Source organism: Macrobrachium rosenbergii, chromosome 57 (assembly GCF_040412425.1).
Source record: "Macrobrachium rosenbergii isolate ZJJX-2024 chromosome 57, ASM4041242v1, whole genome shotgun sequence".
Taxonomy (NCBI): Eukaryota; Metazoa; Arthropoda; class Malacostraca; order Decapoda; family Palaemonidae; genus Macrobrachium; species Macrobrachium rosenbergii.
The window spans coordinates 11,916,742-12,045,394 of NC_089797.1; the positions used below are offsets into that span (position 1 = coordinate 11,916,742).

General features: G+C 37.5%; 1 protein-coding gene and 1 long non-coding RNA gene across 19 annotated transcripts in view; one reads left to right on the forward strand and one right to left on the reverse strand.

Annotated features, from left to right (window-relative positions):
* LOC136836925 (uncharacterized) overlaps positions 1-5,618 on the forward strand; it is a 274,975-nt gene extending 269,357 nt beyond the window's left edge. The window contains exons 4-5 of the long non-coding RNA XR_010852504.1: positions 3,627-3,762; positions 5,263-5,618. This is a non-coding gene — a long non-coding RNA (uncharacterized lncRNA). The remainder of the gene's footprint in view (positions 1-3,626; positions 3,763-5,262) is intronic.
* Positions 5,619-21,421: 15,803 nt separating this feature from the next.
* alpha-Cat (catenin alpha) lies at positions 21,422-120,976 on the reverse strand. 18 transcript variants are annotated; one of them, XM_067101380.1, is made up of 20 exons: positions 120,824-120,893; positions 87,961-88,161; positions 83,137-83,398; positions 75,728-75,917; positions 74,680-74,843; positions 70,680-70,889; positions 62,043-62,219; positions 58,714-58,917; positions 57,511-57,626; positions 50,409-50,493; positions 50,093-50,263; positions 49,727-49,838; positions 46,036-46,236; positions 45,515-45,736; positions 44,919-45,037; positions 44,601-44,731; positions 44,173-44,413; positions 43,492-43,608; positions 34,000-34,017; positions 21,422-23,638 (listed from the first exon to the last, which is right to left on the reverse strand). In XM_067101380.1, exons 3-20 carry the CDS (start codon positions 83,266-83,268, stop codon positions 23,474-23,476), a joined length of 2,775 nt encoding a protein of 924 aa, XP_066957481.1. In that variant the 5' UTR covers positions 83,269-83,398; positions 87,961-88,161; positions 120,824-120,893; the 3' UTR covers positions 21,422-23,473. The 18 variants fall into 18 exon arrangements, with proteins under 18 accessions (XP_066957481.1, XP_066957479.1, XP_066957491.1 ...); XM_067101378.1 differs by having other exon boundaries at positions 74,680-74,846; XM_067101390.1 differs by lacking the exon at positions 83,137-83,398 and having other exon boundaries at positions 120,824-120,963.
* Positions 120,977-128,653: the final 7,677 nt, after the last annotated feature.

Here is a 128,653-nt window from a genome sequence, read left to right on the forward strand (position 1 = left end):
AAAGGGAAACTTTTCACATAGTGAACTTTTTTCCAGGTATTCAGAGCAGTTCCTGTGACTTTATGTTCGGTGGATATAGGAGTTGTGTATCGAAAGGCCTCGACAAAGCCCACAAGTGCCTGTATGTCTCAGAAATTTAAACGAATAGTGTACCTGAGTCAAGAGATTGTCAGAACTGTATGGAGCGAATTCTTGAATACATCTTTTTCAAAGAAAATTACGTGTCGATGCTGGATAGTTTACGTAAGAAATCTGGTTGAAAGTACCCACAACAAAAACAATTTATATATTTCCTACTGATTCGCGTTTTTTATTTGATTACAGTCTCCTGAACGCAGTACATATTGGAACTTTCACTGGAAATCAAATTACTCTACGATTAGACGGTTGTACCATTAAAGGAGATTTTCAAGATTATATATGGCAGGATTTGAGAAATAAGGAGCCAACCTCCCCATGGAGTTTTTGTTTGGTGGGATAACTTGGAGATTAAATTACTAAATTCAGTACCCGTGTACGTCTGACGAAACAGAGCTTAAGATATAATCTACTGAATAGGCTTCGCCATTTTAACCAACTCTCTTATCAAGGTCGCACCAAGTGCAAGATATAAAAGAATATTCTAAAGAAGATGGAGGACATCAGGGATGAAACGGCCAAAGGTATAAAAGTTCGACCAAGTGAAAGGTTTGCGAGGTGAAGGAGGAAAAAGTATCCGAGTGTATCATTCGTTTGCAGAAAAGAAAAGTGCAAAATGAAGATTCTTTCATATTCGATCAGGATAAGAGAGAACTGAAAACTAAAGATGCGATTCACATAAACGTAAAGGATTTCTATACAGATCTGTATAAAACTAGACCGGGAAATCGGTTATCACAAGACTACTTTTTGAATTTTCTAAGTTGTCTTGTACATGATGCTGCCAGACACTATTTGATAAAGAGTTTCTGAAGAGTGAGATTTTCCAAGCCATACAACATTCTAAGAGATATCGAACTCCATGCACAGACAGTCTTCCAATAGAGTTTTATGCTGTTGCTTGAGATGTTATTGGTGGCGCTATTTGAATCTTAGTTCAGTATGTTGTGCAGAATAAAGTCAGGACTAATTCTGAACATCAACGAATAATCATCCTCGAAAAAAGAAGGGGCCAATTTCTTGTTGTGAGTCGATGACAAACTTGTTGCCAAACTAACAGCTAAAAGAATTCAACAAGTTCTTCATAAAATAATTTATCCTTTTCAATATTGTCGCGTGCTTGGAAAAAGTAGAATTCATTACAATATACTTGTAGGAGATGTTGTTTGTTAAGATAAGTAATGATATAAATTTTGGGCAGGCTAGGGTTTGGGAGTAATTTTAATGCATTGATGGGAATACTTTATACTAATTCATTTAGTGATAAGATGGTTAACAATTCACAAGCAGCTGGTTCCCCATAGCTCGATTTAGTGAGACGGGGTTGTCGCTTTACCATGATTTTGTAATATGAAGGACCTTTGTATAATGCTGTCAGAGAGATTGGTGCTATCAAACCTTAGTATTCAGTAGATATAACCACTAAATATGCGGATGATAATAACCTGTTTATTTCATCAGATCAATTTTACTGGAGATAGAGTAGTTAAAATATTTGAGAGTGCCAGAAGTAGTAAGGCTAACATAGATGATAAATCAGGTATTTTTCCTATGGGTAAATATGGAAATATGGAATTTATGGCAATTAGATAAAGAAAGAAGCCAAAGTCCTTATAACATTAGAAAATCCTCACCGTAATAAGTATGAAAATACCCCCAACATCCAATGTGGATAATGTTGTAAGTAAAACTAAATCATTCACAGTCCAGTATGGAAGAAGTTAACCACACTCAAAGAACGTCGTGTGTTAATGCTCGCTGTTCCTTGGAGTACGTAGCACACTTCTATCCTAGATCAAAGTTATGGTATCCTGATAAAGAAAATTATTTTTAATTAGTTACATTGTGGTAGATGCGAACCATTCAAAAGGTATACTGTCCGTAGGAAAAAAGGGAAAGGTAGAATGGGTGTGTTTAATTGTATAATTAAGGCTAATGCCATCTTACTTAATTTTCCATAAGTATTACGTAAATAACGTAATCGGAGTTTGTTAGTATATTTTTCAATATATATTTTCCCAGAGATTTTAATGCCTATGGCCTATTCACACTCGGTACCCTATTGTAGCTTTATGTTAGATCTGCTCTGCAAGAGTTCACTGTTAATAAAAAGTATCCTTTAATTAACTTGAATATTTTGAGGAGTAATTTTAGTTCCGTTATTATTCCGTATGAAAATGATGTTGTGTATAAACATTTGCATGATGTACTCGATTTAAAGAACAGACGTTCTGATGCTAAACCTCGCTGATAATGAATTGTGTGGCATATGTGGTTTGGAAGAGGAACTGCTTCACTCTATGTATTTTTGTCTTGAAATTAGACCTATTTTTAATTTCCTATTATAATGAGTTCGGTGAATTTGTAATTTTAAGCCATTAGTCAGCATAAAATATACCTATTGTAATTTTGTAATCCAAGAAGTATATGTATTTGCCAGTTATATTCGTATTTATAAGCAATTTGAAGAAACTTGGTTCTTTTCTGTGCAAGATACTGTAGAATAAGAAAGATGATTGCTAAATTGAGGTGAAAATGTAGGAGTTATTTTAAAAATTACGTCTAAAATATCTATTTTTAAAGCCAACCGGATGTTTAGGAATATATTTAGAAATATGTAGTAGGCTCAATGATAATGATAGAGAAAATGATAGTCTGTCGTATGTAACTAGATATTTAGGCAATTTTACAGAATGAGATTTTATCATCACAGGTACTACCTTTCACCTTTCTCCTTTCTCTCTCTCTCTCTCTCTCTCTCTCTCTCTCTCTCTCTCTCTCTCTCTCTCTCTCTCTCTCTCTCTCTCAAAATGGCTTGACAGCCCAAATCTCTTGCATTCTGCTCGTTTTTTTTTTTCGTGTCCGTATCTGTCTGCATCCTTTCTTAAAGCCGTCTTTAAAGTAACATTTGTTGATATTTCCTCTTCTGTCAACATTCCTGTCCATTGTTGCAGTGTTTTATCTCTTGCTGTATGAAAAAGCCAGGTAGGCTATATGATTTGCAAAATAGATTGGTTAAATTTATCAGCTACCTTCATGAGTAAACTAAAATTACAATCTTATTTCTGTCTGGCTCTAAAGAAAAGCACTCATAAATCAGCAGGTTCAATCTCCGTGCCCCTGCTTGTTGCATCTGTCGTGTTGCTATCCAGATCGCTGCCCGGTTGTGTCGATCACAGCGGCGGTCAGAAGCCACATGACTGCCAGTGTAGAGAAGCTCTAGTTGTGATTTATCTATGTTTACTTGCCTACCAAATTATTAATAAGGATTTTGCTTTACCATCTATCACTGAGCAAGAAGCAGATGAACTTTGTTTTTCATAGGGATGAGAAAATACAATTTTATACCAAATTCCTAGTGGTTTGTAGAATGCATCTACCATTCATTGTCAACTTTTTTCATTGTCTTCATTGCAGCACCAGCCCAGCAACCCAACCCTCTGTAAGAAAAGATTATCATCTAACCGTAGAAATAATTTCCACTACAGGTACCGTGAGGAGTGTGATGCGCTTAGGAGTATCATCAGGAGAGAATTCATCCCTGCTAACCAGACCACCAGCCTTGAACTATGAATCTAATGTAAGCCCAGCTTCACAAGAACTTCGGTTAAGCGGAATAGTACGGTACGGCACCCTGGGGTCTCAGGTCTCTGTTTTAGCCTATGATATTAGATGATCCTTTTAAATGTAGTCTTTGCATCTTGTAATTTAAATTCTTTGTTTTACTTGCTGGGAATGTCACAGATTGCACAATCTTCTAACTCTGAATTTGTGTAATGGTTTCTTTCATCTTTCGTTTGGCAATGTAGCCGTACCCTGCACATTATTCATTGTGTCTTTAGTTACTTTGACATTAGTGTTGTCTAGGGTTTTCATGACCAGATAGCTTCCTGATTGATTTTGGTGTTGGTCTCAACCAACCATGTTCCTTTGCCTAAATGAAATTTCTCTTTTTGGGTATTTGGTGAATAATCACTATCTAATGCCAGAATCCTTAACCAGTTTTTTAGTTTAAAAAAAAAAGAAAAAAAAGAATCAGAGAGTCGGGACTATTATTAGTCTGAACTTTGCTTTTCCTTAATGGTTTGTAGGCTCGTTCGGCTTGACTGTATCATACAAAATACGTCTGTCTGAATTTGATTCTTGGAAAGGGGCTGATGCAGTGTCTATTCCCGCACTTTGATCCCAGTGTCTGGCGAGTTTGGCTTATTCGACGTTTCTTATTAAAATTCGTCCATGTATTTTTCCAACCCAACTACGAAGCTACACCTAAAGGACAGACGAGCGAACCCTTTCCTTATGGCTTATACCCAAATCAGGACCCACCAAGACAGGTCGGCCAGACAATGACGTCACATGTGCTCATCGCTGGCAGGACCCACTACCGGCTCGTCGATACAGCAGAAAATTTGACCAAATGGACAAAATGATCCCAGTGCCACGAGAGTTATCAGTCCGTCGAGATTGGATCCAGCACTAGGGAAAAAATTGCACCGTATTTAACTACATGCACGCATTTTCTCTAATACTGTAGTATGTCACAGTACTGCTTTTAACACAATGTTGCATTTTATCCACAGTGTACCCGCTTTTAGTCTAAAATTGTAGTGCTAGTGTATCATTGCACCTGCCTCTAATACACCACTCATTTAAACGTAAAATGTTGACAAGGTCTAGGTCTGCATGCAATTATGATTTCTGACTGCTTTTATCTATCCTGTGTAAGCCTACCTTGTAGTAATGCACTTTGATAAATGTAACTTTAATTTTCTAATTATCTTTAAAACTCTAGCTTCTTTCCCTTGTATTCCTCTCAGTTGCATAATTGCTGTATCAGACAAAATTTCCTCTCAGGATTCGTTGTTGAGGCTTGACATTCTCTGTTGGTTGAAAAACAAATAATCACAACATACGCCCATCTGTTAAGTATTGTTCTGAATTATCTACATTTTGGGATTGTATCATGTGGGCTATTCTTCAAGTACTCATGGGTCAACAGTGTCTCCCCTGCAGTGGATTTTATATGTTTCTGCTTATCAGATTCATTGATGAGTTAAGCTTCCCATTAAACAAGTTAGTAATTTTAGTGGTACAGTCAAGTCGGTGACAGATGACTTTTTGTAGATGCATAGAGTGGCGAAGTGGAATGTCTAAGAGAAGAAGAGATTACATTCAAGAAGACATGAGAGACTGAGCAATAGATGGAAGGAGGACAGCTTGAGAAGACATATTAAAAACACAACTTTAACTAAGGAATTTAGCTGAGGAGAAGAGGTAAGGTGCTGGCCCTCACTTTGTCGCCCTTTTCTTGTGTAACGGTGTATTTGACATTCTATAGTATGTTTTGCTTCGCCTTTCCATATCCGGTATAATTAATCTCATAGTCTTTTATCATCTAATAAAATTTTATTTCTACTGTAAATAGCTGATCTTTGATATAAACACCAGAGCTACATGCCCCTCTCAAATCACTTCACTGACACCAGACCTATCACTGAGGGCCATGTCAAATTCTTTCATGTTCTACGATCAGTCGAAATTACATTTCAGTTCAAGCCACGACAAGCCCCGTAGGGGGTAGTGCCATCAGTGCACCTCACGCGGTGTACTGTAGGCATTACTTAAGGTTCTTTGCAGCGTGCCTTCAACCCCTAGCTGCAACCCCTGTCATTCCTTTTACGATACCTCTATTCACATTCTCTTTCTTCCATATTACTTTCCACCCTTTCTTGACAAATTTTTCATAGTGTAACTGCGAGGTTTTCCTTCTGTTACACCTTTAAAACTTCCTTTATTCTCACTTCCCTTTTCAGAGCCGAATGACCTTATAGGTCTCAGTGCTTGTCCTTTTGCCCAAGTTTTATTTTCCATTTCCAAGCCACGACAAATTAATAATCGTGATATTAAAAGACACAAAACAGAATAGGAAAAAGTTCGTCCGTACCTCATTTAGGTAGAACATCAAATACTCAGCTTATGTAAATGACATTTATGCAATTGCTTTCAGATGGATACCTACATGAAAGAAAAAGATGGATAGAGTCTATGGGTGCTTTGTAGTGTTGTTAACATGTTCATTATTCCATGATATTTGTCGTTGTTGTAAACAAAGAAAACCTACCAAATTTTTCAAAGTAATATATATTTTTGCTTGGTATAGCAACCAAAACCTTTCAAGTGGAGAATACCTTTCCTGTGGAGCTGGGTGATTGAATAATTTTGTCTTTCCATGGGCAGACGGACACACTTCAGTATTGATTTTACATACATACATATATATGTATATATATATATACTGTGTATATATATATATATATATATATATATATATATATATATATATATATATATATATATATATATATATATATATATATATATATATATATATATATATATATATATATATATATATATATATATAATATATATATATATATATATATTATATATATATATATATTATATATATATATATATTTGTTTGTTATTGTTTTTAAGTTTGCAAATGTTCCTTATGTTTGTTTTATGTGTTATTGCGTCTTCATGGCGATAGTGAACTTATCCTGTCATCCTAGTCCCCAGAATCGATAACGCTGTATGTTATTCCAATGTCCGTGGATTATATAGGAATAAAAGGACTAGGATGTTGCTCCTGTAAGTTTTGTTCTGAAACTCTTGTCTGAATTGCGACATATTTCAGAACTGTTGACTCCAGGGTTTAAGAAGCCCATTTTATTCAAACCAAGGAATGACTCTGTATTTTTGAGAGGGTTTCTCTTCATCTTATAGGCCACTGTACAAGTGGACGTCGAAAATTAATATTTATGTTTTTGCTAGCTGTAGGAAATCACATGTGGATGACTATTTATGGCTGCTTGCTTACCAAAATGGCAGCAGTTCTGTAAGTTTCCTCTAAGGCTTATTACATTTTCACTGGTTATTACAATGCTCGTCACGCTGAATGACTGAGCTCAGTTACTGCCACAGACAATCATGGTGTTGCTGCTTTTGATTTTTCCACTATTTCGGGGTGTGAGCAGTGATAAATGAACCCATATGCCACTGTGGCAACTTTCTTGGACCGCTAATGTTTCTTGTGGAGTAAATTTGTTGGTGGGTTGATAGTTTGATTAAGATTAATGTAGAAATAGATCAAGTTGTTCCTGACGTTAGCATTACAAGAAATGTCTACTTTAAATCCCAGGCCCATTCGGATGGTATGATCTCATTGAGATCGGAGCAATATATACAAAGTCCAAATATTATTGTGTTGAAATGATCGTCTGTTATTGAGAGGAGAATTTCTTCCAAAATCCTCAAGTTTCGTCTTAAGATAAGCCATGGTTTAATGCTGCATGTAAGCTTGCTTATCGTGAAAAATGAAGCTTATCATTTATGGAGGAACAATTGATCGGACCTTTTGTGCCGTAATTTCGTTGAGCCTAGAAGTCAAGCTCAGGCAGTGTCTGAGAGGGCTTATAATGAGGGCGGGATAGGACTGTTGTTTATTACCGTAATCAGAAAGCAGAACTTTTGGTTGCAGTCGTGTAAGCAAACTGTGGTGAGTTGTGGGTGTTGCCTCAGTCATGCCATCCAAAGCCCTAAATTGTGTTCAGTAGTCCTCAGATGCTGATTTCATTGCTCTTAAGATTACTACTATTTGTTTAAAATTAATTGGAGTTTGGAGGAAGGGAACATTGCTCTATTACTTAAGGGACTAAACGCTTACATCCTCCTTCCCCTGAAAAAATAGGTCGCTTTCAGTCACCCCAGCTTTATCTAAGGTTTTTGAGAAGCTGCACTCTGTCTTTGCAGGTGTGTTGAAGGTAACAACTTGCTACCAGCGTTACAGTTTGGGTTTCATAAGGGCCCAAGTGCTTGTGGTGCAGTCTTGTCAGTATCTACCGTCTTGCAGAGTGCTCTTGACGAGGGTGCAGTCTTTGACTGTGTGAATCATAAAGTACTTATCAAAAGCTAACATTATGGAAATTTGTTAATTTTTCATTAATATTTAAATGAATTTTCAATAGCTTTAGTAATGAAATTTCAGGTGTTCTTTAAGGTAGTGTTCTTGGACATTTGCTGTTTACTATCTATATCAGTTACATGTGACAAGGTGTGAAGAACAAATTGATTGTACAGGCCAATGATGCTACTCTTCTAGCTGCACCTACGTTTGTAGTTGCAGAATCCTTGAATAGAGATCTGGCAAGTATTCTTGAATGAATTAGGCTTCAAGCTTAACCTTCTAACACTCAGAACATGATAGTCAATCCAGAACGTTTTTGCCTTGGCATCCAGATGTACATTTAAATAATACTGTTTTAAATGCCCAAGACACTTTTTAAGATTCTTAATGAAACTTTCAGAAAGAAATTGACTTCTAAGAAGCATTTATGTAATATTTCTTCTTGTTTCTCAAAAGGTTAGTACTTTGCAGCAATTTTTAAATATTTTGTGATGAGGCCATTATATCCAGGTGTTATAATTTTTTTTCTGCTTGTTTGGAGTATTCTTCTCAAGTGTGGTCTTTGGGTGCCAACTCTCAATTCATGTTTATTGCATAAAATATATTTTGACAATACAGGTCCTCTTTGCTCTTCTCTCCCTAACCTAGCTATTTTTGCTCGCTAAACTAGACTAAGCTGCTGTTGCAAACAGTCTGTTGTTTGCTAGGACTTTTAATTTGGCTTCAACTAAAATGTGCAATAGTTTGCTTAGTGCAGTTGCAGAATCTTCTGACCTCCAAATGTTTAGGTGAGCAGCAAATTCATTCCCGCTTTCTGTTGATGTCTCCTATATTGAGGTGTATTGGTCTTACTGTCCATTCCCTCATGTTTACTCATATATCACCTTTCCCTATAGCTTGTCACTCTTTCCTGGCTGATTTTCCTTTCGAACCCTCTTGGGTTTATAGGCTGTTGACTGTGTCCATAAAGGTTTCTAGCTGAAAATTTAAAGGATGAAAAATCATGGTTACACAGTTAACCGCTTGATGGCACTAGTGAGATGGCAAGGATTTCAGCAAAATGCCCAGCAAGTAAATTCCCTCTTGCATGAAGGATTTAAATGGAATGGTAGAGATGGGATATATAGAAAAGGCTTTGGTTTGCATGTCTACAAAAAATACAGATCACTTTGAAAAAATTTGGTTTTCGTTCCTACGAGGATACAAACCAATGCCTTTTAGGTAGAGACTTACTTCTTATTTTGTGGGTGGTGCCCTAAAGTAACTGAAGAATACATTATTCCTATAAGGAATGTAATGGTACACACCAAATCCCTACCTCCAAAAAAACAAAACTTGGTGTATACTCAAAGATATGTTTTTGTCCAAAAGGAGCTCAGGTGATTACGCATCAAGCAGTGACCTAAAGAAAAGGTGTCAAGGACTTGTGAGTGATGTTTTTCACATAGAATAAAGTGAAGGTAGTGTGTCTACACCAAACTGCCACCTTCATTACCTGGGAAACTGAGTCTTACAGAAAACAAGTGACAGACCCATACCTGTGACTTTGCAAACTCTCAAATGAAATGAGATATAAATGACATCCTGAGAAGTCCTATATGCCCTCTGAATGATCTCATAAACCTAGGAGATAGTGTACTTAAGACACCTTTGTAAGTTTTCTGGGACTAATTAAAAGTCCCCTGCATTCTCGTCTGAAGGCACATGCCCTCATCAAGTAATATTTGACAGTTCTGACAAGCATCTTTTCTGGGTCACCACAAATGAAATCAAGAAGGGAAGGGATAGAGAATGTTTCAAAGTTAAATCTCTATAAGAAGTCAGACATTGGCTCAAAGGGAGATACATGCACATATACTGGAACTCCACAGAATCAGAGTGACACCCAACTCCAATGGGCAAAGTTCCGAAGGAGCGCAAGACGGTTCAAAATCCCTGATAAGCATGGACAATTCCACCAACGTGAAGAGACCTTGTTCCTATAATTTAGATACTTGTGATAAGGCTGAACGATAACCTTTCACTGCTGAAACTGAAAGGGACTTATCTCGGGAAAGATAAATAAGGATGTTTGCTGTCAACTGAACAGAGGCTCCGACTAGAGATAAACCCCTTTTGAGGCACCGGTCAGAAAATGAACCACTTTTCTTGATAGAAGCTGGTAGATGATCCCAAAATCTCCTGCCCAGCCCTGTTAGAAGAACTTTTTTCACAGGACACCCTGAATAACTTCCATCCATAACAAAGGAGGAAGTGAACTGATTAATGGAACAGTTGAATGTGAGGTTGATGAAGAAGAGTGGGCCATGGGGGCAGCTCCCCCGGAATCTGTAAGAGAAGTGATAGCAGGTATGCAAACCATTCTGCTTGTGATCACAGAGGAAACACCTCGGTCATTTGTAGATTTGGAGTAATAAAAATCGTGTTGATTGATCATCAAAGAAGATTGAAGGGACAAAATGCATAAATATCCAGGTTGACCCAGGGATGTTGGAATGCATCTTCCATCACAGCCCAAAAATCTAGAAGAGGAGAACAAAAGAATAGAATGTTTTTGTTTGGCTTAGCAGACAGATCTAAGAGGGGAAGACCCTGTATCTCAAACAGCTCTTCTGCTGCTAAAAGATGAAGAGACCACTCCTTATCCACCACCTGACCATGGCAACTGAGCTGGTCCACAAACTTATTGCAGTTGCCTTGGATGTACCTGGCTGACAGTGTTAGTGAATTAAAAGCTGCCCACTCATGGATCATTACAGCAAGATGACAGAGATGATGTGATACTGTTCCCCTTGCTTCTTGATATACACTACTACAGTGGTGTTATCGTTCATCAACATCACATTGACTTTATATCCTGTTCCGAAAAGAAAGCAGAGCTAGCCATCCAGCCAACATTTCCAAAACACTGATGTGCAAGGGGGCTAGATTTTCCATCCACCACCTCAAAATAAATACCCCTTTCAGGTGAGCCCCATCCACTCTTCAAGGCATCTTAGAATAGGAGCATGTCTGGAGGAGAGAATAGAGGAATACCCTCCAGGGAATGTTTGTGGGTCAGTGGAACAAAATAAGATGGAAAATGAAGTTGAGCTGACCAAAATTCAGTTGCGATTGGAGTGATCAAAGATTTCATTGACCTTGAGGTACAAGCTTCTCTAGACAAAACATGACTGAGAACAGACTGCCAGAACTGAACCAGCTGATCCTGTCATGAGAGGAAGTTTCTTGCTGCTTCCATGAACATGATTATGCAGAAGTTAGCTGGAAATTCCTACATCCTGACCAAGTCTAGGAGGGCCACTCATAGCTATCTGTAGACATTGTAGACATGACTATAGGCCAGCAAACAACTAAGGTCGCCCTTACCAGATTATTGTGCTCATGAATAAACCCAAAAACCTGTTGAAAATTTTGTACTAATTCCATCAGCAGAGCTAACACAGGGGAAGGATCTTCTAATGGTGTAGGTTCCACAGAAAGTCAAGATTTTTCTCCAGTCGAAGAGACAGATTCTCGAGGATTCAAACCACTAAGTTGCTGATCTCTGGAAGAGCCTGACAAACTTCCTGCGTGGGGAGAGGACAAGATGAAGAATCATAGATATTCCTCAAGCCATTACCTCTGTTACAGCTAGTATTCAGAATACAGAGCTGACTGGGATTGAGTGTTGATTATTCCACTTCCCACTTGAGGGCGAGGAGAAACTTGAAAACAAGACGTAGAAGAAATAAAGTCTCTTGCAAGAGAATGCTCTAGGAAAGTATACAACAAGGAAGCCTGATCACCTACTCCCATCCATGGAAGCAGGTGAGAGGAAGAGTCCTCTCGACTGAAAATTCTCATATCCTGAACAGTTATTGCACCTACCCCAACTCCTGCATGACTCCCTCAAGGAGCAAGGTGGAGAGGGTTGATGATACTCATGCTACACCTTGTTACAAGACAGACCACAAAGAGAACACTCACGAGAAGAAGAATGAGCAAGGTTGCCATTTCTGATTTTGAAAATGCGCTGCAGGAGCTTCCAAAACGTGCCAGAAACGCGCTATATCCTTTCTTAGGAGCACTATAAAAGGCGCTAGGATATTTTGAAATGCCAAAAACATTATAAACTTAAATTTATAGTTTTACATTAAGATTGATAAAAATTTTCTTCAACAGAATAATGAATAAAATAACAGTCTGGTTTTTATTTAATCATATATGTATATTGAGTGGATAAGAAATTGTTCATCGATAAAGAGCAGTTGATTAAATGAAATGATGAAATTAATAACAAACAGAAGCGCATAAAGTGTTGGATGCCTGCATGCAGATAATACATAACTTTAATTCTTATTTAAAGAGAAAATTCTAAGTAAAAAGTAAAAGTATCTCTATGATGTCTGCTTCTGCTGTCTTAGGGTCGCATCTCGTGCGATAGATTAAATTTTGGGTCAGACCGAAAACTTTGTTAATCCCACACCTACTAAGTAATCCCTTGCCTTCTTCTCACAATGAGTTAAGCTATTGACTTTCTCCTCCCACCGCCATCTATTCAGGATGAGTACTCTCATTAACAGAACCAATCTTTTGACTTTATCTTATAGTAGCCTACGACTCTACAGCATAGTTTGGGAAAAGAGAGAAAGAGCGGTCTCCTATAATATAACAATGATAACGCAGAAATTGTTTCAACACTGTAGGGCAAAAGACTCTGAAAGATAATCAGTTTAACATATTTTATGTTATCAGCTGGAAAAGCACTAATATTTGTCTAAAAGGCGTCAAATAGCACGGCCACACCAGATAGGAAAAAAACGCGCTAGATCTAGCACAAAATGCGCTGAAATGGCAACTTGGAGAATGGGTCTCCTTCGTCCACTCGAGCAAGTACGAGACCAGTCTCTACATGATAATCAATTTCTCGAAGATCTACCATGAATACACTCACCCGATCAAGAAGACCATCTAGACCCCCTAAGAGAACTTTTAGATTTACTCTTCCCACTCTTTCATCTGCCAAAGAATTGTGAAGAGGAAGACAGTTGACAACAAACGCGATAATGGTGATGAAGACAAGGAAGACCATCCTTTCATATCACAAAGCATGCCTGCCATCTGATGACCAGAACTCATTGAGGAAATACTACAAAAGTAGGCTTGTTCAGAGGAGGATCAGTAGGAGGGACAACTTTAAACAATTGCTTACACTTTCTAGTAACTGTAGGCATTAGACAAGCCATGGACTTAGTAAGAGCATTACCAAGAAAAGGAATTATCACTGCAGATGATTTAGGGGATGATTGTTGTTTGTTCTTCCTCTCTACCAAACTATCAAGAAAAGCAGAGAAGGATGGGCTACCTGGGGCATTAAGTTTAGGCCAAATTTTCTAAAGAAAATACATCACTATTATCATAATGACAACTACCCCAGACGAAGGTACACTATCTAAGAATGGCATAATTTCATGGGTGGGGGAGAGTTAACCCTCAGCTCGTGTGAAGCATTCCCAATGGTGGTAAGGGAACAGATGGCAAAAGAAAGGATCCCAAAGAATCCACCAACTTCATCTGTGGAGTAAAACTCCCCATTAATGAAGGCAAATGGCTCTTGTCCTTCCTTTTTACCACTGAGAAGCCCAATCTGCACACTCCTCACTTGGGGAAGAATGGACACAGACTCTACCTCAACAATGAGATTAAAACTTCTGTTGGTGTACAGATGTAAGAGACATGAAATGGCCACAAGATTGCCCCAGACCCTTACATCAGTGTTGCTCTTTTTTATTCTCCGAGAGAGAGAGAAAAACAGAGCAACAGACAAAATAAAAACAAAAAAAGCAGAAAAATTATAAATTTTGAATCGATTTGTATTTTTCCGTAACTAATTAACCTTCAGCCTTAATGTAAGGGATAAATTCTCTAGCACCTGCTAGAGTCCGGTTAAAAATAATGCAAGGAATTGGTGGCAGTGGGAGTCAGCCAATAAGGGAGTAGGAGGATGCACTGCGACCTGCCTTACCCCTGCTACGCATCATCATACCAGTTTCCTTCCAGCCCAGGAAAATAATGAGGGGGGGGCTTGAGGTGGGCTGTATACGCAAGACCAAAGGTTTGTTAGTTATGAAAAATACAAATTGATTTAAAATTTGTCATTTGTTCATATAGGATAAGAAAGCCTTAGAACCGACAGGAGGTTCGGGGGCCCCTGGGCTCACTTCCTGGCCAAAGGAAGGAGTCGTAAGCCTCTGATCTGTTGAGCACAAGTCCACTGAACAGCCAGACATCTGGGCTAATAGACTTCATAAATACATATCTACATTGTGTCTTGGAGGATGGCAAAGAACTGTCAGAGACGACAAAACTTACGTTAGCCACCAATCTTGTCTGTTGCCAGTTCCTCTGTTCCCACTTCTATAAGGAGTTTGTATTGTGTAGGAACAAACCTACACAAACATCTAATACTGTACTATATAGAATGGAAGCTCACTCACCTATATCTAACCTGTTCCAGCATATGATGGAATTAGTCCCTCTGCTGCCTGCCAGTAGAGAAGAAAAAGAAAGAGAAAGGAAGAAGACAAGTCAACTCATTCACTCTAACTTTCATATCCAAAGAAAAAGAAAGAGAAAGGATGGAGACAAGTCACCTCATTCACTCTAACTTTCATATCCAACATCTTAGGTAAGATACAGACTGCCCTGGAATCAGACACAGGGAGAGCTGCTGGATGTTGAGAGGACATCACCAAAACTGAAGATCTGGAAACTGTCATGGCAGACATCACTGGGATGCGAGACGACATGCAGTGAGACAAAAGGCCAGAAAGGGTTAGTACCCGATAAGCCTAACGACACCCAACAATCAGACATCTTCTGCACATTTCAGTAAATGCAAAAAACACACAGAAAGCACAATATCACACAAAAATCACACAACAAAAAAAGAAAGAAAAAACCAGAATGCCAAGGTGTAATGCAGGCAGGAGGTGCAAAATAACCGGCTTCTTGTGAGAGAGGGCACAGTACCGTCTTGCTACGAAGGCCGTTAGAGAGAAATTGGTATGATGATGCATAGTGAGATAAGGCACCTTGCACTGCTTTCTCTTACTCCTCTATTGGCTGACTCTCATTGCCACCAATTCCTAGTGTGATTTTTAACTGGACTCCTGACTCCAGCAGGCATTAGGGAATTTATCCCTTACATTAAGACCAAGGTTTTTTACACATATGAACACTGAAGAAACAGGGGAATGTGAACTTGGCTATATCATCCAGAGGAGAGGTGATGGTGGAGGCACCCCACACAAGTGGGGCTCACATGCTGGGTACTTTGCTCAAACCCATGCAATGTCACTACCATCAACCTTGTAACTACATTTGTTCAACCATTCATCTACACATTAGATGCATCAGTTTGTATTCCCGTACGTACAAATTTGAAGACGGTTGTTTGATCTGGTCACCATTTGGCCCCTCTTTAAGGGTTTTCTCATAGTGCCCACATCAGCAACACTCAGACATTTTCAAAGAATTATATCAATAACCTAAAAATTACACTTATTCCCATACGTACAAATTTGAAGACAGTTGTTTGATCTGGTCACCATTTCACTCAGACATTTTCAGATCATTATATCAATAACCTAAAAATGACACTAACATAAAAATTTTGATACATTATTAATTGTAATTAATACTGCTGGACTCTCACGTCAGAAACAACCTTGACAAGCAATGAGAACTTGTAATACAAGACATTGCAGCAAACCCTACACCAGGATGATATAAAGTGACTGGTATAAGTATCATAGAAAAACTTTTTGTCTTGTATGCTTTTTATGTTGCTTGGGTGAGCAGTATGTGAAATATTTTCATAAGTAAAATTGTGTGACCACTAGGGTTTTATGTGTAATTCAAGGAAGAGAGCCAATCTAGTCATTGGAAATTAATATTCAAATTTATTGAATACAAAAAGGTAATATTAATTACTTTGACAAAAATGCACCTTCATACTACAAGGTTTGTAAGGTCCCCGCTAAGCAGGTTTTCTGTGGTGACGACCCGTTTTCTTTGCCTCTCCTAGGATTGCCACTCCTGGGATAACAGGTCACGCAAATTCAGACATACCCAATCAGTTAAATTGTTTTATGTAAATATTTACCTGCTACCAAATTGTATGTTATGTGTTTCTTTTTCTCAGGTATCAGAATGTAATCAACTCTGCTGTTGCTCATTTGTGTAACTCAAAGTGTGTTTATTTATTGTATTTATTATCAATGTTATTGACCTCAGGTCACCCTAATTCTCATTGTATTCCTCGGCGTAACGTCAGTCCACCACTATATAAACCGCCTGTATCCACAATAAAGTAGCAGTAACCTACTTTTCGCACCTCTTAAAGTGGTGACCCCGGAGTGGTTCCCGGAGCCATTAGCGGATTCACACGGCGACTTAGTCTTGGCTCTAAGAACTACCCACGCCCCTAGCGGACTAATTATGGCGCTGTAACCAGCGTTCGGGCGTGCTGACTCTCGTCAGCAAATCACCAGTGTCATTAACGGACTCACACGGCGCACTCCCAAGTGCATATTGACGTGAGTATTCCACTCCAATGAAGAGGGCAAGAGCGAGCATGGATGCGGACATTCCCTCCTTCATTCAATTAACGGCAAACCTCGCAGATTCAGATGTTTACCTCCCGCCCATATCACCAGCGCCGAGGCTCTCGCGTTCCTCCACACCGCTGCCCGTGCCCCGCACGCTGCCCTGTCCGGCAGGTCAAACAAAAGCCGCCCTCGCCATAAAGCTGCCGCCTTTCACTCAGGGGAACCCATCAGCGTGGCTGTGCAGGGTCGAGGGTCAGTTCAGGCTGTAGGAACTCACGGACAAGGTGCTACAAGCTGACGCAGTGATAAACGCCCTACCAGAGGTGGTCTACAGGAAACTCGTCCCGTGGGTGTCCGCTGCACACCCCCTCACCTACCGCCACCTGAAAGCATCCCTCATCGAGACTTGCTCCCTGCCGGTCGCCGAGAGGGCCGCCCGCGCCCTCAACCTCACCATCAAGCCACGGCAGAAACAGTGTGTCATGGAGTCGTGGGGCATGATACAGGACCTCCTCATCCTCCCCGCCACCAACAGCAGCAGTAAGCAGTCCGAAATAAGCCTGTCACGGGAGATTCTCCTCCGCCAGCTCCTCCCGGAGGTCAGTACTCAGATCCTCGAGCCCTACACCATGCCCCTCGAGGTCTTAATCCGCACGGCGCTGCAGCTGACCGACTCCGCAAAGGCAGCGAAGCGGGCATCAGCGCCCGCACACCCCATCAGTTCCATTCAACAGGAGGAGGGCGCAGAGGAGGAGAGAGGTGCCGTCACCAGGAGGCGGCCACCGTATCATCACGAAGGGAATCCACCGGGCCCTTGCTACTACCACCAGCGGTACGGCAAGGATGCCCAGAACTGCCAACCCCCGTGTTCATTCACCCGTCCAAAAGACAGGGGAGGCGGCGGCCAACAGAACAGGCCGCCATGGCAACAGAGGAACCCAGGAGCCCAGAGCCATTAGGCTTCTACGTCCGTGACACCATATCCGGCAGGATGATGTTGGTCGACACAGGGGCCGTTAGATCAAAATTTCCGCTGTCCAGGGAGGACTGCAAGCACTCACCGGACCCGGCTGCCTTCCTGACGGCCGCCAACGGGTCCCCCATCCTCTCCTATGGCACCAGGCTCCTGTCAATCTCCATCCTTGGCCGGAGGTATTCCTGGCACTTTGTCGTCGCAGACGTAAGGACCCCACTCCTGGGCACGGAGTTCCTCGCCCACTTCAGGCTGGCAGTCGATGTCGGTCACAAGAATCTCCTCGACACCGACTCCTGCCAGTCCCTCCCGTTGGCAATGGGAACCAGCGTACCTGCCATCTGCTCCGTTGCCCCCCACCAGTACGCCCAGCTGCTGAAGGAGTTCCCGACATATTCAGACCTGAGCTCCGTCAGGTCCCCGCGGCCCCAGCAAAACATGGCATCTACCACCACATCAAAACGAAGGGGCCCCCTACACACGCAAGGTTCCGGAGGCTTCCCCCGCGGCGTCTTCAGGAGGCCAAGAATGCCTTCGCCGAAATGGAGCGGATGGGAATATGCAAGAAGGCCTCCAGCCCGTGGGCCTCTCCTCTCCACATGGTGCAGAAACCGGACGGCTCCTGGAGACCCTGCGGCGACTACAGGTGGCTCAGCCTCACAACTGAACCTGACCATTACCCCCTGCCGAACATGCAGGACCTCACAGCCTCCTTCCACGGGGCCAAAATATTTTCTAAGTTGGATCTTCTAAAATCTTACTTTCAGGTACCAGTTGCTCCAGAGGATATGCAGAAAACCGCCATCATCACGCCTTTTGGGTCCTACGTCTTCGCCTTCTCCATCTTCGGCCTGAGGAACACGGGGGTGACCTTCCAGCGGCTCATGGACAGCATCCTGGGGGACCTGAAGTTCTGCGTCTGCTAAGTGGATGATATCCTTATATTTTCCAGGTCCATAAAGAGCACCAGAGGCACATCAGGGCAGTCCTGCAGCGCCTGCAGGAGAACGGCCTCGTCATCAGGTTCGACAAGTGCACCTTCGGCGTCGAGAAAGCTGACTTCTAGGCCACGAGATATCCCAGGGTGGTGTCCGCCCGCTCACATCAAAGGTCGTAGCCGTCACCAGGTTCCCCATCCCCACCTCCATCAAGGCCGTCCAGGAGTTCCCTGGGATGGTGAATTACTACAGGAGGTTCATCCTCAGGATTGCACACACAATGGTCCCCCTGACAGAGGTCCTGAAAGGCCAACCAAAATCCTTAGTGTGGGGACCCAGCCAGCAGCAGGCCTTCTCCCTGACGAAGGCCGCCCTCGCCGAGGCAACCGCCTTGGCCCACCAGGACCCAAGCACTCCCCTCCAACTGACGATGGACGCCAGTAGCACTGCATGCAGAGCCGTCCTGGAGCAGATCGTCGACGGCGCCCCCCAGCCCATTGCCTTCTTCAGCAAAAAGTTCAACCCCGCGGAGGCCCGCTACAGCACCTTCGACAGGAAACTCTGCACGGTATACCGGGCGGTCCGGCACTTCAAGTTCCTCCTGGAGGGTATTCCCTTCGCAATCTACACGGACCACCAGCCGCTGGTCCACGCCTTCACCAAGCAAGGGGACGCATGGTCTTCCAGGCAGCAACGTCACCTCGCGGCCATCGCAGAGTTCACCTGCTCAGTCATAACTCCCCGGCAGGAAGAACCCTGTAGCAGACGCCCTCTCCAGAATCGAGCTCAACGCGGTGTAGCTTGGGATCAACCATGAGGACCTCGCCCGAGAGCAGACCGCCGACCCAGAGACTCCAGCCTACCGCACTGCCATCACGTCCCTGAAGTGGTGGGACCTGGCCCTCACCCCTGGGGGTCCAAACCTCCTCTGCGACATCAGCACCGGCCAGCCTCGCCCCCTGGTGCCCGCCTCCTGTCGCCGCCAGGTATTTGACATTATCCACGGGCTGTCCCACCACTCCGGCAGGGCGACAGCCAAGCTGCTGACAGAGAAGTTCGTCTGGCACGGAATGCGGAAGGATGCAAGGACCTGACCGAGGCAGTGCCTTCAGTGCCAAACCAGCAAAATTAGTCATCACACCGAGTCCGGGGTAGGCGAGTTTCCACAGCCGGGGCAGCGGTTCGGCCATATACACATCGACGTCGTTGGCTCTCTGCCCCCGTCAGGCGGGGCCAGGTATCTCCTGACGATTGTTGACCGCTCAACCAGGTGGCCCGAAGCTACGCCCATGCAGGAAGCCACCACCAGCACGTGCGCCAAGGCCCTCCTTTCCAGCTGGATCAGCCACTTCGGCGTCCCGGACCACATAACCACCGACAGGGGCCCTGCCTTCCTGTCCGAATTGTGGTCTGCCCTGGCACGCCTACTACGGACATCTCACCACACCACCGCCTACAACCCCGCAGCCAACGGCTTGGTCGAGCGTTTCCACAGGTCCCTGAAGGCGTCCCTTATGGCCCGCGGCACCGCTGAGGATTGGAAATACCAGCTGCTGTGGGTCCTCCTCGGGCTGAGAACCGCCCCCAGAGCCAACGGCGACCCATCCGCAGCTGAGAAAATCTACGGAGAGCCTCTTGTAGTCCCGGGCGAGCTAGTCACGGAGGACCGCCACAACCCGTCACTCCAGAGGCTTCGTGATATAGTCAGCAAGTTCACCCACTGTAAGTGGACATATACCGACAGGTCAGTCACCTTCACGCCACCTGGCTTGTCCTCCACCACTCACGTCTTCGTCAGGGATGACGTTGTCCGCCCACCACTGACCAGGCCCTACGGGGGGCTCTCCAGTGTGCTGGCAGGGAATAACATGGCTTTCCGGCTCGCCCTCCACGGAAAGGACGATTGGGTGTCGGTCGACCGCATAAAGCCCGCCCTCCTGGAGGAGGACACAAACGTCACTGCACCGCGCCCTCCACCTGAACAGTCGTCTCCGCAGCCGGACCGCCACAGAAAACAGGCACGCGGCCACCCCCAGAAACATCCGCCCACACCCACCACCAGCCTCTCCCATGCACAGGGCAAAACCCCGCTCACTTCATGCAGCCACGGCAATCTTCAACACCCCAGCAGATACATCGATTAATTAGATGTTACTCACGTCTTGGGGGAGGGGGGGGGGAGTATTTGTAAAGTCCACGCTAAGCGGGTTTTCTATGGTGACAACCTGTTTGCTTCTCCTAGGATCACTGCTCCTGGGATAACGGGTCACGCAAATTCAGACATACCCAATCAATTAAATTGTTTTATGTAAATATTTACCTGCTACCAAATTGTATGTTATGTGTTTATTTTTCTCAGGTATCAGAATGTATTCAACTCTGCTGTTGCTCATTTGTGTAACTCAAAGTGTGTTTGTTTATTGTATTTATTGTCAAATGTTATTGACCTCAGGTCACCCTAGTTCTCATTGTATTCCTCGGCGTGACGTCAGTCCGCCGCTATATAAATTGCCTGTGTCCACAACAAAGTGGCAGTAACCTTATCCTGCTCGTTTCTTTCGCACCTCTTAAAGGTTCACATACTGCTCTTTCAAAAGAAATCACATTTGCAAATTTACACAGAATAAATAGAACACAATAATTTGAAAGTGATACAAATGTATTTTTTACCTTTTACACAAAGGTGAACCATTATTCTGAAAATGCTTATTATCCACATTTACATATTCTTTCAGCTGGTTAACACATTCTGTGAGCCTACCTCAGTTACCAGCAAAAGTTTTTTATGTTAGGAAAATGAAAGCTCTTTGTATACAGTAATGTATTTTGGCACCTACAGCACATTACACTGACATAAATAGTATGAGGAATAATTAGCACTTGACAAATGCTATTAAATGAATAAATTATATTCATTCTTTACTGCAAACTGTGATTAAGGAATATAAGCAAAATACATTTTCTAATAAAGTGTACCTTTAGTATAAATGAACTCTAGATAAATACATTCCTGTATTAAATAAAGCTGCTATCTTGTGGATTAAAAATTCTGCAAACATAACTAGTCAATACAATTAAAATAAAACTGAAGAGTTTAGTATGTTCCCAAGATTCATTTACATGGAAATCAATAAACTATAAAAACGAAGGAGAAGGGTGTTCCTTTTCTACATGAAATAACTTTCTTCAGCTATTGTAACCTTATGTGAAGCAACAACTGTGTGCTCAAAAGATCAAACATTTCCCACATAGCTCCATCATGCTGCTGCTGTGTTGATCTGCTGAATTGGTTCCATACAATTAATCCTGGCTCATATATGCAGAAATGTGACATCATGTAGGTTAGCAAGCAAACTGAAGACTGTGCCTAATGTAAAGCGTAAAAAATTGTATTCACCAGGAATCTTAAGAGGATGGAATGTTGGCAACAGGACAAGTTCATTACTCCACTACGTAGACTAACAACCATGTCCCATATTGTACTATACAAAAGCTTAGTATCAAATACCATGGTGGTGAAACACAAGGTGCAAAAATGCATTTTTCTCATGCAATTAAAATTATTCCCTAAATGTACATATTGCCATACAAAAGGATTCTAAAAATGCAGAAGAGCTAAGGAGGCAGGAGTTAAGCATATGTTCCACCCAAAACGGAGTTAGGTTTACTGACATACTGATATACCATGGAAGACAAAATGTTGAGCATAACTCTTTTGTGGTCATATCCATTAGACATGAGAGGGACATTACAAGGAACAACAGAAATGATGCATGAAATATTCAGATATGCATAAACACTATCTATAATAGATGATAAATCCAGCAAAACTATCAGTGCTAACCCTACAGAAGTGTCGCAGACCCTTCCTGGAATATATTTCACCATATCTTCTGTATAACTGAGCTCATACTCCAACAATAACTCCAAATTACTCCATATAATTTATACGAAAATAAATGCAACTCTATTTTACTTGTAAAGCAAAATAATCCTAAGGAACTATATGTTGCATACTATGTGTATACTGTAATGCATTAGTTCCCTTCTCCTTCTTATAAATTAAAGGAGTTTCATTTCTTCGGGAAAAATAAAAAGCCTTCAGTTTTCCTCTGTTCTCCTTCCTTGAAAAGGAAGGCACAATAAGCATCATTCAAAAATGTTCCTTAATCAAACCAACTTCAACCCGGTATGCAAATAGAATTTGATATATAATTCTATACTAATAAGTATATGGAACTTGCTTTATAACAAAATAAACCAGTAATTGCCAAGTATAATTCTAATGTACTATTGTTTTTGGTGCCATTTGCTACACTGTGATCCCATTTTGAATCTTAAAACTACAATTACAAAAAGCTGCCGAGAGACACTTTAGAAATTGGTTACTTGTCTCAAATCAACAAAACATGATATGCAAGTTACTTACTTTATGTCATTACATTTATTATCTCCAGATACCTAGTACTTTGTCTCTAGTCCCTTATGCTTTGGTTATACAGTACTAGGATTCCCATCTTATATTATCAGGAATGTTGCTTTGCCTATGTAAATAAAGTACAGCTAAAACTCATTCTTGCATACATGAGGTACGTGTCATTAAAACTAAAAACCCAGTACATCACAATAATTATTAAGTAAATTTGTGGTACTGGCAAGTTTCAGTGTCTTGGATAAATGAACTTTGGATGAGATGGATGACTAAATTACCAAAAAATAAAATATTCTTGATAAAACCCATTAAACTTTTTTCAGATTGTTGGAATGCACTGATATTGGTCAAGTGAACTTTGTTTTGTACCATACTGGATATAAATTTTAATATATAGAAATACTTAAAAACTGAAGTATATCCCATTTAAATGGCATCTGCTGGACTTTGGAATTCTGCTAGAGCCTTCAGTGCTGATACCTGCTTCTTCTGGCTACCTTTGCGAACTTTAGCTCTCACTTCTTCTGCCTTTTCTCGCCTTACGAGTGGTTTCTTTTCTGGGGCTTTCATCTTCCAGACGACAATAGGCGACTAAAAGGAAATTAAAAAGAGAATCTCAGTTCACTGCATGATTGTTTTTAAAAGATATTCAAATGGCCATCCGTATATCTAAAATATACCACAAAAAATAAATTATTAGCTAAAAAAATATCATTCACTATTACTAAGGTTCATTGTATTCTAAAATACAGTATTGTCTCCCAATTCCACTAAAAGGCTCACAGCCCTTGGTAAAACAAACCATCTCCCTACATAGTAAGGGATAAAGCTTTAGGGCTTTAGGAACTAAGGTTTATTCTAAAATTAATGTTGACACACAAAATCAAATGAAACTTTTCAAACACTCAAGATCCCGTAAACAATGTAAACTGTAATTAATACTCCTTTGATAAACAGTCCACAAGTTATGTAAGATATGTCCTTAAACCAGATCATATTCACTACCCAACAACCCACAGCACATGTTAAATATTATGCACCAACACCACATGGCATGAATAAGTTATTTCCAAAGTCCTCTCTTACATATACAGTACTTACATATTCAGCTTTATTTTCATTCTCTCAAATGCTCATTTCTTACTGCTATGGTTTCCACCAGTTTTAAACAAAAGCATTGGCACTTTTAATAATCTTTTGAAAATTCTTATTACAAACTTAGTAGCTGTGAAGATAAAACATTTAATTTTGTACTTACTCACTTCATTATTTTACCTATCTTAGGTGACCTAACCCATTGTAAAAAAAAAATGTACAGAAAAGTATGTCCAATAGTTGGTGCTCCTTGAGTTCCTTTCAAACACAAGCAGAAATATACAAATGAATTTTAATAAATCTCAAAATATGTTTCTAAAATACCAGTTTTAATTTTTGAAGAGTCATCTTCAGCAATCAAATGAATCAAAGGCAATCCATTGTGTAAATAACAGGTTTGCCATTTAAGAAATAACTTCTTACACTTGATATTAGGATTCAACTACTAAGAAAATGGCACTGAGGGGGGAGGGGGGGAATCCAGATGTTCCTTTGCCTAGACAAAGAAAAAAAAATTACAGAATATCTGCCCCATATGCTTAACATGACATGGTAAGAATTGTAGCTAAAGAATAAATGAAAGTTCAAAGATGATTTATATTATGGAGCAATTAAAGGAGGTCATTGCTGAAGCTCAAAGGTGATAGCTATGGAAAGAAAAGCAAGGGTGATGGTACTGACCACAAGAAACCCTTGACTTATCAATGAAAGACACTTTACAATAGTGAGTGGCTTATGGCCAATCTCATTTGGCATACATGATAACCGTAAATAAGCACCCAAATTGCCAAACCAGACACTCAAATACAGTCCTTGCCTAACTATTGTGGCCAGCATCTGATGCATGAACCTGACAAGGTATACTGACTGGCTGTAATGAGATTCCATCATTAGTTTAAAGGACTCTGTAGAAATATGGAGTGAGAGATACTAAAGTGCTGAATCAAATAGTTCCCATGTAATCAACTGTGATCCCTTCTCCATCTGCCATGTAAAATGTATCACATAATTGTGGGGCAAATGGTCATTGAAAAGACAAAATCCAGGGAAAGTCAACCACACAATACACAACAAAGCCTACAACTTTCTTGCTGAAGATTTAAGATTACTCTTATGCCTGTCTGGAGTCCACACAAAGTATCAAAACTGATGATACTGTTTCTTGGAAAAATTCTTGGTGACCCCAATACTGGTTCCTGATTTTTTTTTTTTTTTTTCTTTACCACTTCAGTCAAAATAGAAAGGGATAAATAACCATTACTCCACAAGAATTTTTAAAAGACAATTAAATGATCGACTGTAACACAAGTAGTAGGATTAACAAAAAAAAAAAAAAATTTACCATTCACACCTAAATAAGAGAAAAGAACGTCGATAATGACAACTAGTGCACAGTAAAACCCCAGTCCTTGACCACATCAGAGCTCGACATAATCGGATTTCGATGCAAAATTTTAAGCAAATTTTGCATTGGAGCTCTACCAACAAACCAGAATCCGACCCGATGAATCATATGATGTTTGTAAACAAAAGTGTTTTGGTCAGCCACCGCTAGTTGGCACTGTTCCCACGCGTCGTTTAAAGCCCGCTAACTCTGCTGCTGTTGTTTTGAGCAAGTAGTACATGCTTGTACACGTATTTCCTCAGATTTTGTGGCTTTCTGCACTGTATTTTTTATTCAATCATGGGTCCCAAGACAGCTGTTGCTGACAAGCAGAAGAGGAAAATAGTAAGAACCACAAATAAACTCAAGAAGATTACTGAAAAGTACGAAAGAGGCATTCGTGTGACTGAATGTAAACAACGTTTATGTATTACTGCGATAGGCCACCAGAGTGGCTCTTTGGTTTGTTTATATCTGCTCATGCCACAAGCTGCCGACATTACTTAGGCAATTTTTCTTAAGTTTGTGATAACAGATATAATGCGGCTTATTTTTAATATTTTATTAATTTTCTGTAATAATTTGGCTTGTTTTAAAATGTTTTATTATTTCCAACAGTTTTTGTGCCTACCCGTAGCAGTACATATGGTACCTAGCCTAGCCTATGGTACTGTACTTGGTCAACCATCAGTAATACGGCCGCATTGGACGTAGGCCAGTTTTTTTATACAGTATACATTTAAAAATTTAAAAAGTGTGTCTAATACAGTTAGTTATTTAACCCTGAACTTATTTAATTGTAATTTATGTGTAATTTTTTGTATAAAAAGGCAAGGTTAGGGTAATGACTCGTGGTCAAGAATGGATTAATCCATTTTCAGTTTTTTGTTATGGGAATAATTGACTCGCATCTCGACTGAATCGCATCTTGATGCTGGTTTTGGAACGGACTAGCATCGAGGACTGGGGTTCTACTGCACCTATAACCAACCCTAACTAATCTATGTATATGGACTAAGGAACCTTACCAACCCAAATTCCCATATTTAACATCCCAAAACAAACATACCTGCCTACTGCGACAACTGAAAAAATAACAGAAAAAAAATTAACACCAGGACTTTATCCTGTCTCCAAAACACCTCATCATCACTCTTACCACTACTGGTAGTCCAACAGTAATTAAAAGTTAATCTTAAAATGTGTGTGTTTTTCCCACTTAGCAGATATACTAAGTAAAATCTAAGGATCTATATTTCTAGAGGAACATCAAGTTTTTAGTCATATAAGCATTATACCTTAGGAAGAAAAGCCAAGTCAGTTTTAAAGTGTTCACAACTATGTCAACCTAAAGTATTATTTAATAATTCCTCCCTCTAACCCATAATAACACTCTCAATTTCTTTAAGTATGAAAACTACACTATCTAATAGAGCCCAATTTCTAAACTTCTCGTTCAGTCCTTAAACTAAATTATCTAACCATAATTGTCAGCAATGTACAACCTAAAATTGACCTAAAATAAATCATTTGTTATAATTTTGCTATGGTTAAGATTTTAACTAAATGGCTACTAATACCTATTCATATTGCTCTCCCATAAGTGCTTAAACAATTATCAAATTATACAGATGATCATTATAACATTAAAATAATGCCTGAGCAAGTTCAGTGCACAGTATAAACTCATCAACCTTCAACAAATCAAATAGTGTAGATGAAATGAGTAACAAGCTGTCATCTTCTGTGGAAGACAACCAGAGTGGCTGCACTTCCTTGGAAGCAGTAGTAGTTGACTCTAAAGTCTATGTGCAGATTGGATTTCATTCTTCTCTTCCTGAGTGTCCTAACACGACATGTAAGAGCCACTGCTCCAGCAAGTTGGACTTAAATAACAAGTACTTTCAAGGCAACTGTTGTCAGGTTCCAGAGGCTTACAGTACCAATTCATCCAATTGAACATATCCTCTATAAAGTATGAACAAGAGTCACATTACAAAGGCAAGTAAAGACAGGAAGTGGGATATGAGGAATACAATGGAAAGAGAGAAGTAGATAAGCTTTTAATAAAAAAAAAAATTATTGTGAAGTGAGAGATCCAGGTATAGAGAGGGGCAAGCAGATTTTGAGACGTCTGCATGGAGGGGAGGAGTGAATGAATTTACAAGTTGCCTACAGGGAAGAAATGAGTGAGTTTCAAGGGCACCTACAGGGTAGAGAGAGGACAAGATGGCTGATACCCCTTGAGGAAGAAAAGGAGAATCTCCTGGCTTAATCTCCCTCTCTTGTTCATACTACTTTGATTCTGACACATGGTGCTACCGTACAAAGAAAATGTCTCTTCGTAGATAAAACATTTATACGCTTCTTCCCTACAAGCTGACTGATCAGTTCCCAAAAGTACTCTACACTCATTGTATGCCTGTAACCTCATACAGCATTTAATAACTGCCCCACCATGTTTCACATTTCCTGGTTTCAGTATACATTTAGTGGTGATGATCATACTTCAGTCTCCTTGCAGTATATAATTGGATTTTATCGGTGGCCAATTCATCAATATACATGAATTATTTTGTTTTCTCTAGTAATAAAAATTCCCTCTCTTAACAAATATCAGTCTGAAAATATCAAGCCTAACACTGATATCTCAAACATAAAGCCACCACTTTAGATAATCACCCTCAACACATGAAAAGACAAGACAACCTCTGCTCTTCTGTCAACTGTAAGAGCACTTCACAAACTATATCTATTGCTGTCATTATAATGGAAATTTCTTTTGTGGAAAAAGAAAGGTAAAAAACTGGACTGCAAAAAAAAAAAAAAAAAAAAAAAAAAAAAAAAAAAAGATTTCCATGGTCTCAGAGGAATCTCCAAATTGCACCACGCAATGTTTCAGGATCTGAAAGCTCCTCAGTTAATGTGGTTGCTACTAAAAATAGTTGCTCTGAATCATTTACCTATTCAGTATATTCACATACACACTACATTGGGAAACAAATTAATTTCTCACTTATTCTTTCATAACTATAAATATGTGTTTGCAAAATTAATAAAGGGACAACAGTAAATCCCAAACCAAACAAGTAATTAGGTGGTTTCAAAAACTATGTTCAAAATAATCATGAATTAATCTAGTGTACACATCAACTGAACAAACCAAACAGAACATCAAGACAAACAAAATAAAATATCACATGTTAGTAATGTTGTAGGCTATTCAAAATCACACAAAAACACATCTAAAACCATACTAGACTGACTATACAGGAGAAATATATTAGTGTTGACAGGGCAATTGATAATAAGGTCACTGTGGGCTCTAGTACTGGGAGCAGATACACAGTGAGAGTTGTCTTTTACTGAGGAAATGCATGTTGGCAGTGGGCTCCCATGCCACCTGTAAGGTTTATTGGGCCATGAGGACCCAGTGCAATTAAAGCCTTTTTTAATGTTCACACCAGGACTCTCTTCATGTTTCGGAGTTCCATAAATTCAAGAAACATCCAGCTACTGCTCATTGGAACTATAAGGCATCACACAAACACACTCAAAGTTTGAATTGCTTATAAACAATTGGTGCAACACCCAGAATTTAATATGAAGGTGCAGTTTATCTACTTTACTATCAATTAACATCCTCCAAGAAAGTAGATGATAAAATATGACTATACAATGTAATATCAGAGAAATATTTATACAAAATATAATAAAAGTGCTATACTGAAATCATATGCTGAGCGTGATCTATTCAGACACAACGGAAGCAGAAATGACAGACAATGGGCTTTACTAAAAGACAGCACAATAACTTCAACTTCATAGTGGGCTACACCAATACATTATGAAAAAATGACAAAAATGGCTGAAAAGTTAGAATATAAACACAAAAGCCCGTATAAGACACCCTCAAAATACCAAACTGTTTGGGATGAGTGGGTGTATATTGAAATAAGGATTAATGTGGGTATTTTTACACCTTGCAGGAAAAGGTGAACACCATGGGTAAACAAGCTAATCAAACATATAACATTTAGAGGGGCAATCTTTTAGTTACTTTGAACTTTGGCTGGCTACCCTGCAAATGTAGAAGGAAAATGCTGCATGAATGAAAAAACACAGATTCATATGAAATAAAGAAATCCTTTACAAACAACTAATAAAACTTAATTCAAGTGTTGCATTGCACTGACTAATAAACTAAATACATACAAAAAAATGTGACTAGACTGAAATGTGGATTAAAAAGCAGTGTTTTATTACCAGTCAAAAGTCTTCAATTTCCTTTTTAAGAGCAGAATACTTCTTCATACCCAACAACTTTAAAATATTCTTTTGCTCACACCATGTATATTTAAAAATATCACAGCAATTTTTGTTTCTAAACTAAACAAACCATTTTTTAAACAGGCTTAAACTGCTGCTCTTGGAAACAGAAGACCATTTCAAAAGGACAAACCTACTTCTGGATTGCCAATGGATGTTACTGGACAATCATAAGCAACAACCAAAGGAGAGAGGAAAGCCACCACATAAATAATTAGAGCTCATCATTTCTCTGTCATCAAATAAATACAGATTGTGGGCCTTCATATAAAATACTACAGTGGAATGTATGGTTTCAAACCATTTCATAGTAGTCACTACATGAAATATGAATACTCATATCACATATGCTGAGTAGTGCAATGAAATAAAATATCTTTTAGTTCCCCGGCAATGAGACATGGACAATGACCCATGCAATAAATTTGTGGCAATCTTTAAGAATTCCTGTTAAAAGCTAACTTTGGCAAGAAAAACATCTATGCAAGTATAATACACAAGAATGAACTGTTGTTTTACATAGGTTACAATTTGCAACCTCTGTATCCTGTCTACATTTTCTATAACTTTTTATGCCCCTATAAACAAAATGCAAACTTGGCAGTGACTCTGGAAAATAATGTAATATCAAAAATAGGAATATCCATCAGAGGCTTACAGTGGCCAGTGAATTTTTTTTTTTTTACTTATCCTTTTAAATAATGACTGCTTTCCACTATTACTGAAAAGTAGAATGAGAGACTAGTAAATGAATATATAAAGATGGAGGATTTCAACTTCCACCTAATAAGAGATTTTTTAGTCATAAATCCTTTTAGTTAATTTACAAATATCTGCTTCACATAAATTTGCACCTAATATTTTTTTGTTAACTTGAAGTAATTATGTTATGTCCAACTTGGTTTGTTCATTTTAAAATCAAGAAATAGTTACAGTAAGTCAAAGGTAATCTTAATTGATGGCCTACCAGATCTCACTGACCACTTTCCCTCCAAAATGAATAACCAAAGTTAGTATTCTAACAACAGGATGATCTTCTTTCCCAGACAGCAGTATAATGAGCATATGTAAAATATGAGGGATTGTGTATTGTGATGGATGTACAATTCAATTAGCCATAACTGCAGAGTCCAGTACAACGTCCAAGCTCATAAAACTCCCTACCAACAATTCATCTGCTCGAGAAACTCTCAAATGGATAAAAAAATAAATTAAAATTTTAAGTTCAAGTATAACATAAAACATGTTCCTCAACATTTACTATGTGCATAGACAGTACTGAAACAGGTCATCATTAAACTTTAACAGTTAAAGTTTGTTTTAAGTAAATTTCAGTAAGGTACTTCAATTCCAAAACAGTGCTGCACTCAAAAATCCCCAAAACATCTATTCCACATCAAACAACTTATTTTTCTAACAATGCCAATAAATATATCACTTAACTCCCTATATCCAGATATTACTTACATATACAGCATGAACTTGAGTCAGTAAGAAACTAGCCGACTTCCTAGCTGACAGTCACAGATAATTCCAGTTCAGCAACGTGCATGCTCTGAACCTACACAATTATTTTCCATGCTACAAATAGTCTTTCAAATAAACTACCACCAAGAAAATTACCATTTTGTCATTAGGTCAGCCAGCTTCTACTGGAAAGTAATTAGAGCTACATACATACACACATACCTGGAGACACATTCTACCTCAACAGTACCATAAGTCTAAAGAATGGTGCCAACAACTAATCTAGTGCCAAAATTTAGATAAGGAGACAAGCCCTCAAAATATATTATTATTATTATAGGGTCTGACGACTGACCCTGGGGTCTCCATTTATTATCACCAAACCAGTCCCCTTAACCTTAGCCTCTTGTTTTTTTGTACAGGATCATTCAGCAACAGATCAGATATGACCCATTATAAAATGGGCTTAATGGGTTTACATTACTAGCCACTCAAAAAAATATTAACCCCCTACATAATAACAAGGGCTTATTTGCAACAAATATGTAAATAAACATTAAAGGAGACAAATTTACTTAAAGAAACAAAGTAAAGAAATACAAAAATAAAACAAAGGATTATTAACAGAAACAAAATAAATTATTCAACAGTTTCCTAGCCCAACCAACTACTAAACCATTTAAGCAAAGGAAAATTATGTACTAAAAGAAAAGTGTGAGGAAATAAAAAAAAAAACATAAAAACAGAAGAAAAATATTATACACTCGCCAAGAGATAGAGAGATCAGCTTAAGTACCAGTAGCCACATGGTCACATGGTTAAATAGATACATAAAAGAAAATTATGTAATAAGAGAGAAGTGCAATGAAAACGAAATTAAAAGGCGTACGGTAATATATTTAAGAACAAGAACTCCCAACAGAAAAAAATTTTACTTCATCTACTTCTAGTCTTGTCCCTAGATATATTTTGCAACTGCAATTTTTTAAAAGCCTATCTCATTTCAGAACACAAAATTGTATTTTAATGATTAAGAAATTGTATCATGCACTGATTTTAAATACTGTACCACTAAAAAGAGATTAGTATAAAAAAAATTGCAGTGCTTTACTCAGTACTACCTTTTAGCAAAGTGTAAAACAAAAATAAAGCAACTCGGCATACAGTTACTTGGTATTATGAGCTAAAAAAATATGTAGTATATAAGTACTATGCTGCTGACTAAACTATTCAAATCCCTTTTCCTTTCCATGACTATAAGATACATTAATAGCTCTTTACTATGGAGCAAGCATAAGGAATTTTTCTTCAAGTTAAACTTACAATATCCAATGACTGCAAAAACCCATCGCTCATGTTCCTGCATTAACATTATTTTACTGCTCTCAGCCTAACTGCAATGAACTGAAACTTGTAAAAACATTGCTGTCTCTCACTTCTAGTTTTATGATATTGAATTTGTCTACCTTTTCATCTTTTCCTTTACAAATCTTCTCAAGATTGAAATGAGTTTTTAGTTTTAATAGAATTTATACTTCCTTTTTTCTGTTTTATATCTTCTTGTATGGTTTATAACTATGATCATGGGGTTCTGTGTGTCTGTCATTTTATCTTTTGCTAAACCACTCTTCTTACTATATTAATTTTTTTTCCCATTCAATCACAATTAATCAGGATAAATAAATGAGTACCATAAGCAATGTGTACAAATGTGCCTAAGGACTACCAGTTCTAACCCAGCTAATGCTTGTTCATCCGTGCTGACTTCTCACTTTGATCAACAAGGAAAGAGCATTTTTGTTGCCAAAGCATGAAATTAATTAGCACTGCTCAGTTCATCAGTGACCTCATCTTTTTTATAGACACTAGCACAAATTAACATCAGTCCAGACAAAAGTAACAATTACATTATAAATAGAAAAATTGAGCGGCAGCTTCTCTAAACTTCAAATTAACAGAGATGACATTCAAAGTTACCAAAAATATTTGCACCCATTTCTAGGGAATGATACTGCATATTCATCTTGTATATAAAAGCTCTACCATGCTATCACATGTCTTGTAATCTTAGAAGATTAGTAGAGCTTCAAAATACTAACACATAGCAAAAACATAGAAAAAGCAAAAAATTAATATAAAGGTATTAGCTGCCATATACCTTAAAATTTCCTAGATATAAGTGTTCATATTCATCCTAACAACTAAAAATATGTAATGCAAAGTTTTAGCCAGACTACCACAGGCTGGTCTAGGCCTAACAAAGAACATTAAAAAAGGCCCTCAACATCAATGATGGACACAGTAAAGCAGAGAATTATTCACCCAAAATTTTATCATATTCCAGTACCCTTAAGTACCATGATTTAAACAAAGTTAACACATTACAGTACTTCCTTAAGTAACAAAAATACTGTCCATATAGTACTCGCAACAAAACATACTGTAATACCATCCCTGCATGGCTAACACAAAGATTAGATGGACTTGAGAGTTAAACTTACAAAACACACACACACATACAAGTACCACAAACTACAATAAACCTTGAAAAAAAAAATAACTACAACTGACAAACAATTCACACCAAAATTTTCTGCAAGTGAAACTGACATTTCTGTTAATGTACATGCTGTAAATATTGTCTAATGTGCATGAACAGAAGGCACAATGAACTTACTGCTGCACGTCCTCCAGGCTGGATGTCAAGGGAATAGGAGAGATTTGAGGGTAAATACAAAAGAAAAATCTATAGGTATTTTGGACATCCCCGTGGCTCACTGGTGCTTTAGAGTAATGCCTCGATTTATCTTATATAATAAAGCTTTAATTTCAATAACACAAACTTGGCAGTCTAATACCTAAAATAGCAACACAGAAACAAAATTTGTTTTAAAGAAAAGCAGGAATCCCTGAGAGGCTTTAAGGGATGTAACACTTTCAAAGTCTGGACTTTATATAAATAAAATTGTAAATATTAAAACCTACTATGGGATGATGCATGATCTGTTAAACTTAACAATGGTTCCCCCATGTCCAACAATGGCAATCCCATTAAGCAAATATTCTTTAGACTGAGAAATTTTGGGGAAAACTCATATCAAGCTCGGTAACCTTGCAAGCAAGGATGGGTCTAAATGCTAAATCTATAAAACTACAAACACATTTTTATTGCGTACTGTTTAAAATAAACATACAGAAAAGGACTACTAAATGTTATTAGAATACTGGTAACCCTGGTAAAAGTGACTTCTCATTACAGAATTGGTAATTAACACTTTTTTATTTGTGTTGCAATGTTAAACCAAGGAGTAGATATTAAAATGTTTCTATTAAATAATCTTCAGAAAATAAAAACAGAAACTGTCCAATATATATTTTCCCTCTCACAAAAATACCTAGTTTCATCAAGCATCAAAACCCAATTATTAGAATATATAATGCCTTAATGAATACACTATGAAAATTCAGTTTAATAATACACAAGGTCTGGGACATGCTAGCAGGTTCACAACTAAAGACCTGCCAAGTCCAAAAAATTATCTTGCACCTACACTTCGCTTAATCTGCATTCATTTTAAAGATCTCAAGTTACTTGTATTTTTCACTTACTGTATATTAATTAAATTACCCTTTGCAGCATCGCTGCAAGATCAATGGTCTCAAAAATGACATTTTTTATGATAAAATAAAGTTTTATATATACTTACCAAGTAATTACATAGCTATTTTGGTTCCCTAACCTACGGCAGCTTAAAAATTAAAAATTCCAGCGGCAGCGCTACTATCATTAGTGTGTAGGTGACAAGGTCCCACCCACTATCCAGGACTCAAAGGAACAACTTAGCAGAGAGCTCAATCCGTTTCATGCTCTAATGTCCATGCTTCTGATCATGTAACTATGAAACTTTATCATAAAAATTTCATTTTTATATAAGTAACTTACAAAGTAATTACATACCTGATTCCACATTGTTAGGAGGTGGGAAAGAGCATGGACATATTCTACTCCAAAGCATTAAGTAAGTAATAAATTTGGTATAGATTTGGTACAGAAAGGGTGCTAACATTGAATAAATGTTTGTTGCTTCCTTACCTGTTGAGAGGGCTGCTGCAGGTAGGTACTGCCTCTGGTCAGCGCCTTCTCAACTTGTAGTGGACATGGCAGTGTAGCCAAGGGTCGCCCCTACATTAGTGGGAACTTTACAGCGGAGGAAGTACACTGCATGCTGACAATGTTTTAAAAGGATGCCCTTGCCCTGGGCAAAGACCAGAATGCAAAATAACAACAATATCAGCTACACCACAGCATTAAAACCATAACCTAACCATTACAAAATAAAAAACGAAACTGGCGGGTACTCCAGGTACAAAGTACCCCCAGGCTTCCCGTTGACTCAAAACCTTAAATCGAGGTGAGTGGATAGCAAATGAAGAGAGAGTTCCCTATGGTTCCTCTCCCAGCACCATGCCAGCCATGGATAAAGGTCCTAAAGTGTTACAATTTTCAAACACAGTCTCTATGTCCTTGAGGTAGTGTGAGGCGAATATGAACTTGCATCTCCAGAACGTCAACCGTAACATCACAGAAAGAGACAAGTTATGTCTAAAAGTGAGGAAAGTTGTGACTGCCCTAATTTCGTGAGCCTTAACCTTAACTAACGGAAAGGCTTCTTCCTGGATCTGAGAGTGGGCTTCTAATATTAGGCCAGGGTTTAGAAGGGTCCTCATTCTTTGTGAGGAAACCAAGAGAAAGAGAGCAGACTGCATCCCCTTGCACAAAACCTATTCTCATCTATTGCTTGTAACTCGCTAATACGTTTGGCAATAGCGAGAGCCACTAAAAAGAGAGTCTTCTTCATGAGATTCCTGAGGGAAACGGAACAGAGAGGTTCGAACTGAGGACCTGACAGCCATTTCAGTACAACGTGTAAGTTCCAAGAGACGCTGGAAGAACTTTCTTAGACATATCAAAATATTGATGAAGTTGCTGATATCTTGATTAGAAGACAGAGCCATTCCTCTGTGCTTAAAGAATAAGCTGAGCATCGACCTATACCCTTTGATGGTAGAGGTTGATAGCTTCCTGACGGACTTTAGGAATATCAAAAAGTCGGCTATTTGACTTATAGATGTCTCAGAAGAAGAGACATTATAGAGGCTGCACCACCATCTGAAGACTGCCCATTTTGATTGGTAGCACTTTGTAGAAGACGCTCGTCTGCATCTTGCAATTGTCTCTGCAACCTGCCTCGAAAAAGCTTTTGCTCTGATGAGACACTTGACAGTCTGAAGCCTGTCAGGGCCAGAGCGGACAACCCTTAGTGGAATCTGAGAAAGTGGGGTTGTCTGACCAGAGACCGTTTTTGTGGAGGGATTCTTGGGTAATCTACCAGGAGTCGAATCAGGTCTGGAAACCATTCCTTGTTCGGCCAAAATGGAGCGACTAGGGTCATGGAGGTGTTCTGATGTGTCGACAGCTTGTTGATTACTTCCCTGATCATTCCGAAGGGGGGAAGGCATGCACATTTAAGCCTGTCCAGTCCAAAAACATGGCGTCCATGCTCCATGCTTGACGATCTGGGACCGAAGAGCAAAAGAGTGAAAGAAGGTGGTTTCTCAACACTGTGAAAAGATCCACTCTGGGCTTGCCCCACAGTTTCCACAGATTGTCGCAGACTAACGGGTCTAAGGTCCATTCGGTTGGAAGGACCTGTTTGAGGTGGCTTAATTCATATGCAATAACATTCATTCTCCCTTGAATGAACTGGGTGACAAGAGTGACTTGGTTCTCCGCCCACAGAAGAAGATCCCTCGCCATCTCGTACCGTGGGAAGGAATGAGTGCCCCCCCTGTTTGCGAATGTAAGAGAGTGCAGTGATGTTGTCTGCAAGCACTACTATATTCTTGCCACAGACTAGATCTGAGAAAGACTGAAGGCCCAGGTGAACTGCTCTCAGTTCCTTTACGTTGATGTGAGAATTCTGTTGTACCATAGTCCATGTTCCGGAGACTTCCCAGCTGTCCAGAAGAGCGCCCCAGCCGAGAGAAGAGAATTCCTTCCTGAAGTCTTTCTACGCATGACCACCACTGGAGATCCTCTTTGATTTCTGACGTAATCGGGAAGACGAAAGAGTCTGGTTGGGTCTTTCTGCATCAGTTCACTTTGAGGAAAAACTGAAGGGGTCTCAAGTGCAGTCTCCTTAATTTTACAAACTGCTCTACTGAAGCGAGGGTCCCCAGAAGACTCATCCACTGCACTCCCGAGCAGGTAGGAAGAGCAAGGAACTGACTGACAGTCTGAAGGCAGTTTTCAACTCTTTTGGGCAACAGAAAAGTCCGAGAGTTCAGTATCATCCCTAAATAGGGAATCTCCTGAGGCGGTGTCATAAGGGATTTCTTTTCATTTATGAGAATGCCTAACTCCTGTATCAGGCGAAGAGTTCTCCTCAAGTCCTCTACGCATTTTTCCTCCAATGACAAGCAGGGAAGCCAATCGTCTAGATATAAGTTGACGTTGATTCTCAGAAGGTGTAGCCAATTCCCTAGAGGAGCAAGGATTCGCGTGAAAACTTGAGGGGCCGTTGACAAACCGAAGCATAGGGCCTGGAACTATAGTACTTTGTCCTGAAAAACGAAACGTAGAAATTTCCGTGAGTCTGGATGAACAGGGACGTGAAAATATGCATTCTGCATATTTTCACCATCCAGTCCCCCTGTTGTACCAAGGACATGACTGAGTGAACGGTTTCCATATGAAACTTCGTCTTCAGTACAAACACATTCAAGGAGCTGGAGAGAACTAGCTTGGGTAACTTGGTACCTTCTGACAAATGCTTTTTCATGAGGAAGGTAGAAGCTGGAGAAGTAGGCGAAGCAGGCACGAAGAAATCAGGAAAACTATCCAGGAGGAAACGCAGAAGAAACAAGTAAGCAGAAGAGGGGACCGTATCCTGAGCCTCTTCCTCCTCTGAAGAGACAGGAGACAAGGATTTGTCCTTGGACTCTGGAGCAGAAAAGGATTTCTTCATAAAACCCATAAGCTCAGTCAATTGACACTTGAATGGGGGTAAAGAATCTTCTCGAACCGTTGAGGATGACGGAATAATATAAGAAGCTGCATGGGTCCCAGAAGCATAAGCTGGGCGTTCGGTTTTGGCGTCAGAAATTCAGGCGTTGGCGGCGGGCGCTCAAGAGCGGTAGTCTGGTGCGAGACAGCAGGCACCGGGTGCTCATCAGCGAAAGTCTGGCGTGAGTTGGTGGGTGCCAGGCGCTAGGAAGAAGTCAGGCGCTTAGAACACTCGTAGCTCTCAAGACTGTCTCTTAACAAACTCAGATGATGAGCAGGAGAATCAGGCTAGACTTGAAAACTGTAGGAAGGTTGTGGGCTAGCCTCCCTGTGCCTCTTGACAGCCAGGGGAGAGGTGTCACCAAGACCCGCATGTCTCTGGAGTGGGCGCGAAGAAACAGAGTAGCAATATTGGAGCTTCTTGTGTAGACTGGAAGTTTCCGAATCTGAAGACAGTTGATGCACTGGAACGCCTTTCCAATGGTGTTTAGTCGAAGCCTGGGAGCAAACGACAGGCAAATTCCACCAGCCTCCCTTGGACCTCCGGTATGTCTTCTCCCCGGTGTGGGGGAGCGGGACAGTGACCTTTGTCTAGGAGCACTGGTGGGACGGACAGCCACCTCCTCGACACTCACAGCACTCTCACTTCTCACTGCACTTTCATTACTCACATTTTTCTCCATTAGAGATCTAATGGCTAATCCCATTTCCATAATTGTATTAGATAATACACTAAACTTCTGATCAAACCTTGATTCGAGGCTGGCAATGGCACTAAGAGCAGACTCTTGGGAACCTGGAAGAGGAGTAGATGGTAAAGTGGGAGGACTTAGGATAGGAGAAGAAGGAGGAATTGGAGTAGTAGTTCTATCATCCCCTACATTATCCAAAGGAATAGAATCTGCATTGACCCTATTCTCAGCCCTAATGGCTGCTTTCCTCTTCCTATCTCTTTCTAATTTTTCTAGATGAGATTTCAAGGTTTTCCATTTCTTATCCTCCCAATCCTGATCTTTACTAATTTCTTGCCCCCTACATTTAGTGCATTTTGTATGAGAATCATATGAAAGCTTGGTTAGCCTAGTTCTGCAACCCTCAGAACAGAAGCGAACACTTGATGAACTGGAATCCGACATCGTTAACTAAAGTAATTCCTAAAGTTAACACGAAACAACAATTCATCAATGATACCAAGCCACCAAGCAACAAATTCTGAATACTTCACCAAGATCGGGCAAATAACTAGCCGAAAAGTGAAGAAGCAGCTGCGTAAAACCTCCGATGTTGACCGGAAGCCGGCAGGAAACAAACTGAGCTCTCTGGTAAGTTGCTCCTTTGAGTCCCGGATAGTGAGCAGGACCTTGTCACCTACACACTAACGATAGTAGCGCCGCAGCGCAAATTTAGAATTTCTAAGTTACCATAGGTTAGGGAACCAATAGCTACGTAATTACTTGGTAAGTTACAAATATAAAAACTAGGATCATAAAGAGACAAAATTTTTAAAATCTCAATAAGTAAAAACTGATATCCTACACTGAATCAACCTATTACTTATCATTAGCCCTCATTCCTGGTCAACATGAATCCTAGCTCATTCATTCCTGACTGAAAGAAATAAACCTGTGCATGCAGTTCATGGGTCCTCAGGTTCAAACCAGCAGAGCCTCACTTTTCACCCAGCCTGCTAGTAAAAAATCTGGTTTCACTGGTATTCTGGCTAATTGTTTTGTAGGAATTACTTAAAAATCCATTTGCTTTCATTATTATTATTATTTTAGTAGATGAAAACTATTCACATGGAACAAACACACAGGGCCATTGATTTGAAATTCAAGCTTCCAAGGAATGTTGGTTTCAACCTCCCACCGCAGACCCCACACTGCAGCAGTAACTGATCAACATACAACGCCAGTGATTTTTCATCATGCTGGGGGAGACGTGAACCCTCAACACTAACATGCCAAACACTAACCACTATACCAGCATTTACCCCCTTTAACCTATCTTTTTCAGCTGGTAAAGAAAAGTTTTAATGAAATTCAAAATGAAGAGTACTTAGCAAGGAAAGTGATTGTCTGTCAGCTTTTAAGTCTCATTATTCATGGGAATAGGGGACAGGTAATTGTTTTAATATACAGTAAACCTCCGTATTCATGGGGGATGCATACCACAAGCCACCCACCCCACAAATAGCTAAAATCCGCGAATACTTAAAACCCCTCTAAAAACTCTAGAACTGCCTCTTTTGATAGTTCAAACACAAAAAAAAACTCTAAAAATGCTTATACCTGAGTATTTTAATAGTTTTATCACAAAAAAAGCATTCAGTCATTAAAATATGAAAATACAGTAATTAGTGAATATTTCTTAGTGAAAAATACCACGAATGGGTGAATTTTCCGTAAATAATGCGTATATACGTTCCACAAAGAAATTTGTGAATAGGTGAGTCCGTGAATACGGGGGGGTTTACTGTATTATGTAGTTTTATAAAAATTAATCATTATTATTCTGTTACTTTCATTAAATAGGTTAGTGAAGAAGGTGTACGCATTGTACATTTAAAAAATATACACAAAGTATGCTGTTAATTTTATTGGGTGTTTGTAAAGCCAGTCCTCTCATTATGTTTGGAATGGGGCAATGGTGGTTGTTGTGACATGAGCCATGTTGTTTTTCTCAAAGCTAACTGTACAGACTACAAGGACCTCAGGATGCATGAGGCAGATGCACAATGTTAACAGAGCTGAAAAACCCTTATGAATCAGGAATGAGGTGTCTAAAATTCAAAAGGACACAAAGGTGGAATGATTGTAAGTAAAGACTTTTTAGGAACAGATAAATTTTACTTTTAAAAATTACCATATTCTCTAGAAAAAATTTCCATATTTTCCTTTGGAATCTTGCTTTGGTTCATGGCTATCAGGATTAGGAAAACTTTATATAATTGGGACTTCAAAAAAGGAATCTCTAAATAAGCAGTTTACAAAGGACAAACACGTGCTGACTTGACATAAGAACATCTATCACAAATATCACTGTTAGGTTAGCTCATCTCTGATCTGTCTATAATAGTGCTACTTTTTTTTTAAAAAAAGTTAAAATTTCAAGTGACCATAATCCGAACCTGCAAACCTTGTTTTAAGACATTCTACTTAAAGCAATGCCATCTGATTTGCCAATACTGCCTTAGGGCATTCTGCTTTAGTATACAGTAATATGTGCTTTGCATGATACTAAAATAAAAATGCCATGATCTTCCTGTCTTTTTATCCATGAAGTTTGCAAGTTGGCAATATTTACTGTTTATAATGCAATCTTGTAAACACTCTAGTCATGTGCAAGCAATGTTGTCTATTTACCGTGTACAGACAGGACTACTTTAAGATACTAAAGGAACCTTTAACTTTGAGTATGTAAAATTGTTAATTTGCTAACACGGATAACTGAAAATAAAAACTTTTAAGTCAGTCTGACAAAGCAACAGTCTAGAGTATTTAAACTTGTGATTTAGGCAGCCTGACTATGCAACTATCCAATCTCACTGGAGAATTTACTATCTCTACTGATGATCAGTCACCTAGCACAACACTAGTAGTGGGTGTTCGAAAACCAAACAAAACAGTGCTTCTCAAGTAAAAGTAAAGCTATTCTATATGGAAGCCAAAATTTTCTATCAAAAGCTGGACCTCTACTCAATTATTCTTACAATATATATATACTTTCAATAATTATTAAAACCATAATACCTTGACAATTCCTCTTCTTTCATCTCACCAATGCTACCTAGTCACCATTGTCTGATATTACCATGTCAGACCTTCCAAAATTAGCTTAATCATACAGCTATGTCAAAATAACTTTCAGAAGACTTGCCCAGAGGATGAGCTATAGAATTTGAGTTTGTAAATGGGAGTTGGAAAAGCTGAGGAAGCACAGCAGAAATTAAAAGATGGAAGGCAACACAGCAGAGGGACAATGGGACCAACAGGAACCTTCAGTACAGTGTAGTGTTTGCCACACGGCACAAAGTATGTAGTAACCCTGTAAGGTATCAACCATAACAAAAAGAAAAATAGGATTAAGTATGTAGTTCATCTAGAAGAAAAATCAATTACGATATTTCTGGGCAGATTTTGTTCACTTCTGAATACCGTCAAACCAATTTTTTAAATGAATAACAATACTGTAATCAGCCCAACATAGCATATCCTTGCCTAAACAATAAATAAGGTAATTTATGCAATTTTGAAACACCTCATGCACCTTGTCTTTAACTGAACTTAAGAGAAAACGAGACATTACTATTGTGCTCCAAGCAACACTACTATACTAGACTTATCTAAGCAGGTTACCAAAATTGTGAAGCCACACATATCTATGTGAGGTGTAACAGCAATTTAAGATATTAATAATTAAAGACAATAAAAAACAGTAAGAAATACAACATTAGAAGTAAAATCAGTACTGTACCATGCCATAGCAGCAAAATTCAAGATGACCTCCATTCTAAAAGTTCTGAATATTCCTCAGTGCTGATACAAAGACAATACAAAAACACACTTCCTAAAGGTCCTAAACATAAAATAAGATCACATTTTAACATTGTAACCTTCCCCTGTTATTGTATTTTCTTCACCTACAAGATGTAATCCTCTTTTCATTATGTATTTCTTAATGACTATTCAAGAAATACGAAATACTCCTTTCTTCAACCCATACCCCCTAAAGTAATTCTCACAAGAACTGAACACATCCTTAAGAAATGTTTCATAGGTAAATCAAACTGTCCCCTAGGGACATCTTATTGCCTACATCTTAGTGCAATATGAGTAACAATCATGCACATATTACCAACAGTAAGTAAAGATAAGCCAAAATATCTCTCTGTTATCATTTTCTAGACTAACAGATGGTTGTCAATTCCACAATACACAGTCCTCTCTCACCAAGATTTCTGTATTCTCTTGAAAAGAGAAAGGAAAACTCCTGATGACCCTTTTGGGGAAAAGTATTGAAAATCTATTATATTTCTGCATACATTTGCACCTAACAGTAAACTATTACCATCTTTAAAGATTTTTGTAGAATAAGACTTACTGCAATAGTTCCTTGGCGAGGATACTTAGTAGACGCCACATAAGAACACTTGACTGTCAACACTACAGCATTCATAAGATTCTTGGCAGCCTGAATTAGAGAAGTTGCTGAATCCAACTGCAAAAGAAAATTCACAAACATTACCTCTAATGTTCAAAGCACGTCAGACATGTTTGCAAGTACTGTATGTAAAAAAGAATTCCAGTGTGAATTATATTAATAGGTTTTATCTTTGTGGTGTAACAAACTCTCTACCTATGAGAAAACTGCAATTCTCCTGAAAGTGAATCTTAACGGTGAGTATAAATTATTTTATTCTTCACCGAAGTTTAACTGAAAGCTCAAAATACAGTTCACACTCTTTCTAACGAAAAACCTTTCAAGATTATAAACCTCCAAAGCCTATGTCATTCTCACTCTTTTTCAAAGCAACTTGGACTTGTTCTAGTACTTCAGAAAATCTAAAAATTAAAACAGTCGACAAATAATACTTTGTACTTATGGTTTTTAGGCCGAACAAAATTTAATAGCAGAGCATGTGTCACAGGACTGGGCATGCATATAGTGTTCATTTGGATCTTGATCAGTGTTGCACATAGGAAAGGCAATTCACGATTAATGGGGTCTTCAGGAACAAATTAAGTTTCCTACCAACAAATGAAACTGGTATATCCCACTTACCCCAGATACAATTAGTTCTCCAGATATATTCTGCACATCAGCCTTTACTTTTGAGGTGATGTTCAACTGATGGCAATAAAGGGCAATACGATCGAGATAGGCTAACATATCATCCTTGGTCCTTGACTCAGGGCATTGGTCAGCAATTTGTCTTGACAGCTTATCTAGCTTAGTACCAGCCTCAGAAATCTTCTTAGCAGCATTAATAACATCCATAGTAGTTTTCAGTGGCCCTCTTCCTCTGCAGAATGGGAAACACTCTACCATGTTAATCATTATAAGAGGTTCACGATGACTAAGTACTGTAATGTATATTCAATATGAAAGAAAACTAAATTTTAACCAAAGATGTTGGACAGCCAAGTATTGATAGTGCAAGCAAGCACTGGAGACAGGAGTTCAAGGGACTAAATAAAAACAAAACATACCTTGTAAAGTCTGTCATTTCCATCATAATCATACACATGTGCTTGGCTAACACAATTATGTCATTGCCTGTATCATCCCATTTTGCTACCTCCTGGTCAAACTTCACTTTTTCGAGACGGAAGTTCTCTACCTGTTACCAAATAGATAAAAGACAATGAATGCACTTTTCCTGAATTTACTTTGAAAGTTATTCTTCATATTACAAGAATTTGAAGGCAAGCATTACAAAATTATTTTCCAAGTAGAGCAATACAGTGTTGGATAACACTGATCATGGAATTTTTTATTAAATTACTCAACACAAATTAAAGCTTTACCTGAGCAGCAATCTTATCCTTATCTTCCTCACTCAAGTTTCGCATAGCATCCCGAGCGGTCGTGATACCACTTACACCCGGATACTCATCAATTGTCGTGTCTACGGTATGTGCACTGGCTGTTCAAAAGTTTTAAATCAGATAATTAATAATAAAAAAAATATAAACCTTACCAGCTCTAAAGTAACATAATTTTTCATCTACATTTCAAGTTGTGTGGTGCATACCATCATTAAACCCCTTCTGTGGTTAAAGCCATAGAACTTTGATTTAAATTATCTCTATCTAACCACTAGCACTTATTTGAGCCATTATATACGAGTACTAAAAGTAAATAATTGTTTCTTTTACAAATATTTATCATGGCTGACTCATATTAAAATGTTAAAACTTCTTATTTGTCTTGCTTTATATACTGTGTACATAAATATGTTTTAGGTGTAATGTCTAAATTTTTACTTCTTTTATAATGCCAATGACCTTGTCAAAGAAGGACAATAAGATATATATCACCACTGAAAACAGCAATGTGATTTCTAACAGAAATACAGTACATGTATTAGCTACTGTTCTGTGAAAATGATTAAAACACTTACATTTACTCCTAATTTCCAATGTATGATATTCATCAGTTAAAACATCATCAGGATCTAACTCATCATCAGCTTTGTTCATAAGGACCGCCATTCGAATCTCCCGCACGCCATCATAAACCAGATGGGAGGCATCTATGAACTCATTTTCATCCACTTCCTTACCCGGAGTACTACTTAAAGCTTCTACAGCAACATCTACTCTCTGAGCAAAGTTTGGCAGGACTGTAAAACAAAACCTTTTTTAAAAACAGCTAATAAAGCAAAATTGTTTTTACAATGAAAGAACTTTCAATTAGGCAAATATTTTTAAATTTTTACAGTTAATACAATTTTCAGTTAAGATTTCACATACACACAAACATTAAAACAATATTGAAACCTTACCCTTTATGATCTACCTTCATGCAATATCAAACAATATTAATGAAATATAATCAAGTCGCAATAAAAAAAATGTAAACACCAAGCCTATGTAATCAGAAATTATTTCTACAGCTTCAAAAATTACTCTATTTCCTAACCTTGGTCTCTAAGTACTTTCACGGCTTCTAGGACTCTGTCTGTATACATGCAAGGCTCATAATTATCCATTTCCGAGGCAACAACATGGCAGACACGTGCTGAACGACCACGGATGGCACCAGCAATACGATCCAAAGTATCAGGGTCACCCTCATTAATTGCACGGACACATGTTTTCACATCCTCCAAGATGTGACTTTCTGTGAAGAGATAAAACAAATTAGGGAAGTCAAATTTTTTACAGAATACTGTATGCACGATGAAACAAGAAATATAATAACTTTGTTATCAATATTAGTTTTGCTAATGTCCTGTTAAAAAATAAATTTTTACAGCTGCTGTGCAATGAATCTATGGTATAAACTAACCCCCTTCCAGAACTGCTATACGACAACATAACTTTAAGTACTATACGTACTTTAAATATAAAGGTAAAAAAATTTACATTTCATTTTCCTAATGCATTTGCTTTGTAACACCCCACTTCTGTATTATTATACAAAATAATAAAAATAATCAAAATGCAGATAGAAGCACTGTGTAGTATATGAATGTACTACATGTGCATGTATTGTACATTTATGAAAATTAGCGCATCTCTGGAACTGCTCCACGATTACTGCAAAGTGGTAACGTTCAACAAGCAAAATTAAGAGTACAGTTAGCCTTTAAATTTATTAGATAAAGATAAATGCAATACAAGAAAAAGTGCAGAAGGTGTAGCAATGGTGGTAGCATTCATCCTAATTCAGGTACTTCTTCCTGACTGATTAACATCTGACCTGCATGTCAGGCAAATTGACCATGATGTCAAGGGTCCTCTGCTATAACCTGGATGACCGTTTCACAGCTGTGGTGTGACTCAGCCTACTGAGAGCATTTGGCCAATGAGGAGTCATCCAAACCAGAAGGATCCTGGTCGTGACAGAGAGGTTTTCCTTTATATTCCCTTGTAAAAGATATATTCAAATGCTCTCAGGGTATATTTCTCAAGATATAAAAAAGCTTCTCGGAAGGGCAAACATTGGCTGTCCTAGGCTATGTCAATAGCATCTATAAGGTCCAGTTAAGTGAGCAAGATGTTATGTGCTTCCTAACAGTGGGTATCGGAAATGGTATACCACACTAATTTTCCTAAGGGTTTTAGAAAATGAAGTGAAAATGCGTCCATTACAAACTATATGAACAGAAAATAGCTACTAAATGATCTCATACCTATAGAAAAGGGAATCATTTCAAGAATCAAACAATGTTATGCTTTAAATAATCTCTGCTGATGCTGCCAGAATTTTTAATGATACAGTACATGTAAAAGAAAGGATCTCCTTTCCAAGAATAATACAGCAACAATAATATCCAAGTAATAGACAGTAGTAAAGCACTGCCATTGAAAATAATTACTGCCAATTCTGCACTGATTTTGAATATTTTTTACTTTCCTTATTATCTTCCTTTCATCTGGTCATCAAGAATTGAGAATCTAGCCTAAATACATTGTGTATTCTCTACACAAGATCACTGAGAATGGGTAAAGAAACACATACCACAAATTCAACCCCATGTGTGTTTTCCTTAGAAACACAACCTCAAAATCTTTTATCTAGATATGCATTCACTTACAGCTAGTTCATTCTTGAAACTTGGTAACAGGAAGGTAACTAGCAGCAAAAGAGGTAATGAGGAAACACCCACTCACTCAGTAAACAGCGTCCACCTTCCTTCAACAACTGGGATAAAAGCAAAGTTGGTTAGAAGCAGGATTTTGTTTACTATATACCTAGGAAAAATGTGAATTGACTTAAATTTTCAATGTGTTCCCATGAAAATACAAACAATTGTCTTTTTTACTGAGACTCAGGTGGAAGGTATTGTCCAAAGATTGTAAATGACAATCTTCCACCCGGAAATGTCAGCTTCCCAATCACACAGGTGAGCTGGGGAAAGATGACCCATGTAACCACGTATAAATCCTGGCATATATGATGCCATGGATGATAATGCCCTTTGCCAGAGTATGGCCTGATGGTAACCTTACTCTGGGAAAATAAGAGAACTTTTGATTTCATGTGTGGGACCAGAACACCAGCTTTTTCTGCATCATATGGCAAAATCCCAGATAAATATGTTCTACCAACTGCATATAATCCCTTGTTAAAAGAGGGATGGAGGGAGTCATATTTATTGGTTAAAAAATAAGTCACAGTTTGGAAGTTCTGTTAAAAAATAAGTCTGTTTGGAAGTTCTGCCATGTAATTAACCCACTTATTTCCCCAAGGAATTATCTGAAAATATCGTTTTTTCAATTAATTTCATTACATTATCTAGTGTTTGTGCCCTTACAAAGATTAATGGCCAGATTTCAGTTACCCAAGTGATTTCAACTCTTGCTAGCTTAGGTGATTTTGCTACTGACTGACCAGTGAAAAATTGGCAATTAATTGCTAGGCAGAAGACAGAATGAGAGACAGAATTGCTGTCACCTTTCTTTCATCTTAACTTTTCACCACTGTCAACATCAGGTGAGATCCTACTCTGTCCTAATGGAGCTTGGGCAGCTACACAATTAGCTTAGCACCCACCACAGATCCTAACACTAAAGTATACAATAATTTTGGAACAACATCCCTCAAACAGAGAGAGGTAAAGGTGGTTTGGTGCTACCGTACACCTCCCCTCGGAACCCCTGACACCAAGAAGCCCTCCTGAACACTAAGGGTGAAGCGATACCCGGACTTCGTAAGCCTCATCTTGGATATGGAGCCTTCCCCCGCCCTCACACAAAGACTCACACAGCATGATGACCTCCGAAAGCCAGAACAAGACATTCTTAGTAATACAAAAAGTCACAAAACGTACAAAAGGATTTAAGGTGGACAAATAAGCAACTATAATGAGATACTGACAACATACAAAATTACCATACAAGGCCTACCATAAAAAATACAAATAAGACAAAGTCATAAAATTATTAATTGCAATGAGCACAACAAGCAAAACAATCACGAACTCAACAAGAGGAAGAAATCATAAAAAAATACAATACTGCTACAATACAGTAGCTATTGGCCTTCTCTCTGATCATGACTGTGGTTATGCTTGGTATCTAAGACACTGCAACAGCCCAATGACCTGTGCCTTGCCTCTGCTTCTTATTAGCAACCTTTACACCTTCAGGCTCAATAATAGAAGAATTCATGGCCCATGCTTGTGGGTGACAACTAGTGGGTTTGTTGTGGAAATTTGTTTTTGGACACATCTGCACTTTGTACTACATCCAACTGGATTTTGAGAGCAACTTTCTTCCACAACAAACTTATCATTTACATTAGGCCACATTTGTGTTTTCATAAATACTTCACAAACAGAATTAGATCATCTGCTACCTGGCTGGTTACTATGTGCATATACCCCACAGAGCCTGAGGTTCCTGGCAGGTTTAATTACATCTGTTTCTCTTGGACTACATAAATATTCCATTTCATCAATACTGACCTCCAAGGTGTAGACCATCTACTGTGAGTATGGTTTTCTCATGGTTTTAACCTATTTTATATGAAAAGTGGGGTACATGCATCAACACTGCCAGACAGCCAGCAATCTTCTACTTCTTTTAAATAAGGGATCATGAAGACCATGAAACCAACAATTAACTTAATTAAATGTCAAAGTTTGAACCAATCATCACTTTACCTGAAACTGCTAGGAAATCATCAATTGTTGTAATGTCATCTACTGATTCTGTCAAGATACGAACTTGATTCTCCCAAGCATCTTTAAATGCATCCATATTCTCTTGTGCAACCTGTAAATCAAGAGTACAAAAGACAAAACCAATTAAACTACTCGAGTTCATTATCAGAGCAGTATCAGTCTTCAATTACACAATATGAGAAAAACTAAGACCACAAAATAACTATCAAACATGGAGAGATGACTATTTGAAAAACCATTCATCAAAATGAGCCATCAATTACCTCACAAAACACATGTACAGCCAAAGAGGCTGAAATCTATAACTTGCACCTGTAACCATTGCAGTGAAATACAAGCACTAACCTTGGACTTTGGTCTAGCTGCCAGAATACATGCGGCATTGATGACCTGTGGACACAGCTGCTCGATTTGTGCAGCTCCATATCGTACCATCTTAACACCATCCTCATTGTTTGACATTGTACATGCAAGGTTTGCAACCTCGACCAATTTGTTTGCATGTTCCGTAAATACCTGGAAAAAATGTGGTCATGCTACAATAAACTGACTGACTTAAAAGTATGAAGATGAATTAAAAAAAGTCCATGAAGATGAATTAAAAAAAGTCCATACTTATTACAAGAGCTTCAAATAAACAAAAATCAAAATTTCCAAGTACCTGAGCATATTCTTCCACTTCTTTTTCGTTACCATTTCGAGCAGCTTCAACCAACACTAGAAGAGGAACATTGGTCTCGAGGAAACTTTAAAAAGAGAAAGGAAAACATTTAACTTCTGAACATATGACTAGTTCCATATTTATTACATGCAAACTCATCTTTCCCCTATCCTTACTCAGCAAAAAAAAATTAAACCATGATTTTTCAAGTACACTAGAGATACTAACAATGTACAATCTATTCGCCTAATATCCAACCTCCTAACATAAAAATTCTTAATATGCAAGGTAAATTAAAAGATATGAAATACATCTTGATATGCAACATGCATTTACAATGATTTCATAAATCAGAGTGAGAGTGGTGTTTAAAAACTAATGTTCAGAATTGGAAACATTTCAGAATCTAGTATCTGCAGTTAATATCTTCAGTATAGTACTGTGCAGTATGTATACAGTAGTGTATATACAGTAAACCTCCCGGATTCGCAGGGGATGTGTGCCACAATCCCCCCCCCCCCCTGCGAATAGCTAAAACCCGCGAATGCTTAGAACCTTTCTAAAAACACTTGGAACTGCCTATTTTGATAGTTCAAACAGAAACAAAACAAAGTAGAAATGCTTATACAGTTATTATCCTACTTACGATGGGGTTAGGTTCCAAAAAAAAAAACCATCGTTTGTTGGAAAAAACATAAGAGATACCAAAACGTATCTCAAACACAGCCTAGCCTATACTAGTGCATTCGGTACCATGTACAGGCAGTCCTCAGTTATTGGCAGTGGTTCCGTTCTGAGGGTGTGATGATAACCGAAAATGCCATTAACCCTTTAACGCCGAAGCCCTATTTTCAAAAACGTCTCCCGTATGCCGGCGGCCTCCGAGAGAGTAGCGCGAAAAAAAGCGGAAAAAAGTTTTTTCAAAAAATCACAGCGCTTAGTTTTCAAGATTAAGAGTTCATTTTTGGCTCCTTTTTTTCTCATTGCCTGAAGTTTAGTATGCAACCATCAGAAATAAAAAAAATATCATTATCATATATAAATATTGGAATATATGACAGCGAAAAAAAAAAAAAAACTCGTATATAATTGTATACAAATCGCGCTGTAAGGAAAACGGTTAAAGCTAATGAGTTAATTTTTTTAGTTGTATTGTACACTAAATTGCGATGATTTTGGTATATAACATATTGTAAAACGATTAAAGCAACACAGAGAAAATATTATCACAAAATGATGCATGAATTAAAACATGCTGGACGTAAAAAAGTTTTTTAAAAAAATTCACCAAAAATCAAAATATTGTGCTAGAGACTTTCCAATTGTGCCAAAATGAAGGAAATTGATTGAATATTACTAGCCTGTACGTTTTTTAGCTTACAATTGCATTTCTGAACCATTTCGATCGAGTTAAAGTTGACCGAAGGTTGATTTTTTCTATTTATCGTTATTTCGATGTAAGAGCTAAAGGAATGATATATTTTTTGTTGTATTCTACATGAAATTGCCCACATTTTGATGTATAACACTTTATGTAACGAATAATATGAAACGGCGAAAAAATTACGGCAAGCTGACGCAAGAAATGACAGGATTTTCAGCGGAGTCGCTGCTGAGCGAAGGAAAATTTTTTTCAAAAATTCACCAAAAATCTACATATTGTGCTAGAGACTTTCCGTTTGTTGCAAAATGAAGGTAAATGATTGATTGTTACTCGAATGTAATAATTATGGCTTACGGATGCGTTTTTCGATCATTTCAGTCGAGTCAAAGTTGACCGAATGTTAAAATTTTGTCAGTTATCGTTATTTCGGCGAAAATATTAAAAAACTGTGAAGAGCTAAAGGAATGACATATTTTTTGTTGTATTCTACATGAAATTTCGCACATTTTGATGTATAACACTTTATGTAACGAATAATATGAAACGGCGAAAAAATTACGGCAAGCTGATGCAAGAAATGCTAGGATTTTCAGCAGAGACTTTCCATTTGTTGCAAAATGAAGGTAAATGATTGATTGTTACTCGAATGTAATAATTATGGCTTACGGATGCGTTTTTCGATCATTTCGGTCGAATCAAAGTTGACCGAATGTTAAAATTTTGTCAGTTATCGTGATTTCGGCAAAAATATTAAAAAACTGTGAAGAGCTAAAGGAATGACATATTTTTTGTTGTATTATACATGAAATTGTGCACATTTTGATGTATAACACTTTATGTAACGAATAATATGAAATGGCGAAAAAATTACGGCAAGCTGACGCAAGAAATGCTAGGATTTTCAGCGGAGTACGCGCCGCATGAGAGCGAAAAGGAAAATTTTTTTTTTTTTCAAAAATTCACCAAAAATCTAAATAATGTGCTAGAGAATTTCCGTTTGTTGCAAAATGAAGGTAAATGATTGATTGTTACTCGAATGTAATAATTATGGCTTACGGCTGCGTTTTTCGATCATTTCGGTCGAATCAAAGTTGACCGAATGTTAAAATTTTGTCAGTTATCGTGATTTCGATGTAAATATTAAAAAACTGTGAAGAGCTAAAGGAATGATATATTTTTGGTTGTATTCTGCATGAAATTGCGCACATTTTGATGTATAACACTTTATGTAACGAATAATATGAAATGACGAAAAAATTACGGCAAGCTGACGCAAGAAATGACAGGATTTTCATTGGAGTTCGCGCGCGGAGTGCAGGAAAATTTTTTTTCAAAAATTCACCAAAATTCTAAATATTGTGCTAGAGACTTTCCGTTTGTTGCAAAATGAAAGTAAATGATTGATTGTTACTCGCATGTAATAATTATGGCTTACGGATGCGTTTTTCTATCATTTCGGTCGAGTCAAAGTTGACCGAATGTTAAAATTTTGTCAGTTATCGTGATTTCGATGTAAATATTAAAACACTGTGAAGAGCTAAAGGAATGATATATTTTTTGTTGTATTCTACATGAAATTGCACACATTTTGATGTATAACACTTTATGTAACGAATAATATGAAATGGCAAAAAAATTACGGCAAGCTGACGCAAGAAATGACAGGATTTTCATCGGAGTTGGCGTGAGCGGAGCGGAAATTTTTTTTTCAAAAATTCACCAAAATTCTAAATATTGTGCTAGAGACTTTCCGTTTGTTGCAAAATGAAGGTAAATGATTGATTGTTACTCGAATGTAATAATTATGGCTTACGGATGCGTTTTTCGATCATTTCGGTCAAGTCAATGTTGACCGAATGTTAAAATTCACTTTGGATGCTGGGTCCTTCTCCAGCATCCCAGTCTAAAACTCGCCTCACACGCTCACTTCCGACAGGCAGTATGCGCCTTTCACGGTCCTGACGCCTTCGTGACATCTCTGCAAACGTTCTGTTGCAGTACGAATACGCTAACACTCACAAAAGTTCAACAAAACACATCTGCGTCAAAATATCGCTCTCGCAAGGTGCTGATCTGATGCTCTCTGATGCGAGATGGGGGAAATTCGCGCATGCGCGTCTGGGCGACGCTCAGAAACAAAACAACAGCTGGATCCGTGAACTCCCAGCATCCGCCGAGGCGCGGGATTTGAAATCTTCCGCAAACAAGGCCTACAATTATTTTTCCGCGAATATTTAAAAAAAGCATTTCCAGTCGACGTTTGCAACGTCCACTCGGCATTCGACAGACAATTTTGGACGACGTTTAAAATGTCCAACAGGCGTTTAAGGGTTAACCAAAAATCGGCAATTGCCGGCACTTTTTGGTTATTGGCGCCTCTGTTAGGTATGTATTGGCGCCAATACCCAATTATCGGCGCCAATAAGCAGAAATCGGCGATTTTCAGCGCCAAAAATTGCAGATTTTCCTCGCTAGACAAGCGCCATAAAACCGGATCGCCATTAACCGAGCCCACCGTTAACCAGGGACTGCCTGTACACATATATGGTAGCCTAGCCTACACTATAAAATATACTTTATACATTCAGTGTATAGTAATTATTCTATCAGCTAATTCTGGAGGTTCATGCATAGTGACTTATGATAATTCAGTGCAAAGAGAAATTGAATAACAAGAATTAGCTTAGCCTACGCTACGGTACATTGTATACATATACGGTAGTGTAGCCTACATTATACTGTACTCTATATTCACATATCATATTATACAAACGTCAACATAACGAATATGCATCTTTTAAAATGTTATGCATTAATTCACTGTATCCAATAATATTGTATATACTGTATTCTTATATTGCTTTTGTATTATAAATTGTGGTCATAGCTATCAATGTTTTGGTTTGGAAATTGTTTATGCGGTGTTTATTTCACCGTATTTAGTTCAGTTCAGAGCGCTTTTCTTGCTTCTAGTTAACGTAAATGAATCTCTAGATACTTTACTTATATGAGGTACTTATATGAGGCAAGGTTATTTCTCGTTATACGAAGTGTTTTGAAGTCAAAATATAACTAAAATACATCTCGTTATGAAATTAATTAATTTTTTCGTTAATAGATGATGGCCGTTTGGAGGCGTTTGTTTTGTGTAAAAAAAATTCATGATTCCGTTCGCTATTTTCACTTGATTTCATCATAATACGAGCTTTACGTATTTATCGTTTACCGGCGTAAAAATAACAGTAATGTGTTCTTTCATGCCCAGTAGTTTTGATTAAAATACTTTCTCTTCCATTTTAATTACAACTGAGTTTCATCCATGGTGCCAATGCACGATAATTTACAGTATGGTCGTTAGCAGCTTGAACACTGTTTTCTCAGCTTCAGCTACAACTTGCAGCTTAAATTTGGAAGTATGCAGCTTAAATTTGGAAGTATATTTCCTTGATGATCTTTTATCCATACCAAATAAAGGTATAATGTAAAAATATATCAGTCCTATTCTACTTAACGTCATTTGTGCTATAAGCTATAGTAACTGTTTATTACCATACGATGGTTGAAATACCAGGTAAACGGCTGTTGTTATCCTATTCGGTTATAAGCAAAACAACAGTTTCTCGGTCAGTTGTTTATGGCTGTACGCATTTACGCAAGAGTATAACGTTACTAACAATACTTTTATCATTCTCTTTTACTTTTTTAACTAGAAGATGGGATAAAGAGATGGAGGAAAAGTTGTCTATTGTAATTTTGTCTCTCTAACTGCCTGATTATGCTTCTGCCTGTGCCCATGCGAAATTTAAAAATATTTTATAAATAATATTGTCTATCGGTATTAATTACTTACCCCATTCCAAAATCGAATTATTGTAAGGTGAATTATCGTAACTCAAGCATTACCCGAGTATTTTCGTAGTTTTATCACAAAAAGTGCATTTAGTCATGAAAACGAGATGAAAATACAGTAATTATTAGTGAATATTTCTCAGTGAAAAATACCACGAATGGGTGAATTTTCCACGAATAATGGGTAGATACTTTCCACAGAGAAATCCATGAATACGTAAGTCAGCGAATCGTGAGATTGCGAATACTTGGGGTTTACTGTATACAGGATAAAGAAGATTAGTAGGCTTGCTTTCTTCCCTTTGTTTTTAAAAAGGTTACAAGTGTGTCTCACAAAATTAGTAAACTCTCCAAATTTTTACGTTAACATAGTACATTTGCTGGTGAGCGCAAGCTTAGTAATACGGCGCCTGTTCCAAAGAGTGGTTTATCTGCTGACTGCAGCAACTGTAGGCCAATTTCTAATCTCCCTGCACTCTCCAAAGTTGCAGGAAAACTCATCTTTCAGCCATTATGCAAGTATGCTGAATCCAAGTTCAAGCCTAAATGCACTGTAAGAAGTGAATGAGCAGTACTGCAAGCCATAAAGTGACATTAAAACTTCTCCCATTGTCAAGTTTTCAGTATCAAAATAACAAACACTGATCAGCCACTCTTAAATAGATATTATTTGAAGAAAATACACTTCACACCGACAGATACCAAAATTTAAATAGATACACAGATTCAAAGAGGTCATAGGCAGAAAATTACCTGATGTATGGAAACAGATGTTGTTACAAATTCTACAAAAGTGCAGGCTGCAATCATATAGGAGGTAGATATTGTAGTTGGAAACCTTCAAACTTAACCTCAAGCTTACACAAATGAAGAAGTCAATTTAATTCTGGGTTTGCCTATTCAGCAACAACCAGAGGTGTACACAAATAGTTTCCATTTGAACAAGCATTTATAGTTTGAAATTTCATTCTACCTACTTCACCTATCCCTCACCCACGGAGTCACATTTCTCACTCATAGAGCTCACCTGAATGGTTTGCTCTTGCACTGGAGCAAGGTCAAGCTAAAGATAGTCAGTTATGTAGAGACCAAAGAGAGCAACTGAAAATGAAAAGGCACAAAACAATGCAGCTGGGGATAAAGGAACTTCACAAAGAAGCAAAAGTACTGTTTACAATGTGCCCAGCAAAGCAGATTGTTAAGTCATAACCTCCCCTTTGGATATCTATCGCTTGTAAAACTTGGAACTAGAAGATAGCCAGTACAAACTCCTTAACAATAGATCATCACTATACATACACTAGCTGTTTCTTTATCCACAGCATTTCACTCACGTGAGCCCACATTCACAATGCCATTATCACACCTTATCACATGGATAAGACTTCAACATCTTATCAGTACAGTAATGATAAAATCTACCTTATCTGTGATAAAACAATTCCAATGTATGTTCCCCCATATTTCTTAAACTCTAACATTTCTGTTCACAATGTTCCTTCTAAGAAACACTTTTCAACAAACTGAATGGCTTCAAAATACTTATCTCTAATAATAACAAAGTTAAAGTATGACCTCAAATTATTTATCTTTCAATACTACCAAAGCATATCTTCAACATATTTATCTCTGACATTCCTCTGAAAATTGCCTTTTCCCGTCTCATTAAAAGCTGTACACAGTAGCATAAGGATAATCAGCTTTTATCAAAAAAAGATTACAATAAGTCTTTACTATTTAATTCTTAAATAGTAGCTAGAAAACAGACCACATCTCATTTGCTCAATAGGGATTCATTAGACTACTCACTATTGAGTATATGCATTCTACCAAGCCTAAAATTCTAGTCCTTATACATATATCACTCACCTGTCAGAGACATGATCAACAACAGCTTTGCGTAACTGCCGTCGCAGGTCTTTAGTTTTGCGGTACATGTGGTCAATGGCTTTATCAAGGTTTTCAGAAGGCTGCTTACGTCCCATCTATTGAAAAATTCATTTACACGTATTAACTTTCAACCAACAAATGCAAACAGCAATATTTGACTGGCACAAACACAATACTCACCCTAATTCAAGATTCTTTTCATTATCTAAAACTGGCACAGTACTGTATATGTGAATTTTCCAAACTAATTGATATTTAATACAATATTATACAAATATAAAGTATGAAACGCAGGTAAACAATATACTAAACTTACATTATATCTATGGCTAACAGTTACTGTATTTCTACTGGAAATGTTCTTCTTAACAACAACTTTTTTAATATACTTAAATGATAACTGGTGAACCAAACTTTTGGCTACCTGGAAGCCAGCTTCCTACATATGCAATTACATCCATATTTAATCTGATTGGAGGCCACCTTCCCCCTTTAGTCTGGATATTTGAATATTTACTGTAATTTTTTTTAGAAGGTAAGGACAGTACATAGTACAAATGGTGGGCTTGTAGTAGGCAAAGTTCTGGTATTAGCAAAAGTACTTTATGCTGCAATTATTGCAACTGTCACCAAAGCAGTAGCATTTACATACTTTGACTCAACCTGATTACAGACTCCAAAGCCATCAATAATGTACTCAGATGTATGGTATGACATTTAGGTAGTAGACAATGCTCTCTTACCAACTTTTTGCAAGCTCGATTCCAATTTAAAACTAGAAGATCTATTCAAAATCATGTTCTTTCTTTACTGGATTTTGTTTTCATATACAGAATAAAAGTGATAGGCTTAATACTGTACTCCGTGAATATCACTACAGTAGGAATGCATCCCAACATCTACAACTATGTTGAAGACTAGTATGCAGCAACTACCACTTACAGATCTACTTTATTTTCTTTGAAGGAACTGACTGACAGTTACTACAGTCAATGAAGGTAAATTTTCAACTAGTGCTTGTACTTACATATGAACTTGAAAAACTATTTTGCATGATAAAATAAAACACAAGTGTGTACATACTTTATAAAGCTTGGTCAGAATTAAACCTCAAAATTGGTATAAATTTTAGAAAAAAGTCAAATCTACCATAAACAAACTTGAGGAGCCTGATCTACTTACATTATCCATATACTCAGTAAGAAGGTCTTGTAGTGCTTGTCTCACTGCATTACATTCTTCCACAATTTTAAGACGGCGGTCATCACGAGTACAGAAGGAATCTGCCATTAAGGCAGCACCACTTATAATAGATTCTAATCTTTCTTCTAAAGATGGACGGGTGCGCACCTCGTTGTAGGTTAATGGATCCATATTGATACGTTCCTAGAAATGAAACAGATTATAGTCATTCACCTTTGAAATCTAGTACCACATTTGTATCACTTGCCTTACACAACACAAAAAGAAACTGCGCATCATGATAAAAGGGATTTTGACAACGGAAAAATCTATTTCTGGGCTCGACCTGTGTCACCCAGTGAAATGGTTCCAATAGCACACATTTCTAGGTATAAATATTGCTAAATATACCAGAGAAAAAAGCTATCCACAATGCCTAGGTTACTACCCCTGGATCGAGCACCATAAAGGTGTCGGTATGCACTAAGGGGTGAGTGGAAGCCACTATCACAGATGCTTTGCCCAACCGATTTCTCCATTCTCAAAGTCCCCAAAAGAGGGGAGCCGATCTAACCCTTACCTCCGCTCACTGCCACGCATCCCGCGCACCCGCCAAGGTCATTCCAAAATTTAGCACAAACACGAGAAGACCGTGTCTCTCTTTTTCTGTGTGATTTCATCATATTCTGCTTTAATCATGTCATCCCACGAGGATTTCACACCATCTAAGTTGAGTACCTCTTTTCTGGTTGGTTTGTTTAACTGAGAGGCACAATATTTATGACGGTACGTAAAATATGTTTACCAGTGCACAGCCGAACATCGGCCATGTTTGCCTCTGTCGCGTTTTCGGCCTTCAGCTCCATATTATTGTTAGCAGAACGATATTCTGCTAGGTACTTTCATTTACTCCATTAATTGGGGCATATTCTGGAGAATTTACCATGTCGTTGGTTGGAGGCTAGGAACTTAGTTTCAGGGCTTTGTACTTTGCCTAAACATATGAACTAGGCTCAATTTTCTGATCATAGATTTTCAGCCTTTTATTAGTTTCCTTTCCTCCACCAGCAGGCTGGTGCCTTCTCGTTGGTGTGTTTATTATTATCATGATTATAGCTAATGTGTATAAGGATGGATGTCACGTCCATTCCTGGATTAATTTATGTATGTGATTCGGCGTCAGAGGTAGGCCATCTTGGTACCAAACGTACCTACGCCTTCCGTGCCACCGAATCATTTATGTTTATGTATATAATCTTAGGCTAACCCACAGCAGGGTGGTTAACTATATTATATGTTATCTGCTATGTCAAGGTTGGTTTTAATTCTGTCAGTTTGGTAGTTACTAGCCTGGCCTACCTGACCAGGCTGCGATGCGGTTTTGGAGGGCTAGGCTAGGCATGATTTACGCTCTTACACGTTGCTCAGGCTTCTTAACTCACCTGACCAGGCCGTTTTCGGTTTTGGAGGGTGAAGTTAGGCTAGTGGGAGAATTCCTTATTCACACTTAGCCCACCTGACCAGGCCGTTAGGTTTTGGAAGGTGAGGTTAGGCTAGCGAGATTCCTCCCTCACTCTTAGCCCACCTGGCCAGGCCATTAGGTTTTGGAAGGTGAGGTTAGAATAGTGAAGGGGCTCCTCAATTCATACCCTGCCACCTGACCAGACCGATTCGGCTTTGGAAGGTGAGGCTAGATTATCACGTAGGTTCTCCTCTCCCCTCCCCTGTAGCGCCCATCCTAGTGCTCCCTGACCAGACCAAAAAAGTTTTGGTTTTGGAAGGTAGGCTAGGAACGGGAGGTTATGCTCTGGGCCTTTTCGTGTATTTAGCTTAGTCCTTCTTTACCTGAACGTCTAGAATTTGGCGATGTGGCCTGGGCGGGATCCTCGTATGAGAAAAACCGATCGCTTGCGTTCGGCACCTCCGTTTAGGAGGTTGTACTTACGGCTCCTCGGAGGGTGCATCCACCCGACCGTTTGCCGTTCCGCCGGGTTTCCGCCTCTCACCTACCTACCTTTCTCGCGGAAGCAAATTGATAAATGTTCTTCACATCACACATAAACTGCACTCTTCACGTTACCAATTTTCTTACTGTTACTAGTAAGATTAACCAGACCCATGTTCAGGTTCGTAAGGTTTAAAAGGCCTGGTAGATTATGAAGTACTGAATTTATGACTATATTACCATCATAATGATGTGCTGACTTACAAATTCTTGCCAACGATTACACAATATGCAAGTGTCAATGGCAGAAGTATACACATTTAGCCAATTTTGGGCTAAAGCTAAAGAGTACTATATTGGTAAATAAATAAGATTTTAAATAGATAAGTTAGGATATGTAGTAATAATTCCAAATTAGTCTATCAAAAGTAAAACTAACATAATACACATGATATATGATGAACACTACTAGAGACAATTTTTTAAAGACCCATAATATGCAAGCAGGTATAATTTTGTAATTATATCTTGTCATTTGTGATAATTTACCTCTTTTTACCATTTAAAATGGGCTAAAAAAGGATATATCTTAATGTGTTCACACCTGGCCCACAGTGAAATGTCAGGAGTTAAATTAAAGACTTCCTTTTATAAGTTACATTTTGCAGACTCATGAAATTTTGGTATGAATTCATTACCTCTGCATGCAATGGATTTTTTCTGACATATGGAAAAAGAGAAGTTAATCTGATAACTATTTTTTTGGAAAATCAACAAGGGCTAATGTACAATCGACATTTTGTTTATGATAAAATATGTTAAAAGGGTTATATATACAAATCTAAGATTTGTTGCTTTTCGAAATTAGGACAGCTAATCATATGTTTTGAAATCAGGACACTCAAATCAAATATATTTCTATAATGAAGGATAACAAGACTCAATACTAGAAGCCTTTCGATCCTTTACTGTGCAACGTTAAACTTGTCCTCCGAAAAGCATAATAAACATTTCTCAAATGTTACGTTCTATCTGGTACTAATCCAGGTCTTCATGTATTTATTTTAGTTGACTGCTTTACGTGCCTGACTAGTGTATGCTGTGTTTAATAAATGCAAGGTTTCATATTCCTTGTTTCCTTATACTTCATCTGCATTTACTTACTTAGTATATCAATATACATAAAGTACAAGATTTCATTAAGATAACTACATGCATATATATTATGCACACTTTTCAAAAAGAAGAAAAACTTTTCCAAAACTTTATGACAAATCACACAGTGATTTCTTGGATGATGTATTTTGTGTACATGCAATAATAACCTTAAATTTCCCTCATTATCTTACAAGAAAAAAAGCTGTAAACATTACACAGTACTCACATCAAAGTCATCAAGAGCTGAGGCTAATTCTCCTGGACCTTCATAAGGCATCTGAGCAGCACCAGTCGCCTTACCCTGAGCTACATCACTTATTGTATTAACTGCTTCACAGACTTGTTTAAAAACAAAGTCTCTATTAGCCTTCGCTGCCGCCAACTCAGGATGTCGAACATAAGCCTGGGAAAAGTCAGGAATGTATGAATGTTGGTATTAACCATACATGGATATCAAGACAGTAAAAAACATAAGGAAGCTTTTTAAGTATATTAGCAAACTACATTTGGTATTAAACACTTCATCATTGTTTCGAAAAACAAGCAAGCTCTTGAAACAAAGACAACACAATACTATTCAAAATTCATAGATCATGCACTCCAATTATTCAAAAGAGCTGTGAAGGATACATACACTGTAATGTAACAGGCGCACTGCATAACTATCAGGTCATTTTACCTTACAAAAAATATACCCATCACTGAGGACAGTTTCTAATGTGGGCTGAGGTAGAGGCCATGGTGAGTGCCCTTTCAGATATAAAAGACTACCATTACAAATTTTGTAAGAAGAGCTTTAACCCACTGTTCCTTGTGGTAGGGCACTCCCAAGACTTGGATTTATCAAAAATGGATAACCAAATGAGCAAGTCAATACAAAACTACTAAGCATACTGGACTTAGGTATAAAAACAGTGTGCAGCCACAGCCTGCATCTAAAAATACCATCAAGTTTTGTAACACAATGATGGCACCTGGTGTTCTGCAGGCTATGGCAAGCAACTACTGATGGACATGAAGATCTTCATTACTTGTGAAAGCAAAAGAACAGATGACAAAGGGTCCTGTGGGACAGTCCTAGCTACCAAGTGTTTACACCTTCCCACATAGTCAGGTGTAAACAACAATCCTGGAACGACCAATCTTTAATATCCACAACTCTCACATAAAAGAGCACAAGGACTCTTGCACTGAGGGGCTCTTGCCATACCTGATAAGAAGGCAATGACAAATCCCACGTGGACACGAAAGGATGGCAGGTCTTACCTATCAAACATTTACAAATCTGCTAGGGAACAGTGATATTAAAACCAAGCAATTACATAACTAATACTGCATACCAATATGTAAAACAGAGCATTAAAGGCCATTGGCATCAAAACAAAAGCAAGGCAGCCTGTCAGCAAATAGTAACAATGAAAAGAAATTGGCACACTATCAGAGTACAAAAAATCTTAGAAGTATAAGTATTAACAACAGCCAGGGAAATACTTCCAGTAGTTGAAACAGTACCAAAATATTACACATGAAAAAATATAAAATACAAAAATACAAATCTCATACCTATTGAGAATGAAAATCACTAATGCCAAGATGGGATACCCAAAAGGCACAAATTAGCAAAGGGTACCAAAAACTATGCAAAACTCCCAACATTATAATGAAAAGTAACAAGCACCTACACTGCTCACCATGCAGGAAAGCAAATCAACAAAGGTTAGTGAAGCAAAAACATACTGCAAATACTAATTCATTGCTTGTTAGCTATTTCTAGCACATAACCTTACAAAAATTACATCAAACTACAGAAGAGTATTAAATACAAAACACTGAAAAACACTAAAATAGCACTAACAACTGTAACGAAGCATAACTCTCGCAATACACAACTAAATGTGTGACAACTAAAGTTAGTCACATCACAAAAGCCAGCAATCCACTAATAACAGATGAATGTAGTGGACAAAAATTACCAAGGAAAGAAGCAAAGAAGATATTAAACTTAGAAATGGACAATCTACACAAGTTAAGTAAGTACAATGTATACAAAGTAGTCAGGAAATTCATAAATGTATGCTATATCTCTTTTATCATATGCCAAATGAAAGTAAAAAAGGCTGGAAAAGAAAGATTAATTATATGATGAATAAAAAAAATTATTAAGATTAACATTGGATACTAGTACTGTAATCTTGCAGTGAGGAAACAATCTGGGAAATTCTGGTAGACTGCATCATGCTATTGCCGATCTTCTTCCTCTTAAGACACAAAAAAAACTATAAAGTCTGGAGACATTTATAAACCAACAAGGTAAGGCCAATGTGAGTGGTGGGGTTGTGATGAAACACAAATAATTTCAATCAATATGCATATAAAATGGTAAAAGAATGAAGCATGACATTGTGAGCTAGGTGATGAATTAGCTATACATTGAGGATGTCTTAACTGATGACATGACCTCAACTTTTATTGAAATTTACCCACCTCAATTTGTTATTTTCATGTCATAAAACAAACAATAATATAACAGGAAATGACAAAACTACTTAGGGAATAGTGCATATTCCCTCTACTACTATAAATACAAGTATCTGTACTTCATGTTTGTCCCAGTGGGGGTACCACTTACACTGTACATTGCAAGGTATAATGTAAACGATACTATAAATTCGGCTTTCTACCCTTTTCTCTTCACTGATTCCTTTGGCCTTTTCTTACTTTGCTGTTCAACTACTTTTACATAGCTCCAATTTTCAATTCTCAGTCAAGGTCAAATCAGGGCCCATGAGTCCAGAAGTGCAGTAGTCTCGTATTAACCCAACATTGAAAATGAATGCATGAATAGCTTCATCTAGCTTTACTACTCATGGTGTGCATGCAGTTACACCATCTTACAAGCTTCTCATACCTCCGCTACCTTTCTTCACCAGCTCACAGGCCTCTCTTACCTTTTGTTCCCAGAGACTTTGTCTTGGGAAGTTTCATCCAAATTACTTATTGAGCACTACGATAGATATATTATGTACTTCACAAAGTCAATAGTGAAAATACATTCTTCAGATTTTCTCTCCCCTCCTTGTAATTTTTTGTACAATATTTTCTTTTGAATTAAACACTCTTTAATTTTATGAGAGTCCATCCAATGAGTCTTCTCCAATCCATATGGGTATAAACTAAACTGAATCAGAGTCCCCCTACTCAAGGCCCCTAAAACTGTCAATATGATGCCTGTGTATTCTCAAGCAATGGCAGTACAGGCAGTCAAGTTTCTTCCACTGATAGGCATACAGCAATGGGGATAAAACCCTGGTATTGCAAACTTTTACAGAGCAAAACACTTCAACTGGCTCAGAATTTAAGCCACGGGCCAAGCGCTGGGACCTGAGTTCAATCAGCGCAGGATTGGAAATTAATAGCAAAAAGGTTTGAAAGGTTTAACATGAGGAAAACCTCACCTTTGCACTGTGAAACACTTGTTAGGAGAGGGTGGAAAGTATGACAGAAGAAAGAATATGAACAGAGGTACTGTAAAAGGAATGAAAGGGGCTGCAGCTAGGGGCTGAAGGGACGTGCAAAGAACCTTACGTAGTGCCTACAGTGCACCACTTAAGGTGCACTGATGGCACTACCTACCTACGGGGGATATGAGTGGTAAAAGTTAAAAGAAAATATCAACACTCTAGTCAACATTCATTCCCCCTTGCTGTCTAACAATTTTTGTAGACCTACAAGATATGCTGTATATTTGCAGCCTTTGAAATACATCATATCTTATAGGTTGGTTTAATATAATGTAAAACAAAAACAAGTGACTGTAGTTGCCAAAAAAAAAGTCACCTAAATTCTAAAACTACCACTGTATCCTAGGCTAATGACGGTAATAAGCAAAATGTAAATTTCGAGATTTATAAAACATAGGTTGAAAGACAACATAACATAAGACCTTGTAATCTTGCAAAAAAAAAAAAAAAAAAAGGATGGCACTACTTTTTTATCCTCTAATAATGAAGATGGGCAAGCAAGCAGAAAGTGCTAAGAATCTTTTCCCAAAAGATACCTCACCCTTCAAATCCACTCTGATTTCTCAGTTCTGCTTTGAATAAATTTATCTTTTATAAACACTCGTAAACAGACATTTTCATGCAGTGGAAATGTCACCCTAGTTACCAGAACGAGATTTATTTGAAATCCATTCCCTTCTCTAATACAATGTCCTCTTCAGAAAATATTTGACCAAACAATGAAATTTCAATTACAAAGCTTTAGAGAAATATTGAAGGATATCTTAATCATAAAAGTTACATATCTCTACAGCAAAACAAGAATACTGTCAAATTCTAGAATCAAAATAGAATAAACAATATTATTTAAATGGCTTATGACACAATACAAGCATTAAAAGAAAAAATTAAACGTCTTGTAAATCCTAGAAATCATAAAGATATAACAATGCTTGAATGTGTTCAAAAGATTTACCCTGCAAATGTGCCCTCAAGTGTGGTAAGAGTAACTTACAGATTAACAAGTAAAAAAGAGAACTGATACGCAAAACAACTCCATGCCTTTGAGAAGAATTAACGAATAAAAAACCAAGAGAACTGGTAAGCAGAGCAACTCCATGACTTGAAAAGAACTAAGTTTATAAGTTCATTATATCACATGCATTATCATCAAAAGGTTAAAAACAGCAAAACTCTGTAGTTAAAGTCAGAAAAGAAAGAATTACAATTCAAATGTCTTGGAATGACAGTTTTCTGTACCACAAACACTAATTATCTCAGATTGCTTAAAAACAAGATTTCCTAAATGAAACCTAATCAACAGAAATTGCAGGATGCATGGTATAAATTGGTAATAAATATCTCGTTCAAGCTGAAAATAATATAAATATGACGATTGTAAAAAGACCAAGGAAAGCAAAGCTTGGACATGAAAAAATAGCAATAAATGCAGAGGAAAAGATTTTTATGTGAGATGCCAGGTCATCAAGGTTAATACAGCAACAATTACTAACAAGGATGAAGTCACTCAAACAATGTTCCGTTCTGGCAATCTAACAGATTAACACAACATAAAAGGCATATCTTCATTCTTCACATTATTAAGAGAAGCTGTACAGTAAGTGCACTTTTCAATGCAAATGCCAAAAATCACTGAGAATGAAAAGAATAGCTAATATTTCGTACGCTTCATAAAATTCATTCCATTACATATTTCGTTCTTAACTGGTATAATTCATCATAATTTATTAGTGGGTAGTAACTGATATATATATGGAGGAGTCCCATGGAAGAATTCACCTCTCTAACTTACTGGCACCTACACTCTCTAACTTCTAACTGCATCTGTGGAATGTTTGTGCAGTCAACTGTTAAGACAGAAGCAGCAGGTCATAGTAATTCCTCTTGTGTTCACATGGAGAAAAACTATTTCTTAAAACCAATGCATCTATTCTAATGGAATGCAACCAAAGGCTATCCATACTAACTGAGCATTCATGAAGGTGATCAGCTGTAGGTTCCTAACTGCTAATTTCAAATGGGGGTACTGATCGAACAAGGACCCTAACTAATAACTGCTAACTGGTATAATAACAGCACAGAAACATATGCAGGTGAAAATGGGACAAGGAATATTTCACACGAATCCATCAAGAAATTAGCTGGGTGTGATGAATGTGTCATCTTTCAGGAGGTAGAAAGTTGGGAGTGGTTTGGCATTATTCAAAAGAAAAAAACTGCTTGAAAAAATCAAGGATAAAGCTTTCCAATGAATGAAGACTTTCTCATTTTGCAGATTTCCAAAGCCATTCTTCATGACCAGAAAATAAATTTTACCCCTCAAGAATATTTAAACTTACACATACGATGCTAGGGGTACAAGCTCATGCAATTACTGACCACACCACAGCACACTGTTCTGTGCAGAAGTCAGTGGTAAATGTGCCTACCTACTATCAGCCTTAAGCATGTACCATACAAAAATAGTCTCCAAAGCAGGACAGATGACATTGTAAGTATATTTTCCACAGGATGTATATTGATTTTAATGTAACAGGATAGTCAACTTTTAGCATAATATCTTCCCAAGCTCATTCTAGGTCATTACCAACAATACTGTAAATCACTTTTTCTTGTGATATATATGAACATTCATGCTTGAAAGTTATGCTCTCATTTAACTGTCAGTTACATTCACATTCATAAACATCCTGTGGAAGAGTTATTTCCAAGGTTACTTTACAGCAAGTACAAAATGTACGTTAGATTTATGAGAGGGAGATAAAAGTTTTTTGCCTTAGCATGATCAGTAATGCTGTGTGGTTTTAACTCTTGAAGCATCTTAGATAAGATTTCAAGCCTGCTAGAGGACTAAAATCTATTCTCTTATTCAACTACATCTGGTGTGTCTTGGAAAATGAAAGGATGAGCAATTGTTGTAGAGCATCTTGACAGTAATGGATATCATTTAGTCTTTCTTTTTCCTTTTTTTTCTATGGGAAAAAGTGCCAATGTATCCATCCTCCAGAAGGTCACCTCAGTTAATATTTGGGGACCAAAATCACTGATCAGCAACCATAAAAGATAGAAGCTCGTGGAACCTAATGCAATGCAATGCTTCTCAAACATGCTGATCATTTCCTTGTGCAAGACATAAAACTAATCCAATCCAAAGATGATCAACTCTTTCGTCACACAAGATGAGTTAACCACACAGAAACCAATGCCATCCTTGAAGAGTTGTGTGATGCCTCTTCTGTTTCAAATTTCATGGTCCCTCTTCATGCATCAAACAATACTTTTGTTCTCTGGACATTCTCTGCACATCAACAACATGAAGATGTGTAGAAATAACAAAAAATAAATGTAATGCACTTATTGCTTCATATCTTGTAACCACAGAAACAAGTCATTTGCAAGTGAATTTAAATTACATACAGCTGAACCTTAAAAGTATACCATTCACTTATGCCATCTTTTATTTTATAAAAATCATATTTAAATCTGATATATCATTAGTTGTTATTCTTAATTTTATTCTACATGAAATAAATAACAAAATATATAGAGAATATGGCAGGAAACAGCATACTGTGTCAGAAACTGCCTATGAGAAGCATATACAAGATGCAAGTCAATGAACTTGCATATAACTAGACACCACCCAAACATTACACCCATGAAACTTCTCGGCAAAGAAGGCAAAGCCACTCAAGACTCAGCAGGACCCTAGCTCACAGAGACAAAAAGATCTTGTGCCACTAAAAATCTATCATGAATCTGAGTGGGATTTTATCTCTCGACCACCATAGTGGGAAGTAACTGGTAATACTAATAAGATACCAAGATCAATAAAAATCTATTTCAATTGATTATAGTACCCTATATGACATGCAACATGTAGATTTCAGTAGATTTCATTTCTGTTCAGATAATGAAATATACTATCACTGTTCTTACACATCCATAAGATATTCTGGGGGGTTCAAAAATTTATCTCTGGTAAAATACTCCATTCTGGATAATCAATTATGAGCTTAGAACTCATTTTCTTTTATAGCTTGCTGTGAATTTATTTTTCATGACAGAATTCAGTATTTCGTCTCACTTTAAAAGCTAAATAACTGTACTGTACTGCATAGAATGCTGTAATTGGTCTCACTTTATAGCTAAATAACTGTACTTTATTGTATATCTTTAAAGATTATAAACAATAAAAATTATGCATTCAAGTTAGCAGAAAAAACTTAAAATTCTTTATTTTCATATAAAAAAAATCTATAAATCTGTCTTCCACAAGGAAAATGTGCAGGAAACTTCCTTTCCAAAGATATATGTGCCAATGCTATTCATGAGAGGCATTACAAATAAAAAAAATTACTGCCAATTAGTGAGAGATGGTAAATTCCCTCTACGGACACCTCAATCACTGGTTATTCACCATGAATGATACAATATCAATATAGAAAATTATTCAAACTACCATGCTAAGTAGACAGCAGCATTTGTATAGGACTGCTTCTTAGCTCATATGAACCATTACAAATAAGCTTCAAATACCACATATACTTGTGTATCATGTATATCAGAGACCTTAATTTTAACAATTTCTGGGGCTCACATCATAAGTGAATTACAGTTACAACCCTAGACTACCTTATTCATCTAAACATTTCAATTTCATGAAAATTGTTAATACTACAGTAATTAAATATACTATGATAGTCTACAACATAGTTTGCTCTGTACAACTAGCTGAGCATATTCTTGGTAGCAGGGGATATGGAGCAGTGATATCAGCTGACAAACAAGTGGTTGAAAGTGAAAAAAGAATTTTCTCTACCTTGTGGTTGTTCATTTAAGACAAGTACACTACTAGTGAATATTTTTTTTATTAAACTGATGACTTTTTATCCACTGTAAGTTTGGTAATCATAGCAACAAAGTTTAAATGGACCCATGATACACAAATAAATATGGTTCTAGTCAGCTGAACTGTATTTAGAATAAGAAAACACATGCATTGATAAAGAGAAATCAGGTTGTTATAGTGAAAGAAACACATTGATGAGGGCTGACTTATATATAAACATCTAAAACAACTAAAGCATTAAAGCTAAAACACTAATGAGAAGTGATATAAGCTGCATCCATAACCAACAAAATTTTACAATGAACTGTAGAGCATAAACAAATGTTACTCACTTCGTCATACACAAGGCCTAACTAGACATGTAAAACAAAACCTTCAGCTATCATTTGCTTGTCAATAACTAATATTTCATACATATAGTATTGTGTTGCTTATGAATACAGTTTAATGTGACTGTTCTTTGCAATCCTTTCATTCTCTTCTCTCTTACCTTGGAGGCTGTTAACAGCATCATAGAATTTTTCTTAAGCACTGCACGTGCTGAAGCCAGGTCATCCCTTAGTCGAGGATCTTTCAATTCATTCTGACGCTTAGCTGCCTGATTAATCAAGTCACTAGTGTTCTTACCAAACAGACGGAAATTGTCCAGAAGTTCTGACTGACTGGATGCATTTTTCACTTTTTCTAGGTCATCTTCAACCTGTAAAAAGTTTTAAAACAACATGAAGTATAATACAGATGTCCCTTGCTATTTATAACAATAAGTTATTGAGGACCTTCAACTTATTAAAATATACAAATATTTCAGTCCCCTTCAAATATGCAACCTTTCAACACTACAAGAGGGACACTTTTGAATACTACTGTTTTGCAGAATTACTGCAAACCACTTGGTGAATTTTAAACTAATTTCAAATACTCTTACACCTTATTTTTAATGAACATTTTTCAATTAAACTTCACATCACAAAGTTACTCCTGTTGTTATTATAGTATTTTCTATCAACTAATATTTCCTAATTCTAAGACAAAAATTTCTTAGTGGTGTTTCCATAGCACTCATGCTGTGTATCACAAGCCTCAAAAATATAAGATCCTTTTTTCCACAGATTTTTTTTGCTCATCAAAAATTTAGCAAGCATTGGAAACACAAGAAACACAAGAAATTATCTTGTGACCACTACCGATGATAACATTTCCTGTTAAACTAAACATCAAAAACAACTGGCTTTCACATTTTCCATTATAATAATCGAGTTATTTTTTCCAAATCCAACTACTGTTTATGTGTTTTTCCACAACAATAAAAAAAAAATTTAGATCTAGCAGTTAATATATGAAAATGGCAACATGCCCCCAGAAAACCTTCAAAATTCACAGACAAAACTTTATTCACACAACTACTTTGCTGCTAGGTTGGGTTCTTATTTTCATGTATGTGAGGAAATAATATCAGTGTATGTAAAAAATAAATACTAATACAGTTGCTCCTAGTCTTTTTATGATCTAAATATAAATGAGTTGAAGAAAATACCTGATACATCAAATGTTTATTGTTTCTTAAGAAAAATAATCTTGGCTATAAGTAAGGAAGGCTAGCAGCCACTGGACTAAATATTCTGATTGGCAATGTTGATGTTCAAGCAAATAATCAATTTTTATATCACTAATAATGTAGAAGGGGAATTTGAAAGAGTGAACCAATGGCATTTGGCCATTTCTCTCCAACTTTGCTAATACTGTAAGAACTTTTTGACTGGATTGTTTTGTTGTATTTCCACCTTTATTTAATGTGTTAGTGCAATTCTTTTACATCCATTCATGAAGTACGGGCATAATGTGGTCAGTACTCAACACAAAGTACTACTGCTCATCTCTGCTTTACTTAACAAATCAGCGATTCAGTAAATTACTTCAAGTTTTTACAGTGTGTTTAACCCTCTTCGGTTCTCGATTACATCATCATCATTAAAGACGTTAAGGAGTTGGTGAAGCGATCCATCAAGAGGGACAGCCTTCTGATATCTGCACACCCAAAGGGTACTTCCTTACTTTCCTAACCCTCTGAGGAGATATATTTTTCATCTAGAGGAGAAGTATTTCAAGTACTGTTCCCTGTGTTTTGGCCTGGCATCTTCTTTACAAGTCCTCGGCCAAAAATGTGCCCCAACAACAGCTTGATGGACTGACTGGCCATAATGCTCTGGAGATATCCAACCAGATACTTGGTATCTGTGGTTACTAAAACAGGACTGTGCCCAGACCGGGTCCATTTTTGCAACCGGGCATAAACCAGGTCTGGCAACTAAACTGAAGGAAATCTGCATGCTTCCATCCACATAGACAATAATTTTGGAGACGTAACTTGACAACATGACAGTACTAATGTATCTTTCAGCAAACACGATTCTGAGACTCCTTTTGATGACCAACATCAGCTTTGTCCTCCAATCAAGAAGTCTGAAGACTAATGCCACAGGGCTGTTTCAGAATGATGTCCCTGCAGTTACAGCTTCCAAGTATCACTCAACTGTGGTTTCTCATATTGTCACCCTCCGTCAGTCATAGAAAAAGCCTGTTAGCTCTCCTGTGGTGACAAGACTATGAGAGGTCAAGTGTTCCTTCCGTCCAAACAGTTTCAGAACTGCTTCATGGTCATTTCCACACTTTGTGACAGTGTTTCTTCTTGGATAGTAGTCAATAAGGGACCAGCCATACATAGACAGGAAGCAGTTCATCTAATTGCTGAAACTGCTGGGTGTTTTCTGGGTTCTCTGTCATTCTTTCAAAAATAAAGTCATGAATGTTCAAAATATTTGTGCTAAAAGGAAAAAATCTTCATCTTCATGCTATACTTTCAAGTTGTGAGAACTTCTTTATATACAACTTCCCTTCCAGTAGATGTTAGTACACCTTCCCTGAAACTTGCCAGCCAGGAAGAAACCCTAAAGCTGTTGCTCTACCACAGTTAGTTAGTCTATCCAATCACCACATTTATCTCAAGGGCTCCAGTGTTCCCCTACAAATCAGTGCCTTCAGACACTGTTTGTGTATGAATTCAAGGGATGCAGAATTACCCTATTTTAACTACTTGAAACTCCACTAATGTAAGTTACTATCAATGGGCCTTGGATATCTCTTCCAACATTAAATAGAAGGGCTCCCTCACAGGATAATCATTACCCAGAAACTTCATGGAGTCCTCTGTCTTTACCTGGACTGCTTAAGAGCTGGTTTGAAAGTCATTCTCTTACTGTCTTCCCACGAAGGCTGATTTCCTATGATGGCTGATTTTTACATGTAGTAACAAGCTACATGTTTTGAAGAACAGTCACCTTTTCCAAATGCTGGTCTTTGAAGAACAGTCACCTTTTCCAAATGCTGGTCTTCAGTCAACATGCCTTCTCCCAATTTCATTGACAAGACTCAGCTGACACTCCTTATGCAAAGTCCATCCTTCCCTGCCTAGTAAAAGACCTCCATCTATGCTTCTGAAGAGGATAACACTTTGCAAGTACATAGGTCAAAACTTTTTCTGCAAGTGTATCAAAAGAGGAAGCCAATCTCCAGATTAAAGTGTCTGTTCAAGAGGTCAGGCCCACTAATTTTCCAGTGCCCTAAAGAGCATTATTACATTTAAGGCCATCCTAATTGTACATTTGTAGAGATGTTAATCTACGTTTACTTATCTTCTGAAACAATGTGCAAGTGGGTTGCAATTGTTCATTCTCTCTCCATTCACAAGAGATGAAATCTCCACAAGTTCTAATCTTTATACATTTCCTATGAAGGTTGGTTGACCTCTGCACCTAATTAGTATCATAATACAATCTACTACCTCACTGTCAGAACTTTGCTACTTAAATTACCCTTCAAGTTTACCTTGGACATTGGTCCCTCACTTAATCTCTCCCAAAGAGCTCAGCTGGACCTAGCAAACCTTTGCTATAGGTGTGGATCATACTTTCTTGGCCTCTCACCTAAATAATGAATCAGGCTAATTATTGGTGGTGGGTTTGGTATGAAACAACTGAAATTTTCAGCATAAAATTTTTCATATAAACCCATCAGTCACAATGAATTGCTATCTTCTAAGTCACTTCATCCTGGCTGTTATAAATTTCCCATGAAAGCAAGACATCATAAGTTCCTTCGTACCTGTGAGTCAAAGGTGAATATATGCAGTCACTATGTTAATTATTTTCTAGTAATTTCCTCTTCCATCTTGAAGACTTCAGACATTAGGTGTCTGACAATCTGACACTACAACTACGGCTAATTATAACTGATGGATTTGTATGAAAAATTTATTTTTATGCTAAAACTTCAGGTGTTTTTAATTAAAATTTTCCATTAAGAGCTTCTAATTATCTTGATCCAACATCAACCTAATTTACTTATCCTATGAATTTCTCTAGCATGCCTTCAATTAACATGAAATCTGTTTCTATATGGCAATCTGACATTCCAGTCTCAAAAATAAACCTTACCACTTGCAAGCTTTTTAACAAGCGATGAACATCCACCATATCTGCTAATATCAATAATCGGGTGACAGCTGACAATAGGTTTCTAGCTGCACGCACCATGTTGCCGCGTTTGACACTGCTGCAAGGATCTTCGGCAAACTCCCGAGCTGCCCGTGACATGGTATCTCCTTTGAAAAAGATGGAGTAAAGAACTACTTAACATCTGTTACATGAAAAAACACAACACCAAGCAGCATTAAATGTGGAATCAATACTAAAGAGAAAAATAATAAAAATAGATTAAAAAGAACAAAACAAACACTTTTACTTACAAGTTAGCTCAGATCGCACCATTTTTTATACACAAAAAATGAGCCATTCATCAGATACCTTAAATGTTTATATATTTTTTGTAAACATCCTAATAAAATAGAATAAAACATAAACAAGACTTTTATTTCCACACCAGCTCTGATCATATATTCATATATAATATATAATAAACAAGCCATTTACCAGATACCCTAAATGTTGATGAATGTTAAGTAAACATGATACTGTCAATATTTGAAAGTCTTAACCATCATCTTAAAGATTGCCTAACAAAAGTTTCTATGATAATTACCACTAACGAACAGTAAACCTTAAAGAAAAGTTCGCCTTAGCTATATTTCTATCCTTATCTCTTTTTTTATTCACAATTATAACACAAGGACTGTAAACTATCAGAGCATATACATTCACTCACTGTGCGTTTTTTATAAAGAATACTACCACCCATCTCTCACTTACTTGGTACGACACCACTTGAACATAAAAGTATAGACCACATGAATCTACTTACCTCCAACGGTAACCACACTAGATCCAACATACTTATGTAAACAACTAAAAAAAACATTCACACCCCTTGCCTTGGAACTTCTTCAGCATATAAGATAGCACCATTTTGAAACAATCACGGATTGTGAATTGTATCACTAGTGGCCAGTTCACGAATATTAACTATTTAACTATAACAATAAGTTAGATTAAATGACTCACAGCAATTTCAAAGCTAAAACTTTACCTGTTTTCCTGACTTCCTCTACAGCCCCAAGCATTTCACCTCGAATATCAGGGTTTTCATAAGCAATCTCCTCTCCTCGTTCAATGAAATTGGCCGTAGCCGCTTCAACTGCTGCGACCAGGACATGAGCCCTCTTACTCCTCCCTTTTTTCTTTTTGGAAGGTCCTTTTGTATTAACGAGCGTAGTGACCTAAATTAAATTAAAACGCATATTACCAGACTGGTTAACGATAATAAAGTAACGCTAAGGATATTATATAAGTCCTATATAAATACAACAAATACTGTAGGTTTACATTAATGTTATCAAGTTTATCTCTCTTTATTGTCATGAAAACCACAATAACATTTCTATAATTTTACTTATGTAAAGACATAACTAGGAAAGTGGAATGATAAATCAACTTGATAGGAGACTTGGAAATCAAATGTGCCCACTGAAGATACATTGATCCCTCTCTAAAAGGACGTTCAAGACTAAAGCTATTAAAGGTATTTTCACATTCTTCATAACTAAATAACCTCCTTTGCACAATGTAACTTTCATGACAGCACCCAGTAGTTTAAATTCAAGAAGTCACCATCAGCAAAGGCAAAGCAAGCTGCAGGAATTCTATGGGTAATCCTAACAGCTAAAGATATAGGGGCATGATCAATACAAGAGAAATGACAAAAGAATGGTGTTTTACGTAATGGGTGAAAACATAGAAAAAGAGGATTCAGAAAAATGCAACAACAAAATGCTGAAATTCAAGAATGGATTGTGTTGACATCATCACACAAGAGGGTATTACAGAAGAGCCATGATTCTGACCATGGGGAAGGCCCATATCATGGTGACATAGCCATATGAGAACCTGAACCCAGTGTGAAATCAGATACACAGCCTGCAAGTTAAAAGAGAATGGATATCCCTCAGATATCTACCCGCATAAAGGTTAATCAATCATGCAACATATGCATCTTGAAGGTAGACAGAGAATAATGCTAGTAGTTGCTTACAAATGCCTATCTATATCCAAAATTAAATACATTTTTTTTTCTCTTGAAACCACCACTCTCATGCTTTGGAGGCTCACTACTAAGAGTGTGGGAAAGTAGTTTCACAATTAACTGACAAGCTGAATCTTCCCCAGGTTCTGGCTATCCCCTGGTCATAAGAATGAGCCGGGGACCAATAATTCCTGTAACCTCCTATTCAGGAATGAACTATTGTAACAATTTTAACAAGAGAAACTCCAAACCCTCCAAAGGTTGGACAAAATATGAAAGGCAATGCAACAAACAAAAACAATTTAGCAAGGCTACAGCTAACAGACAGAAGTCTCGAGAGTGAAGTCCTGGTCCTTGCCTTCATTCAGAAAATCTGGCTCAGTACAGTGACAGCCTTTCACCACAAGGACTGGGAGGAGTTTGTCTTGATGAAGGTGGATAAAGAAGTATGCAACACCAATCATAGCTGCTGAGAGCCCCAAGAGACAATCAGACTTCTTGTAAACAGTTCTACAAGAAAGCTCTCTTGCAAAGTAACCTCCAATCTTGAAGGGTGACGATCTGTGGAGAATGTGGTATCTCAGAATGTGTGGGCCATATGGGACTCTCTCTTGATGCCTCAACCAGAAGGGTGCACAAATTACATAACTTCTGGCCAACTAGGAGCTATGCCTTTCAATCATTCAGTCTGTTCTGCCAAGTCGTCATAAGAGTGTAGATCAGTGCAGGTAAAAAAATCTTGGCTAGCATGGAAAGCACGAAAATCAAAGACCAGCAAACAAGAGTAAAAGTACCAAAAACCAAATATTAACTTTAAATACTATATTTTACTTTCATACACAACCATACTGTAACTAACTACATAAAGGTCAGTGTTAACATTCAGGCAGATGAGTAATGAATGAAAAGACAAAATAATCACAGGCAGCCACCAACAGGGCTGGAGCATCTGCCAAAGGTACTAGTGTAAAGATATTGAGAAGAATGAAAATGCAGTTATCAATTGGCTGTTAATATTAAAGAAGCAATTTGGGTTCAACCAAGGAAAAAATATTAGTAGATAAATAGTTCATTTTTCATATGAACAATAACCTCATCTTTAAATAACAGTATAGCAGACATAAGTAGTTTACCTGCAGGTAGCTAAATCCAAAAGCATTTTCAGAATAATGTCCACAACAAGCACAACAAAAAAGAACAATTGGAACAGCACTGATGGGAAAAGTAAGCTGCCTTAAGACTTCCCCACAATATATTTGCAACAGAGCAATTTTCAGTTTACAGATCTTTTATAAAAATCAAACAAATTTAAGCAAAGCAATAAAATACTGTCTCTGATTACTACTAAAATATATAATTTAATTATGTCATTCAATTTACCCTATCTTCAATATCGTATTTTAAAAAGATAATCTACAGTACAATAATTCACTGAATAACTGACAGACAAATCAAAGCCTATTTAACAAACACAGTAACATTGACAACAGAATCAATACACTTGACTTGCAATACTACTTAGGCCACTGACACCCACATCAGCAAAAAACTAACGCCTTTGGGTAGTACTTTACCAACTACGTTTGGCATTCACTGATCAAGTAGCCAAACATTATCGACAATGCTGTAGAAATGACGGCGATTTTTTCTAGGAAACTTGTTACATTTATGGCAAGAATCACAATCTATCATGACTGGAAATGAAAATATAAGTTAAATACCATTTACACAATATCCTAAATGAGCAGCTTTACCTTTAAATACCTTTAAACAAAGCACTACTATCCCAAATCATGATAAAATGTAGGATTGTAACCGTTACCGTCCTAAATCAAAATAAGAGCCATTTTAGGATGTAGCATCTCAATGTAGTATAATGAATAGGCTCAAACTACTCACACAGCCTGAATTCAAGCTCAATATAAAATCACTCATACTCTACTATAATACTATAATTAACTACACCACTAAGTTAAAATTACACTTCCCATCAAGACCACAATAATCTGCAACTACTATTTAAAAACTGCTGTTAGTTACTATTTAAAAACTGCTGTTAGTTATCTAAAATGGGTAATATTGTCATTATTATCATCAGTGATATCAATAAAATATTATATCTGCAAAAAATGGGAAGGAGTTCTTAAAGCAGGGAATTTTTGTTGGTTTATCAGTCAGCTTCTGAAGGGAAGGCGAATAATCAAGATCACCATTTAAAAACTAAGAGTACCATTAAAAAATTACCAAGGACCTAACATGACCAGACAGACAAACCTGCCTTGAATACTATCTTAGCGTACATCTTAGACACACCCCAGATTAAAGTAACTGATGCTTCAACTAGCCAAAGGTTGTCATATGTCACTATCTGACTGGACCTTCATTCTACCTCAACTACAGTTTGTTACTTAGGACAGTGTAACCAGACCACTTAGTTAATTTCCAACTTCCACATGAAGGGATAGTAGGGTTCTTCATTTTGAAATTGCATACAATAAATTATCTAATTAATTAAAACCTTACAAAAGTTATTAGTTTAAAAATTATTACCTCAGTAAAATACCTCAGCTGAGCTAGATAACTGCTGCTCTAATGAGAGGGAAATATCAAGAGAGTATGAAAATGGAGGTGAAGGATAATTTATATCCTTATACACATCTGACCAAACAATTCCCCTGTAAGGGACGACAGGAAACTGCAAGAAATTACAGGAGTAAGGTTGGTTAGGTAGTTAAGTTATAAATGATGAAAAAAGTTATACACATGAATGGGGGTGAGAAGAAATAGAGTGGGAGCATGTGATCATACGCCTATGCCCACAGCAATGCTCTAGTACAGTTATAACCAGTTTGGAGTGTACGCCCAACCAGTGAGGCCTGGGAAAATTTGGGTGGGTTGGAGACGTGGGATCCAATAATATTTTTTTGACATTGAAGCACAAGGTTCCCAATAATTTGATTCAATTATTACTTTGTGGTACATAAATATAAAGGATTCTTTTGTAATCAAACGTTAAGATAGAATGTTAAAAATAAAGTTGAAATTAATTTTTTTTTTTTACCACCAACCAGTGGGCATATGTTTTTCTGGGAAGTTATAGTGGGGTCTGGGAGACAAGGGATTGGAAAAAACTGCTATAGCAGAAGGGCTCATCTCAAGCTAAGCCTCTACTTTTTACCATAAGCATGATAAACTGACATTGAGAAACTACATAGGCTGATTGCAGAATTAATGAAGTCATGTACATAGACCACATAGTGGCCTCAATCTTCAGTTCTTTCACATATTCCCTATGCCTTAAGGAGTACGAACAATTCATGGAGAGTAAAGGAGCCTCCTCATGACAAGAGTATGAAAAGGTTCTGAATGATACCCGACTGCCACTAAATCAACTAAGAGCCTTTATCTCCTATGCTAAAGTAATGGTGTACACAAAAAAGTGAGGTAACAGTAATAATATACCAGTAACAAAAACCAGGCATACCTAATTTTCTAGCTTACAAGGAAATAAGAACACAATTCAAATACTTAAAGAGGACAGTTACTAAATAAAGTTGACATTTGATAAATCCTTTTGTGAACAGTGTGAATAACAATGCCAGAACTGGGAAAATTTAGTCAAATGGGATATGATACCTGAAACCTCTGGTTACTTCCGAAGCAAACTTGAAATAACAACAACCATGGTACTCCCAGGATTGGTTTCATCCCACTGTCTCTTATATTTTGATACTATCTATCCAAGTTAATTGCTGCTATTTGGGGATCTAGGTCCGACTGTTCTCTCCAAAAGCTGACTGAATATTACACTATATTATAGACTAAACATTATTCAAGATACATTAGGCTGGGTCTTTAGATTTAACATATATCTTAACTACATATCCAATTCCATATTCTATTTCTTTTCTTTCTTAATTATCCAGCAAGACACCCACATCCAAGTATTCACTGCATTCATTTCAAAAGTACATTGGAATCACTTTTTGAAGTCCAATACTGGATATGGGAAATCTTAGGAATATAAGACAATACCAACATCAATAAATACAATGCTTTGAAGCATTACACAATAAGGTTATTGCTTAATGTAAGTTCAACTGACCACAAGCTTAAAACACTGTATGTGTTGCTCAATGCTAGTGTCAGTCAAAAGTTTATATTGTACAGCAGTAAGGCTACACTAAAAATTATTTTCAAAATAATTCGTTATTATACTTTTCTATCATAAAAAGGGATGTAAGTTAGTTAGTAGAGTATAGTTGCCTAAATCTCTACAATGACATATCCCTTCTAACTACTAATTCAAACTTAACACTAAAATGACTAACACCAACAGGAAATTATTAATGTTAGTTTGTTCAGCAGCATATATGTTAAAATATTACATTCATAAGTACAAACATAACATTTTATTTCACATAGACACAAAACTGCTTTACAAAAGTCTTTTCAATGCAGTTGGCATGTGAGACCATATTCTTGTTTTCATATTTCATCAACTCCCTGCTGGCTAACTAATAAGCGAGACTACCATCTAATGGGGCTTCCCATCTCGTACCAACCTATTCCTTCACTTCTCGCTGCACCTGGTGCCTATTCAAGAGCTTGAAGATTAAGGCTTTATACAATTTGACATGAAACATTTACTGTTCAGCTGTTTTTTCAAAGTTGTAATCATCTACAAAGAACCTTAATCATGATTCAACACCGATTATACAAGCCATTTTTATGCATATCATCTCCAGTTGCATTATTTTCTTAAAGTAGCATGTTCAAAGAGTACTGAAGGAGCCAGAAGAGTACTAGATGACAAAATAAGTCAGGAAAAGGTTCTAGCAATTATAAGTAGGGTCGTGACTTACAAAAAGTAAGTGCATATATTTATATGTGATCTCTTGGCACAGAAAAACAAAAGTCACCACTTACGTGGATAGACAGGCTGGTGGCAAAGGAAGTTTGTCTCTAGGATATGACTGCTGAATCCATCAAAGGTGGAAAGGATACGAAGACAAAAAGAATCCCTGAAAGCTTTCCCTGCAGACAGACTCTTCATTGTGAGATTCATCAGACTCTTCATTGTGAGATTCATCAGACTCTTCACTGTGAGATCTAGCAGAGAAGTTTCTTAAAGACTCATTATACGTGCTGGGTGCGACTTTTCAATACCAAAGTTATGTTCCAGTTGGGGGCTTTATGTGACTGTCAAGAAACCTTCTCAAAATGCTGGATAAGGCTTCTCAACTCCACTGAAGAACCCACATCTAGTTCATGAAGCTCAAAGACTTCAGAAAGAGTTGTTTTGTAACCCTTAATGGCTGAAACCAAAAAATAAAAATGAAAAATTGGCATTCACAAGGACAGTACAAACTGACACCCTGCGGATTGCACCAATCACAGAACTGACTCCAATTGACATGGTAAAGGCTGAAGCTCTAAAAGAACTAGAGATAGCTCCTTCTGCCTCAGAGACTATGCTTTATGTTTTCAGACATAAAGATGCAAAACTTGAGACTCAATGAATCTACAGAAATACAGGAGTCAAGCTGTAGTCATGCTGTAGTCAGAGAAGTTTTCATTCTAGTCATGAGTTTTCTAAGCCTTTCACTATCACAAGTATGCTAAAGAACCTTTGCTGCAGCTGAAGGGTGATAATCAGAGTAAATGTCATGTTCATGAAGACCCTCAGCTTGTCTGAACCTGCCTGGTCAGACTGAATAGAGAGGGGCTTATCCTTCTACGCTGCCCCAAATATCAATCAGTGTGCCTTTCTTTCAAGCTGCCTCACTGGGCTTAGTAGTAAAGTGTGCTTATCTTTCAAACTACCTTGGGCTTAGTAGTAAAATATAACTAGCAGCTTAAAATGAAAGCTTGTCACAAACAGATCCACATACAGCATGCCCAATGTCATTAAAATGCTGTGCAGATCTCCAAATGCAGGATCTATTTACCCAAGCCAAAAGTACTACAGTATACTGCACTGCACAATACCGTACTATTACTAATTCAGTAATGATCTGATAAAGACAATGAAAAGATACATAATACTAACAAATACAGTGAAGACCATCAAACCTTGAAAGGATATCTGACACTCACATCAACACAATGATAATAGAGACAATGAAAAAATGGTCATGAGATGGCATACAAAACATCAATATATGCTAAATTAAAAATGTCAATACTATCAGGTGACACAAAGTGCACACACCAGAGGGTTGTCTCACTCACAGCTAATAATGACAAATCAAGGACTGTAACGCTGTAGCACGGAGGTTTGAAACTCTGAACTGGTGACACACCAAGACTGGCATAAAAAAGACATTTGTTAGGCAACAACTTGTACTTCATAAGAAAACAAGAACTTCACTATACAATAAATGGTTATGCTGTTTAAATATAAAAACATTTACCTGTATGACAAGGGGCTCTAAGGTCTTTTCAACTGATCTAGTCTTTATTTCCAGATTCTTTATGTCCCAGCGGAGAATGAGTCCACTTCCATTATCTGTATTGGGCATTGTGGAGTAGTTGCTCTCCGGCATGGTGATAGGATGATGCTGCAGGCTCCTTGATTAAGAAACTTTTCTATCGCTTTAATTTAATGAAAATCTAAAGGAATTTCACAAGAACTTTTCTTGATTGTTCACTATAAAAAATCACTCCATCGCAGTTCTACCAAACGAAATGACAATACCATTCATAAGACGCTACAGTGGATCTATAGAGTTAATTTAACAAGTTCACAGTCTAAATTCTTATTCAACAATAGAAGGGGTTCATGCAGGTGCACTGATATACTGACATGCTCTTGAAACTAAAAAAAATGATCACTACATGCAGATCAACCTAGAAAGTAAAAAAAGTTGTGTATTTAATAATTCCCCTGGATAAAGCATTTAGTGATGCTCAATAGAATTAAGACAACTAATCATGGGTGAAAATGAACAAAAAAACCTAATAGTGTAGACATAACCTTTGAACGGTGCAAGCAATGACTTAACCTAAGGACAACACTAAGCTGTGAGTGATGCTGAGCAGCATCGTAAGCTACCAGTTGACTCAGTGCTGAGACATGCATAACTGCAAGAAAAGTGACGGCATCAAAACAAATTCACATATTTCATTCAGCTTCCTCATGTTTTGCTTGAAAACCCAAATACATCAAATTCACTTTCTGCCAGGTAAACATTAACAGTAGCGTATGCAGTATATATGGGACGTGGAGCATGAAATAACTGTGGGTGAAATTTTTAGATCACAGGTGAGTACTATTGGGAAAACTTCAAATGGGTAAAAAGAAGATTAAACTTGGTATTTTTTATATGCTGTACAACTAATATTTAAGCACTGTCATTTCCATTAAATTTATGAGTGGGAATGTTAAATACTATGTGCACTGTTAAAACTAGGGGAGGGGACGTGAAATGTGCAATTCTTCATAAAATATGCAGCCATATAAAAAGAAGCAGTTCTACAAATGTAAAACCCAAGACCTTTCAGAGTGAAGTTTTGCACTGCACTTTATAGGAGATACTGTCAAGTGCTAAGCATCATGAACCTGATTGCAATAAATATAACACACATCATTTGCCAAAGGAAAAAACCATTTTTATCTTGTAACAACATTATAGAATAGACCTGTATTTCTAAAATCTCTCTCTCAAGTTTCTAAATAAATACATTTTTTCTTCAATCTTTGACATTTCTATGATACAAAATGAGAAATACATTTCTAACTAGCAGTATTTATTTATTCAAAATTTTATTCTTAGGTATTCATTTATCTCCATACAAGAACAGTTAAGCACTGCAACCTCTTTGTCACACCAAATATAAAAGAAGTTAAATATTTCCTATGTTCAAAGATACAAACACTTCAACAGAAATAGCAGAAAACAAAACTTCAAACCACATAAAGTAAATGAGGTACTACCTTTATGAATTACATTACTGAAAAACAGATCTTAAAGCAATTCAACTGGCAGAACTGGTGCCAATCAGCCTGCAAAGGAGAGGGTAACCTGATTCAAAAATATTCTTTATTTATACACTATCTCTGTTACAAATATTGTCTCTAATTTTGCAAGTGATTACAAAATCCCAATAAAATCATTTCACCAAAGCCCTAACTTGGGCTAGAACCATTTAACTGAGATCAAGCTGGTACTTGAATTTTGACTTACAGAATACTGTACACTGCTGCAGTGCTTATGCACAGGTATAGGCTACAGTAAGCATGTACCCCTGTACATCACTTTTCCAAGGGTCAGTAACTATTTCAACACCAATTCACAGAGTGGACTAACTAGCTGCCACTTGTCCAAATGTATAATGACAAAAAATGCCTAACTAAAGCCACAGGACCTGAGAGAAGGGGTAAAAAAAACATAGTGGGTGGCAACCTAAAGACAAAACCTGATACAATGGACATACACCTCTAAAAACATATGTAACTGCAGATGAGATTACTACACTCAGTCTTGTAAACATCAACACTAGAGGCCAAATACTACTCCTTTTTAACAGCACCTTTAGCTCTGGTAATTACTTCCCTTCGTCAGGATAAAACAGTGCTCCCACGAAATCATTATTGTAGAGGTCTACACTGGTTGGGACCTTTTATGGCAACAGTAGGATCCTGAGAGTGAACACAGCATGGTATCCTCTTCTAATTCTCGGAAGAAATCTGAGATACTAAGAAACAAAGGGGAAGGTAAAACCATCTTACAAGAAATATCTACGTCTGCAAAAAGTAAAGAAAAAACATCCTGAGGTAAGATAAAACCCAATGAGGCAACTTTCATGAGAAATGCCAACTCTGAAGTAACCCACACAGTTCACTTACTATTGCGATAGGGCATAAAAAAATTTGTTAAATCTTTGTATGCCGTATCACACAGCAATAATAATGTATTATTTCTAAAAAATACTTAATACTCTAAATTTTATCACTAGTATAAATTACTGTAGCAAGTGACAAAAGACAGTCAAAAATAGGTAATAACTTTGGATAAGGACACAAAAAACATAGGTCACCTGCTCGTAGGCTACCAAAGCTGACCCACATCAAGAACTAGTGGCACTACCAAGCAGGTTGGCACTGGTTACCCTCACCAAGTTTACTAGAATGAACAAACCACTCTTGCCTGCCATCAGTAATTATCAAATCAAAAATTAACATTACTGAATTATAGTAAAAGTCCCTCATAAGTGGTGTCTTTAAGAAATAAAATTGTTCTTTAATTCAACTGTAGGGTACGTATATCCATTCACTCTGCAGTGCATGCACATACATAAGTGTTTGGCTGAAATATAATATTCACAAATTGTAAAATATAACAGCAAACACAAAGAGTTAGATATCAAAACAATTCAAAATCACTCAGGAAAGTAATGCAGTTCCTTTGATTAACCTGAAATACCACTACCCTTCAGAACAACAGATATGATCAATTTAAAATCCCCAAAATAGTACCTGTGGTAACAAGCCTTTGTCAATTAAAGGAAGTCCATACACATCAAAAACTACACTACAAAACTTAAAACTCAAGGCAAAGTCAGCAATCAAATCTGAATATCTCTGGATAATAAAATCTGAAAACCTAAAAATCAAACAAATCCTTACGCTGATGGTACTGGTACTCGTTATATGGCCTGAAAAGTAATTTTTCCATAACCTTACAGATCACTATTAAGATTTAAACTAGCAGCAACTAAGGATGCCAATACTTCTCTGCTTCACCCTGGAAAAATTAATTCACCTAAATTAAGTAAGACAAAATTTACCGAATAGGCTATACAAACAAGCTTCTGCACATCTATTTGAATAATAATATGAAACACCCTATAGATTCCTCTCTATATCCAAAGGATGTATACTTCTTGACTTAGAAAAAGTGGTAAATTTGTTGTGAAGTGATCATGATTGCAGATACCGATATCAAGAAAGAGAATCCCTTATAAATTCAGTTCAACAGACTGCATCTCAATATAATTTCCTGTAATAAACTAAAAAGTAAAAAATGAGCTTGGTAACTATTAAAGGGATAATTGAATGGTTAGTTTTTGAAGAAAAATTCTATGAGACTTACGACACTCATAATCCCACCATATAGAAAACAATCACATACACTGAACATAGGCTTAACACAAGGAAATAAACATGATGCTAACAATACTTGACAGATCTCACAAAAAAGATGCAAAACCACTTATATTAAGCAACAGGTCTGGTAAAATGTTTAGCCAACACTTGCAAAAACTCTGCATACTGCTAAAACTTCTGACATAAAATGACACTGCTTCAACTCTATCTGGCTAAAATTTGCTGATAAAGCACACAGAACAATAATAAGTTTAAATATTCACAAGTAAAGTTAATACGCTGACTTTTAATATTATAAAATCAATACAATGGGTAATGATGCACATATACTGAGAGATTTCCTCACATCTGGGGTACTTGTAAGCAATGACAATAATTCACAATTCTTGTACAGGGCATTCTCCAATATATTGCTAAATTTTATGCTGAAGACAATGGTGACCAGTTAAGCTCCATTAAACTGACACTATGATCATGGATGGTTTAAAACAAGAATTTTGGCTAAAGATGCAAGTTTCCAAACATATAAAGTAGCTTTTGGTATGACATTATCTATGCTAATTAAATGCAACACAATCCCAACCTTCAGGAATTCTGTACTTCAACTAATACCCTTAAAATTTATTGCACTGCAACAACTTATTATGTTTACCACCATGGGTAACACTAAATCATCTTATGAACTGTAATTCATCATTGATGTTTCACAGAATCTGGGTGAGTCACTGAAAGACACCATCAGACAACAAATGGTACAATACACTTCGACTTTTCTTGCAAGTTCTGAGCATCACTAACTCAACTCCGTACATGCAACTATACCGAGTCATGAGAGGATGACAGATATCTCATTATTCTACTCTTTGTAAAGCAATGAAATACATAATCCCCAGGAACTGATACTCAAATATGACTAACTTCAAGATTTTCATCAATGTATGATATTAAAACATTTTTATAATATTATAATAACTGTTTTGTATTTTTCATTCAAGCTTTCTCATTTGAAGGAAGGTAACCTTTAAAGAGAATCCTGCTCATCGTCTCACACTCAGCAAGAAGTGTACAGTGCCGCCATATCCAGGGAGAGGCCTAAGTGGTACACCACAAATCAAACCCGTAACGTCACCTGGATAACTAAAGGCTCAAGAGTCTTCTCCACAGACATTGTGCGGATTTCCAGGTTTTTGGGGTCCCACTTGAGGACCACAGGAGCCCCAGTATTATAGTGGTCCAGAGTCATTTTGGACAAATTAGAGAACCAAGTCAGCCAGGTACACTAAACTAAGCTCTTAATGACTGCTTGTCTTTATTACCTCTGGACATTGATCTGAAACCAAAAAAAGAAAGAAATATTAATATCTAATCAATGATATCCATGTATAAGACAAACTATATAAAGATGGGATAAAAATGCTTGCAGTACATCTCTAATTCATTACAATATGAAATTTTCCAAATGGAAAAAACTTTGATTTCACAAAACTGTACCAAATTAACAAGCATTCCAATATGATTTCATGATGACTCTCTGTCCCAGACAAAGGATGATGTGTTAAGATACTGTTACGGTTCTTGGAAAAGTAAATATCTCCTATCATACAATTTTCTCCAAACAAGTAGCATTTGTGAAACACAGAAGGTCCCCAAGGGTAGCTATTTTTTGCACAAGGTTATAGTCAGTGAGTCATGAACCTTGATATCATCTGAAGACTTTCATGCTAGACTTGCGTATTATGCTAATAAAGTTGCGATATATTATAGAGTACTTCACATTATGACCAACTTTAAAGTTATTGACAAATTCTAAAGAATTTGGACTCATAACTTTTACCTTCTGACAAAGTCCTTACATAACATAGTAGGTTTCAGATTGGCTAACTGATAAAAAGACAATTATCTGACATTATGCACATCTATGAATGATGCTCTACATTCACACCAAGATTTTGGTGTATTGTTAAAACACAGAGCAGAACAATATGCTAACATTCTATGTATAGGCTATATCGATTTGCTTGAAAGAATCTCAACACCACATATCAATAACACCATACTTATTACACTAAATTACTCTTCTGTAATGTCCATAACAACTACATGTGAGTGACATATTGCATAGGATAACTCATAAAAGGTAAGTTCCTAGTGCATATAATCCTACTAATTGTTAAGGAGTAACCTAACCCTTTTCAATTAATTTTTATTAAAGTCTATTACTCAGGCCACCAAATGCGATTTTTAAAAAAAAAATTAAGTTAGGTTTCTTGATATATGTTTTACTTGTAAATCAACGACACATTACAATTTTAGTTTGTATTGATTTACTTTAACGTTTTCTTCCATCTTCAAACAAAACCATCACTCTAAAGATGACACAAAAGTCATTAAAACATTTATTCACATTTAAGACAAACTTTAAAATGCAAAGAAAATACACGTTTTATATCAAAGATACAAATCAACATTTAGTCTGGCTTCTCGGATAATCTAAACAAAGCTCTAATTAAAATCCTCCTCCTTCCCAAGAACTCTGAAGGGAAATGATGACTAGACTTACCAAACTGCACTAGTGTCAAGATGAATAGATGGTGTTTGACCACCCTACTTTAAGTTATATCTTTACTCTTGATAATGGAAGTCATTCTATGGAGATGTTCTACGAATAGTGAAACGGAGACGAACTTAGATCAACCCACAATAACGACGTCTCTTTAAAAAGAGATCAAGATCCTTGAAGCCCAACGTCCACTTCAGGATAATACTCAAACACTTACACTTGAAATCTTCGTTTCATCAACCAACTTTGAAAAGTGCTCACTAAGTAATTTTTCTATATATGTTAAAAGGACTTAAAACGAACGGCAAATAAGCAACACAACACGAAATCGGAGGTATTTCCCAACAAGTAATACCTACAATAACAAAGAAAAAAGTGAACACTTTCACACCCCTCTCGCCCACAGAGGCACCTCACACACTGAGACGGACTCTCTCGACGTCGACGGTCTCGTGTCTCGCCTCTCCTCCCACCGTTCTCTCCCGCCTGACCCAGCGATCCAATTATTGGATCATGCATTACTGTACACATCTACTTTATATTCTTAAGTGATGACGTTCTTTTTTATAACAAGATACATTCAATCACACGCGCAATTTGGACTGAAAAGAAGCACTCTACCTTGACATTATCTTAATAACAGCGTATATACGGAAGGCTGAAAATGAGTCTATAAACCAATTAAGTACAATCATATTGATATATCAAAAGTCCGTTATACGTGCAAGAAGAAACTCGGAGGATGCAGCAGTCATGGAGATGGGGAAAGCATGAACACGGGGAGCACGAGTGTAAAATGAATGACAGGCGTAGTAAATAAATAAGCGAATCGATAGGTGAGCCGAGAGAGAGAGAGAGAGAGAGAGAGAGAGAGCTGTTTTCCTTCCTGCCTGTACATTCCAGCAGCATCAGGCAACTCACAAAAATGCCATAATAATGACATCATCATCTACGTCACATCCTAGGCCACCAATTCACCTTGAATGTATTTCCTTCTTGAACAAAGACAGATGTATATAACGTTTCTTTCTCTGACTATGGTCCTAGCTCCTCAGGGCGTAAACATTAGTTCCGTATCGAGATTTAAAAGACATCGATTTTATACTAAATCATCTTCGTTAACTTTTCCGCTCAATTTAAGTCTTTACAAGCGTGACGTCACAGATAGAGGATCCCGTTGTAACACTCGTGAGTGATTCACCCTCCCTCATGAGAGAGAGAGAGAGAGAGAGAGAGAGAGAGAGAGAGAGAGAGAGAGAGACGGATACATCTTCCGAATTTCTCGCCTGTAAACGACTACACGGTTCAAGGACTCACTTTCTCCGCCTATAATAATACCACCCTGTGCTTGGGTATTTTCTCCTCGCTTCCCTATTCCCTGGGTTCCCACACACCCCTTTCTTCCTTTTTGGTTCTTATATTTTGTTTCTTATTATACAAAGGCGTGCTCTACTCGTCTGATCAGCCCTCTCAGTGAAAACCCTACGAATGTAAAATTCACCAATATGCTTCTCATCCGTTTTATCGCCAATTAACGACACGAATTATCAACACAATGATGACAATAGTTTCTCTCTCTCTCTCTCTCTCTCTCTCTCTCTATATATATATATATATATATATATATATATATATCCCTCTCTCTCTCTCTCTCTCTCTCTCTCTCTCTCTCTCTCTCTCTCTCTCTCTCTCTCTCTCTCTATATATATATATATATATATATATATATATATATATATATATATATATATATATATATATATATACGATATCAATCAGTATGTGTGTGTGTCTATTTAAGAAAATATTAATTTTAGTTTGTATAGTTAATTTTCAATTCCTTCCTCTCTCTGAGTAATGGTAATTTAAAGGGTAAACTGCATTTGTTATGTTTATCACTAACTGCTTTAATCGTGGTGTTTAAAGTGACTAAATTACCTTTTTTATCATACTGCTGGCATGTGAACAATTTAATAACGCTCGCATGAACTTTTACTACCAGTGGAAATATGCTTTGCGAGAGAATTGAAGACTTGGAGAGACCTTGTTCCCAGTCTTAACGAGTATATAACCCGTCCGTATTCAGCGCTCCTCTTTTTTATAATTTATATAATGGATGTTGTTTGTGATATAGAGCTGTGAATATTTTTTTTAAATCCGGCCGTAGCAATCACCTCTACGCCAAGTTCAGCTGTACACTGCGGCTTCTGGAGTCTGGACCTGTTCTAATCGCTCATCATCTGGGGTCTTCTCGGGATTCTGGGCCTAATAAATCGTTTTTGGGAGCAGTTCACTTCACACTGGATGGAAAACCTTGAGGGAGGTCATTTTCATAAGCGCCGTGGTATTCATGACTAAGTTTTTTTTTTTTTTTTTGCTTTCATTTAAAATTTATAAATATTTTCCGTGCAGTCGTGTTCCCACTAAAAAAAATGAAGCTTACTTTGATGTTTTTACATTTTACGAAAGCAGTTATCCTTGTTACTTGGGTGATGACATTTTCAGTTATCCTCGTTACTTGAGTGATGACATTTTTAAAGTATTTGGCAAATTTGCTGTGGTGTCTCTTGATTCTGGTATCCGTGGTCACCTCTCGATTACATTTGCAGTCTCATATAGCATGCATACGGATGTTTATTCCTGTATTTTCTGTAACTGTCACTTTTTGATTTTCTTACCTACCGAATGCACCATTGCCTATTTTTCTCATCAGTCCTTTTCATTTTTCAATTCGCCTTTTTTTAAGGTGCGGTGGGTTTTGTGATGTCATTTCTTTTATATTGCGTGTTTGGGCAGTTCATCTATTTTTTGTTATCACGTGTAATTGTTACTGATATTGCCAGTGTTACTGTAATTTTATTTTCTACTGAATAATAATCATGTGGTAATGTATAATAAGGTTTAATTACAACTTTTTCAAGTTCTGCTGCTGATATCATTTTGTCACCTCCACTGGTTTTTCTCCAATATATATATATATATATATATATATATATATATATATATATATATATATATATATATATATATATATATATATATATATATATATATATATATATATATATATATATATATATATATATAGTGTCACATATACGTTCACCATGTCATTTTTATACTCCAGCATTAAGCAAAAAATGTCGTTCGCCATAAAATTCACTCAGACCTCGAGGATGAGTGAATTAGATATTAAACGACAATTTTAGTGTGTGGGTGTGTGCTGTAAAAGCAAATCTACACCAACAAGCGAAACACAAGGATTACCCCCGGGGAACAGCAAATAATCCTCTTAGCTTAAAACACGGGTGATGAATTGCGGAACGATACTCGATTTCCACTTCAAAAAAAAAAAGCCTACAAAAGTTTAGAATAAAAATTCTACATAATCCTTACCGTACATTTCTTTTTCAAGTTTCTTACGTTCAAATGCATTACCTGTAATATAAAGCCTCGTTCAATTTTCTGAAAGGCCAAATGGGCGGATGATCTTTCAAGTGTGTCAGACCTGGAGAAATTGAAAATGCCGAGGGAAAATAAACATACCCGAGAAAGCAGCACCGAAAAACTCAGAGAAAATAAAAATAAGGAGAAAGGAAATGAGGAAGTGATGGGAAGAGAGAAAATCTTGGGAAGAGAGAAAATCTTGGGAAGAATGTCAAAATAAGGAGGGAAAGAAAATATACGAGGATGTAAATAAAACGGAAAGCAAAATTTCGACGACGGGATGGATGGATGTGGCGAGGAGGGATATGGGTGAGGTGGGACTGAGGGGGGGGAGGGGAGAAGAAGAAGATGCAAGGAACAGAAATAGATGGAGAAAGCTGACTCGAGCGGCCGACCCTGCTATACAGTGGGACTAATAAGGTCAAAAGAATAAAAAAAAAAAAATTGGATAAAGAGACAAGATACGAATAGAGGGACATGAAGAGAAAGATAATAGTAAAAAGAGATAATACAGGTCGACACTGTGATAACACAATAAGGGAGAAGGAAAGAGCAAAAATAAAGGATGTAAGAAAAATGCGGTAGAACGACGCGAGTAAATGAGGGGAAAAATACCTGAAGACACAAGAGGAAAAATACGGGAGAAAAACCACAGTAAATTTCTGGAAAGTAAAGAGGAAAATACGGAGGAAGAAAAAAAGTGGAGCCTACTGTACATTGCCAAAAACGGGGCTGATGATAATGATGTAAACGGTTGAACGTTGCTGCTCTTGTCAGATAAAGATGATCTTGTTGTTATTATTATTATTATTATTATTATTATTATTATTATTATCAATATAGTTTTACCAGACCGCTGAGCTCATGGTTAACTCTGTTACAACACAGGAGCAAGCAACAAACCAATAAAAACATATATTTAAAGATAAAACTGTTCAGTTTTATCTTTAAATATATGTACATATACAAAACTGTGGATTTTTCTCAATAATAATAATAATAATAATAATAATAATAATAATAATAATAATAATAATAGGTCTTGTTAAAAAGGATGGCTGTATTATGCGAATCTATCTTAAACAGTGTCTTTTCTATTTTCCTTACGATTCGCTTTTCGGGCTCAGCGATGTAGTCAGCAACTGGCCGACATCGGCCAGTTGCTGACTAACATCGCTGAGCCCGAAAAGCGAATCATAAGGAAAATAGAAAAGACGCTGTGTAAGATAAATTCGTTTAATACAGCCATCCTTTTTAACGAGACATGTTTAAAGGAGGGTCTACTCCCTTCAAATAATAATAATAATAATAATAATAATAATAATAATAATAATAATAATAATAATAATAATAATAATAATAATGTCAAAAGTGTAAAGATGAGGTAACAGGGCCTGTGTTACATGGAAGGATGGATATATACGTGTTTTGATATGGTTTGGTCAAGTGGGAAGAATGGTGGAAAACAGGTTGATGAAAAATATATTCTTCAGAAAGAGAGCAAAACGCTGAACAGGAGGAATGAATGAGGTACTACAAAAGAAGGGAATACACGCAAGATATCAAATGACACAGGATGCAGGGTTCAATGCGCTGCTGATTAGCCTTCAGTGTAATTGTATGAAGTGGCTAATGGAGTGAGAGTTTTCTGCACAAAGGTTCATCCATGATTCACAAGTCGAATTATGAAAAAGACAAACTCTTGTGTTGTTTTTTCCACTTAACCTATTAACCTGAAAACACAGGGGTCAAAAACCCGATTCTTTTTACCACCAGTACGTCTGTAGAATATAACAGAATAGCATAGAATATATAATTTAGGCCAAAGGTCAAACGTTCGGGCCTATAAGTTCATTCAGCGCTAGAAACGGAAATTCACAGTAAAAAGGTTTGAATGGTGTAACAAGAGGAAAACCTCGCAGCTGCACCATGAATTAATTGTTGGGAGAGGATGCGAAGTAAGATGGAAGAAAGAATATGAGCTGAGGTACAGTTAAAGGAATGAAAGGGGTTGCCGCTAGGAGCCGAAGGGAAGCTATAAAGAACCTTAAGTAATGCCTACAATACACCGCAAGAGGTGCAATGACGGCACTAACCCCCCCTAAGGGGAGTACTTCTGTAGGAGAGACCTATCTACTTTATAAAAAGAGAAGTTTCAATTCACAATATAACATCGAGCAGAACTAGGCTACAGGTGCCTAGCAACAGGTCATCTGCACGTTCCCGACAGAGAAAAAAACCTGAGTTGGGGAGGGAAAAACCTGTTGGAGAGAGAGAGAGAGAGAGAGAGAGAGAGAGAGAGAGAGAGAGAGAGAGAGAGAGAGAGAGAGAGAGAGAGAGAGAGCATCTTCGGTTGGAAGAGAGTGAACATGAAACTTCTAAATACGACAGAGCCCACTAACTTTATTTTAGCGTTGTCATTAACTGAGGGATATTGCAGCTATGCAACTGGATTACACTCAAGTGTAGACACAAAGGACTATACGGCGATTAGAGGCACAAAGACACACAAAAATACAAGGGCAATTAGCATTTGAACACATCCTCGCTAACATCATACACGATCTCTCTCTCTCTCTCTCTCTCTCTCTCTCTCTCTCTCTCTCTCTCGCGAGCGCGCGCGCACACACACACACAGTAGTTGAGCTGTTGCATGCAACTGCTGTAAGAGACAGTGCGTTAAGTGGTGAGATAGTGTTGCAATTCAGCATAGCAAATTTCTTTTAATACTAACTGCTGGCAACGCCTAGTGTTCAGCGAAGGCGGATAAGTGCCTTTGAAGGGCTGACTAAGCCATTGAGCCCAAAATTGAGACTTTTTCACTTAACAGGCCTCACTGTTTTTAACAAAACATCAGCGCTTTTGATGTCATGGATAGTCTTAACAGACGTCGCGTGTGCTTTTCTGTCCCATGAAGAGGCAAAGGTTGAGTTAAAATGGCCATACTTTCAACATATACAAAATTCTTCTTCTTCTTCTTCTTCTATCACAGCGCTACTTTCACATTATCTTTCAAAAACCGGAATACCCATAAACGAAAGGAGAAAAGCATGAAAAGCTGAAAGTAGAAGAGCGAAAAACAGTAAGACATAAATTAACAAATTATGCATAAACGCACTTCAGAGAGCCAAGTAGCCCCGAAGCCTTCCTCTGAGAAACCGAGTTGGATGAATTCGACTTGTGAAGAGCTAATTGTGGACCTTTGCTTGTATCAAATCAACTACAGCACTGCTCTTTTGCACAGCTAGAGAGCGAACTGTGTCACGAATGGAGGATGATGAATGACAATGAATTCGGTCATCAGTTCAGCTCTTCAGACGGAGGCGGTAATCGAGAATGACAGAACGCTTTCAGCTAAATATCTGCTCAGTATAACTGAGAAACTCGGGTCAATGCCGACAGTATCAATCAACAATATCAGACATTGGTGACGTTTAAAAAAAACGGAGGGAAAACTAATGCAAACCACACGAAAGAATGGAAAGCATTACACGCGTCAAGCTGGAATGTGAAGCAATAAAGAATAGAGTATAGAATTTAGGCCAAAGGCCAAGCGCTGTGACCTATGAAGTCATTCAGCGCCGAAAGGGAAATTCACAGTAAGAAGGTTTGAAAGGTGCAGGGTCTGGGTCCTGGAAAGGAGTTGCAGTATCAATTAATTGTTAGAGAGGGTGTAAACTCAGATGGAAGAAAGAGAATATGAACGGAGGTACAGTAAAAGGAATGAAAGAGGTTGCAGCTAGGGGCCGAGGGGACGCTGCAAAGACCCTTAATTAATACCTGCAGAGCACCATATGAGGTGCATTGATGGCTCTACCTCCTGCGGGGGTGAAGCAATGAAAACGAATACAAAGCTGGGGAGATGGAAATAAGCATCACAGAAACAAACAGTTCCTATCCACATCTATACCATCTCATTTCTTTTACTGTTAAACGTTTTCTTTAGTTTAAAAACAATTCATGAAAAATTCTCATGCTGTCTATTGCGGGATCTACATCATTAAGTAAACCTTTCGATTCGCTAGCTTCAAAAGTAGAGTTAAAAGTTCAAATATCCACGGAAAACCATTGGATTAAATTTTATTTTTCCGAGTAAACTTATCGGAGGGCAAAAGAACCGACTGACATCCTTGACGGCGTCCTAAAGGAACTCCAAATCTGCTTAAAGGAAACCGACCACGAAAGTAGAATAATCTCCACCGGTAAATTTACGGCTGTACTAATAAATGTTCCGAGAAAATATGGCAATAAGCATAAAACCTGCAAGCTCTACATTCTGGTTCGGAGCAAAGACAAAGGTTATTACCGACAGTCTAGCAGCGGAATGATGGGAATATCTCCATTTCAAGAGAAACCACCGTCATCGCCATCACACAATAGTAATGGGCGAACATTTCAAACGCTCCAGTTCAGATCGATGACTGGTGCTGACACTCGCGTCAGCCAACTTCCGAAAGCAAAGGGGACACCAAAGGGGAACATGAAAGACTGAGGGAGACAGAGAACACGAAGGCGCGACCAAGGGCGAGGGGAAAAAAGGGCTGGTTTTCAATGCCCTTTCCCTCCCCCCCCCCTCTCTCTCTCTCTCTCTCTCTCTCTCTCTCTCTCTCTCTCTCTCTCTCTCTCTCTTTTCCTGGTGATCCGTCTGGTGGCTCTTTACCTTTAAAATGCTGTGACTGTGACGGCGTGTGCTACTGGCCTCGTCCCCCAACGGGCGACTCAATGACTCTCCCTCCTTCAGTATCCCCTCGCCCGTCCCTCACCTACCTCTTGATCCGCAAAGGGTCCCTGGTTTCCTCCGTATGGGTCTGCCCGCCGCTCGCCCTCTCTCCCTCTTTCCTCCCCTCTCCTGACCTTCTCGTCGCTGCTCGTATTCGCTTTAATCGACTCACAATAACTCCTACTCTTATCTCTCTCTCTCTCTCTCTCTCTCTCTCTCTGTGTGTGTGGCCTTCATTACACCTCCACAATGTTTTATTTTCCCCCCACGTGGACGAATGCCGTACGTTTTGCAAGACCGCTTTGAACTGAATGAAAATTCCCCCCAAAAGCAACCGGTTCGGAATGCCTGCAAGCATGCATGCATGCATGCACGCAACTGACTCACACTGCTGACCTATATTGCTGCATCAGAATTTCTGTTTGCTTGCATGCAACGCTCTACAATTGAATAAAATAAGGTAGGCTACGGCCGGCAAAATCAAAGGCTTGCTCTGAATGCCCCTGAAGAGGCAAGAAATTTGTAGTTCTAAACATGGACGGTTGCATCACCACCAACAAGGATCTTACCAGTCAAAAGACACTGAAGGAAAACTGAACAGGCCAAGATGGAAAACTTCCGCCGTATCCGAAGTTGGGAATTGTTGAATGAATGAATCATGAAATTAGGCTCTCAAATCAAGCACTGGGGCACTTTCAGCCATTCAGCACTCACGTCACTGAAAAGGAGTTGCAGTGATTGGACAGCGCAATAAAGAGATCCAAAAAATAACTTAAATGAAGTACAACGACCAATAAGTAAAACTGGGAGAAAACCCCACAGTCACACTCAGAAGTAACAGTTAGACAGGTTGGACAGCAAGATGGAAGAACAGAAGGGTGGATGAATATGAAATAAGTGGGTGCAGCTAAGGCAGAAGGGGCTCTGCACACGCCCTTCAATAATGCACACAGAACATCGCGTGAGGTGCACTGCTGACGGCATCAGGCACCTACGAGGTAAGGTGGTGCTGTTCTCTTGTCATATCAATGAATGGAAATCTTTTCCCATTGGTAGTATAGTAGAAGCAGTATCGCCGTTAAGTCTGTTCCACTTCAGGTGGGTGGAAAGTCCCTCCATTAAATTTGTTATTTATACACTGCTCTTTCCAAGTTACGACATCACATGTAAAACAGTCTAGAAAAATCATCTGAGGTCACAGGAAGATTACCGTACTGTATAATATAGTGATTTCTATTATCAGAGTGCATTATTTTCATATTCTCATGATATTAATATGACAATACACATTGAATATTGCCCTGTTGTAAATTACCTTAAGCTCATAAAAAACACCAAAGGTTAAATTCCATGCTGTCACTTGCTTTTAAAAACTTTTAACAGGGGTTTCACTTCGCTGAGAACAAAAAATTCTGAAATATGTGCCACTAACATGGTATCGGATGCCCAACAAACTCGACGGTACCGATAACCCAACATGCACATTACAGTATAATATAATTTCCCAGGAGGATATGTTTCCAAAATCAATACACCTAAATAGATAGGTAACGTAATCCCTAACTTGAGTTTCCAAGAAAACAAAACCCATACAATCTTGTTTCCAAGGTGGGAGCCCTGATATAAACAAAATAAGATTAGGTCCACTAAATGACAAACTGCCACCGAATATGCCCAGTTCCACGCCATGCCTACTACACACTTGCAGCTTCGATTTTTCTTTTTTATCAAGTGTAGTGGCGCAGTGATCATTTCAAAAACCTATGAACTCGATTCTCGAAACAATATCTTTTGTCCCCACAGAATGTAGTAAAGTTCCTTGGCAGGTCCGTTCTAAATTTAAGTAGCTCAATCACGTAACGTGTGAATCCAGCAACCAATGGACACGCAACATGCAAAAGGCGTTCCAGGACATTACAACTGAAATTATTTCTGGATCATCGAGATACTTTATAAGCTTAAGGAACTTTCAAAACACCCCAAAAATTCCAACAATGGTTAAACTGTTACACTGGGAAAGATAATCTACTACATAATATGAGAGAGAGAGAGAGAGAGAGAGAGAGAGAGAGAGAGAGAGGCCGTCTCTTAAGCCCTCCTTGGACGGAAAATCGATCTTGTTGCGTGCGTGTGAGAATGAAGTATTATTCCCAGGCTTCATACCACGGCTAAGCCTAATGACCACTCCTACCCGACGCATCACAGCTTACTTCGAATTTGCGAGATCCAAGAGAAACATAGAGACAAGCATAAAAATCAGGATTGTATTATTTTCCTATTTAAGTATAAAAGTAAATTTGCCAGCAGCATGTAAAATTATAACCGAGTTACTTCGTTTAGCAAAAACCACTCGTATTAACTTAAAAAGTCTGAGGATGATGCTGATTAAACAAGTATAAAATAGTATGCACTCCTCAGAGGGGAACATACTAAAAACAGCACAACGCCCAATTCAAATCTCATTGGGGAAATCTAACTACAGTACAACGCCTAACTCAAAGCCGTTGGCATAAGACGGAAGCCTCGTTTTACTACTGTTCTTAACACCATATTCAAATCGTGGCATTAAGGTATAAATCAAGTCTTCATGGAAACACCGCAACAAAAACCAAAATCCATTTAAAACTGGGCTTCACTCCATGGAACTCAAATTTTACACATCAACTCCATGACACAACCATTCAAAACATACGGACAACAACAACAAAAAATCTTTTTTCCGTATCAGGTCTAAACCCGTACTTCTTCCAGCCAATGAAAGAAGCCGCGTGCACATGAGGAATGGGCGTTGCATGTCATGAACCCATAATCAAAGTCCGCCCTTCTCCGAAGAAGCCTACGCCCACTTCCGTCAGGAACTTGAGCTCAATATCCCTGCACACGCCCAGAGGAAATCAGAGAGACCTGCCGATACCGTTCATAAAACCGTAGTAATTATTGAATGTGCTGCTCGCAAATGAAAATTATAAACAATGCCCTTATGTTTTCATTATTTTGTCCAGGAGAGTCTATGGGACTGAATGATGAAATTTCTGTTGCTTTCAGTTCGATGGGAATTCTTCTGTTTAATACGAAATTTACTTTTTTGTTTCTTGGTACGACACAAAATTATATAATGAGTTTCCAAAATAAAATCTTGCAAATACTTTAATTTTTAGTCCCCTCATATAAGTAAAACCAAAAGCATTGTTTTATAACATTTACGAACAAACCAAACGAGGGAACACAATCTATAAAAAGTCTTGGGCTCAGATATAAATAGAAAGGAAATGAGAATGAGAAGCGCGCGCGCACACACACACACACGTGTCGCCTACGCCACAGTGGCGTTTATCAACTTCCCAGAACCCAGTCAATGAAAGCTTCCCAATACTTTCTTTGACATGTTACCACTGGACACGAAAGCTGCGGCCAGCACACCTAAAATTTTTTTATATATACCTAACAGCAGAGGTATTTTCAGGCATAATTACACACTATACCGGTAGTGGGGCCCTAAAATGTAACAATCCTACAATACTGCGCTTCCTAACTTGGCAACGACCCATTCTACAATTTATTCCTACCACTAAAAAAAATATAATGACAATTCACACTGAAATTTACTTGGTTTAACACTATAATTACCGACATTGGTGCTAGTACTTGACACACAAGGGGTCAATTTTAAAAGCATATTGAGTTTTACCACGAATGAATAGTAATAAATATCTTTTCTATCACAAGGGTCAGTTTTATAATTCTCAAACCCTTAAGAATTATGTTTAACCACAAGTTGGATTAGAGAGAAAAGGGATGATTACGCACAAGTTTTGTGGCAGAATCGCTTGCTACTGACAATCAAGGGGTAAGGTATACCTTAGATTTGCTGATAATAATCCCATTATAGTTCTCGTACCGGGTGGTAGCAAAGTCATTCCATTATACCGAATTCCGAAGGATTTTTTTTTATTAGAGCAAGAAAATTAATATACATTTACCTTCACCTGCACTTTTTGTCATTTCACAAAAGCATGTGTGAAAATAAAAGTAATCTTGCATCTATTACAATCTGGGAACTGAAAGAATATTATATTCTACCACAAATCAGAAACGAATTATCAAACTCCATTTGCTACGTGATCTTCTATTAGAGACTAATTATGAGTATAAGGGCCCACATTAATTACGTTATAGGATTTACCAGTTCTCGTTTTTCTATACTTAGAATTAAAACACCAATTTTACGATAAATTTACGAAAACCTTTCAAATCACAAACTCTTCAGCATCGAACGAAAATTCGTGAGCATAGATGATCGCTCTTGTTACGAAAAACAGATTTTCTCTCACCATGAAGTGGATTGCGGCACTGGGTGTTATCTAGTATCAACAGCAGCCTGGGTTATTGACACCGCCTCTTACCATGCAACAGAATTGGGAAGATTTTGACAGATATATCAGACATCTATATAACCAAATTCTTGAAGGTGTCTGCCTACGCAGCTGCATGATGCATATACATAGATTGTGTGCAATGGACTCAAAAAACGGCCCGAAAACTTTAGATTTTATTTGATTCACGTTATGAAATTTAGGATATCAAGCCAATCACTGGGGTACTTGCGGCCATTCAGCGCTCAAGACAGTGAAAATAGAGAGAGAGAGAGAGAGAGAGAGAGAGAGAGAGAGAGAGAGAGAGAGAGAGACCCAGCAAATAAAGATGATGAAGCACAAGGTGCAACTGAGAGAAAACCCTACATTTACATTAAGAAGTAACATTGAGGGATTTTGGTAGGAAAGCTGGAATGGAGGTAAAGTAAAAGGCTACAAAAGTGGGTGCAACCTTTAAAAATGCCAACAGTGCACCGCGCGAGGTGCAATGACTGCACTAACCTCTACGAAGAATTTAATGCACTTTTACAATTTTCTGACATATATAGACTAGAATTTGTTAACTATCTAAGCAAAATAACACCTGTAGGTTCATTTCTCAACATCCCCTAAATCGCAGCATGGATGATCTACGAGGCAATTCAGTTTTTCGACAGTTTTCACAACATACTGATCTATCCCTAATTCACCTAGGAACAATTTTAAACCAGTCAGCCCCATATCTCTACATCTCTCACGCCTATTCTTCTTATGACACAAATACTGCATAAACAAATATCCTCTACTGCTTCCAGTGTCGTTCTTTTATTCACATTTAACATCCAAAATTCATTCCACTGAGGGAAATAGAATAGAATATAGAATTAAGACCAAAGGCCCAGAGCTGGGACCTACGAGGTCATTTAGCGCTGAAACGGAAATTGACAGCAAAAAGGTTTGAAAGGTTTAACAAGAGGAAAACCTCGCAGTCGCACTATTAATCAATTGTTAGGAGATGGTGGAAAGTAAGATGAAGGAAAACGAACATGGACGGAGGTACAGTAAAAAGGATGAAAGGGATAGCAGCTAGGGGCCGAAGGGACGCTACCAAGAACCTGAGGAGCACTGACGGCACTACCCTCCTACAGGGTTCAGAGAGGGGAGTTGGTTCAACAACCTCTTCTCGTATCTTTTCCTAACTTGTCCTTATAGTTGTCAGTATTTTGTAAAAGACCTGTTTTTTGCAAATGAAAACTTCAAGCAACTCTCCCACCGCCTTTCTTGATCCTTACATTATGGAGGTTGATCCATATATTCTGGAGCTTGAGCCTTATATTCTTGAGCTTGATGCATATATTTTGAGGCTTGATCCTAATATTCTAGAGATTGATCCATATATTTTGAAGCTTGATCCTTATATTCTGGAGCTTGATCCATATATTTTGAAGCTTGATCCATATATTCTGGAGCTTGATCCTTATATTCTTGAGCTTGGTCCATATCTTTTGAGGCTTGATCCTTATATTCTAGATTGATCCATATATTTTGATGCTTGATCCTTATATTCTGGAGCTTGATCCATATATTTTGAAGCTTGATCCATATATTCAGGAGCTTGATCCTTATATTCTTGAGCTTGATCCATATATTTTGTGGCTTGATCCTTATATTCTAGAGATTGATCCATATATTTTGAGGCTTGATCCTTATATTCTAGAGATTGATCCATATATTTTGAAGCTTGATCCTTATATTCTGGAGCTTGATCCATATATTTTGAAGCTTGATCCATATATTCTGGAGCTTGATCCTTATATTCTGAAGCTTGATCCATATATTTTGACGCTTGATCCTTATATTCTGGAGCTTGATCCATATATTTTGAAGCTTGATCCTTATATTCTAGAGCTTGATCTTTATATTCTGGAGCTTGATCCATACATTTTGAAGCTTGATCCTTATATTCTAGAGCTTGATCTTTATATCCTAGAGCGTGATCCATATATTTTGAAGCTTGATCCTTATATTCTAGAACTTGATCTTTATACTCTAGAGCTTGATCCATATATTCTGGCTTGATCCTTATATTCTGGCTTGATCCATATATTTTGAAGCTTGATCCTTATATTCTAGAGCTTGATCCTTTTATTCTGGAGCCTGATCCATATATCTAGAAGCTTGATCCTTTTATTCTGGAGCTTGAGCCATATATTTTGAAGCTTGATCGTTAAATTCTGGAGCTTGATCCATATATTTTGAAGTTTGATCCATATATTCTGGAGCTTGATCCTTATATTCTGAAGCTACATCATATATTTTGAAGCTTGAGCCTTATTTTCTGGAGCTTGATCCATGTATTCTGGAGCTTGATCCATGTATTCTGGAGCTTTAGCCTTATATTCTAGAGCTCGTAGTTTGCTCCGCATATGATTATTTCCCTTACAAAATACCCACAGGGCCCAACTACTAGTATTCCTCAACCACTTTTCTTACGACCTAACTTCAGATATTTTTATGGGGGCCCTTGTACAACATGCGCAAACGTTTGTAACTCTGCACCACTGCTACGTAAGACCCGCTACTTCTATATCCCTTCGCATTTCATTTCCAAGCCTAAGCCTCGTTCTCTGTAGTTCCCTTTTATCAATTAACAAATAAAATCACAAACAACAACAAAAACATTTACCAAATTATTTCCATATTAGTATCATACCAGCCATTCGCTTGTTTACACAAAACACAAGCTTCCCATTCATTTTTTGGGCAGAGAGAGAGAGAGAGAGAGAGAGAGAGAGAGAGAGAGAATATACGATGAGGTATGATGCGAGCAAATCAATAACCAAGCGCGAGTCCACATTCCCTTTGGCCTACGTACAGCAACGACTAAACAAAATGGGAAAACACGAAGGGCACCGAAATGCTCTGGGAGGCCGGCGGACTCGAGACAGCTCCTTTGATAGCTCAAACGCAACAGATTTTATTTCAAACTTTCATTCATATCGTTAAAACTCCGGCGAGAGAACTCTGAGGACACCAACAGACCAGAGCTGAACGGGAGTGGAAAAACTTGTAATGGTCTCCGTGACCTTGCTCTAACAGGCAATTAACGTCTGCGCTGAAAAGCTGACAATAGAGCGAATTTTTTTTTCTTTTTTTACTTTTTTGCTAATGAATTCAGTCAGAAGGTTTCAAACCAATCAAGGGTTCTCGTTCTTGACTGGCTTTCGAAATGGGCAAAACAACATGTGCTACATTATTTTAGTTTCATAATTAAAAATGCTCTACAATGCTCGCGAGCTTTCTATGAAAATTAAAAATATATGTTTAATCATTTCACAGAGCTTTCAACAAAATTATACAGAAATGGTCTCTCATTTTGAGAACTCTGCTTTCAAAACGGACACCAGTTACGAAATATACAACATCCTTTGTCATTTTATCACAGTAACAAGACAGACAGATTCCCATTTCAAAACGATCGCGAAAAACATACTGTCAGCCGACGTCCCTACTTCCCCTTCGCTACTCAACAACTAGACGTGGGTAACGTCAGACTACAGCAGACGGTATGGATTGCTCTGTACAAAACAGGCCTTACTTATATAACTGTACTTGATATTCACCACTCCCAATGTCAGCATGAATCATGACTTTCTCGGCCAGCTTTAAGGCAACACTTCTCTAACTGAAATTTCTTTACTCTATTCCCAGCAGGATTATAAATGCAAAACCCATGAAGGAAAAACAACGCAAAAACGACTCGAGAGATAATGAAGGAAAGAGCCCTATGGCCTGCTCCTTTTCCCTGAAAAGAAACATACCTACCAATATTCCTCTCTCCCCGACGAGTGCTATCTAGACCGAGACGCGGTGGAGCAGGAAGAAGGGAGACACTACTATACCTTTCCCTACGTGCAGTCGACCCCTCCTCCTCCCCCTCCCCAACCCCTCCCCTTCTTCCTCTACAAGTTCCCTTCTTGCGCGTCGTCGTATCTGGAAATTTCCGACCATGGCCCTGGGTTCTGACTCTCGATTCGGGCCCTATCTTCCTATCCCCATAGCCACCTTCTTCCCCTACCCGTCCCAAGGGACCTCTCCAAAGCAGAAGCAAAGGACGCTATCTTCTCCACTCAGAAGCCCCCCTCCCCTAACACCGGGCCGAGCCCCGTCGTTCCCACCACCCAAACAAAAATCCATCTACTGTAATAATTCCCCCACGTCCATTAGAGAAAGTTTCCCGGGAGGGAGAGAACGGTTTCACCCCGACGGAGCGAAGATTACCTTATCGAGGTCCCCCTGTTTTGATGGTTTGCTTTTTGAAGGAATATAGAAATTAATATATTTACTCATCACTCCCACTCGCCACCTCAGCTGCGACCCACAACGGTCGACTAACACCAGCTGCACAACTGAGTACTTAGCTCAACTGAGAGATCCCGGATTTTGAGGAAGGCGTCTACATCCTCATCACCCCATTCGTTTTGACGTGTGTAAGCTAAGGGCGTCTACCACACTGCGGCCCGGAAAGCACGAATCATTCACTTCCTTCTCGCCGAAAGAAATCAGAAACATGACAAATAAAACCATTATCTCCAAAGGCTCCCAAAACAGTGACTAATCATATCCAAATTCAAATGGCTGAATGGAAAGTACGCGAGTTGTACTCCTTCACAATCATCAAAGTTTACGAACCATTCTCTCTTTCGCTCTTATGCTACAAGAGGAGCATATTCGTGCATCCAATTTCCAGCTTAAAAAAAGAGAGAGAATTCCATTCAATATCACAAGATTCAATTAACCTAATTAGGCGCCAAGCAAAAAGTATTGGCAGTCCAATTAGATGCAAAGGTCATTCCAACCTTTGACAGTTCAAATAGTATGAATCGTTTCCAGTGCACCAAACGCATCAGACTTCCTTATCTGTAAAATTCCTCCATCAGAGTATGCCAATTATGCCTTAACATAAAATTTAGGTTTCTGATAATCTCTCTCTCTCTCTCTCTCTCTCTCTCTCTCTCTCTCTCTCTCTCTCTCTCTCTCTCTCTCTAGAATTGACGCGGAAAATTCCACCATTAACCTTCATTTTTAAAACTGTACAAATAAGTTGACAGAATCTCACGCCAGATATCCAGCACAACATACGCTGTAAACAATATATGAATAATACGCAACTATCCGAAAAAGTTTGGGATTTGTAAAATGAAGGCGATTGTTGAACAATTTCAGGTTTTTGCGTGAGGTACAGTTTCTTAAATTAGTAAAAACATTAAGTAGTGACAACGTCAGGCAATGTATTTTTTCTTCTCCTTTCTACATTGTGTATAGATTACGGTCATCAACGTGATACTTTTTTCTTTAGTTTATTTCTATATGAAGAACATGAAACCTACTGCAATTCCTAACAGGGAGTGCGTGAAACAGCTACTATTTTTAACGATAACACTGACTAGGAGACATACAAATGCGGCCGAAATTGGCGACTTTCAAGATGTCTGCAATGGGAAGAATTTGAAACAGAATGACAGCAAGAGTTAGGTTATAAGCATAAATTGGCGTCGGGATGAATAGTGGATGAATGAAGAATAGCATTGGTAGACTTGTACAATTAACTGTAAAATTTTCTGAAGGTACAAGCCAAGCCGTGAATGGCTCATGTGTGAAATAAGAAAGGTAGTTGGGGTCTAGCAAAAGTTTTAAAGTGATGTGTCTCGAAGAGAGCAAACTGGAATGTATGAACATACAGACTTCTCAACTTTCCTTTTCGGAGTGGAAGATTAATTTCTGGGTGTGGAATGTGGACGTTATTTAGGTGTATCGTCTGAGTAACACAGTATAAAAAAAAAGGCTTCATGGGAAGATGACGCTACCCCTATAAGATAAAATGAATCAATTATCTGAGGATTTTGGTCAAGCAGACAGGTAGGGACTAGTTGGTTAAAGTGTTAAGTGCCTCCTAAGATACTAGATTCACAAAGTGGTAATGGTACAAAGAAATGTTCTTATTATCTGGGAAGAATGACAACGCATGCAGCGGATAAGTGGAGCTGGTGATGAGCCTCTGTTTACATTTACAAGGCAGCCATTGTTGTGAAAAAATTCTGCAATGGGCGGGGGTTAAGTCTAGACTTTTTGATCATGACGCTGAATTTTGGCAATGGCTGTTTTGTCTCTAGCCTCCCTGTCTATTAGCAAATAGCTTATTAGTGAAAACGACACCGCACTTAACTCAAGCAGTTTATAGGAAAACCATATATGGATAAAAGATAATGAACACGATTTAACAGTACAACCATTACTGTACATCAATGATAATCATATTCTATGAACAGATAAAAATAACCAAGAGATCAATGCATATGACACGGTTGTGGAGGTGAGAGTAGAGGGCAGATTAAAAATAGAAACGCACAAAAGGTCAGCGGGATTATGTGATGCTACACTATAATGGTGAAACCAGAACAGGAATAGCAGAAGGGGAGCTCTGGTGTTAGATGGTGGATGTGGGGAATAATTGGCGAGGGAAGAGACTTCAAATGTTACGAGGTCACAACACCAGGTAATTACATTTCATGAATGGGAGAAGAATGAGACGGTTGGCAGTCACTGTCAGCAGTGACGTTGTGAAAACAAATGAAAGCCAAGAGGAGGATGTCAGTGAAGGATATTGTGGAAGGTGGAAAGATGGAAAAGGCAAATTTATTTGCTATGTATAATGAATAAATTTACTAATGTTGACTAAAGTAAACATTTCGAATTACGGCAACACACTGCAAGACGTAAATGATGCATTAAGTTGAAGAAGGAAAGGCAATGGTGCGTCAAGCTGTGACAGGTTATCCAGATAGGTAAATGTTATAGCACAGGCGGTCCTGTTGAAGGAAAAGTTCGAGCTGCAACCTCTATATTGATAGTTTCAATTACTTCCATCATGTTGTCGCATTCTGAATCCTGCATTCAATTCTTGTTTCCCCTTATTCCCTCTTACTGTGCAAATTATTACTGTACTTAATTTGGGACTAACTCTCACTTTTAATTTCCGGATTAATTTTTTGTCTACCAAGAAAAATTACATTACATTATACCCCAGTTCAAATTGCTTTCGGTATCGAATAAAAAGGCTGCAAAGAAAAGGTATTAAAACGTAACAGATGGAGTAATTCAAATAAAGACTTCGCTGATGAAAATGTTTAACTTTTAGACCCCTTTTTCGTATTAAGTTTTCTCTGCTTCATCTTTCTAAGCGCAGCCAGACGAGTTGTATAGATTGTCGCGTCTCCTTGGACAAAGTTAGAGCAATGGATGTTTCTGAGAGAGCAGCTGAGAATTGGTAATCGGGTGATGTGGAGAATGCAGGAATAACGAATCAGATGATGTGAAGAATACGGGAACTGGGAATCGGGTGATGTGGAGACTACAGGAGTCAGCGATCAGATGATGGGATAATATAAAAACTGGAAATTAGATCATGTCGAGATTTACTAAAGAAAGATCACAATGCCTCCGCGAGTCTGCGTAAAGAAACAATGACCAGTTGGTCTTAGGGCTGGAAATCTTTTGCTGTCTGGCAAGCTCTTTAAAAGTGTAATGGTCATTTATACATAAATCTAATAAAGCATTTGCTGCACTGTCAAGTGACCGAGTTCCCGATACCACTCCTTTCAGATTTTTAACAATTTTTTCATTTCCCTGACATATTACTGCTTTATCTTTCCTTGATTTGCACCTACGTACTTGTTGTTACCTCGATCTTTCAATATATAATACAGTCTATCAATAGAAGGATCCACAGTAATACTCTTGTTTGGAATATTTACAGAGCTTAAAGCTTTCGTCCATCCTTCTGTGGACTTGATCAAGTCCACAGGAGGATGGACGAAAACTTTACCCTCTGTAAAATATTTTTACGAATACATTTCGTCTTTCTAGACAAGAGTATTACTGAGGATCCTTCTACTGATTATTGAGAAGCACGATAGGGTGTTTTTATATTTCATACTGTAATAAATATATATATAATATATATATATATATATATATATATATATATATATATATATATATATATATATATATATATATATATATATATATATATATATATATATATATATATATATATATATATATATATATATATTAATATATATATACATATATATAAACTATATATATGTATATATACACATACAGTATATCTAAATTACACGCAAAATGCAGAAAAAAAGGTTTCGGATACTAATATCTAGGAAAGATCAAATGATAAATAAAGTACGGGTGAAGAACAATGGGGAAGAACACCACATTCAGAAAACATCACTGCTGACAGTAATAAAAAAAAAAGTGTGTCAGGAAGTCTTCCAATTTCGCCACAATCCGAGCTTCCAGTGATGGGAGAAATTCTAGACATTGCTCTCTTTCAGTGTCATCATACGAAAGATAAAATATAAAATATACGTGAATTTACACTTTTATTAATATATAAAATACGGATGAATTTACACTTTAAATAAAATATAAAACAAAGATGAATTTACATTTTTAATCTAAAGATTATTACATTCAAATCACATAAATACATTTCCAAACATCGCTACGAAATACTGAACGTCTTAAATGATTACAGAAATTCGTACTAAACTTCCAGATACAAAATATTACGATTACAGTTCCTCAAAATAATAGGACCATACTAGTTCACAAGTCAACCAGCCAATTAAAACTTCCTGAAACATTAAACCTAATTAGTATTGAGAGCATCAAAACCTTCGGTTTCTTTGAATAAAGAAAAAAAAAAAAAACATTCGGGGAACTTTACATAGTAACTCTTGTTCTCTCTGGCCCCACGACGGGAGACCAAATTTCCCAATCCCTCTCTTCTTTAGACCAAGTTTCCCATTATCACTTTTGCAGACCAAGTTTCCCATTCTCTCTCTTCTTTGAACCAAGTTCCCATTCTGTCTTCTTTAGACCATGTTTCCCATTGTTTCTTCTTCTGACTAAGTTTCCCAGTCTCTCTCTTCTTTAGACGAAGTCTCTGATTCTCTCTTCTTTAGACCATGTTTCCCATTATCTCTTCTCCAGACCGTGTTTCCCATTCTCTCTCTTCTTTGGAGCAAGTTCCCATTCTCTCTTCTTTAGCCAAGTCTCCCATTCTTTCCTTTAAACCAGGTCTCCCATTCTCTTTCTTCTTTAGACCTCCTTTAAACCAAGTCTCCCATTCTCTCTCTTCTTTAGACCGAGTTTCCCATTCTCACTTCTTTAGACCAAGTCTCCCATTCTCTTTCCTTTAAACCAAGTCTCCCATTCTCTCTCTTCTTTAGACCAAGTTTCCCATTCTCACTTCTTTAAACCAAGTCTCCCATTCTCTTTCCTTTGAACCAAGGCTCCCATTCTCTCTCCTTTGGCCCAAATTTCCCATTCTCTCTCTTCTTCAGACAAAACCTCCCATTATCTCTCCTTTAGACCAAGTCTCCCATTCTCTCTCTTTAGACTACGTCTCCAATTCTCTCTCTTTAGACCAAGTCTCCAATTCTCTCTCTCTCTCCTTTAGCCCAAGTTTCTCATTCTCTCTTCTTTAGGTCTTGCCATTCCCTCCTCTTTGTTAAAGGAAATAGGACGACACCTCACCTCACGGAATCGGGGTCCGCACAAAACTTAAATCCTGACCCACATTCGGGAGGGAGGAAGGAGGGGGTGGATGAATATGGAATCGAGGCCCACTCAAATTTTGGCCATTTTTGGCGAGATGAAGAGAAATTTGGACGAACGGGATAAAGTATAAATGATATTATAGAACGGTCCATGAAGAGATAATGCATTCGTTTCTAAATTATGAGAACTTCTGTACTGCTAAAGGATACAGAAATTGCAGGTCGACAGAACAAACTGGAAAAAAAATAAAGACAAGCAACTTCAAGCAAACGAGCATAACAGTGTCTCTGCTGTCTGCATGAGAGAGAGAGAGAGAGAGAGAGAGAGAGAGAGAGAGAGAGAGAGAGAGAGAGAGAGAGAGAGAACAGCAACTTGAAGCATTCAAGCATAACTGTTCCTCTGCTGTCTGCATGAGAGAGAGAGAGAGAGAGAGAGAGAGAGAGAGAGAGAGAGAGAGAGAGAGAGAGAGAGAGAGAGAGAACAGCAACTTGAAGCATTCAAGCATAACTGTTCCTCTGCTGTCTGCATGAGAGAGAGAGAGAGAGAGAGAGAGAGAGAGAGAGAGAGAGAGAGAGAGAGAGAGAGAGAGAGCAGCAGCAACTTGAAGCATTCAAGCATAACTGTTCCTCTGCTGTCTGAATGAGAGAGAGAGAGAGAGAGAGAGAGAGAGAGAGAGAGAGAGAGAGAGAGAGAGAGAGAGAGAGAGAGAGACTTGAAGTATTCGAGCATAACTGTTTCTCTTGTTGTCGGCATGAGAGAGAGAGAGAGAGAGAGAGAGAGAGAGAGAGAGAGAGAGAGAGAGAGAGAGAGAGAGAGGGGGGTAACCGACTGTCCAGACACGTCCCAGTACGATAAAAATACGAACGGTAGAAAAACACATAAAACAAATATCGGGCACATCTTGGCTCGTACCAAAATCTCTCGAGTATGCTCCGAAATGCCGGGTGGGCGAAGTTAAAGATGAACCATCGGAACACTGTCCGAATTCTGACATTCAAAACGAGACGCCCATAACCCACTCTAGGCAATCATCCATAATATCAAATATGGGAGCACTGGTGATGGCCTGCGAATATTTAAATTAGCGTAATCTAACTAACGCCAAAATTCACAGCTTTAAACAATTTAACTACGAATAAATACAGGTGAAAAGGTCAGCAATCATATCAAGGGGAACCTGGTAAAAAAAAAAAAAAAAAAAAAAAAATTTCGCCAAGTTGCGAAATTTACCTCATGCTGCAGTGTAGTTAATCATGTATGGCATCTTTACCTTCAACGCAAGTTTATGTCCACTATATCACAGATTCAATAAATAAAACGGGGGTATATGTTATCCTATCATCTCATTCATTCAAAACATTTTCGACAAAGAACAAAATTCAAGGTGAGGGTATCCTATCTTCCACCAACGAGAGAAACATTTGGAGAACTGGCCAATCACTAAGATCTCTTGAATGAATCATGTCACATTTCACTGAAAGCATCCTATTTTCGAATACGATATAATGGGTACTTACTTTAAAGGAATATGTTGCCCACCTGTCTGTCTCTTTTCCTCAAATCTAACGCCAACCCCATCCCCGATTCGACAGTGACCCCAATCCCAAACTACCCATCAGCCAAACTACTTCCCGCCGATTCTGTACCCAACCCAGCAATACTGTACTGTACACGTCAAGGTCTATAGAGAGTACAGTCTCTAGACCTTGATACACGTAATGCCTACTGAGGGAAACAATATCCAAGAACAGCTTTCTATTTCCAGACATTAAAGGCTTACTTTCAAGAGAGGGAAGGATCACAAAACCCATATTTGAAAATAGGAAATACATACACACTATATACATAATATAGGGGGAAATAGTTTTATATTATAACTAAATGTCACCCTCTACCATGGCCTACCAATGGAGCAATTTTCTTAAATTATCATAGAGAATACAGAGAATATATACGGCAATAAAAATAATAATTCGTTCCTTTGGCTTGCCCAACCCAAACATAATAAGCTGGGAACCTAAACTTCCCCAACGCAACACGAGGAGAAGGAATGGGTGCCCCCACGTTGGTTTCTGCACCTGAAACTGGAATATTAAACAGCTCGATCAATTACATCACAAACTTCAAATGATAACACCTTGAAGCAATTTCCTACGCTAAAGAACGTCTCCAGATTACCTCTCACTCGTCCTTACTGATGTGCAGCCTCCACAAGGCAAACTGGGTCGAAATAAATTATTTCCCATTGGCAACTGAGATTAGCCTAATTACAAAGAAAGAAATCTGTGAAATTACACATTTACTGAGATACATATCAAACAAAATATACATCATACAAATTCAGTCCTAGATATATAAGTCCTCAAGGCTGGAATAATGAATCACTAAAGAGAGACTAAGTCTAATTTCAGTAAAAAATTAACTGTACTAAGATCAATACCAACAATCTTAAGCCAAGTTCTATGAGAAATGCCAAAATACTGATGACTGAACAATGAATAATCAACTCGAAGTTGAGAGCCACGCAGATTTAGTGGTTGTATACAAAAAAAAACAATTTTCCCTCCCATATGCACGCAATTATCAAGAAGTGAAAAGTGGCATTTGCTCCTTCAAGTAATCAGATCACTTATCACAATCCTCCAAGAAAAATGTGGACTTTCAACGTAGTACTCATCTGTATTGCTAAGCAAGTCATATGTTGTGAAAAACCGTTGTATAATAAAAATCCACAATTGATGCAACCGCCGGCTGAATATGGAATCACTTAACACCACCTGGCCCAGTACTCCGGTGATGGGTCTTTATCCTCTCGCCTTCCGCCCCGTTTCAAAACTCTTCTTGGCAAAACTGCTTCTCGCTACTTTGCTTGACGTTAATTATAAGGATGAACATGTTCGAAAGTCTTTGTTTTTTTTTAAAGATAATACAATTCATTAATATACCCGGATTTTTATATACTCAGCTGTATAATCCGCTGCCATACCAAGCCCCAAAATGGATGATCCCACTACATTCTTTGACGTGAGTGGCAAAGCAGAATACTGTTAACTTCACGAAAGAAATTACTGAGAAGGAAATCCCTCAGAACTGATTCAGCAGTTTAACCGAACAACCTCCCTGCAATGATTTGGAATCACGTTAAAATAAACTAAAGAAAACCATGTGCAGTGCCTCCAGTAGCTTGAGGATCCAAAACAAATACTAATTACAATGAAAAAAATATTAAAACCTGCCACCACTTGTCCAACAAGAAAAACCATATCAGCCTACTTCTCAAACATCTCACCTCATCAGAATAGTTGAGAAAGTCATAGTGAGAGCAATAACCAAACATCTAACCAATAATGCGAGTATCACAGCTGATCGACAATCTAGAATCAAGCAGCGAAATCAACACAATATATCTTGGCTATGCCTAGAGCCTTTGACAAAGTTAATAATTTCTTACTGTGCAAAACAAAACTCATAAAAGAGCCCGAATACACAAATTTATCATAAATCAAATACGTCAAGTATTTGATCACTCTGCATGGAAAATGGCCACAATCATGCAATTCGACCATCCAAACCACCTTACTTGATACTGCTATGGAGTCTACTTTTAATAGGGGCAAATTCCAACAGTATTTTTCCGTAACAAATAAAAAAAAAATTCTACCAGTCTTGGTCCTGAGAGAATACCATTAAGCACAATGAAAGTCCCCTGAGTCGCATCTCTTCACTACATAAAAAAGAGCTTACACCTACTGTATTATTATTGTTATTATTATTCAGAATATAAACCCCTATTCATATGGAACAAGCCTACAGGGACCATTGACTAGAAATTGAAGCTTCTGAAGAATATATTAGTGTTCTTTTGAAAGTTGCATGATATCAGAGGAAATACAAACGGAAGAGGCAAGTTATTAGAAAAGAAAAAATATTACATAAAAACATAAATTTGCAAAATATTGTACAAGGTGAACTGTTTTAGGGTAGTAATGCATTGCATCTCCTCTTGAACTGTTGAGGTTCTAGTTGCACAACATCCTCAAGGCAACTTCCACATTCCAACAGTGTGAGGAATATAAGACCTCTGGAATTGAGAAGTTCGACAATGTGGCTCAGTTAGCCCACTGCCACGTTGATAAACTCATGGTAGCCTTTACTGATTTAGGCTGCCACGGACACTGAGATCTTTTCCAAAGAGAGATAACAACACTATGCACATGATATGAACAACACTAATCAAACCAACTAAAAACAGCTGCCCACCAGTAGGCTCTCTCAACCCAGTTCTATGCACCTATAAAATCAAAGGCGGCTCAAAACCAAAAACTTCTGCCTATTTATTCTGTCACAACCCTAGACATAGGTTATAAAACTACTTTTATATTATAACCCAGCCAATCAGTTGCATATCATAAACCAGCCAAAATTTCCTCTCACAGCCTCTACCTTACACAATTGCTTGCCTTGCACCATAAACCAGCCACAAATCACCCAATACATATTTAAACGTTAGTTGAACAAGTTTCCAGACTGGATGAACCATGAGCCATAATGTAATGAAACGGCCACTTCAAAAACCCCAATGCAGGGTGCAACTGCATAACATCAAGTTTTCTTGACATCACTCCTCAATCAGTTATGCTGAAATAACAGTTGAAAACTGTGTAAAAGCAATGTCATATACAAAGGACTTGGGTAATGTGCTATACAAAACACAATTTCAACACTACAATATATGTTCCTGGAGTGTTAGACCTACAATCACTTTCCAATATGAGGTTCTTTATTTTGTGACATGGCATCAAATATGCAGGTTTCTTCAGTTTCAAGTCATGGGACAGCCTTGTTTCAAAATTTGAGTCCATCTGTATTTAATGCAGTTTAGTTACAATAAAAGTACTGATACTAACTTCTTCCATCAGCGTGAGCAGGCTGTAATTAGTCCAAAACCTACTGAACTTCCGATTGCTTTATGGACGGATGTCTCCCAATAATAACTACACAGTATGCCTAAGATACAGTAAGCTTATTCTTGAGAATAAGTTATCCATCTGAAATGGTGAACATCTTGACCTATTTTGGCTGATTTATTTTGTAAGATGAAAATTTCCAACAATCTTTCTAGTTTCAGATTAAAGACAAAAACTTACTGGTGCAGTTAAACATATCCCAAATAAATAAGCTACTTTTGGGGAAGGTATGTATCCTAAAAATACACAATTCTTGGACAGGCTAATTCTCATCTCATTGAAACTAGGGCGAGTGCAGATACTAATCACCAAGTACAGAGGTACTCTGTTTTAGGTCTTAGGCCTTGCTTAAAACTTGGTATAAGTGCTGATCCCACGAAATATCAAATAGTGTGCCTGTAAAACCGGAAAAGCTTTCAAATTGCTATTGGAAAGTTCATGACCTGCTCCAGCAGTAAGCTATGCATTCTCCCACAATGGTGTGGTAGCAGTGATGATCTTTTCACTTAATTTCTCTGCTTGAGCCCTAACAGTAGGATGCTTTTTAAAAATACTGTATCAGACTTATTTTCAAGTTTCAGATAAAAATAGTTATCGAACAATGGCTGTATCTGACACGTTACAACATATTATGTACCAATCAGAAACCAGTCAATTACCATTGGTTTACTGGCTAAATAAAACTACATAGCACTACCAAAAAGTTCCAGTCTTAACTTGATGTCTTTGCTTTCATATGTACAACCAGGTTTAATCTGCTAGTAGTCAACAGGATAGGATAACAGCCCTTGTAAAACGGCTCATAAGAAAGACAATTTCTTTAGACTTCTGCATTCAGACAAAAATACAAACCACTTGTTTTTCAAGCTACGAAGTTGTTTATGAGGGAGGAGATTGAAGGTTTAAGAAATTTTTGCAAAAGGGCTTGTTGTGATTACCTGTGTTTACTGTAATCTAAGCATGCTCATTTTTATAGAATGTTTGCACAACTGGCAACATAAGATACAGCCTTTCAAGTTTGGACATTTGTGGATGATGCTTTTCAAGATAAAATATTCTGAAATTGGCACCAATATGGAGACATAATCAACATGAACATGCTGACAGACAAGAACTGTAAAACTACACTGATAAATTACCTTAACAGGAGTTCAATCATATTCTGGAATTTTCAAATAGCAAGAGACAGGGCTTTAAAATGGTACGAGGCAACTCTAAAGGTATACCATAAAACATGCCACAAATTGAAACTTGGCAGTGATGAGACAGACAACTCAAAGGAAGCAATTTGTCAGTGATAAGACAGACATCTCAAATGACGCAACTGGCGTGATGGGACAAACATTATACCTCAGGCAACTTGGCAATGATGAGACAGACATCTCAAATGAGCTAGCCAAGCCATAATAAGCAAGAAAATATCCAAAATAAAGCTATGTGACAGTGATGAGGCAGAAAACATCTCATAAAAGGCAACCTGGCAGTGATGATACAGCTCAAATGATGCAACCTCACAGTGATGAAGCAGAAACATAATAAATGAGGCAACCAGGTGGTGATGAGAGAGATCTCAAACGACGCAAATTAGACAACAAATAATGCAGCTTGGCAACGATGAGAAAAAATAACACATCTGAAATATATACCGTGCTGTCATGCAGTGTGCAGTCCCTGAACCTTTGGGATCGCATTCAGTTTCCTTAATTACTGTATAACATTATTCCAAGCAAATGCCAGCTGTACCATTACTGGTATTCCCTCCAGTTATGAATAAATTAATCAGATATCAAACTCCATTAAATCTTAAAGTTACACTTTTGGAACCTTACACAGCTTTGGCACAACACACACTTGATATATTGCCTCATTACGAACAACTTTCAAGCCGAGGAGCACACATGGTAGTGTAACAATGACAGGTGCAAGAAACATCTGCCTTCATATACTGTACAATGGGGTTTCATTTCAATATGGGTTAACATTAATGAACTAAACATGAATTCTCTAACAGATTCATTCACCAATGATTATTTTGCTGGTACCATACTGCAGCAGCATCAATTGCTTGTTTATTACTGCAGCTTTTGTGGTACAGGCTGTTATCAATATCTTTATTTTTACTCTATTATCACTGTTATAAAATGATTTAACAAGACCAACAAATCACAATTCTAGATGCTCATGGGGTTTGCCATGAGAATTTTTTATAAATGAGAAACGAAAACTGATGGAAGGTAAAATGAAAAAGTTGGATACCTAAAAAGGATGAGCCCAATGGGAGGTTAAAGAATGAGAAGCAGAAAGTAATGAAGCCAAGGACCAAAAGGACAGAGCACAGAATGTTTATCAAGTTTACCATAATGCTGTACACAAGACATTCCGGTAATGGCATACAAGGAAAATGTAAACAAAACTTGTATAACATGGGAACAGAAACGGCAATTTCTACAGCAAAAGCAAAACTAAATAATAAATGTAAATATAGTGTAAAAACCACTGGGCAAATTAAATCTAAGCTATCATTTGTCAGTAATGCAGACGTGTGCATATGACCAATAAATCTGCGAGTCCTATTGCTTACATATGAAGCCTATAGCTATGTAAGCAATTAAAAAAATCATAGTTATTTTTGTGTATTTTAAACAAGCCTTTAAAATATCTCAGGTTCATGCTGTCATCTCCTTCAGAAAATCTACATTCAACAGAATCATGGATATTTCTGATTTTATTCACATACTTGTCATTTCTTGGGTATTTCAGCAATGCATACTACCAAAGCTTTACTGATACGCAGATTGATGTTGAACACCTGGAGGTGCACAATTAATAAAAAAAAAAAAAAAAAATTTCTCCTCCACTATTCTTCAGAAATGCTTACTGTTGGTTTCCTAAGTAAAGCAAGCATAATTTCCTTTCATTGAAAACAGTGAAACAGAAATGATGAGTAAGTCCTGAGAAGACGAAGTTTCAAACGTCAGGCCAACTTGAAGTAATATGGTAGTGTATCGCCCTACCATATGTACCAATTGGATAGCATGTGCTCTCATATGCACAACATCCTCAGGTAGACAGTGGAACAGGAACTTCAAAATTTCAAGTGAAAATGCAATGCATTACTACCCTAATGCTATTCTCCTTGTATTTTAATACATTTTTCTTTTTATTAATTTGTCAATTTATTTCCTTTTAATAAGTGAGATTCCTTCTTTCTGTAGTTCCCTTTACCTTCTCTTACTTCTTAATGAGCACCATATTCTTTGGAAGCTTGAACTTTAAGTCAGTGGCCACTGTGGGCTTGTTCCATACAAAAAGGGTTCATATTCTGAATAATAATTATAATAATAATTATAATAATAATAATAATAATAATAATACAAAAAATCCTTTCCCAACAAAAAAGTAACCACCAAAAAGAAATTACAAGAAGTTCCTGATCATTATTTGTACAAAATATACATGCAACTGCAGCACCTTATGGTTGCATCCTAGGTAATGTAAGTAGGTTGTGGGTCAAAGGAATGAAGTCCCAAGCAGGTAAAACAGAGCATCTTGGGTTAGATTAGGTTAAGCAATACGCCTAGGCTAGGCCTAGTAGGATTATCAAGGTATACCTTTGCTATAAACCTACAGGAGGCCATCTTGATTCAAATTGTGCCCCAAATGGAAAAAATTTGTCCACAAAGCTGCATGAGCTTGCCTATTCAACTAGCTATAAGTGACATAACCTACTGGAACTAGGCCTATGCCACATTACTGTGGCTAGCCTACCAAACTCACAGTAGGCTAAGCTACAGCCTGTAGCCTGTCTCTGTAGGTGTAGACTTCTTGGTCGTCTGTTTATACTAGGTTTGTATAAATGTAGATTCAGTACTACCTTCTGTGCGATGTGGTCAAATAAGGAAGCCTATGGGTAACAAGTGTGCCCAGGGCCCGCTATTCTGGCCAAGGCATATTGGGCTATCAGATCTGGCCTATGCTAAGCTACGGGTTAGGATTCTCTTAAATACGGTGTTCTTTATCTGAATTCGCTTCGCCTAGCCTTCACTTCACCATCCAGTACAAATATACGGGCAAGACGCCACAAGAATATCTACGGTACGGACCTTAAGCTACCTCCGAGGCTATAGGCTCCGTAGGATACGTTAGCATGACCGAGGTCCTTCAGCAACAAAGTAGGATACCCTAAACAGAAGTCTAGCTCTCTAAAGCTTTCCCAAAGTGGTACATTGCACAAATTAAAATAACGTTCATGACCACGGGAATACAATAACAAAAGAAACATAAAGGATACAAACCGTCTAGAATACGAATTAAGGATACGTCAGTATTACCGTATCTGTACCGTCACTGTACTCTTTCAAAACATCACTGTTCTCATTGACAGTCCCACCCTAGAGGGTCGGGTAAGACTTCACTGCGTCCGCATGCTAAGAAGTATTTCTCCATATGGTTAATTCAATAAAGAAAGAACGCATTGGATGAATATATTAAATTGTTTTCCAGGAAATTATATATTATCTTCATATATCTATATAAATATTTCACGGAAATTCAAACTTTTCTTCTCATCTCAATCGAAAGTATATTACCTCATTTGTAATTGCTTAGAAAGAATCGGAGAAGTTGCGTATTAGATTATTGTTTACATGCGCGAAGAAGAGCGCATGCGCATATTGTAAACTACTTTTTTTTATGTTGTAGACTTTTTGTGGTATGAAAGATGAATTATTTGGTAAGTTTATCATGCAAGTAGGCTATGCTTCAGCAATCGACAGGCACGGTAATTTCCAAGAGAGTGAAATATAGCCAAGAAGAGAAAAATGAGGACGGAAGGGATAACTGGTAAAGATTATGGAAGCAGTGTCTGAGGAGAGATCTAATTGTTTGAATAAAAACTCTCTTGATTACAGCTCTAATTGATAATAAGGAGGATTTCTAAGACGCTGAATGCTATGGAGGGAAACGTATATGAATATCAAGACTGCATCGGTTTTTAAAGAGTTTTAAATTTAGCTCTAATGACAGATTAACTAGTTTTTTCTCTTTTTATTTGCGCGTAAATGTCGAAGAAGCACATGTAGCTCTAACTAGCTTTTTTCTTTTTTTATTTGCAGGTAAATTTTGAAGATGAAGCATATGTAGTTAACACTGTGGGATTGAACAAGGTCTGGAGTATACTGTAGGCTACCTGCATTTTCACGTAGAACTTAATATCTAATCTTCAAGGTAATGTGTCTGAAGTTATCGGGTTAATGAATAGAAATTCTTCGAAAGTAAGAGTGACCTCCAAAATACCTCACTATCATTATATCTCCCTGAAATGGAAAAACGAGTGGTGGGTTTGGATGTTGTCTGACTGATTAAAAGAACTGAGTTGTCAGTTACATCAGACATCTGAATATCTTTTCATATTTAAGAGTCAAAAGAACTCGGAAAAGTCATAATAGACAATTAACTCACTTTCCACTAATGTGATTGAGGTAGTTTACGTATCCTAGGGACCCGCCCGTAGCTCATTAACAATGACTCCAAATGAAAAATTGCATAGAACAAAATCTTAACCATAAAAGGTCTCAATGCAAAAGTCTCCTTCCCAACCTGTTTCCTAAACTTGGGTCGCTCACTTCCCTCCGTTAAAGCCCTTACACCTATCCAGTGTTTCTAATTTAAGGGGCTTATTGCACCTCAGAAGTGACCTAACTCTATCCACGTGGAATTCTTTAGCAAACAGTAAATGCAAGTGTCGGACCTGACGTAAAACTAAGTTATCTCATCTTTCGCCTAGGCTCAGGGGCGTCATTTCAGATTTTTGATGGGGCGGCGGGGGGGTTGGTGCGAAGGCGGTTTGGCGAGCGAAGCGCGCCTAATCACCTTTTTTTTTTTTTTTTTGAGCTATTTTATGTGCTTTTTGAACCACATAAAATAGATAGATAGATAGACAGACATAACTTAGTATGATGACACATTTGAATTTCGGTAGGAATAATGGAAAACCAGCTGCTGTTACTTCTTGGGGCTTGGTAGGGTGAGGGGGGGCAAGTTGAGGCTGGGGGGGGGGCAACTTGAGTCTTGGGGGACAGTTGTCCCCAGCCCCCCCTAAATGACGCCCCTGCCTAGGCTTCTTGTAAATTGTCCATAGCTCTCACTTTGTTAACCACTTACATCTATTTTATCGAGGAATCAAGACTGACAACGGCAGCAGGCAGGCGTTGAAGACATGGCTGTCTTGAGAGGTTCCACCTGTATTTTACTACCAGCGTGACTATATCAACCCAAACATTTTAGCAAGACCGGGTGTCCTGTTATAGGAAGGAACCAATGCCTTTACTCGAAACCATTGGACGTAATCCCCTCAGGCCTCAGCTCATTTGCGCGCATTGCGCTCTTCATTTGCTAAAAAACGAAGACAAATCTCAGGCCAACTTGAATCTGGTTCAGATATTTATCCTAAAAAAAATCCTTAGCATTAAGTTTCCTTAAGAGGTTATCTTAGACTTTTTCGTCATGTTACCTCTTAATTCCTTAGGTAGATAATAAGACTGAGATCTTGTTTATATCTTTGAATATTGGTTAAATATTGTCGACGACATAGGAAAGAACTGCTAAAAAATTATTGCAGAATCAGAGAGAGAGAGAGAGAGAGAGAGAGAGAGTGAAGTCTGGATATAACTATGGAACGATCTGTTAACCTGAGAATAAATCGTTAAAAAAAATCCCACGGATAGAGTTGGAAATGATACCATGAGGGGAATTAATGAAGTTCCACATGTAGTTGAAATAATGATGATAGGGAGACGGCAAAGGCTTGGACATGTCTTTTTGCCAATCCCTGGGTGAGAAGTAGGTGATAATGTCAACTGGGCTTCTGTGAGTACCGGAATAGACCTATGAGAAGGGCGGCTGCAGATGAGTCGGGATTTGTGGAAGATAAAGCACAGGAAAGATATGAGAGGTGGAATTTCACAGAGGCACTTTGAATAACGTGCCGTTGGAGGCGATGATGATGATGATGATGTGTGTGTGTGATGGGAAACTTCGATGGAACTTGGAAAAACAATAAAAAATTTAATAATTTCATGGAATCAGGTAATTTCTTACGAAATAGAAAAAAAAGAAATTCTGTTACTTTATTATCCTCTTCATCTTTATAATAATAATAATAATAATAATAATAATAATAATAATAATAATAATAATAATAATAATAATGGAAGACTGCTCGCCAAAATGAGTGTCCGAAAGCCTTGGTATTGTTATGCTTGCTTAAATGGAGTACTGTATTTGATTCTTTCACATCGTTGCTTCGTACGTGTGTTGTGTGTAAAGCTTCGGCCTCTTTATAAACTAATTCATGAATCTAGTCTTTTACACTGATTTATTTCATTATTTATTTATTTACATTTATTTTTTATTTATCTATATCTATTTTTTTATTTTATATTTATTTTTTTTATTTTTTATTTAGATTTATTTTTTATTTATTCATTTATACATTTACTTATTTTTATATATTTATTATTTTTATATTTATTTTTATTTATTTATTTTTATATTATTTTTTATTTATTTATTTTTACATATTTATTTTTCATTTATTTATGTTTAACAATTAATCTATTTATTTTTTGCTTATTTATTCATAGATTTATGTATTCACTCATTCATTAATTTATTAGTCAATCTCTTCACATTTTGTTTATCTACTGTAGCCAAGCTGTGGTCAAATCGTACCTCGCGTGAGCAAACAAAAAAAAAACCGCGGGTTGAACAACGAAGGCCAGACACGACTTTGCGTATCTTCAGCTAGATTTCGTCAAGATACGCGTCATCTTGCCACGCAGGCACCTGTATTTTTAGACTCTGCACGTGAAACGGCAAGGTGACGATGCCACAGGTGCATTCAAGACAAGGTTTTGCTCCGTACCAATATGCAGTAAATGTGCCTCGCTGTCGAACTTTTCAGTTTCAGACACTAGCGGAGCCAGGGCGGGGTGGGTGGGGGGAGGCTCACCTGGGCGCATGGGACCCCCATGAAAAATGACAAAATAATAATACTGAAGATTTAGATAATAATAATAAAATGAATGAGAAATATAAAAATGGAAAAAAATTAAAATCTTTTATATAAATAATAAATTTTTTAGGAATAATAATAATAATAATAATGATAATAATAATAATAATAACAATAATCTTAATGATAATAATAATGGATTCGGTATTTCCTGATAGAGCAGGCGATTGCTGTCCGTTTCATATTTTCTACTTAAATACTGAATGATATGCTGAAGGAAATATATTATACTACGATACGACAGAATATTTCATGCATATATATATATATATATATATATATATATATATATATATATATATATATATATATATATTATATATAATTTATAAGTATATAATGTATATGCATAATATGAAAATTGGTGGCCCCCCCCATGAAATTTTTCTGGATCCGCTAGTGATACCAATATGCAATAAACGTGCCTCGCTGTCGAACTCCTCAGTTCCAGAGGTCCTTTATTCCTCACACCATTGGACTGTGGAACAGCCTCCCAGTGGATGCCGCGTAGTTGGAACTTCGGAAGTTCAAGCGGTGATGCAATGCAATACTACCCTAATACAATTCAACCTGTTTTAATATTTTACTTAAATTTTTATATATTTATTCATTTATTCATTTATCTGGTTTTCTAATACCTTTCTGTATTTCCCATTACCTTCTGTTACCTCTTTCGAATGAACACCTTAATAATATTCTTTGGAAGCTTGAATTTCAAGTCAGTGGCTCCTTCGGGCTTGTTCCATATGAATAGGGTTCATCTTCTGAATAATAATAATAATAATAATAATAATAATAATAATAATAATAACAACAACAACAATAATAATAATAATAATAATAATAATAATAATAATAATAATAATAATAATAATAATAATAATAATAATAGATATAAGTTTGGATGCCGTTCAGTTGGAACTCGGAAATTCAAGCGAGGAAGCAATGCATTATTACCCTAATTCTATTCTCCTTTCATTTTAATCGGTTTTTATCTATTTATTAATTTGTTAGTTTTTGTGTTTTAATAAGTGAGATCTCTTCTTTCTATATTTCCTTTTACCTCCTCTTACTCCTTCCTAATGAACGCCATATTCTTTGGAAGCTTAAATTTCAAGTCAGTGGCCCCTGTGGGCTCGTTCCATATGAATAGGATTCATCTTCTGAATAATAATAATAATAATAATAATAATAATAATAATAATAATAATAATAATAATAATAATAATAATAATTAAAGATTGTCATTAACGTTTGTCACTAAGGTATTTTTTTATGAACTAGAAGCGTGAGCGGTGTGTTTTTACTTTTCTCATGTTGTTTATCTGATTTTGAAAGAAGTGACATCGGTACAACTTTTGAGTTTTTGGTTCTTCTTCTTCTTCTTCTTCTTCTTCTTCTTCTTCTTCTTCTTCTTCTTCTTCTTCTTCTTATTATTATTATTATTATTATTATTATTATTATTATTATTATTATTATTATTGGGGAAACAAATCCATAATTACGTATATGTACGTATATTTAAAGATAAATCTGTACAGAAAGCTTTCAGGAAACTGAAAAGGGGAATCGAACAGTTTCCAGAAAGCTTTCTGTACAGATTTATCTTTAAATATATGTACACATTTACATGACTGTGGATTTGTTTCTCCATTCCAAGACTCATGCTACTACTACTACTATTATTATTATTATTATTATTATTATTATTATTATTATTATTATTATTATTATTATTATTATTATTATTAACTGCTCATACCTAAAGTTTGCCCCATTTCTCTGTCACACCACGAAACTATTTGAGCTGCTAAACTACAGTATCTTCAACTGAATAACAACTTCAGTATCCTGTCAATCACATACACAGTTAACAAATAGAACAGCCAGTGATTCACAGAGGTATGAAAGCAGAGTAGAGGAATATGGTAAATGTATTTACTTTTGCTGATACATCTCTGTCAGATTCTTGGCAAGGTAAACGGCTTACAACTGACTCCAGTTTTGATTTTTGTTGATTTTAACGAGACCTATCTTCCGCCTTTCCTCTAGCGTCAAAATCTAATGGCATTTCCTTTTCTCCTGGTTATAAAGACGAATTTGCAGTGACAGTAGTATAAGTATAACTGTCTTTGTAATAGAATGTAAAATTTAAGCCGAAGGTCAAGCGCTTGTACCCATGAGGTCATTCAGCGCTGGGAGGGAAATTGAGAACAAGAAGGTTTGAAAAGAGTAACAGGAGGAAGACCTCGCAGTTGCACTGTGAAACAATTGTTAGGAGAGGGTTAAGGAAAGAAAGACGGAGGAAAGAGAATATGAACGGAGGTATAGTGAAAGGACTGAAAGGGTCGATCAGTGAAGTTTTGGTCAGTATGTGAGTTGGTGACCAAACTAGCCACTATGGGGCAGAGTCATCCCATCTCGGTGCTGGTCCGAAGACCGGATAAATTGGGAGGGTTGGAGTCAGGAAAGGCATAAAATATTTGCCCCAACCAGTTATGGAATGAGTCGTTCAAGATAGCAACAGCCGGAGGAGGCTCATTAATATCAGCGACCCCGACTAGGGATTAAGCTGAGAAGAAGACGTGGACGGGTAACCAATGCCTAAAGCTCCCAAGACTGGTTAGAAACTAGTTACAGACCGCAGGATTTGCACGTGGAAACCAGACTGAATTAGTAAGTCAGTGACGTCATACAATGCTGACAACAGAGCTTCGGCTCCAAGACGTACAGTACATTACTTGCTGTTATAATTCTGTCCACGAACCTGAGATTTTCAAATAGTCTCAAACATTCTCCCTGTTCTCAAATAATTTCCGACATTTCAGACACCAGTGGATCCAGAAAAATTTCATGGGGGGCCACCAATTTTCATATATATATATATATATATATATATATATATATATATATATATATATATATATATATATATATATATATAAGATGACTTTTGTAAAAGCTACCTGAAGTATTTCTGTCGTATCACAGTACAATATATTTTCTTCAGCATATCATTCCGTATTTAAGCAGAAATTATGAAATGGACAGCAATCGCCAGTTCTGTCAGGAATTACCGAATCCATTTTTGTTATCATCAAGATTATTATTATTTTTTTAATTTTCTTATTTCTATAATATTTTTTTATTTTTTCCCATTTTTATATTTCTCATTCATGTTATTTTTATCTTAATCTTCAATATTATTATTTTGTCATTATTTTTGACGGGGGGTGGGGCCCACGTGCGCAGGTGTTCCACCCCTGGATCCGCTAGTGATTTCAGAACAAGAATTATTATCACAAGCACCGTATCAGCGCCATTGTAACCTTTCCAATAGTTCTTTCCTGACATATAAAAGTACATTTAAGGTATATGGATTCAATCATTCAACAAATACGCTATTCAGTAGTGAAAATGAAAATAAGCAAAAATACCTAACTTCTGTTTCCAAAGCACAAGGTGAATAACATGTTTATCAAAAGAGCAAAACAATGAAAATTAATATTCTGTTTCGTCACTTAAGACTTGGCAATACAATTTTAGCTTTCGTGACCTGAATGGGACTAAGCTTAGCTTGGCAAAAAATTACCTGCGACACCGGGTGTTGTGAAAATTGGTTATGTATGTACGTATAAAAACTTAGCTAAGAAAATACAAGTTAAGGACGAATAGGACCTACTATACAAACACACTAACAATATCATACAGTTTATAATATGCAATTAACAGAGTATTTTTATTATGGACAGTTGGCCATCATCATCCTCGAAAAAAAAAAAAAAAAAAAAAAAAAAAGGAATAAACGCATACATACATCCTCATAACAAATATTCGTGCAGTGTCATTACCACACCATTGTCAAATTAATGTTGTGCATCGATTCTGGCCAGATAGAACCAGTTAGTGCCACTCAAATACGAAATATGAATTCTGAGTTGTACCCAACAAGTCTTGACGCTATTGATAAACAGATCTTGTACTAACAACCTACTGAGGATTCGACGTAACTTGGTGCTTCCTTCGACTGCCAGATTCCTTTTATTTCATT

What these genes read in the sequence shown, in the direction of transcription:
- alpha-Cat (XM_067101378.1), bottom strand. Translation starts at nt 83,268, where the DNA reads ATGCCGGAGAGCAACTACTCCACAATGCCCAATACAGATAATGGAAGT. An exon ending in TTACTGAGTATATGGATAAT is followed by an intron (nt 57,627 to 58,713) that starts GTAAGTAGATCA and finishes ATTTTTCAATAG; the next exon opens with ATGGGACGTAAGCAGCCTTC. An exon ending in GAGAACTAATTGTATCTGGG is followed by an intron (nt 43,609 to 44,172) that starts GTAAGTGGGATA and finishes TTTCTTTTGCAG; the next exon opens with TTGGATTCAGCAACTTCTCT.